Source organism: Bubalus kerabau, chromosome 14 (genome assembly GCF_029407905.1).
Source record: "Bubalus kerabau isolate K-KA32 ecotype Philippines breed swamp buffalo chromosome 14, PCC_UOA_SB_1v2, whole genome shotgun sequence".
In the NCBI taxonomy this organism is placed as follows: Eukaryota; Metazoa; Chordata; class Mammalia; order Artiodactyla; family Bovidae; genus Bubalus; species Bubalus kerabau.
The window spans coordinates 43,711,100-43,855,278 of NC_073637.1; the positions used below are offsets into that span (position 1 = coordinate 43,711,100).

The 144,179-nt window shown below is 38.1% G+C and overlaps 1 long non-coding RNA gene, 1 other non-coding gene and 2 pseudogenes across 2 annotated transcripts; 1 reads left to right on the top strand and 3 right to left on the bottom strand.

The window, feature by feature from the left end:
• The first annotated feature begins 21,638 nt into the window (after nt 1-21,638).
• LOC129626906 (protein C1orf43 homolog) lies at nt 21,639-22,564 on the top strand (annotated as a pseudogene).
• Nucleotides 22,565-76,669: 54,105 nt separating this feature from the next.
• Nucleotides 76,670-76,772, bottom strand: LOC129627478 (U6 spliceosomal RNA). The gene has a single exon (XR_008702623.1). It is a non-coding gene; the product is annotated as a U6 spliceosomal RNA (small nuclear RNA).
• A 17,448-nt stretch (nt 76,773-94,220) lies between these two features.
• Nucleotides 94,221-95,634, bottom strand: LOC129626907 (acetyl-CoA acetyltransferase, cytosolic-like; annotated as a pseudogene).
• A 4,712-nt stretch (nt 95,635-100,346) lies between these two features.
• On the bottom strand, nt 100,347-114,614 carry LOC129627238 (uncharacterized). Its single transcript, XR_008702503.1, has 2 exons — nt 114,468-114,614; nt 100,347-100,681 (listed from the first exon to the last, which is right to left on the bottom strand). It is a non-coding gene; the product is annotated as an uncharacterized LOC129627238 (long non-coding RNA).
• Nucleotides 114,615-144,179: the final 29,565 nt, after the last annotated feature.

A 144,179-nucleotide genomic window follows, 5' to 3' on the forward strand; every position in this document is an offset into this window, starting at 1 on the left:
TAAGATCAGGACTCAAAGTGGTAGTACTTGAGAAGAAAAACATAAATAAGACATGGAGAGAAAATGGAACATTGTAAAATAACCTTCACTTCAGTGCTGAATGTGTACTAAGCTCAGATGAAGTAGAATATCATTTTCCAGAAACCACCCACCAAATAACCCTTAACGAACTTACATTGTGAAAAACACTATGGGGAAAAAGATATAAAATAGGAAACATCTTACAGAACAAAGAGAGCCAAGAAATATAAAAAGAATATAGAAACATGTAATAATGTATTCAAAGAGAAAATATCATACCACACACATATTGTGTATATGTGCTGAGACAGTACAAGGCAATCAAATGACTGGAAATAAACAGAGTTACACCAGGGAAAAAGAATAGGCACTCCTATTGTTACTGACATGGATTTAGATAAAACAGCTTTGTAGCCATAAAGAGAAAACATGCAAAATACTTTTTGTATTCATATTTAAATAAAGCAATCACCAGGACCTTTTGTTTGAAAAGACAAAAAATGTAAATCAATCCTTTTGAAGTTAAAAAGGAAATTTGTTGGTAAAAGTAGCTGGAAACAAATATCACAAAGGATAACTTCTGTTTCTCTTTGCAAATGAGCCTCATTCTCCCTATCTGGAGACAAACACTTTACATGTTGGGAAATTAGGCCATTATAGATTCAGCTTGGCAACTTTAGTAGAATGTTTTATTATTTATTGTCTATGTAATATTCCCAGGAAAGATTCTGAATTCATGATCATGTATACCACCGTTTATCAACAAAAAATTGGCTAAATCTGTTTGAGTTCCACAAATCTACCATTGTTTCTGCAAAATACTAAAGATATTCTTAGCTTAGGGATAATACCCATTTGTAAACCCTTGTTTTCATCCTGATAAAACTCCCAGGCTTCATCAGAAGGTTAAGCTACTTAGCTACTGCTGAAAATTTTATATTATGCTTCCTATGTCTCCAAGAGATAAATTGGTATGTGAGCTTATTAGCAATAAATTGTTAAGAAATGCTTCTAAGGGCAGCCTTGATGGATATTTGAATTATCCAATCATCATCTACACCATCAACACTGTAATTTATAAATAAGTGAGCACAGCACAAACCATGTTAGCTTACCACAAACACCTAAGAAAGTGTAATTTGTTATCACATATATATGGCTATTAGATTAGTTCTCTGCTCACCACATGAAAGGACACAAAAAAGTTAAGACTAAGAATAGTTTTAGGAAAAGTATTAACTTTTGAGTTGGAAAATTTATCTATAAGTAAAAATATTAATCTGTAAAAAATGTCAAAAATTAATTTCAAGTAGATTAGGGATTTAAATATTTTTAAAAATTGTAATGAGTGTCTCAATTGGCTTAGGCTGCTATAACAAAATACCATAGACTAGGTAAAGAATTCGCCTGCCAATGTGGGAAATGTGAGTTGCCATGCCCTCCTCCAGGGGATCTTTCTGACCCAGGGATCAAACCCATGTCTCTTATGTCTCCTGCATTGGCAGGAGGGTTGTTTACCACTAGCACCACCTGAGAACCCCTATTTTTAGTATATACATATTGTATTGTTGCATAACTTTATATGAGGGAACTACACATTCTATTGATAACTTTGTTTTTTCCATCTCCACTCATTCATATAAATTACATTTCTAAAATATATTCAATTGTTTTAAAATTTTAACCTCTTCTAAACCAATTTTTTAAGCAACTTTTAAAAAATCTGATAAAAGGCATTGCTCAGTTCTCTTTGTAGCCAATAAAGCTGGCGAAACACCTGCTGGGCAATGAAACCGTATACAAAATAGAAGAAAAATACATTAAAAAGAGTTGTTGAATGGCAGAAACCAACACAACATTGTAAAGCAATTTTCCTCCAATTAAAAATTTTTTTATAAATTCTAAAATAAACTATTTCAAGAACAAAATGAAAACACTAAAATCAATAATTCAGACAAGATTTATTGAATCTCTGATTCTTATGCTGATGTAGTATAAGCAAATTCACTCTGTAAGGGATCTTGAAAGATAATGAAAAGATGCTTTTGATATCTTATATCTTGGGAAATGGTATATTTTTAACTCAGAAAAATTCATATGTTCCCTTTGAAAGCTTAGAAAAAGAGCTTTCTCTCTCCATGACCCCTTCTTAAAAGTTCCCTACCAGAAATGAATTGTTTGGGAAAATGGATCTTTTAAGTTTGGAAACAGACAATTTATCCTTGCACGCTGACCCTTCTCTAATAGAATTTAGTATAATAAATTCACAAAACTCCCTCTCAGCCACACCTCTCTCTGCAGTTCAGAAGCGCACAGGTCCTCTTCGTTTCTAACAATCAAAAGCTAGATATGGATGAAAAGAAGGGAAAAAACAGACTTTACTATTCTGCTGGACTTTTTTTTCCTAATAAGCTTAACATCTCATAATGCGGTATTGATAAAGAAAGATTGCATTGTTGTTGTTTAGAATTAAAAGGACCTCTTTCCCTGCTGACTGTAGGAGAGAATCTCTCTGAAGGATCACACAGTCAGAAGGGGGCCATCCTAGCCACCTGAGTCAGCCACATGAGCGCCATCACCATCTGATTCCTTCTCCTCCTTCCTCAAGTTTTTCAGACAAAGTCTGGGGATCAAAGAGAATCCAAATCCACACTGAAATTACAATATAGTTTTTTTTTTTTTTTTTAAGTGAGAAATGTGCTTTTCCAAACTGCAAAGAGTCCCAAAAAGCAGGGTAAAACCAGGTTACCTTCCTTGTAAGACCTCCCCACAGAGGGGTGCTTTGCTTTTTAGTCTTTACACCACAATAAAAGAGGAAGAAACAAAGTAACAGAGGATGTAATTTCTAGGTAGAAGATGTGAAGATACCCTATTATTTTCTTTCCTACTGAGCTGGGTAACAATCTGGATTGCTTTATTAGGTACTGTTACTCAAACAAAAATAATTAAGACAATCACCCTGGTGAAACTTCCCATACAAAAAAAAAGTAAGCCTCTCAAAGATAACAGGAAGCAGACTAATCTTCAGCTTTTTACTTGATGGTGAATTGAAGAAATGTGACTCATTCGGGTTCCTTAGATATTGTTATTACTGGCTTAGTTAGAGAACAATAAACTTATATTCATAAACCCAGATTTATCTTGCCTAATGCATGTGAGTCATTAGAATGGTTTATATCTAGAAAGATTTTCATTGAAAATTTTAAAAGCCACATAAGTTATTTGCTGTTATAATTAAATCCTCTTTAAATTGGGAAATGTTATAAAATAAAAATAAAATCTTACAGTAGAATATGTGCTATTTGCATTTCAGCCTTCAGGAAAGCCATGGAGGTGTCATTTTGCTCATTTTGTGCAATTATATGACAGCTATATATGAAATCATATGTACAGATATATGGAATTCTATGGACAGGTAACAAAAGTCAAAGTTGGTCCCAAACCCAAAAGAAAAGCTGTATCTTTTGCCAAAAACCAATCTTGAGACCACTTAGGTGCACTTTTCAAGAACAGTAGAAAATTCTTCTTTGATGGCCTCTAAAAATGGTGTTGTCTCATGCATTGTTGGGTTAAAACTAAATGAGGGGTGAGGAAGGTGGATGGGTAGAGGAGAAGAAAGATTAAAGATGCTTCCTTTTAATCCAAAAGAAGTGTATCATTTTGGCAGTTAACAAGTGGAGCTGAAATTCAGTACAGTTGATAAAAGTCACAATATAGTTCAGTTCATTCAGTTGTGTCCCACTCTTTGCCACCCCATGGACCGTAGCGCGCCAGGCTTCCCTATCCATCACCAATTACCAGAGCTTACTCAAACTCAAGCCCATCGAGGCAGTGATGGCATCCAACCATCTCATCCTCTGTTGTCCCCTTCTCCTCCCCCCTTCAATCTTTCCTAGGCTCAGGGTCTTTTCTAGTGAGTCAGTTCTTCATATCAGGTGGCCAAAGTATTGGAGTTTCAGCTTCAGCATCAGTCCTTCCAATGAACATTCAGGACTGATTTCCTTTAGGAATAACTGATTGGATCTTCTTGCAGTCCTAAGAGACTCTCAAGAGTCTTTTCCAGTGCCACAGTTCAAAAGCATCAATTCTTTGGCACTCAGCTTTCTTTATAGTCCAACTCTCACATCTATACATGACTACTGGAAAAACCATAGCTTTGACTAGGTGGACCTTTGTCAGCAAAGCAATGTCTCTGCTTTTTAATATGCTGTCTAGGTTGGTCATAGATTTTCTTCCAAGGAACCAACTGTCTTTTAATTTCGCAGCTGCAGTCACCATCTGCAGTGATTTTGGAGCCCCCCAAAATAAAGTCTCTGTTTCCACTGCTTCCCCATCTATTTGCCAAGAAGTGATGGGACCAGATGCCATGATCTTAGTTTTCTGAATGTTGAGTTTTAAGCCAACTTTTTCACTCTCCTCTTTCAATTTCATCAAGAGGCTCTTTAGTTCTTCACTTTCTGCCACAAGGGTGTTGTCATCTGTATATCTGAGGTTATTGATATTTCTCCCAGCAATCTTGATTCCAGCTTGTGCTTCATCCAGCCCAGGGTTTCTCATGATGTACTCTGCTTATAAGTTAAATAAGCAGGGTGACAATATACAGCCTTCACATGATCCTTTTCCTATTTGGAACCAGTCTGTTGTTCCATGTCCAGTTCTAACTGTTGCTTTTTGACCTGCATACAGATTTCTCAGGAGATGGGTGAGGTGCTCTGGTATTCCCATCTCTTGAAGAATTTTCCACAGTTTGTGTGATCCACACATACAAAGGCTTTGGCATAGTCAATAAAGCAGAAATAGATGTTTTTCTGGAACTCTCTCATTCTTCAATGATCCAACAGATGTTGGCAATTTGATCTCTGGTTCCTCTGTCTTTTCTAAATCTAGCTTGAACATCTGGAAATTCATGGTTCACTTACTGCTGAAGCCTGGCTTGGAAAATTTTGAGCATTACTTTGTTAGTGTGTGAGATGAGTGCAATTGTGTGGTAGCTTGAACATTCTTTGGCATTTCCTTTCTTTAGGATTGGAATGAAAAATGACCTTTTCCAGTCCTGTGGCCAATGCTTCATTTTCCAAATTTGCTGGCATATTGAGTGCAGCACTTTCACAGCATCATCTTTTAGGATTTGAAATAACTCAACTGGAACTCCATCACCTCCACTAGCTTTGTTCGTAGTGATGTTTCCTAAGGCCCACTTGACTTCCCATTCCAGGATGTCTGGCTCTAGGTGAATGATCACATCATCCTGATTATCTGGATCATGAAGATCTTTTTTATATAGTTCTTCTGTGTATTCTTGCCACCTGTTCTTAATATCTTCTGTTTCTGTTAGGTCCATACCATTTCTGTCCTTTATTGTGCCCATTTTTGCATGAAATATTCCCTTGGTATCTCTAATTTTCTTAAAGAGATCTTTGCATTAATCACTGAGGAAGGGTTTCTTATCTTTCCTTGCTATTCTTTGGAACTCTGCATTCAATGGATATATCTTTCCTTTTCCCCTTTTCCTTTAGCTTCTCCACTTTTCTCAGCTATTTGTAAGACTTCGTTAGACAGCCATTTTGCCTTTTTGTATTTCTTTTCTTGGGGATGGTCTTGATCACTGCCTCCCGTACAATGTCAGAAACCTCCATCATATTTCTTCAGGCACTCTATTTCTCACTTCCACTGTAAAATCATAAGGGAATTGATTTAGGTGATACCTGTATGGTCTAGTGGTTTTCCCTTCTTTCTTCAATTTAAGTCTGAATTTGGCAATAAGGAGTTCATGATCAGAGCCACAGTCAACTCCACGTCTTATTTTTACTGACTGTATAGAGCTTTTCCATCTTTGGCTGCAAGGGATATAATCAATCTTATTTCAGTATTGGCCATCTGGTGATGTCCATGTGTAGAGTCTTCTCTTTTGTTGTTGCGAGAGGGTGTTTGCTATGACCCATGTGTTGTCTTGGCCAACAGCAATAACCACATGGACAACAAATGGAATATAATCTTGAATAAAGTTTTATTAAAAACATAGACTAGAGAGTCCTATGTTCTGAAATGCACTTAATATTGAAATGGAGAAGGACCCTATGGTCCTCAGTGTGCCTTTTATCTGTAGAAAAGCTTTAGCCAAGAAAAGCTTAATCATGTAAGTAAGAAAATCCAGAAACAAAGGAAAAAAGTCAAGATGAAAAGATAATAGTTAAGTCACTAAGCGAAATCAAGGACCTTTAGTTCCTGCTGAAGGGCTATACATAGTATTTTGATCTCTATCCCTTGAGTTGTCTTATAAATACTGAAACTCCTACCAGGTGGAAGAAGTTAACTATGTGATGACCAGATTGTAGCCATGACATAAGCAGCCACAATTCTGAGAACTGACCTCAAAGAAATGGGAACAAATTGACCCTGGAACTGAAAATTAACGGTACTTGAAACAATCAAGATGACACTGATCAGGCTCCTGCAGGACTAATTTCAAGAAGACTATCAGAGCTGACTCTGATAGTCAGCTATCAGTGTTGTTTCTGCATCTAGTCCCCTTGCTACATCTACAAAAGCTCTTGCCCGGTGGAGTCAGCCTTTGGACAGGATTTCAGCCTCCAAGTTCCTCCCCTTTGCTAGCTCCCAAAAGAAAGCAAACTTTCTTCTCCACCACCTTACCTCTATATTGGCTTTTACACAGTGGGCACCCAGACCCTCACTTCCAACAATATGGCCAGTCTTATTTTTGAAATTGTGTTTATTTCTATAAGATTGAGTATGCTTTTCACAAACATTTGTATATTAGCTTAATTATTGAAACAAAGGAAATTTTGCCAGTACATCTTTTATCTTCTAACTGACCAGTTATTAACTTACTGTTTTTTTAAATAAATAATATGTAAAATACTTTGCCCATAAGCAATTATTTTAATTCAGGAAACTGTGTGCTTTTATATGTAGCTTAAGTTAAATAACATATTTGAATGATTTTGTGAGCTTCAGATGAGTTACTTAATTACAATAGTAACATTGTCCAAAAGCTTTAGCAGAGAAATATCAATTCCTATGATCTATTTATTATTTATTGGAAAATTTTTCCAACTATTATAAATTTCATCAATAAAATTACATTCAACAAAATTTATAGAATGTGAACTGTTTGTCAAACATGATCCTAAGAACCAGTGACATAAAGAAGTGTAATCAATAGTACAGCTTTTCAGGTGGCTCAGTGGTAAAGAATTATCCTGCCAATGCGGGAGACAAAGAGATGCAGGCTTGATCCCTGGGTTCGGAATATCTCCTGGAGGAGGAATTGGCAATCCACTCCAGTATTCTTGCCTGAAGAATTCCATGGGCAAAGGAGCCTGCGTGCTGCAGAGGGTCACAAAGAGCTGGACATGACTGAGTGGCCGAGCACACATGCACATAATCAACAGTTAAAAATTAACACTGATGACTAATTAGCAATTATTTGACATGCTTAAGTCACTTGATAGTACGTTTTATGATACTTTCTTTTCTCAACCAGTTTAGAACTACAGATTGAAAATAAAGTGCGTCTGCAAGCAAGATTCCGGAGAAGGCAATGGCACCCCATTCCAGTACTCTCGTCTGGAAAATCCCATGGATGGAGGATCTTGGTAGGCTGCAGCCCATGGGGTCGTGAAGAGTCAGACACGACTGAGCAACTTCACTTTCACTTTTCACTTTCATGCATTGGAGAAGGAAATGGCAACTCACTCCAGTGTTCTTGCCTGGAGAAACCCAGGGATGGGGCAGCCTGGTGGGCTGCCGTCTATGGGGTCACACAGAGTCGGACATGATTGAAGTGCTTTAGCAGCAGCAGCAGCAGCAAGCAAGATTCAGTTAACTACTTTTCAGTATAGTATTTAAATGAAATTAGTTTCTGTTCTTTTATGTTTAGTACTGATTATTAATCATCATGGTTTGGCTATACAATATACACAAAACAAGATTTCTTTAAATGAAAATATATATACATGAACATAAATAGTCCCTCTTGCATTTCATGTTCTAGTTATCAAAAGCCATAAAAATTATATGATCTCCATCAGTTTATTCATTTGTAGCACAGGTTTTGTGTCTTTGTGATGAGAAAAGCAACCAAGTTGAGTCCTATTTTTTCAGAAAAATCTTTCCACCTGATAGGAAAGAAAGAAAATATTCAGGTTTAAAAATAAAAAGGGATAAAATTTGTCAGGAATAGGAGATGGAAAAATTGTCATAATGAAAGAGAAAATTATGAACAAAAGGTCAGAGACAAACTAACAAGATAGCGTGATAGATACTAGTGAGTGGTCAGGAGTCACTGGGCAATGACAAAAATACCCTGTAGCTGTGTTTCCAATATAGTAGCCACTAGTTGGCATCTTGCTATTGAGAAACTGAAATTTGGCTAGGACCATTGAATAGCTAATTTTTTGTTCATTTTTATTATTTGCTTATCAATATGAAAGTGCTCTATTCAGTTATGAGGAAAGTTTGATGTATTAAAAATGTTCTCTTAGGGCTTCCCTGGTGGCTCAGTGGTAAAAGAATTCTCTTGCCAATGCAGGAGACACAGGTTCGATCCCTGATCAGGGAGGACCTCCCATGTGGGGCAGCAACTGAGCCTGTGTGCCACAACTATTGAGCCTGTGCTCTGGAGCCTGGGAGCCACAGCGACGAAAGCCCACGTGCCCCAGAGCCCGTGCTCCACAACAGGAGAAGCCACTACAAAGAGAAGCCCATGCACCACAAGTGGAGAGTAGACCCTACTCCCTGCCACTAGAGGAAAGCCCGCATAGCAACAAAGGCCCGACACAGCCAGAAATGAACACTTAAAATAAATTTTTTTAAAAAGTGTTACCTTAGTCATTTCAGTATTTCCTCCTCCCATCATTTTTGTTATATCTATTACATAGACATTACAGGGGGCCAGACTATCAAAGTGCCATAGCAGAACTGTCTTATCACTTACAAATACATATATATACCATTAAACCTTGCACAACAATTTGAACTTCAAGGATCTACTTATAGTCAGAGTTTTTTGAATAATACATACTACAATTGGCTGTCCCACTAATGAATAACTGCAGATAGAGAGGGACCATGTAAGGAAGGGCCAAGTATAAATTACACAGAGATTTTCAACTGTGAGGAGGATGGGCCCTCCCTTCCCCTGAATAATTTAAGGGGTCAACTGTATCACCCTACGTATATCTCCATTGGGTGTCGTCTAAGACATCTGTGTTTATATCTGCGCCTCAGGTATTGGCTCAATAATCCATGCTGTGTGGCCCCAAACTCCTTCCAGGCTGCCCTTGGAGGCTGTTTCCTTCCAGTGATTTCTGTGACATTGGAAGCAACACAGCACACTTTCTGAAGTTTTAGGGCCACCCTGGGTTGTCAGACATTCTGCAGAACTGCCTGTGGTCGTTTGCTACTTAGACATATTATACAAATGTTTTTCTTTATTCCTGTAAATCTGGGTATCTCTGTCTGTCACACAACTGGATTCAAATCTCGGCTTCACACTTACTAGCTATGTGGCTTTGGTAGATGATCTAACCTTTCTGTATCTGAGTTTATCCATCTTTATAAGAGAATAACACCACTACCTATATCATAGACTGGTTTTGAGAGTTTAAAATTACTTATAAAACTTTTAGAGTTGTCTTATACACTGAAACTCTCAACAATTGTCAAATCTCACATCTTGTTCTCAGGATTCTAAGTTACATGGAGTAAAAAGTTATTTTTGACTGTTTGAGATTGTAGGTTACGTTTTGTTTGTTTGTATTCATTGCTTGTTTGTTTCATTCCACCATATAAAGTATTGCTTTAAAGATTCATCTATGGGACATAGGATAAAAATTAATTCTGCCTGTGATTACTTCATGTCAAAATGAATGTCATCAGCTACTCTCTGTCATACACAGCAGCAACCATCCTCCAAACAGACATAAAATTGAAGCTATATGGACAAGATTTAATGTCCTTCAGCTTCTGATGGAGAAAATCTCTGCTGCTCTATTATCTGCTTTATCTCGTGTGGTAGTCACCATAGGTTACCTGACTCAGTATTTCTAGCCCTTTCTCCCTTGTCTGACTTCATTATAGAGGATGTAAAAGCTAACAATCTAAATCACTAGCTTTCTTTTCAGCCAAAGAATAAGCCACGTGACATACCACATGACAAAGGGATGTATAAGGAAGTCTCCTGGCTCAGTTTCTTTCCCTGTCTTCATTTTTCCTCTTTGGGAAGAAAACAACTGGAAGGATTAAGGATCAAGCAACCATTCTATGACCATAAAGAAAAAGCTTTTTGATTTCTCAGGCAATTTATTTATAATGAGAAGTGAGGAATAAATAGGAAGAAACTTTCAGAAGAAACAGCATATGCAATAGAAACAGGGCAGAAGAAGTCATATGCTAAAAATAAAAACTCTCTATCCTCCAAATTAAAAAAAAAAAAAAAAAAAAGACTGTTCTCAGGCCGTTGTTCCAAGCTGTGAATTATTAACCACAATTGTGTATGTATATGTGTGTGGTAAATCACTTCAGTCACATCTGACTCTTTATGACCCTATGGACTGTAGCCAACCAGACTTCTCTGTCCCAGGATTCTTCAGGCAAGAATTCTGGAGTAGGTTGCTGTTCACTCTTCCAGGGGATCTTCTCAACCCAGGGATTGAACCTGTGCCTCTCGCCTATCCTGCATTGGCAGGTGTGTTTTTTACCACTAGCACCATCTGGGAAGCCCATTAACCACAAGAACTGACTTTAAATGCATCCTAATCCAGCTGTGCTCATGCCTTTATTTCAGAAACAATGCCTTTGAATGCCAACCAATTAGTAACAGGGACACTATTCTGAAAGCCAATCAGCAACAGTCTCTTTCTTTCTTTTTTTTTTTAATTTTATTTTTAAACTTTACATAATTGTATTAGTTTTGCCAAATATCAAAATGAATCCGCCACAGGTATACATGTGTTCCCCATCCTGAACCCTCCTCCCTCCTTCCTCCCCATACCATCCCTCTGGGTCGTCCCAGTGCACCAGCCCCAAGCATCCAGTATCGTGCATCGAACCTAGACTGGCAACTCGTTTCATACATGATATTTTACATGTTTCAATGCCATTCTCCCAAATCTTCCCACCCTCTCCCTCTCCAACAGAGTCCATAAGACTGTTCTATACATCAGTGTCTCTTTTGCTGTCTCGTACACAGGGTTATTGTTACCATCTTTCTAAATTCCATATATATGCGTTAGTATACTGTATTGGTGTTTTTCTTTCTGGCTTACTTCACTCTGTATAATAGGCTCCAGTTTCATCCACCTCATTAGAACTGGTTCAAATGTATTCTTTTTAATGGCTGAGTAATACTCCATTGTGTATATGTACCACTGCTTTCTTATCCATTCATCTGCTGATGGACATCTAGGTTGCTTCCATGTCCTGGCTATTATAAACAGTGCTGCGATGAACATTGGGATACACGTGTCTCTTTCCCTTCTGGTTTCCTCAGTGTGTATGCCCAGCTGTGGGATTGCTGGATCATAAGGCAGGTCTATTTCCAGTTTTTTAAGGAATCTCCACACTGTTCTCCATAGTGGCTGTACTAGTTTGCATTCCCACCAACAGTGGAAGAGGGTTCCCTTTTCTCCACACCCTCTCCAGCATTTATTACTTGTAGACTTTTGGATCGCAGCCATTCTGACTGGTATGAAATGGTACCTCATAGTGGTTTTGATTTGCATTTCTCTGATAATGAGTGATGTTGAGCATCTTTTCATGTGTTTGTTAGCCATCTGTATGTCTTCTTTGGAGAAAATGAGTATACTACCCAAAGCAATTTATAGATTCAATGCAATCCCTATCAAGCTACCAACAGTATTCTTCACAAGCTAGAACAAATAATTTCACAATTTGTATGGAAATACAAAAAACCTCCAATAGCCAAAGCAATCTTGAGAAAGAAGAATGGAACTGGAGGAATCAACTCTACCTGTAGTAGAGACTTCAGGCTCTACTACAAAGCCACCGTTATCAAGACAGTATGGTACTGGCACAAAGACAGAAATATAGATCAATGGAACAAAATAGAAAGCCCAGAGATAAATCCACGCACATATGGACACCTTATCTTTGACAAAGGAGGCAAGAATATACAATGGATTAAAGACAATCTCTTTAACAAGTGGTGCTGGGAACTCTGGTCAACCACTTGTAAAAGAATGAAACGAGAACACTTTCTAACACCATACACAAAAATAAACTCAAAATGGATTAAAGATCTAAACGTAAGACCAGAAACTATAAAACTCCTAGAGGAGAACATAGGCAAAACACTCTCTGACATACATCACAGCAGGATCCTCTATGACCCACCTCCCAGAATATTGGAAATAAAAGCAAAAATAAACAAATGGGACCTAATTAACCTTAAAAGCTTCTGCACATCAAAGGAAACTATAAGCAAGGTGAAAAGACAGCCTTCAGAATGGGAGAAGATAATAGCAAATGAAGCAACTGACAAACAACTAATCTCGAGAATATACAAGCAACTCCTACAGCTCAACTCCAGAAAAATAAATGACCCAATCAAAAAATGGGCCAAAGAACTAAACAGTCTCTTTCTAAAGCTGCTTCAGAAAGTCAGTCAGTGGCAGCCACATTTGGAAAGCATGTGTCCACAGGTGACAGCCAATCCCTAAACAATTATGCTTCTGAAAGCTCAACACTTCCAGAACTCCTTCTTTCCTAAAAATTTATAAGATTAGCATTTTCTTAAGAAGTACTGTGCTTTGAAATTGCAACTCCCCCTTGCTTGGCAAGGAATTAACTATGCTTTTTTTGAGGCGGTTGTTTCACATATTAAGTGGTTTCTTGTTTTGATAGTAAGTATAAGGTAAGAGAGAGTTCCCAGAGGAACAAATGGAAGATAAAACTTGAAGAATCATTAAGAGACAGACAATAGAGATACTTCTTGGTCAACTTTTATAACTTTTAGCATTGTACCAAGATTAATGAAGAGCTGTTGAAGGACTGCCAGTTGGTATGGAGGGGACTATTATGATAAAACTCACATTTATAAAATATTATCTCAGCATAAGAGTAAATACGGAATTGAATACACTAAGCAGAGATACTTCCACAGATACATTAGTAACCATTTAGGAAAGAAAAATTGCAGCTTGAATTAGTCAGATATTAGAGATGATCAACAAGTGTTATCAGATTTGAGAGTTAGTTACAAAGTAAAATCAAAAGAACTTGCAAATAGATTAAAGAAAAGATATAGGGAGATGGAGGTGTTATGGCTGAATCATTGTTTTAGGACTTTTTGCTACTAAATGGAGGTTGGGATTGATAGAAAAGATTCAGATTGGAAGTAGGAAAAGAATACCAATAAATATATTCTGGATATAATGAGCTTGAGAAATCTATGAGAAGATTTCAAGGAGCCATCACAGAATATGTGAGTCTGGAACTCAGAAAATAGATCTAAGCTGAAAAGACAAATTCAGAGTCATCTACTTATGGAACTCCATATATTTCTGGCTTAGAAGAAGATGCATTTGTAAAGGAGTGACAAGAAAATACAGAAGGGACAGCCAGGAGGAGGAGGAGAGCCCAGAGAGTTTGGTGTCACACAAGTCAAAGAGTCTCTCAAGAAGAAGGGAACAGTCAACAATGTTGAATGCAGCTGAGAGATCACATAAATGAAATCTGCAAAAATGGTCCAAGGAATTAGTGCTCTGAAGGTCACTGGTGACCTTAGCAAGAGCCATTTTGTTAGAATGATAGGAAAAGGAACAAGATTGGAATTAAAGTGAGAAGTTAGAGTTGAGGAAATGGAAATGAAGAACCACAAGGATAGCCAATCACTTTAATACATTTTCAGGGGAAGAACAAGGATTAGGTAGGGAGACACCTGGAAAGGGAAAAAGAAGAGGTGTTTTTTGGGGAGGAAGAGGTTGGGATAAGTTTTGTTGTTTGTTTTTTTTTTTTTATGAGAAACCCCCAGGATATAAGATCCATCACACTTCATTTTCAGTAAACTATACATTCTATTAACAGTTACATAGTAGTATATTCTCATAGGAATGATATCATTTACAAATATACATATAGATTCCAACTTAAACTGAGGCAGTTCACCTCCAATTAAAATTATTACCAAAAAAGAAGCTAATTTAACTTTTTGCATCTTGAAGTGAAGTGAAAGTGAAAGTCACTCAGTTGTGTCCGACTCTTTGCAGCCCCATGGACTTCTCCAGGCCACAATACTGGAGAGGGTAGCCTTTCCTTTCTCCAGGGGATCTTCCAACCCAGAGATCGAACCCAGGTCTCCCGCATTGCAGGCGGATTATTTACCAATTGAGTTATCAGAGCATCTTAGTGTATTTTAAAGTTTTCTTAGCCTAGGGTTGTTGACTTCTAGTTCATAGTGATGTTTCATTTTAATAAAGTTTTGCTTTTACTTTCTGCTAACTCGTAGAGTTTCCATTAACAATTATATAGAAAAAAGGTATCTGGACCAGGGGGCAGCTACATTTAATCACATAGATTAGCATGGGGTGACCAAAAAGAAATTGTAAAGTGAACTTAAAACAGATAGACTTGTTATTTTGCTTTTTAAAAATTTCCTCTTGACAGCATTGTTCATTGGTCATATTGCTATTTTGTGGAAATGTAAGCTAGAGTAAATAATTGCTTTTGAGACAGAATACAACTCTACCACAGTTCAAAGACTGGCTTATAATAACACCAGAAATCTGCAAGCTAGTAGATACTGAAAATAGATTCAATAAATATATAAAATTAAATCCTTAAGAGAGAACAAAGATCAATGTTCACTTGCATAACTAATAGGGAAGAAAAGGCTACCAAAAGTTTAGGCACAAAATAGTGTTCATCATCACATTCTGGTGACCACAGAAATGCTTCCCCAAGGTAATGAATGGAGGATTCAAAAATGCAGCTGACTGAACAAGGTCAGTTCTCCTTAGTTAGTTCTCTCGATAGTTCAATGAGAGGTCATCACAATGTGTGCCTTTTGGATACTTGGCCAAGGAACATCTGAGGTTCTTCTTTGAGTAAACAAGTATTTCAACACGAGGAAAACTGCAAAAGCCCTTTATCCTACTGGCTTTGATGCAGAGAGGTAAACAAGATCAACAGAGTGCCAGAAATACAGGGAACAAAGGACTTTAGAACATTTCCCCTCCTTTCAGTCCCGTCAGAATTTAAAGAGGAGACTGTGTCACACCACTGAACCTTCCCAATTGTCTGCCTGCCGCTAGTGCTGCATCTCAGGAGCCCATGAGCAGGACCCTTTCAACTAGGAAATAAGTGCAGAAAGCCAGCTGGCTATCTGCTCCAGTTTCAGACCTAGTGCAAGTGTGCCCGACTCCACACAGAAGCATGAATCCCTGAACTCTACTACCAAAATGTACTGCTTTCTCATTTTCTAAGTTAATTAATGATGAAACCAATATCTAACATTTACTATGCGCTACCAATTGGGCTGCTTCCTTTCTAAATATTATCTCATTCATTCTTCTAAATAAATTACAAGGTTGATAATGATATTTTTCCTATTAAGAGACTGAACCACAAAGTAATTAAGTACTTTTTAAAGTTCACAACAGACAGAAATATGAATGTTCAGGAATCTAAACTCAATGAGTTTAAACTACAAATTTACAAGAATTTGTTAGATGTGTTTATAGATGAAATTAATATCATAACTTTTATCTTATAGCAATGTTTCCTTTCCATATCAGAATTATATTGAATACTTTTACCTTTAAGTTTTGATACTTAAAATTTAATCCCATTAATGTTATTACATATTTATTCTAATCTTTCTACATTTGGTTTTGATGACTTTATATTCTGTTTTTTTTATTTTATAAATAAAAGTATATATTTAATCTGCATTTTATTTCACATTTTGTACTTCTGGCATGCTTTTTCACTTTAATTTTTATTTAAAATGTTTGTTATATTATATACTTCCCTTTAATATTCAAAATAACTTCTATGATTGTGTTTCTTCCAATATAGCAGATTAAATGTCTTAAAAGACCTCTTTATAACAACAAGAATAAAATGGAGTAAACATCTTTTAAAAGCATTGCTAAATTGATACAAAAATGAGGAAAATCCCTTGGGGATAAAAATTAAGAGGAAATGGAAACCAGAGTATGAAACTGATATTCTAACCATGTGTTTCCCAGGGGTGCTTGCTGATTCCCAACAGCAATGGGATTGAACATTAAAAAGTCCAAGATCCAAAAGACAAAGCCTTGGGCCTATTTAAAGTCCATAACCAGAAAGTAGATTCCCACACAAAGTCAGGACCCTCAGATAAAGCAAAGAATAGAAAAACTACTTTTATTTTGTTTGTGAGGACATCAGAATAAACTTGAAGTCATCACAATGCCTACAAGGCCCTACATTTTCTTGTCACCCTTACCTCGCCCACCAGTTCTCCCTCATGTATGTTCACTGTCCAGACTGGCCTCTTTACTTGTGTTGATGCCATTTTAGTAACTGTGTTGGCTAACATTTCTACTTGGAACTTTCTTCTCTTGGATATCCACACCCTTCACTTCTTCACATCTCAGAATCTTGCTCAAATGTCACCTTCTTAATGATACTTTCCATGACAACTCTTTTTAAAACAATAACCAACTTTCAACTGCAGCACTACCAATATCCTACACCATACTCATGTTTTACTGTACATTTTCCATAAAAAACACTTCTTGCCTCCAATGGACTTACTTTTAACTCTTGTTTGTTGACTGCCTTGTCCAACTATGCTTCATATGGGCAAATATTCAACCCCGTGGACTGTAGCCAGCCAAACTGTATCCATGGGATTTCCCAGGCACAAATGCTGAAGTGGGTTGTCATTTCCTTCTCCAGGAGATCTTCCTGACCCACGGATAGAACCCAGGTCTCAAGAACTGCAAGCAGATTCTCTACCCTCTGAGCTACCAGGGTACATGCACTAACATTTGTCCCACTGTGCTTTATGTGGACAAATATCCTGGGATTTTTCTTTTTTTTGTTTTCTTTTATTATTATTATTGTTAAAATATCACTAGTGCCTAAAAGTACCTGGCATTGTAGGCAGATTTGTTGAATGAATACTCTCAAGTAAAGATTAGACAAATTTGAAAAAGAACCAACTTGCCTTTCCAGGACCTGAAAATATAATGAGTAAAATTATAATCTTGGCAAGTGAAATAGCAGATTTTATAAACCCACATCTCTTTAAGTCTCCCACATTGGCAGGCAGATTCCTTATTGCTAGCACTGCCTGGAAAGCAGTAAACTAATATGGTACTTAGAAGTAAACACATTGCCTTAAATGCTTATATTAGGAGGGAGAAAAAAAGAAACGTGAATAATGTATCCAACTTAAATTCAAAAAATGCAACCACATTGATCTACATGATCTACAAGATCTTCTTCTTCTACAGTAGAAGAAGGAAAGACATGATAAAGACATAAGTAGAAATTACAGAAACAAATTGAGGAAAAAATTTAATATAAGGCAATAATAAAATGAAAACTTTTTATTTACATAAATTAATAAGATACACAAAATTTTGCCAGTTTGAGTAAAATTAATAAATTAAATAAATAAATAAATGAGATAATGGCCCTCCCCAAGCTGAAATATTACTAAAGACTAAGCAGTTATTTTAAAATAGTTAAAATATTAATAGTTTTACATCAAAACATTTAAAAACAGAGAATGTAATGTCTTAGATAATAACGTTTAAAAATTCTCAACAGGCATGCAAAAGATGATCAACTACCACTGGAGAAAATCATGCTCCCTCCCCTTTCCCAGAAGTCTATTATAGGAAGAAAAGATTTAAGTCATTAAATCTTTTTAATGACTTAAAAAGATTTAAATCATTTTTGAATCTTTAAGGAGGGGCAATATTGTATCTTCTGTCAAAGTCTGTATCTGCATTTTGTGTAAACATAGGGAAATCTCCTTCCCACTCTCAAGCACCAAGCAAAGATCCAATGCTCCTACAAAAGGGTAAAACTAAAACTGTGTCACCAGAGGAGGGGCAGGAAACCTCTTGGGCTTAGGATCCTGACATTATAAATATATCACCAAGCAGAGACCTGCTTGTGAAAGGGCAGAAATCTGTCTCACCCAAGATTCCCATATATCACAGACCATACATGGTGGTAACCTGGAGGAATAAAGGAAATATAGAAATTCCGAAAAAGCCTAGGTACACAGGCACTGCCTCAGATAGAGACTGGACAAGATAAACTGAGAAGGCCTCCTCCCCCAGCCAGGATTCTAGGAACCAGTTAAAAGGCTAATGGTTTACCTACCAGTGAGAAGGGAGAGCCTTCAGCAAGGTGGTCAGTCTTGGGGGACTAGAGAAAACAGGATTGAGAAGGAACACTGAGAGAATCCTCTGGCACCTAAGGACCCTCACTAAATGTAAGGTAGCAGAAATCCACAGTTTAACTAAACAAGGAAGCCACTAGGCTAAGTTAACTCTAACGCCAAAACATCTTACCTGAGCAAACCAAATTCTAAATCCATAAATACCTCAAAGTTATTAAACTAAAAACTTAAGGACAACTAATCCCAAATAGCCAACTTGGCTTTCATCTACAGTCAATCAATAATATCACTGCTTTGTTTCAGCCTTTTCCATATCAAAGTCTCTTTGGAGCTCCTGTAAGTGGTACGCTCACTACCTCTCACTTGGCACTACCTGATTCTAATAGATTTTTCCTCAAAGAAACCCTTAAAATTTTTAAATGGTTCAGTTCATCTTTTAACACTACCACTGAAGGAATTTGAAGCCTGTGGTGAACTCTGGGTAAAAACAGCAACAAACTCAAACAATCCCAACTACTGATTGAAATGAATTAAGTCACACAGAACCTAAAAAAAGCTTGTCCATATCAAATCACATTTAGTTACATCTCCATAGCAATTCTACATATAATGCAAACATAAAATTTTTAAAGTCAAAAAATAATGACCCATTTTCTAGTGACAAAGCAATCACCAAAAGTAGACTCAGCAATGACACAGATGTTGGAATTATTAGACAAGGGCATTAAAATAACTATTACTACAAAATTGTATGTTATAAATATATGTTAACATAATAACTTTTTCCAAAACTGAAAAAAGAAGCAATCAAAATAATAACAATAATTAAAATTGAAAATGCATTTTAGTAGAAAAGATAAACCGCATGCATGAATGTATGATAAGCTTCAGCAGAGTTGAAAACTATAAAATAAAAGTGGAAATGCTAGAAATTTTAAAACTTCATCTAAGTTTATCTAACTCAGAGATAATGAATCCCTTTGGCAGATTTATGAGAAAAGTGATCACAGTTAAGTGAATACACATTGCTGCATGAAGATGCAACAATGGAAATTAACCAAAAAAAAAAAAACAGACAAAGAGAGAGAAATAGACCTGAAGAACTCTGAGACAAAAACAAATGATCTGACGTATAAGAAAGTAGAGTTCCAGGAGAATAGAGAGAAAAATAAGCCAGAATAAATATTTGAAAAAATAACAACTACGAATTTTCCAAAATTAATAGAAGACATCAATGATATAAAAACCTCAGAGAATCCAAAATGTAGAATAAACACACACACACACCCATAATCAAATCAAAGATCATGAGGAAATCTTAAAAGAAGCCAGAAAAGAAAAAATGTTACACAAATATGAATAAACATAAAATCTAAGAATCCTTGTCAGAAACCATGCAAGTCAGAAGATAATAGAGTGATATTTAAAAGTGTTCAAAGAAAACAAAAATAATGTTTATTTCCAATTAGGAAAAACATCTTTAAAAATTACAGTAAGATAAAATATTTTTGACAAGTAAAATCTGAGAGACTCCATTGCAAGTATATTTGTAATACAAAAAATAAATGAAAGATTTGTAGGCAAAAGAATGATGATACCACTTGAAATAGTTGAATAAACACAAATGAATAACACTGTAAATGACTTAAAAGAATTAATTTCTGATCTTTATCAGTTTAAAATACTTTGCTATGTGCAGATAAACTGCTAACCATTCATTATGGGGTTTATAATATATTTAGAAGGAAAATGCATGGCAAATTGATCCAGTGGATTGAATGAAGGAAACACAACTATATCCATACCATATATAACATAGAATAACATAGACAAAGACAATACAATAAAAAACATAGTGCAATTTACAAAAAGAAAAGAATAGGCATAGAAATTTGAAAGGGAGAAATAGAACTATCTTTATTTAAAGATGATATACTACCTGTAGAGAAAAAGAAAGGTGATAGGAAACAAGGCGAATACACAAAAAGCAAAAGCGTATCTATATACCAGTTATGATCAGTTTGTAACTTAAATTTTAAAATGCCATTTACAGCAATGTCAAATATCTGAAATAGTTAAGGATAACAAAATACATGCAAAATTTTTACACCAAAAACTGAAAAATTTTGATGAGGGAAATTAAAGAAGATTTAAGGAGATGAAGAGAGATACTATATTCATGGGTTGGAAGACATGTTTACATGTGAATTCTTCCTAAGTATATCTATGGATTCAAAGGGGTATGAATCAAAATCCTGTGTAACTGTTTTTGAAGAAATACTTAAAATAGGTAAAATAATTCTGAAAGGGGACAAATTTTGAGCGCTCACACTGGTTGATCTCAAAACTAGACACGAAGTTATAACACTCAAGAAAATGCTATAGATTATATACGTTAATCAATAGGAAAAAAAGTTTCCAAGTAGACCAACATGTGTATAGTCAATTGATTTTGACAAAGATATCAAAATAATTCAATGGAGGAAGTGCAGTCTTTCCAAACAAGCTGTGCTGAGCAATTAGACCACCATGCAAAAAGAAAAATAAAATAAACATCAATTTTATCTTTACCATATAAAAAACTACTTGAAATGGATCATATACTTTACTCATGAATGATAAAAGAAATATTTTCATAAGTTGAACTTAATAAAATTTGAAACTTCTAATCCTTGAAAGACCACTGTTAAGAAAATGCAAGCATAGGACACTTAATAGGAAAAAAAGTTTCAAAACATGTATCTACCTATTAAATAACTTTGATCTAAAATATATAAACATTTACCACAATAAGAAGTAAACAAACAACACAATTTTTAAAACAGGTAAAATATCTCAGCAGGTATTTCACTAAAGAAAAAAATGTTAACAGTTGATAACATATGAAAAGATACTTAAAACGATTTTACTCATTAAGAAAATGCCCATTGAAACCACAATGATACCACTACACAGCTTCTAAAATGGCTTAAAAAAACAAACAAAAAACAGGTGATACAAAGAGTTTACAAAGTTGCATTACAACTGGAACATGCATACATTTCTGGCAGGAATGCAAAATGTTGTAACACATTGAAGAAGAGTTTGGCAGTTCCTTCTAAAGTTAAATATAGGTTCTTCTTTCCTAGCCCCACCCCCTCCCCCATCTGCCATGTTTTCAGGCCTGGTCAGCCTTGGTCTATCCCCGTAAGGAAATGGCCGGGGAGTTTCAGGAAATCCAGGCGCCGTTGCCTCAGCGGGGCCCGGGCTGACGAGGCAGGGCAGCGGGTTAAACCGGAGCAGTTCCGCACCGGGTGGGGAGGCCATGGCGTCCGTCAGTAACTGGCTGTCTGGCGTGAATGTCGTGCTGGTGATGGCCTACGGGAGCCTGGTGTTTGTACTGCTATTTATTTTTGTGAAGAGGCAAAACATGAGCTTTGCAATGAAATCCCAAAGGGAACCTCATGTCCCTGTGGGACACGATGCCCCCAACGACTTAAAAGAGGAGATTGATACCCAACTGTCCAAGGTTCAGGATATCATGTATGAACCTCAGCTTCTTGCAGATGATGATGCAAGACTGCTACAGCTGGAAACCCAGGGAAATCAAAATTGCTACAACTACCTATACAGGATGAAAGCTCTAGATGCTATCCGTGCCTCTGAGATCCCATTTCATGCCGAAGGCCGGCATCCCCATTCTTTAATGGGCAAGAATTTCTGCTGCTACCTGCTAGATCTTGGAAACACTAGTACTCCTTTCAAGGGTGTGCGCAAGGCCCTCACTGATACCCTGCTGGATGGCTATGAGACAGCCCGCTATGGGACAGGGGTCTTTGGCCTGATTGAGTACCTGCGCTATCAGGAGGCCCTGAGTGAGCTGGCCACAGTGGTCAAAGCACAAAGTGGGAGTTCTCAGCGACAATATCAGTCAGCAGCCAAAGACCTAAGTCTCCTGAAGTCTCCCCAACAACCATCCAGGTGACATACCTCCCCTCCAGTCAGAAGAGTAAACGTGCCAGGCACTTCCTCGAACTGAAGAGCTTTAAGGACAACTGGAGAGTATGCTGTGATAGAGCTGAAGGTCTCTCACTGTTGATGGAGCCAGACAGACTGCAGTGTGCTTGCCGGGTGGCCCTCAGGTCATCTGGTTCAGCCCAGCTCTGGATCAGCTGAAGCCCTGGTTGTATTCAGAGCTCTTAAGATTTCATGCCTAGAGGATCATTCTCCCACACTCTCTTATGCCCAGTTTCAGAACATCAGTTAAGACTTTATTTTCCCTTGGTTTCACTTTTCTCTGGAGTTGAATTAGGTGTTTTTCTTAATATTTCAGTCAAAGCTTCCTTAAAAGTCCTCACTTGGTTTTTTGATCATGGTTCATCTGTCCTTTTCCAGACTATAAATTATTCCAGGAGTGAATAAAATAATAAAGTTAAATATAAGATCTCTCAATCTAAGTCCTAGATATTTACCAAGAAACCTAAAAACACAGGTCCATGCAAAAACTTCTACGCAAATGCTTATAGTAGATTTACTCATAATAGTCAAAATCTATAGAGAAGCCAAACATCCATCAACAGGTAAATATATAGATAAACAGCCCATGGCACATCCATGCAGTAAGATTTGCAGCAATGAGATAAATGAACAATACATAGAACCAAACTACTGATTATGCAACAATATGGGTCAATCTTAAAAACAGTTTTGTGATAGATGCCAGATAAAAAAATCTAATTACTATGAGATTCTACTTGTGTGACGTTTTATAAAAGTCAAACCTACTACATAGGAGTTGAAATCAGATAAGTGATTTCCATGAGAAAAACAATAGAATGGGAAAGACTAGAGAACTTTTCCCTAGTCTTTAGACTAGAAAATTAGAGATACCAAGGGAAACACTAGAGATCTTTCTCTAGTCTTTAGACTAGAAAATTAGAGATACCAAGGGAACATTTCATGCAAAGACGGGCAGACTAAAGGACAGAAATGGTATGGACCTAACAGAAGCAGAAGATATTAAGAACAGGTGGCAAGAATACACAGAAGAACTGTACAAAAAAGATCTTCACGACCCAGATAATCACGATGGTGTGATCACTGACCTAGAGCCAGACATCCTGGAATATGAAGTCAAGTGGGCCTTAGAAAGCATCACTACGAACAAAGCTAGTGGAGGTGATGGAATTCCAGTTGAGCTATTCCAAATCCTGAAACATGATGCTGTGAAAGGGCTGCACTCAATATGCCAGCAAATTTGGAAAACTCAGCAGTGGCCACAGGACTGGAAAAGGTCCGTTTTCATTCCAATCCCAAAGAAAGGCAATGCCAAAGAATGCTCAAACTACCACACAAGTGCACTCATCTCACACGCTAGTAAAGTAATGCTCAAAATTCTCCAAGCCAGGCTTCAGCAATATGTGAACCGTGAACTTCCTGATGTTCAAGCTGGTTTTAGAAAAGGCAGAGGAACCAGAGATCAAATTGCCAACATCCGCTGGATCATGGAAAAAGCAAGAGAGTTCCAGAAAAACATCTATTTCTGCTTTATTGACTATGCCAAAGCCTTTGACTGTGTGGATCACAATAAACTGTGGAAAATTCTGAAAGAGATGGGAATACCAGACCACCTGAATTGCCTCCTGAGAAATCTGTCTGCAGGTCAAGACACAACAGTTAGAACTGGACATGGAACAACACACTGGTTTCAAATCAGGAAAGGAGTTCATCAAGGTTGTATATCATCACCCTACTTATTTGACTTATATACAGAGTACATCATGAGAAACGCTGGGCTGGATGAAGCATAAGTTGGAATCAAGATTGTGGGAGAAATATCAATAACCTCAGATATGCAGATGACAACACCCTTATGGTAGAAAGCAAAGAAGAAATAAAGAGCCTCTTGATGAAAGAGGAGAGTGAAAAAGTTGGCTTAAAACTCAACATTCAGAAAACTAAGATCATGGCATCTGGTCCCATCACTTCATGGCAAATAGATGGGGAAACAATGGAAACAGTAAGAGACTTTATTTTGGGGGGGTCCAAAATCACTGCAGATGGTGACTGCTGCCATGAAATTAAAAGACGCTTGTTCCTTGGAAGAAAAGCTATGACCAACGTAGACAGCAAATTAAAAAGCAGAGACATTACTTTGCCAACAAAGGTCCATCTAGTGAAAGGTATGGTTTTTCAAATAGTCATGTATGGATATGAAAGTTGGACTATAAAGAAAGCTGAGTGCCAAAGAACTGATGCTTTTGAACTGTAGTTTTGGAGATGACTCTTGAGAGTCCCTTGGACTGCAAAGAGATCCAACCTGTCTATCCTAAAGGAAATCAGTCCTGAATATTCATTGGAAGGACTGATGCTGAAGCTGAAACTCTAATACTTTGGCCACCTGATGTGAAAAACTGACGCACTAGAAAAGACCCTGATGCTGGGAAAGATTGAAGGTAGGAGGAGAAGGAGATGACAGAGCATGAGATGGTTGGATGGCATCACTGACTCCATGGGCATGGGTTTGAGTAGGCTCTGGGAGTTGGTGATGGACAGGGTAGCCTGGCATGCTGCACTCCATGGGGTCACAAAGAGTTGGACACTACTGAGGGAATGAACTGAACTGATGAGCTGGAGCTGACGGAGTCACTCAACTTTGCCTGTTTTTGAACTTTATATGAATGCAGTCATATAGCACAGCTCTTTTTAGGTCTGGCTTCTTTTTGTCAGTATTACACTTGTGATCTTCATCCATATTTTTGTATAGTGATATCATTTGCTCATTCTCATTTTTGTAGAATTCTATGTATAACTATGTCCTGATTTACTTTCAAATTACTGATAGTGTCACATTTGTATTTCAGAATCACAACACATTGCCTAGTTGGCTATTTTCTTAAAAATTAGATACTTAAAATTCTTATTTTTAAGTTCTTATTTAAGTCTTAGTTAAGCCCTACAAAATCAAAATACGATTTTCCTTACCAAGTCACCTCCTAAACAGACATTAAAACTAAGCATGCATCTATACCATGTATTGACTTTTTAATTGAAAAATCCTCTTTATCATGTGCTAAGTTTGGGTTTACCCCCCAAATATTATCACCTCTGATTCACCACTACCTATCCACTCCTAAGTTTCCCTCCAACCAATGGAATTTCTTTTTTCTTAATGGAGTTTCTAATTTAGAGCTGAAGATACCAGCATCCTTTCCATTTATAAGTCAATAATTTCCAAACACTTGTCTCTTAGATATGATAGTCTTGGCCCTTTCCCCAGACATCATCAAGACATACCCTGAAAGAAAATGAAAAGGGAGCGTTGGCCCTCCTTTCACACACAATTTAGCTGGTAAGTGATTCTGCCTCAAACAATGACCCCAGTAAACCAGAGTACCTGAGATATAAGGCAAAACCTGTGATTGCATTACCTTCAATTACTGAAGTAGATGGAGTCACAGGCATGTGATTTAATTTTAAATGAAGAAGTTCTGGCAGGAGTGTGTTTCTGAGTCTCAGAAACCTACACACATCAAGGTAATAAGGTTAGGTTTAAACTTGATTGAGTATTGAGTTTTTGCATTTTATCGTTGCAGTGAAAATCATGCCATGAATACTCCATTTATGACTCCATATAAGGATGTTCCTAATTAATCTGTTATTCAAAAGCCACCAGTATTATATTAGTAACTGCATTATTTCATGACATTGACTAAAGCCCAGAAGCAGGTTCCCATGGCCTAATTAATTTTTTTAAAGCCTTTTACTCAGTGGGATGCTGCCTACCTGGATCTTTGAATGAAAGGATATTAATGAAGCTGCAATGCAGATGATTATATTGAAAGTGATGAAGAATTTATTAGGAAGACAGCCATCATGGGCTGTGTAGTATATGAGGCATAAAACTGCTAAAAGTAATGACAGAGTGTAGTTTAGGCAAGTAATGGGCAGCAGAACTACAAAAGGAGAGCTTGGAGATATATTATTTAGCAATAAAGTTCCCATAAAAATTGAAATATGAGGTGGAGAGATTAACATGGTCATACAAGTCATCTTTAATGTTCATAGCCAGTTCTGGCTTTTAGAAAGAGTAAACTAAATTTATGCCTGTGACAACATGTAAGTCAAAACCCTTATTTATACATTTCATGCAAATTACTGCAGACCTTTGGTTTGCCATTACCAAAGTAATGTTTAGTAGCATTTAAATTTATTACATTAATGTCGGATCAGGAGCTGTATTTCTACCTGTCAAAAGATGAATGTTTGTAAGTCATATCATCAATAAATAGACTGCAAGTCACAGACCCCTGCACTGCTAGTTCCAAATCCATGAACGAAAGTTTTATATTTTGTTTTTCCACTTTAAACTGAATATAGATGTGTTCTCATTTATCCTATAATGATATTCTAGCATTATTGACACAAACCTTTGCTCTTCTGGCATGTTTGCTTCCACACAGGGGACACATAGTAATCCAATTAAGAGCAAGGACTTTTGATGGAAATAGACCTAAATGAAAACCCTGATAGCCAATTACTAGATGGGTGACCTTAGTCAAAGGATTTTATAACTCTGGCCTCATTTTTCTCAACTATAAGAGGGACATAATGATACCAATCTTGTGGAATTATTATAATAATTCAATAAAGTATGTAAAGTGTATCTAGCCTATGGTAACTGACTCAATTATTATCATCATAATTATCATTATCAATACATTCTGGGTGCTTCCATAATAGATAGTGGCATCAAAAGTCTGGGAGGAGAGGCAAAGCACACCGCATTCTTCAAATATTCTCATCTCAACTTTACTCAAGTTAAAGGTCTGAAGGTTAATTTCTATCTAATGAAGTATGTAATTAAATTGACGGCCTTTTTGGATTTCACACAAATTTCTTATGAAAATTCTTGTCTTTTATTATTTCTAGATGTAGGTATAAATTGGGGCTCTAGAATAAAACCAACCACAATTTTAAGGGGAAAAAAATCATAAATATTTACAAAACATTTTATTCTGAATCTGAAGCCTTTTCTATTTAATGTCTATCATGTTAGAGAATGTCAATAAGATTTCCATTTGAAACACAGTATTAATAGAGGCCTTAACAAGAAAACACCATCTGAGTAAAGGCCTGATAAAAGTAAATATATAAGCCGTAAGAAATTCAGAGGAAAGATTTTAGGTAAAGGGAATAGTCAATAAAATTCTTATAAAATGGAAACAGGAGCAGAGTAAAGGAGGGCATGGTCAGTGGAAGTAAGTAGTTCATTATGCTGCTGCTACTGCTAAGTCACTTCAGTCGTGTCCGACTCTGTGCGACCCCATAGACGGCAGCCCACCAGGCTCCCCTATCCCTGGGATTCTCCAGGCAAGAACACTGGAGTGGGTTGCCATTTCCTTCTCCAATGCATGAAAGTGGAAAGTGAAAGTGAAGTTGCTCAGTCGTGTCCGACTCTTAGCGTCCCCATGGACTGCAGCCTATCAGGCTCCTCCATCCATGGGATTTTCCGGGCAACAGTACTGGAGTGGGCTGCCATTGCCTTCTCCAAGTAGTTCATTATAGTTGTAGGCAATAAAGTGTGCACCGTCAACAGAAAGTCTTAAACCAATAATGAAACTGATTGTTTTTTTTTATTATCACCATGTGCTAAACAATATCTGTGACAAAAAATAAAAAACTGCTCCCTAAAAAAAACAAAAACATATTTATTGCTCTAACATCTAAATAATTGCTGTGGTTTCTATTGAACTCAATGGATTGCTGCCACTAGCCCATGTTTGAAAACATACCAAGAAAGAACAGCACAAGTTAAGACTGTCTGGATCAGACTGAATGGGAACAGGAGCTGTAGATGGCTGGGTCTAGCATGGCTGGAACATGTCAGGCTTTGCAAGCTCTGTTTGGACTTGAGCTTTTCCTCTACAAGATGGAAAGCCATTGGATGAGTTACAGCAGAGGATTTTCAAGATTTTATTCATGCTTTCAACACACTGACTGCAGATTAAAAAGAGACTTCAGGCAGGTAACATGATAATTATGGAAGAGAAAACTAAACTAGATGGTTATTGTTCTTACTACCTCCTATTTATCCCATTGGTGAAGGATGAGTTCCATACTCTAAATAATACAAATGGTTGAAGATATGACATTCAACCCTGGACCGATGAGATTGACAGCAGTTTATTAGTCAAACATATAATCTGGTAGAGCAGACCCCACACACCACACATGGCTACATGAGAGTTACACTTGGGAATAGAGTGAATCAGCAGGGGCTGCAGGAGGCAGGCTTTACAGTACCAAGAGTGACGTGTGCCCCCCACCATTCACATCTTGAGGATGTGATTGGTTTGTCTGAATAATTTTGCAAGCTAGCAGAGGAGCAAAATATATTAGGTTCAGATCCAGAAGGTGTACAGCTGGTCTGGTTAATAGGGGAACTACCTGGGTGTGGTGTCTTCTCCACTGTCTTTGGGGCATACTAGCAAAAGCCTTTGGGGTCCCTGTGAGACAAAGATGTCAAGTAATACAGTGATAGCTTGGGACAGAAGTATAAGTGGTGAAATTAGTGAGAAAAAAATTGATACTATATTTTGGAGGTAAAACCAGTAAAAATTGTAGAGGAATTGAATGTGGAATGTGAAAGAGTCAAATATGACACAAAGGTGTTCGACTCTAGCAAATGAAAATATAGTTTCAATTACTGAGAAGAAAAACTATAGGAGTAGCAGCTTATGGTATTATATTTCCATACAATTGGATACTGTATAAATGTAAAAACAAACTTTTTATATGTGTGTGTGCATGCTAAGTCGCTTCAGTCGTGTCTGACTCTTTGCAACCCCATGAACTATAGTCCACCAGGCTCCTCTGACCATGGAATTCTCTAGGCAAGAATACCAGAGTGGGTTGCCATGCCCTCTTTCAGGGGATCTTCCTGCCCAGGGATCAAACCTGAGTCTCCTACAGCTCCTGTATTGCAGGCAGATTCTTTACCACTAGGCCACCTGGGAAGCCCAAACTTTTTATATATTTATAAGGAAATATCTCAAAATATAGCAAGTAAAAATGCAAAGTATATGGTACCCAATAAAGTATTTAGGATTTGTGTTTAAAAGAGGAGATAAAAAATAGATACTTGCATTGGCATATATGCACATTTTAAAATTTTATATAAAGTCTGCAGGAAGTAAAAAACAAGTAAAACAAGTTACCTGTTAGAGGGATAGAATAGAAGTTAATTGGGCAGTGACTGGGAACAAAAGAGAAATATATTCACTATAGTTTAAAATGTTTGATGTGTGTACAATGTGAATGCATTTTTTTTAGTTAAAAATAAATACTTAAAAAGAAATAGGCAGAAATTCTGTTTTAAAAATATGTATAGCTGACAGGTCCTGATACAGTATCTCTATATATATATACTACTGTCTCTTGAAGACATAATAATAAAATAAAAAGAAGAAAGTAAGAAGATGGAGGAGGAGAATAAGAAAAGCAATAATAATAATTATATTAGCAATAATTACAACAAAACAATAATAGTAAAACAAGTTTAATCATAACCTCCAATCACCATTTATTGTCACAGATATTTAGTTTTGAGTGATACCCTGTACTAGTCCTATGACACATGTATTATTTTCCTGTGTAATCACTAAAGTCACTGCTCAATTAACTTAATGGTCAGTTAATGATTAAAGAGATTTCTTTAAATATCCCAACTTTTGCCAAAGGTCTCTCTATGTGTATGGGGCATAACTTTACCTCTTAGGCACACACTTTCTAACTCCACCTTAGACTTCACTTTTGCTTTGGAAACACTTCCAGGTCAGTTAAAAGGAGAGCTTCTGGGGCCTTTCCCAGGTATGTACACAGCCTTTGAGTGCACAGCCTGATGCATGATCTTCTAATATTCCAGAAATAAGCTGAGGTTTTTCAAGGCCTCTAGCTGTTAGGTGACTGTTGACCAAAACCACCCACTTTGGCTAGACCCACTTGCCTGTGTTGTCTCACAACAGAAGGTCCCCATAAGGAACATGGTGCTACCACTGAAAACTAACTTGGACAATTCTGCAGGGGCCAAAAGAGAAAGGAGATAACCAACCTTGATTCCAGATCAATTCATGCTAGAATCCATTCTGGCTGGGATTCATGTGCCACCAGGAATGACCTTGAGTTAGACTCCAGGCCAAGCATGATAATTAGCCAGAGACAACCAAAAACTAACCCGATTAACATAAAAGCTGAGACTGAACCACAAGGCAGAGCATTCTCCTGGATTCTCTTACCCTGCTGCTGTCTACCCGGGTATCCCTTTCCAATAAAGTCTCTTATTTTGTCAGCACGTGTGCTTCCTTGGACAAGTCATTTCCATATATTAGGCAAGATCCCATTCAGGCTCTGGAAGGGATTCTCCCTTCCAATAACATATTGACATCTTTTTCTCCAGTTTTTCTTTTAAGTTTGTTGGTAAACTTATTAGTCCCAGCCAGTAATGTTACTTCAGATAGATTAAAATTAAACAATCATCACTAATTTTCCTTGAAAATTGCCTTGTGGATTGACTGCTCATTCAAGGTAAAGACTCTGTCAGATTAAATCAAGACAAGAGAACAGGTTTTCAGAGACCTGCCAGATAAATCAGATATAATAATCCATGTGTGGGGAGATTTTTGGATACTTCAAACTCATTCTGCCCCCTCCAGTTGCTGTTACATTGGTGGCTTTCACAGCTATATTGTTGTGAGGCTGTTCTGCTAAGACTACGATCGAGTTAAGGGAAGGCAAATGGAGTTAAGACAAGTTAAAACCCTACAAGTCTTGCTGTTCATATTAAGATTCAACCATTTTTCTTGAATAATAACTTCCTAGATTGTTGCAAAACATTGGTTAACTTTGAGAATTCTGAAAATACTAATTTTGATAATTTTTGCCAGTGTGCTCATTACTTCTGTAAGGAGTAGATATTTGGAGGTCCTTATTCTGTCATTCCAGAAGTCAAGTGCTACCTGCTTTATTTTTTAAAAGCAGTTATCTGGGAGGTTGGTCATAGAGGATCCTGCTGTGATGTATGTTGGAGAGTGTTTTGCCTATGTTCTCCTCTAGGAGTTTTATAGTTTCTGGTCTAACATTTAGATCTTTAATCCCCAGATATTGGAAATAAAAGCAAAAATAAACAAATGGGACCTAATAAAACTTAAAAGCTTCTGCACAGCAAAAGAAACTATAAGCAAGGTGAAAAGACAGCCTTCAGAATGGGAGAAAATAATAGCAAATGAAGCAACTGACAAACAACTAATCTCAAAAATATACAAGCAACTCTTACAGCTCAATTCCAGAAAAATAAATGACCCAATCAAATAACAGGCCAAAGAACTAAATAGACATTTCTCCAAAGAAGACATACAGATGGCTAACAAACACATGAAAAGATGCTCAACATCACTCATTATCAGAGAAATGCAAATCAAAACCACTATGAGGTACCATTTCACGCCAGTCAGAATGGCTGCGATCCAAAAGTCTACAAGCAATAAATGCTGGAGAGGGTGTGGAGAAAAGGGAACCCTCTTATACTGTTGGTGGGAATGCAAACTAGTACAGCCACTATGGAGAACAGTGTGGAGATTCCTTAAAAAACTGGAAATAGAACTGCCTTATGATCCAGCAATCCCACTGCTGGGCATACACACTGAGGAAACCAGAATTGAAAGAGACACGTGTATCCCAATGTTCATCGCAGCACTGTTTATAATAGCCAGGACATGGAAGCAACCTAGATGTCCATCAGCAGATAAATGGATAAGAAAGCAGTGGTACATATACACAATGGAGTATTACTCAGCCATTAAAAAGAATACATTTGAATCAGTTCTAATGAGGCGGATGAAACTGCAGCCTATTATACAGAGTGAAGTAAGCCAGAAAGAAAAACACCAATACAGTATACTAATGCATATATATGGAATTTAGAAAGATGGTAACAATAACCCTGTGTATGAGACAGCAAAAGAGACACTGATGTATAGAACAGTCTTTTGGACTCTGTGGGAGAGGGAGAGGGTGGGATGATTTGGGAGAATGGCATTGAAACATGTATAATATCATATATGAAACGAGTCGCCAGTCCAGGTTCGATGCAAGATACTGGATGCCTGGGGCTGGTGCACTGGGACGACCAAAATCACTGGGATGGTATGGGGAGGGAGGAGGGAGGAGGGTTCAGGATGGGGAACACATGTATACCTGTGGCGGATTCATTTTGATATATGGCAAAACCAATACGATATTGTAAAGTTAAAAAATAAAAAATAAAAATTTTTTAAGTCTTTTGCAAAAAAAAAAAAAGAATGCATTGTACAACACAGTAAATATAGCCTATATTTTTAAAAACTGTAAGTGGGGTGTAACTTTACAAATTGAATAAAGAATTAAGAAATAAAAAAAATAATAATGAATAAAAGCAGTTATCTGTTCAGTGGGCTTCCTGAATGGTTCAGTGGTAAAGAAAACTCGCTTGAAATGCAGGAGATGCAAGAGACATAAATCGGATCTCTGGGTTGGGAAGATCCCCTAGAGGAGGAAACGGCAACCCACTCCAATATTCCTGCCTGGGAAATACCATGGACAGAGTAGTTTGGCTGGCTACGGTTCATAGGGTTGCCGAGTTGACAGAGCACATCAAATGTTTTTTCAAGTGAAGTGAAATTACTGATTATTTGTTTTTGTCAATATCAACTTCCAGTTAGAATTTAAGCTATAGGAAAAGGGGCACTGTCTTGTTTATTCTACTGTTGTTAATTGTGAAATATCTGAGATTTTGTCCTATCTGCTATTTAACAAGTTAACCTGCCACACTTTTGTGGAGGGTTACAGAAGACACAGATTCCTGGTTCAAAGACACTGAACTCTGTTACTCACTGCGTAGAAAGAAGCGTAAGTTCATGCTCATATCAATTCCATTTGCCTCTCAAATTCCACAGGAACAATGTAGTGTGGGCTAAGTAGATGACGTATACATGGTAAATTTGCATCTCAGATGAGGAACTTCAAGACTAATTTAAGTCTTCTATAATAGGATGCCAGCAAATCTGCCCTTTGCCCCAGACAGAAACTTTACTTTGATTATACAACAAACCTTCCTTCTGTTCTGGAGGGAAGCACTATCTATCTTCCAAGGCTATTTGCTATACAAACATTCTTGAAGAGATAATCCAAAACAAAATCTCTCAGTGCCTCCACTGGTAAGACATGCAGAAACACAAGACTCAAGGAGAATTATCTTCCAGTATCATGCCAGGTCTAAATTAGTATCTAACATTACAGACATGTAAGAAAGTGCTGAATAAAACTTACACAAATTTCTAATTTGATCAATAGTATATTCTATTTCCACAGGTACATATATATAAATCCATATATATTAATAGCTGAAATCTTGTATATAAGGCCAGTTTTGAATAAGAACTGCCTTAGTTTGGGCTACTATAACAAAGTTCCATAGATTGAGTGCTTCATAAAAAACAGAAATTTATTTCTTACAGCTCTGGAGGCTGGAAACCCAACATAAGTACCAGCATAATAGGATTCCTGATGACAACCCTTCTCCAGTTTGCAGACAGCCAACTTCTCACTGTGCCCTCACAAGGCAAAGAGATATTTAGCTAGCTCTCTGACTTTTTCTTAGTTCACTTCAGTTCAGTCACTAAGTTGTGTCCAACTCTTTGTGACCCCATGGACTGCAGCATGCCAGGCCTCCCTGTCCATCACCAACTCCCGGAGTTTACTCAAATTCATGTCCATGGAGTCAGTGATGCCATCCAGCCATCTCATCCTCTGTAGTCCCCTTATCCTCCTGCCCTCAATCTTTTCCAGCATCAGGGTCTTTTCTAGTGAGTCAGCTCTTCACATCAGGTGGCCAAAGTATTGAAGGTTCAGCTTCAGCATCAGTCCTTTCAATGAATATTCAGGACTGATTTCCTTTAGGATGGATAGGTTGGATCTCCTTGCAGTCCAAGGGACTCTCAAGAGTCTTCTCCAACACCACAGTTCAAAAGTATCAATTCTTCGGCTCTCAGCTTTCTTTATAGTCCAACTTTCACATCCATACATGACTACCGGAAAAACAGCTTTGACTAGATGGACCTTTGTTAGCAAAGTAATGTCTCTGCCTTTTAATTTGCTGTCTAGGTTGGTCATAGCTTTTCTTCCAAGGAGCAAGCATCTTTTAATTTCATGGCTGCAGTCACCATCTGCAGTGATTTGAAGCCCAAAAAATAAAGTCAGCCACTGTTTCCACTGTTTCCCCATTTGTTTGCCGTGAAGTGATGGGATCAGATGCCATGATCTTAGTTTTCTGAATGTTGAGTTTCAAGCCAACTTTTTCACTCTCCTCTTTCACTTTCATCAAGAGACTCTTTATTTCTTCCTTGCTTTCTGCCATAAGGGTGTTGTCATCTGAATATCTGAGGTTATTTGTATTTCTCCCACAATCTTGATTCCAGCTCGTGCTTCATCCAGTCCAGCGTTTCTTATGATGTACTCTGCTTATAAGTTAAATAAGCAGGGTGACAACACACAGCTTTGACATACTCCTTTCCTGATTTGAAACCAGTCTGTTGTTTCATGTCCAGTTCTAACTGTTGATTCTTGACCTGCATACAGAGTTCTCAGGAAGCAGATCAGGTGGTCTGATAGTCCCATCTCTTGAAGAATTTTCGACAGTTTGTTGTGATCCACACAGTCAAAGGTTTTGGCTTAATCAATAAAACAGAAATAGATGTTTTTCTGCAACTCTCTTGCTTTTTCAATAATACAAATGGATGTTGGCAATTTAATTTCTGGTTCCTCTGCCTTTTCTAAATCTAGCTTGAACATCTGGAAGTTCCTGGTTCACGTACTGTTGAAGCCTGGCTTGGAAAATTTTGAGCATTACTTTGCTAGTGTGAGATGAGTGCAATTGTGCAGTAGTTTGAGCATTCTTTGACATTGCCTTTCTTTGGGATTGGATTGCAAACTGACCTTTTCCAGTCCTGTGGGCACTGCTGAGTTTTCCAAATTTGTTAGCATATTGAATGCAGCACTTTCACAGCATCATCTTTTAGGATTTGAAACAGCTCAACTGGAATTCCATCACCTCTACTAGTTTTGTTCATAGTGATGCTTCCCTAAGGCCCACTTAGGAAGTCTGGCTCTAGGTGAGTGATCACACCATTGTGATTATCTGGGTCATGAAGACCCTTTCTGTATAGTTCTTCTGTGTATTCTTTCCACCTCTTCTTAATATTTCTGCTTCTGTTAGGTCCATACCATCTCTGTCCTTTATTGAGCCCATCTTTGCATGAAATGTTCCCTTGGTATCTCTAATTTTCTTGACGAGATCTCTAGTCTTTCCCATTCTATTGTTTTCCTCTATTTCTTTGCACTGATCACTGAAGAAAGCTTTCTCATCTCTTCTTGCTATTCTTTGAAACTCTGCATTCACATGGGTATATCTTTCCTTTTCTCCTTTTTCTTTAGCTTCTCTTCTTTTCACAGTTGGTTGTAAGTCCTCCTCAGACAACCATTTTGTCTTTTTGCATTTCTTTTCCATGGGGATGGTCTTGATCCTTGCCTCCTGTACAATGTCACAAACTTCCATCCATAGTTCTTCAGGCACTCTGTCTATCAGATGTAATCCCTTAAATCTATTTCTGACTTCCACTATATAATCATAAGGGTTTTGATTTAGGTCATACCTGAATGACCTAGTGGTTTTCACTACTTTCTTAAATTTAAGTCTGAATTTGGCAATAAGGGGTTCATGATCTGAGACACAGTCAGCTCCCAGTCTTGTTTTGCTGACTGTATAGAGCTTCTCCATTTTTGGCTGCAAAGATTTTAGTATTGACCATCTGGTGATGCCCATGTTTCTTATAAGGGCACTAATTCCATTCATAAGGGCTCCATCCCTGTGATCTAATTACCCCTCCCAAAAACCCCACCTCCAAATACATTGAGGATTAGATTTCAGCATATGAATTTGGTTGGGTGGGGACATAAGCATTCAGTGTATAACAAAGGTCTAAGAATAAATATTTGCAGTTTTTTATTATTTTGGCTATAACAGAAAAGCAAATATAAATTTGCAGATTTCTGTTGGCTTCTTCATTTGTAAACAGAACTGAGAAATTTACCTGTTGACCTCTTGAAGGAGTTCAGTCTTCTCTCCTATTCCTTTCTAGCCTTATTCTGTAAAGGAAGAACTGCTGTGTTTAATCACAAGAATATTTATTTAAATCATACAGCTAAGGTCTTAGTATGCCTGTCTTTTGAAGATCCCAACTCCTAGAAAAGTAATGAAGGAAGGAAGCCTGGAATACACATTTTTGTGGGCAAATAGGTAAATATAAAAAACAACTTACTTGCTGCCTCTTTCTCTCTCTCTCTGTTTCTCTTTGTCTACATTGCATCTCTATCTCTCCCTGTCTCATTTCCCCTACCCACATATACACATATACATAAAAATGCACATACTACTCATACTACTCCCTCATTGTGCTTTTCTCATGTTTAGCCCATATATCAGTCCAGTCACGTTCACTGGCATTCTTTCCTGGGACTTTGAGCCAAGCTCCTACATTAAGTGTAAAATCTCCCTTGGCCTTGCTTTGTCCTTTGAAAGGAATAGCTAATTAAGAACAGAATCTGATCTTTAGAAACTTCAGTTCTGTGCAATACCCAGTATGTACTAGATTTTTAAAGTATAACAACTACAGAAGAGATTGCATTTCATTCTGCAGCAGTGATGTTTTTCTTGTCCCTCATGATTTTTTAAACAAATAGAAAATGCTGTAAAAGTTATCTGCATAATTTAATCACATACCAAGCATAGCAGTGTCCTTTTTCTGTCTACATAGTTTTATCTTTGAGAATATTGTGCCATTTTCAGTTACAAATTACTTTGTATATCTGTATTATACTGCCTTTCCTGGGTATGTGTAAAATTCACATAATTTCAGTTGATGTTTATTTTGTTCTATCATTGAAATGGATTCATTTTGTGATATTCTGAGAAATATACTTAATTTGTGAATCATTTATATGTCTCTAGTACAGTTAGCTGTTCTGATGCTTAAATAGTTTGTCTCACTTAGTACTTTTTTATCATAAATGTTTAAATTACTTTAACTCTTATTGGGATTGCTTTTTTTTCTGTTCTGAATGGATTTCCCTGCTCAGTATTGCACTCCAGGCCAGTTTTAACCTCATTGCTATTATTTCTTCACAATTGCACAGTTTCCATATTTAACATAAGCCAATTATCCATCACATATATTCATATGTTTATAGTTAATTTTAAATTAGCTACTTCTTGTCTTAAAAGGGATAATTACTTTCAGTACTCAAGTTGTCAAAATAATCATTGCATTATATGACAATATTTCTAATAGTTCATAGTTGTATTCTTCCTGCCTTTGACCTTTTGTCCAACCATAAATATACTTCAAACTCCTTAACCAAATCTTAAATTGTAAGAAACTGTTAATGATAAAATAAATAATTAAAAACAAAAAGGGGAAAAAAGAGATTTTGCACTGACTTTTCTCTTGTGGAATTTTTTTTTTCTGTTCTTCTAAAGAAAATTAGAATATTCTAACTACTCATGCTTGCCTTTACTTAGAAAATCATTTTTTGCACATAATAGAGGAATAGTATCTATTCTTTGCTTTTCGCTAAGATCAAGAATAGTATGGGGGCTTCCCAAGTAGTACAGTGGTAAAGAATCCACCTACCAATGCAGAAGGCAACAAGAGATGAAGGTTCAGTTCCTGGGTCAGGAAGATCCCCTGGAGTAGGCAATGGCAACCTTCTCCAGTATTCTTATCTGAAAAAATTCCAGGGTCAGAGGGACCTAGTAGGCTACAGTCCATGGGATCACAAAGAGTTGGACACAATTGAGCAACTGAGCACACACACAGAGGAGTTGCTGTTGCTATTCAGTTACTCAGTTGTGTCCAACTCTTTGTGACCCCATGGACTACAGCACACCAGACTTCCCTATCTTTCATTACTTCCCAGAGTTTGCTCAAACTCATATCCATTGTCAGTGATGCCATTCAACCATCTCATCCTCTGTTCACACAGAGAAATAATATTCGGTAATTCTCAATATAATTTCTGATTTCATTAATAATAACCCAATATCACCACAGTTAAAATATTGATAGTCCTCAAAAAGTTTAACTATAATATTAAATAATTATAAATAATACAGTAATATTTAATAACAGGCCTTAAAAATATCAAAGAGAAAATTGCTTTATTAGCCAAACCAGGTGTTGTGCTGCATGTACTTTATAACATTTTCAGTAATTTCCCATAAATTCTACACTTGATCTTAGCCAAAAGGCCAAGAAGCGATCCCATAAAGTCTATATGACAATTATTTCCATTTTTCAGGTGAAGAAATTGAGACTCAGACTATGACAGTTGCGGTAGCTAAACCAGAAATTAAACCCAAGTCTTTCCATTTCCAGAGCATGTGCTCTTTCAATACACCATGCCACAAATTGCAGTCTCAATATGGGCTAAAGTCAAAAGAACACTTGAACAATTGGTTTTTGATCTCAAAGTGTGTTTTGATTGCGTGTGTGTGTGTGTGTGTAAAGTACATAGAGTTTTCCTTTTCTGTTCAACTGCAGTTGTCTTTTTCACTTTTAAAAGTTGGCAAAGATAGCAGAGGTGGAAAACACTGGGAAGAGGACATTGTTTTAAAGTTTCCTCAAATAAAAACATTATTTGTAGCTTGTGGATAGTGTTTTTGGTGACAGACACTGTGCCTTTTTATTATGCATGGAGTGTTGCTTTTTCTTTGTCTTACCTTCTTTTGCATTTCATCCATGCTTAAAACTAGGAGAAAGTGGGCAGGGCCCACTCCCATGACTCTTTCCACCTTTACCCAAACCAGTAGATGCTGCAATTTCTTTTCAAAATGTGTTATCAGGTGAGAGATACAGTTTAACTTTCCAGATCAAAAGCATGCTAAAAAGAGGCAATCTTCGGGGTGTTTCTACTGAGCATCCAAACCCTTGGAGTTTTTCTGCCACATGCTTTGTGTCTTTCTCCACATTTCCTTGCATTTCAAATTTTCTTCCTAGATCTTTTATAGTTTGTAATCTGTCCCAGGAGCAGATTTAAATGACAGGTCTCATGGAATATATTTTTTTTAAGATCTAAAGAGGAAAAGAAGGAATACTTTCCAAAGGAAAAAGCTATTTACTTGGAAGGAGAAATTCTCCAATGGACATGTCCACTATAAGTCAGTCCACTTTTTACTATACCTTCAGCTCCACTGGGTAGGCTTACCAGCCACCTTAAGTGGTGAAGGGAGATTTCGGGAAAAAGCAAAGGAGCAGAGGAGGATGATCTTAAGTTAGAGAAGAAAAAGAAGAAACTTCATGAAAGCAGTGTGGCCTTTCTGTTAAGTATGCAGAGACCCTAACCCAGTAGACATAATACAGATGTTAACAATGGGGACCTTAGGTGGAGCAGCCCTCAGGCACCAAAGTCTCTAGTAGGCAGAATACTCAAAAAGAAGAGAACCTTTTCTTTTGAGAAAAGAAATCTTTTAAAAATGCACTCTCCCCAGAATAAAATATGATTGAAAATGTGATGATCTGATTAAACCTCTAAGTGTGGTAGAAGTACGTGAAGTTTCCTAAAATGCCGAGTTTATTCTCATGCCCATCCAAGGTGAATCTGGCAGAGGAAAAGTGGTCCTGGTTATAGTCACTTCATTAATTATATTCAGAATGTAAAAAGAACCCAAGTCCCTCCACAATCCTGAGACTATCTGTAGATAAAATAAATTGAAGCAAAATGCCAACAGTTTTTAGAAAGTCCAGGGAAATAAAGTTTGACATCAGATTTTCCAACTATAATTAAAAGTATAATTTTAGAGTAAGTAAAATGAGTCAAAACTATGGTCTCAAAATTTTAGAATGTTCCTAAATTCTTGAAGTGATTTGTCTTAGAATGCCAAGAAAAGTCCTTTCTCAGAATACAAATGCTAAAATGGAAATGTGGAATTTTTGTTAAAAACACTAATATATTAATAAAGCAAATGATAATATGAATTTTAAAGTGTTCAAATAAACCTTAAGGTCTTTCATTATACATATGCATGCTGCTGCTACTGCTGCTAAGTCGCTTCAGTTGTGTCCGACTCTGTGTGACCCCATAGACAGCAGCCCATCAGGCTTCCCTATTCCTGGGATTCTCCAGGCAAGAACACTGGAGTGGGGTGCCATTTCCTTCTCCAATGCATGAAAGTGAAAAGTGAAAGTGAAGTCGCTCAGTCGTGTCCGACTTGTAGCGACCCCATGGACTGCAGCCTACCAGGCTCCTCCATCCATGGGATTTTCCAGGCAAGAGTACTGGAGTGGGGTGCCATTGCCTTCTCCAATACATATGCATAGTGCCCTTTATAACAAGAGCATTTTGCAGATAATTTCCTATGGTTGTGAAAACAGTGTATTTCAGAGATATGCCTTGAAGTTGTTAGTTGTGACATTACTTCCAAGAGAGGAAGATCATAGTACTTCTCCCAGAAACTGTCTTCCATTCCTCCAGGTCCGTTTTATAAGAAAAAAAAGCTTAAAGAAAATGTCCACTATCAGAACCATTGTTTGGCTGACTTTTTTCACACCTTCCTGACAAAATTCACGAAGTCATGAATATCACAAGCATCATTATGCTTCTGTTCAAGGTGTAATCTCTGACTCACAATCATTGTGTGTGCATGCTCGCTCAGTCATGTCCAACTCTGTGAAACCCCATGGACTATAGTTCTCCAGGCTTCTCTGTCCATGCGACTTTTCCAGGAAAGAATGCTGGAGTGGGTTGTCATTTCCTCCTCCAAGGTATCTTCCCAACTCAGGGGTAGAACCTACATCTCCTGCGTCTCCTGCAATGGCAGGCAGATTCTTTACCACCAAGCCACCTGGGAAGCCATCACTGTTTAGGTTCTATATACTCCAATGTACGTACAAGTCTGCATTAGTCTGGTTGGGATGTTATAGTGAAATACTATAGCCTGAATGTTTATTTTCTCACAGTTCTGGAGGATGGAAGTCCAAGGTCAAGCTATCGTCAGGATTGGTTTCTGGTGAGAACAGTCTTCCCGGCTTGCTGATGGCAGTCTTCTTGCCACATCTTCACATGGTCTTTCCTCTGTGAGCAGAGGGAGAAAGATCTCTGGAATTCACTCCTCTCTTTATAAGGATACCATCAGTGCCTGTTGGAGTATTACCCCACCCTTTTGATTTCATCTAACTTCAATTACCTCCCTAAAAGACTTACCTTCTATCCCCTACAGTAAAATTAAGGGTTAGGGCTTCAACATACAATTTTGGAAGGTGGGGCATGAGTCAGTTTATAGCAACATCTTAAGACAGTTTTCTCTGGTTTTCAGTCTCTCATTAATACTGTCCCCTTTGTCTAGGAATTATTAAACTTTCCTTAGTTAAATTTTTTAATATTCTTACACTATATTCTCTGTTTGCTCTCTTTACTTCTTAATTGGCATTTCTTGGAAGTGAAGTCACCTTTCCTCGTGTTGTATTGATTACTCTCCCTCCTATAACACAGCATCTTCTCCCATGACTCTCCTGAAATGGTTCCATTTTTGTTGATGAAAGTTTAGTCATCAAATCAGATGGTTTCTTTTCAGTTCCCATAGGCTTTTCCTTTTTGGAAACAACTGACTCCATTAAACGGTGCTTCCTTTAAAACTACTTTCCTTGATATCTTAGAGCAAGTTTATGATTTCTATTGGCATACCACCTAGCTTCTTTTTGATCATTCTTTTTATTCCACTTGTTTCTCTACTCATTCCTTCTCTCTAGATAGTACTTAAAGGTAATCTTTTTCTCATCTCCTAAATACTCTCTCTCACCCCAGCAGCTTCGTTTGCCATTTAATATGTTATCTGTTTTTTCAACTGCCAGGCACTTTCCTCACGTTCCCAGCATCTTTTGCTCTTTCTCTTGTCATTTTAGCCTTCACTGTGCTCTTTGAGCTCTCACAAGAGATCTATTTCACACAGGATTCTCAGGGGAAAATACTAGTAAGTTATTTCTCTGCTAAGTAAGTGCTTAGAGATGACATAGTCCTGAACCATCTTGCAGCCACGTCATCTGGAATATGTGGCCTTCAATGTCACCGTAGCAGAGTACCAAACAAAAGGGACACTGGCTCCCAAGGATCTAAGCTCAGAAGTGATACACTTTATTCTGCTAATTTGCCACTGGCCACAACTATTCAAAGAACAACAGTCTAACTACAAAGAAGGATGAAAAAATGTAGATAAGCACATAAAATAGTTGATAAACCCTATCTCGAGGTGACACCATCTCTCACCAAACTCATATTTCACAGAGAAAACACTGACCATAAGGCAAAAATACCCCTAACTTTTTCTCTTTAAGTACAAGGATAATTCTTATGCATAGTTTATAAATACCTATTTTCACTTCCTCAGTGTCTTCCACTTATTTCCCCATCTCATCAGTATCATTAAGATATTCCTCTTTAGCAACTTTATTTTGACATAATACGTGAAAGCTGCCACCCCTCCCCATTAAATAAGTGCTCTTTCTTGATGCCTAATAACTCTCTAGCTACCTTTTCTCTCTCCCTAATTTCACCATACAATTTATCAAAAGTTGTCTTTATTCTCATGGTATATATTTTCTTAACTTTATGTACCTGGTGACTCGTGCAATTTGGCCATTTTCTTCTTACTTATCTCCATGGAGCTGCATTCACCAGTATTTATTCGTGATTAAATTGAATGAATATTGTTTGGTCTTTATGTCAACTTTCTGCAATATTTGATTTTGTTAATCAAACCTGTCATCTCGAAAAAGTTATTCACTTTAACCATAGCAGTGTCTTAATCTGCTTCTTTTTCCCTCCTGTCTCTGGACTACCTTATCTCTCTACTGGGCACTCTCACTTTGGCCTTTACCAAGAGATATGTGTTTTTCAAAAGCTCTCCTCTGCCCTTGATAGATGGTCTCATCTGCTCTTGTGATTCCAGCCACCATCTATATCACAAATCTTGATCTAAGCCTTACATATCTCTCTCCTGAGTCCCTAACACACCTGCATGCTTACTGAAAATCTCTGCCCAAATATACCATGAATACTTATGTGATACTACTGAAGATTAATTTAACCTTCAAAATTGACTTCTTCTATTCATCTCTGTATATCATTTATACCACTACTATTTGTACAGTTGTCCAAGTGGGAGACTGGGGAGACACTGAAGACTCTCAGCACTATATAATCATCACTCGCTCTCACAGTCAAATCAGTAACCAAGTACTGTCTAACCTAAACTCCTAGTATCTCTCAATATTGTCCAATTTGACAACTGTATTATGACTACTTGGTTATGTCTCTACATTTCCTCTTATTTATGGAACATAAACAGTTCTGTCTAGTCGAAGGTATGGTTTTCTCAGTAGTCATGTATAGATGTGAAAGCTGGACCATAAAGAAGGCTGAATTAATAAACTGATGCCTTTGAACTGTTGTGTTGGAAAAGGCAATGGCACCCCACTCCAGTACTCTTGCCTGGAAAATCCCATGGATGGAGGAACCTGGTGGGCTGCAGTCCATGGGGTCACTAAGAGTTGGACACGACTGAGCGACTTCACTTTCACTTTTCACTTTCATGCATTGGAGAAGGAAATGGCAACTCACTCCAGTGTTCTTGCCTGGAGAATCCCAGGGACAGGGGAGCCTGGTGGGCTGCCATCTATGGGGTCACACAGAGTCGGACACGACTGAAGCGACTTAGTGGCAACAAAAGCAGTTGGAGATTCTTGAGAGTCCCTTGGACTGCAAGAAGATCAAACCAGTCAATCCTAAAGGAAATCAATCCTGAATATTCATTGAAGAACTAATGCTGAAGCTGAAGCTCTGATACTTTGGCCACCTGATGCGAAGAACTGACATCTTGGAAAAGCCCCTGATGCTGGGAAAGACTGAAGGCAGGAGGAGAAGGGGATGACAGAGGATGAGACAGTTGGATGGCATCACCAACTCAGGGACATGAGTTTGAGCAAGCTCCAGGAGATGGTGAAGGACAGGGAAGCGTGGAGTGCTGCAGTCCATGGGGTCACAAAGAGTCAGACAAGACTGAACTACTGAACATACACATAAACAGTTTCTTAACTGAAAGTTATGCCCAAGCTTTTAACAGAATAAATATTCATTGAGTATTTACAACACTGGTCAGTAAGGACATTGTTCACATGGAGTTTACTATGTAGTAGGAAAAATAAACTGTAAAATATCACTATACTTATCATAGGTAACTGAATATTCAGGTTTTATAAGAACTTATAGAAAGGGAATTTAATCTCTAATGGAATTCATAAAAACCAGAGGTTCAATTTTTATTTTGAACTTTAAATGATGAGAATGTATTACCCAAGTATTGAATGGTTAAAGAATGATACAAATTGATGGTATAAACTGGAAAAAGTTTAGGCATAAGAGAAGACATTTAAAAAAATGAAACTATTGAGTAGCTGAAAATTTATGGAAAGAGATGCTAAATAAGGATAGAGGCACCAGATAAGGGTGGGATTAGTCAGAAGCACAGAGCTTGCTTTTTCCCAAAATTAAAGAGAAACTATCAAAGAGCTCTAAGCAGTGTAATAAAATTCAAGTTGCAATGTGGAGAATAAATAAAGGAGGAGAAAGTGAACTGGGATGTTATATCTGAGTAAGAAATGTAAAGGGTAAGACAATGGACATAGAGAAGAATGGGCTATCTATATACAGCTTTCCTTCTCCTGTGCTTTGCAGGTATGATAGAGAACATGTCTTCCAGTGCAGAAAACAGAAGAGATGTGAGTTGAATCCCTGGGTTGGGAAGATCCCCTGGAGGAGGGCATGACAAACCACTCCAGTATTCTTACCTGGAGAATCTCATGGACAGAGGAGACTGGCAACGGGCTATGGTCCATAGGGTCACAAAGAATCAGATATGACTGAAGCGACTTAGCACATAAATATCGTATGAATATGATAAGTCTTGGGACTGTTCCAATCAGAGTTCAGGGAGGGGAGAAGAGTAAAGAATAACTCAGCTTCTTGCTTGGTCAGTTGAGGTTAAAACTGTTTGCAATAAAAAAGAATCAGCTTTGTGTTGTTGTTCAGTCTCCCAGTTGTGTCCAACTTTTTGTGACTCCATGGACTGCAGCATTCCAGGCCTTCTGTCCCTCCACATCTCCAGAAGGTTTCCCAAGTTCATGTCCATTGCATTGGTGATGCCATCCAGCCATCCCATCCTTTAATGCCCTCTTCTCCTTCTGCCCTCAATCTTTCCCAGCATCAGGGAATTTTCCAATGAGTCAGCCATTTGCATCAGATGACCAAAATACTGGAGTTTCAGCTTCAGCATCAGTCCTTCCAATGAGTATTCAGGGTTGATGTCCCATAAAATTGACTGGTTTGATCTCATTGCTGTCCAAGGGACTCTCAGAAGTCTTCTCCAGCACCATAGTTTGAAGGCATCAATTCTTTAGCACTCCACCTTCTTTATGGTCCAGTTCTCACAATTGTACTTGACTGCTGGGAAGACCATAGCCTTGACTATACAGACCTTTGTGGGCAGGATAATGTCTCTGCTTTTCAACACATTGTCTAGGTTTGTCATCACTTTCCTGCCAAGTAGCAATTGTCTTCTAATTTCATGGCTTCAGTCACCATCCACAGTGATTTTAGAGCCCAAGAAGAGGAAATCTGTCACTACTTCCACATTTTCCCCTTTCTATTTGCCATCAAGTAATGGCGCCAGATGCCATGATCTTAGTTTTTTTAACATTTAGTTTTAAGCCAGCTCTTTCACTCTCCTCTTCCACTCTCATCAAGAGGCTCTTTAGTTCCTCTTCACTTTCTGCTATTAGAGTGGCATAATTCTCATATCTGGGGTTGTTGTTTCTCCTCTCTATCTTGATTCCAGCTTGTAATTCATCCAGCCCTATTTCTCATGACGTGCTCAGCATATAGATTAAACAAACAGGGTGACAGAAGATAGCCCTGTCGTACTTTTTTCTCAATCTTGAGCTAATCAGTTTTCCATACAGAGTTCTAACTGTTGCTTCTTGACCCACAGGTTTCTCAGGAGACAGGTAAGACAGTCTGGTTATTCCCATCTCTTTAAGAGCTTTCCATAGTTCATTATGATCCACACAGTCAAAGGCTTTGGCACAGTTGATGAAACAGAGGTAGATGTTTTTCTGGAATCCCCTATCTTTCTCTATGACCCAGCGACTGTTGGCAATTTGATCTCAGTTCTACTTCCTTTTCTAAACCCAGCTTGGACGTCTGGAAGTTCTTGTTTCACATAATGCTGAAGCCTAGCATGCAAGATTTTAAGCATCACCTTACTTGCGTGGGAGATGAGTGCCATCGTCCAGTGGTTAGGACATTCTTTGGTACTACCCTTACTGGGAATTGGGATGAGGACCTTTTCCAGTCCTGTGGCCACTGCTGGGTCTTCCGGATTTGCTGACATACTGAATGCAATACCTTGACGGCATCATCCTGTGGGGTTTTTAAAAGTTCTACTGGAATTCTGTCCCGCCCATTAGGTTTATTAACAGCAGTACTTCCTAAGACCCACTTGACTTTGCTTTCCAGAATGTCTGGTATTGGGTGGCTGACCACACCATCATAGTAATCTGGTTCATTGAAATCTTTTTTGTACAGTTCTTCTGTGTATTATTTCCCTCTCTTCTTGATCTCTTCAGTGTCTACTAGGTTTCTACTGTTTCTTAGCACACATATGTAGTTATAGTATAATTATGACAAGTCTTAAGAACTGTTCCAATCAGAGTTCAGGGAAGGGAGAAGAGTAAAGAATGACTCACAGGTTCTTGCTTGGTTAACTGGGGTTAAAACTGTTCACAACAAAAAAGAATCAGCTTAAGTCATTTAATTATTTTAAGTATATTCTGCATCCTATAAAAATAAGTTTGAAAGATTAAGAAAATTGTGTCTCCTTAGGTTTTGCATATCTTTTGTTATATCATGTAAATTCCCTTCTTTTTTTGTATAAAAGCAGCATCAACATATATACACTATCTTGTGTAAAATGGATAGTTGGTGAGATGTGGCTGTATAACACGGGGAGCCCAGCCTGTTGTTCTGTGATGACCTAGAGAGGTGGAATGGGAGAAAAGGAGGGAGGCTCAAGATGGAGGTGATATATGTATAATTATGGCTGATTCATATCGTTGTATGGCAGAAAGCAAAACAACATTGTAAAAATTAAAAAACAAAAAAGTTTTTAAAGAAAGGTTATGAAAAAACAAGAAAGAAGTGAGAGAAAATAAGATCTTATGAAAAATTGTGAATAATTTATCTGTTTTTGTGCTTATTACAAATTCCCATTGTTTATCTCTTTATATGTTGATACATATTCTGAAATATCTTCTCATTCCAGCTGAGTCAACCTGTGAGGATTAAGTTTCACTAATAACTCAGACAAGCCTAAAATTGGTTCATCTACAGGAATGACCACCATATTAGAGCATTCATTTTAGTCTCAAACTTAGAGAAAACTTCCTAGTTATGTCCATTATATCAAAATATCAGTGACGCTTTAAAATGCATCATATGGAGTTTGAATACTTGAAGTACCTGCTCATATTCTTTAAGGCACTTTAAATAGGAAAAATAAATAGAAGAAAAGTTAAGACAAAACTTCCCCAGGATAAAATGGATCACATATTTTTACCATATGCCTTTACTTAGGAAAAACACATGTTAAAGAATTTTAACAGTATCCAACTTTGGAAACAAAATGCAAAAATTTTTACCAGTAAATTCATGCTCAGTACAGCTCCCTTTTAGTATTTTTTTCAGGCCTTACACAACAATCTCTATTTTTTAAATGTTTATAAATAACCCATTTTGTAAGAAAATACCTATCTTTTGTCATAAGAAATATGACACTTTATATTTTTATTCCTACCTTTCATACGTTATTTTCTACCATTTGATAATTTGTATCCTATGTTCTGTGGCAACCTACTCCAGTATTCTTGCCTGAAGAATCCCATGCACAGAGGAATTTGGCGGGCCATAGTCCTTGGGGTCACAAAGTCAGACACACATCCTATGTTTCTTGGGCTTCCCAGGTGGAGCTAGTGATAAAGGGCCTGCCTGCCAATTCAGGAGACATAAATTACGCAGGTTCAATCCTTGGGTGAAGAAGATCCCCGGGAGAAGGAAATGGCAACTCACTCCAGTGTTCTTGCCTGGGAAATCCCATGGACAGAAGAGCCTGACTGGCATTCAGTCCATGGAATCACAAGAGTCAGACATAACTTAGCAACTTAACAACAAGCCCCATGCTCTAGTCAAAGAAAACTCATCCACAATCCTTTAAATATGCTGTGTTTGTTCATTTGTCCAGGATGTTCCTTCTGCCTGGTATGTCCCTGACCTTCTCTCTACCTGAATAATTTCTCCACACATTCAAAACCTAATTCCAAGACCTCCTCATTCCTGACATTCTTGTCAATATCTCCAATCAGGGTTATTTACTCCAAGTTCTGTTTTACTGTTTTTATGATCTACTTATTTAATAGCCTTTTCCTGTTCAATTTTTTTTAATTTTATTTTATTTTTAAACTTTACAAAATTGTATTAGTTATGCCAAATATCATAATGAATCTGCCACGGGTATACATGTGTTCCCCATCCTGAACCCTCCTCCCTCCTCCCTCCCCATACCATCCCTCTGGGTCGTCCCAGTGCACTAGCCCCAAGCATCCAGTATCATGCATCGAACCTGGACTGGCAACTCGTTTCATACATGATATTTTACATGTTTAAATGCCATTCTCCCAAATCTTCCCACCCTCTCCCTCTCCCGCAGAGTCTGTAAGACTGTTCTATACATCAGTTTTTTTTTTTTTAATGAGTTGTTGATGAATCTGTCACACTCTTTTTTGAGTTCCTCTGGACTTTATTTTTTCTTTTATCTCTGGCCCATAAACACAGTGCCTGCTCCATTATAGGTGCTCAACAAGTGTTGGCTGAGTGAATAAAGATACCTTTTAGCTCCAATATTTTATGAAATTTCATTTAAAACAACATCAAATTACCCTTTGTTTCCCAACTTAATTTCTAGCATTATACAGTACTGCTGCTGCTGCTGCTAAGTCGCTTCAGTCGTGTCCGACTCTGCGTGACCTCATAGATGGCAACCCACCAGGCTCCCCCATCCCTGGGATTCTCCAGGCAAGAACACTGGAGTGGGTTGCCATTTCCTTCTCCAATGCATGAAAGTGAAAAGTGAAAGTGAAGTCGCTCAGTTGTGTCCGACTCCTAGCGACCCCATGGACTGCAGCCTACCAGGCTCCTCTGTCCATGGGATACAGTACTAGAAACTCCAAAACATCATCAGTGGCATACAGAATCCATGTTCTCACTAGACTTCATGCACATAGTCAACTCCCTTATAACTTTATCTAGCATACAACTGCCAGACATGTTTAAAAAAAAAAAAAAAAAAAAGGAAAGAAAAATCAGATGTAGCAACTCCTCACCTATTGAAAACCTTCCAGATTTCCATTCCTATTGTATCAGGTTTAATCTTTTCTACTTATTTTTCAAATACCCTCTTTTTTAATCTGTTCAGAATCACCTTTCCACCTTTGGCCTTTATTTTCAATTGCATTCATAGTTATCTGCATTTACCCATAGAACCTAAGCATATTTCAGTTTCTTATGCTAGTTTTCCCCTCTTAGAAGTCAAAGAGGCAAGGAATATTGTGATAAAAATATTTTTAGAAATAGAAAGATGTTAGGACTTATTTCTGTTGGTCTGGGGAAATTACTACCTGAATTGAAATAATTCTGGCAACTGAAGGGCTCAGACCAGTCAGCTTTGTTTACTTCAGACTCAAATCAATGTATTGTCTTCATCTGAGTACTGGTTACATTTAGAGAAAAATCCCATAAATACAGTGAATGAGCAAGGCCACTATCTGAGATGTGTCTGAGTCTTTAGTATAGCACCTGGGGGAATGGTGAGCATTGGTCAATATTTCCTGATTGATGACTCAATAGCTCTGGTTAAGCCTCATCATTAGAAGTCAAGATTTTTTAACAAGCTTCTCAGAGTTTTCATCTCAGAGAAGAAACTAAAGAAAACCAGATTGCAGGAATGTCAAACTGTAAAATGTTCTGGTTGTCAAACTTAAACTGGGAGATCCTGTGCAATGAGAGGCCGGCTGGTGCCAATTTCACATTTTGTTCTCTGGTTTCTGGGTGAAGCTGCTCTGCCAGGGAACTGACAGGTCGAGAGCACTCCAGCTTCCACAGACACACCAGAACATTCTATGTTCATACTGTTCCTGCCTTACCTAGGGGAAGGACTATATTCACAATGAAAAGAGTTATGATTAATCACCAGTAGAGATTCTTTCGCTTTCTGGATGCCCATGTTAGAACCTGGCTGAGTCATCCCCTAGCATAGATCATGGAGCAAAATGAGAACACTGTCACCTAATATGACCAAAGATTAAGGGTGTTGGGCCCAACTGACCCCAGGAGACACCTCTAATTCAGTCTGTGATCAGGGAGATTTACAGCACATAAGGGATTCAAAATGCATATTAATCCACCTCCAGTAATGCTGCCAATTTAAAAGAATGATAAACCTTCTCTCCCACTTGATTCAACCTGGCATATGTATTACATCACTCCAAATGCTAGCAGACTCTATGCTTACGGCTCCCATTATGCAGCACAGTACTTAGTGTCCATGAAAACTTTCTTTAAGAAGTAATTACTTTTGAGAACTTAAACATTTCACATGGGAAAGGAAAAAAAGAAAGAAGGTACAAGTAAAAGGAACTAGGAAAAAATAAGAAAATACCCCCAAGTAGAAGCGTGTTGATTCCAAAAGGAATTTAAAGGTGATTTAAATGATACTAGATGAGCATCTTGGAGAAGGCAATGGCACCCCACTCCAGTACTCTTGCATGGAAAATCCCACGGACGGAGGAGCCTGGTGGGCTGCAGTCCATGGGGTCGCTGGGAGTCGGACACAACTGAGCGAATTCACTTTCACTTTTCACTTTCATGCATTGGAGAAGGAAATGGCAACCCACTCCAATGTTCTTGCCTGGAGAATCCCAGGGACAGGGGAGCCTGGTGGGCTGCAGTCTATGGAGTCTCACAGAGTCGGACACGACTGAAGCGACTTAGCAGCAGCAGCAGCAGCAGATGAGCATCTTCTGTTTCTGCTTTAAATAAAGGATCCTGTTCTATTCAGTAGGTGTTGTAGTTGTTTATTATCTAATGTCTGTTAAAAAAAAACCTCTTGAAGAGATATATTCATTCTGATATTCTAAGCACCTCGCTGGATACACAGCACAAGCCAGTCGGAGTCATGGGTGTGATGGACGCTGCAAAGGTTCTTGAATTCATCTCTTACTTCTGGTCTCTGAGACTCAGTCAGTCTTCTCCTCCATGTAGTGTTCATAAAACTTAATGGACATAGAACACTAGGGACACAGAAGGTACTCAAGAGTGTAGATTCTTATCAAGCGGGTATTTACTTTGTGTTGTTCAGTCGCTCAGTTGTGTCTGACTCTTTTGTGACCCCATGGACTGTATCCAGCCAGGATCCTCTGTCCATGGGAGTTCCCAGGTAAGAATACTGGAGTGGGTTGCCATTTTCTTCTCCAGGGAATCTTTCCAACTCAGGAATGGAATTCACATCTCTTTATGTCTCCTGCATTGGCAAGTGGATTCTTTACCATTGTACTACCCTGGAAGCCCAGACATTTACTGCTAGTATGCAAGTATCTTCTGTTAGGAAAACAAATATATTTTCCTTGCAATGACACTTGCTTGTAAATTCTGTACTTCTAAAGAAGAATATTTGGTGAACAAGTTATGTTTGCCTCCCTGTGTTACTTTTATTGACAATGCTCATGTAGGGGTGCTTCTATCTCAAGCAGTTCCCTCCGTGGGATTTGCATTTCAGACCTTCCTAAAAGTATGTTTTCATTCTCTTCCCTTCCACCCCCTCCCTATTCTACTTAAGATGCTGTGATCCTCTGTTAAAATGCAGAGAACCCTGGAAAAAGAAGAAGCAAGAAGTTTGTCATTGCCAGCTCTGGTATGAATGTATCAGAGGCTAAATTATAACTAATGAAGCCAGAACTGGAATCCATATCTGTCTGATTTCAGAAATCAGAAATGTAGTTGCTACAACCTGATGAATTAGAACTCAGATCAAAGCCTAGAGTGGAAAAGAATCTTCTGATGGAAAGGGGAAAGTAAACAAAAGGCAGTATTTAATTGTGTAATAATTAGTAAGTGAATGATGATGGTGTTTTTACAGAACATAGATAAGATAGTGTTCAAATAAAACAGTTCAAAAGTGAAAGTCGCTCAGTTATGTCTGATTCTTTGCGACTTCATGGACTGTTGCCCACCAGGCTCCTCTGTCCATGGAATTCTCCAGGCCAGCATACTGGAGTGGGTAGCCGTTCCCTTCTCCAGTGATTCTTCCCAACCCAGGGGTTGAGCCCAGGTGTCTCACTTTGCAGGTGGATTCTCTACTAAAACTCTGAGCCACCAGTTCAAAGTGACACAGAAACAAAATTCAATCCACTTGAGCTACAACCCATCCTAAACCACACCATAACATACTGATTTGCATTATACTGACATTAGAACATCTGGTTTGAATGAAGTTTTATTTCAAGGACTGAAGTTTCCCCAAAGAAGGGGTGAGCTCTTATCTCAAGAAATATCAAGTGATCAAGAAGCCAGGGATAGTGGTGTTAATTGATCTAAGTACAGGGATTTGTTTGGCAAAAGAGAAGCACCAATCAGAAAGAGAAGTGACCAAAAATTATTTAACAAAACAGCTTCAGAAGTGGATTTTAAAATCTGATTTTAGATTAATTAATTGCTAGAAAAATCTTATTGTTTATTCAGAGGAAATTTGTGCAAGCCTCTGAAACCAAGAGGTTTTTTATCATAAATGATAAGGTCACTAGACACTTATTCAAGAGTTAGTACTTCCTCAAATGGTTACCATGTAGTCACTTCTGACTAATACACTACCAAGAAGTAACAATGCGTCTTTAGGAAACTAGTATGAAGGAAAAACATCTTACAATGAAAATTTTTGCAGGTGATTCTTTGATCTCATAGTGTGTTAATTTCTCAAAGTTGGGACTGGATCCTACCTCTAAGAAATGCTCCTTAAAACATTACATTGAAAATCTCCTCTTTTACTGCTTACTGTAAACACTGTATATGTTATTAGAATGCCAATAAAAAGCATGGTCCATGAAATTATTTTTCTAGTCGTTAAATAGTGGAGAATAAAACTGGCATTTGTATTGTATTTCTGCAAAGAGAGGAAGTTCTTTTCCACAAAGACTTCCCTCCCTCAATGTTGAAGTATTTGTAGTTGTCTCCCCACTCCAGTACTCTTGCCTGGAAAATCCCACAGACGGAAGAGACTGGTAGGCTGCAGTCCATGGGGTTGTTAGAGTCGGACATAACTGAACGACTTCACTATCACTTTTCACTTTTCACTTTCATGCATTGGAGAAGGAAATGGCAACCCACTCCAGTGTTCTTGCCTAGAGAATCCCAGGGACGGGAGAGCCTGGTGGGCTTTCGTCTATGGGGTCGCACAGAGTCAGACACGACTGAAGCGACTTAACAGCAGCAGCAGCAACACTGTCCTTTAACAAGCTCAGTTAATGGGCTTCAGGCATTCTAAACAGCAGCAATTTAAAAATAACTTTAAATTTCATACATTTCTTCCAGTCAGATGAAAAGCTAAGGTATGTGAACCTTAATTTTATGGTTTGGGCAGGTATAGAGTTAGATTACTCCCTGTCAAAGCAGAAATCAACCTCTTATAGGGAATAAGTGCTAATTAAGAAAAACAGAGTATTACATTAAACAGATCTGGTTCTTTCCTGTGCACTTTGGGTGCATAAGCTCTAACCACAGTCTCCAGAGTGACCCTCAGTGTTCCCTAAAGATGCCAATGTGGGGTTCTGTCCAATTAGTGTGCTACTGAGGAAGTCAGAATGGTGAAGCTTTCCACCAAGGAGATGGGCTAGGGAGGCAAATGCAATCAGAGAATATTATCTCTCTCGTGTGTCTATTACAAAACAGTATCCTCTCATGAGGCTTCTATCCCTTCTTGTTTTTTATGCATATGTATAAGTTAGACTGAGCGACTTCACTTTCACTTTTCACTTTCACGCATTGGAGAAGGAAATGGCAACCCACTCCAGTGTTCTTGCCTGGAGAATCCCAGGGATGGGGGAGCCTGGTGGGCTGCCCTCTATGGGGTCGCACAGAGTCGGACACGACTGAAGTGACTTAGCATAAGTTTGTATGTGTAAGTTTTTCAGGGTTTCTCTAATGGCTCAGAGGTAAAGAGTCCACCTGCAATGCAAGAGATGAGGGTTCAATCCCTGGGCTGGGAAGAACTGCCAGAGAAGGAAATGCCTACCCACTTCAGTATTGTCTGGAAAATCCCATGGACAGAGAGGCCTGGCAGTCCATGGGGTCCCAAAAGAGTCAGACACAACTTAGTGACTAAACAACAACAACAACAAACTTTACATGTGTCTAATAAGAGAAAACTGAAAATGCCCCAGAAAAAAAAAAACTGCTTCAACAGAGAAAGGTCTCCCTTTTCCAGGTGAAGGGATATAGAGTTAATACCAGGGAATATCCATCCACTGAAATAACTGAAACATAGATGCTTCCAAAATTTACTTGTGGTCCCACTGATCAGGCAATAAGTAATTTTAATTATTATTTCTTAAGATTATAGTAGATAAAAAGGTCTCAGGAGTATGCTAAACAGCTTTAACACTTGATTACATTTGGTGTACCGTTTTCCTCCTCCCAGGTGGTGCTATTGGTAAAGAGCCCGTTTGCCAATGCAGGAGATGTAAGAGACACAGGTTCGATCCCTAGGTCAGGAAGATCCCCTGGAGGAGGGCAAGGCAACCCACTCCAGTATTCTTACCTGGAGAATCCCATGGACTGAGGAGCCTGGTGGGCTACAGTTCATGGTGTTGCAAAGACTGAAGTGACAGAAGTGACTTACCATGTGCTCACATTCTCCCAGGCTCCAACCAACAGTAGCAGTAACAGATATCCAGATCTTAAGAGGATAGAACTATAATGGCACATTGAATATGGAAAGGAAGAACCAGCAATGGTTACTATATATATATACATATATATATATATATATATATATATATATTCATAAAGCAAATCAACATCAAACTAAGGAATAGGCTTCCCCCAAAATAAGTGGACAACAAATACTTGCTCCTCTTAGTGAACTCTAGAAACAGCTTTGAAGTTTTCAGTAACCACTACTTCTGAAGCAACCAATGATTTCATAATTATTAGTTTACTTAGATTAATTTATATTAGAATTTATTTAATGTAGTTGCTCACAAATTTTATGCAACTTTGTAGTGTTCTGTATCTATTTAAATGACATGCTTTCCTAAGCTCAATATCAGTGTTTTTATATTGTGCAAACTAAGAAATTACTGGGGGATATCTGGTAAGCTTGATAGGAAACCCGAGATGTCAGCAATTTGCTGGTTAGGATTTCAAGTGGCTCATGCCATTAACCTTCACCAGGAACAATAATGGTGGAGAGAGCCACAGGGAATGCCCATCCATCATATTCACCCAGGAAATGTGAGTGAGAATCAAAGGGCAGTGGGACAGGGACCTCTATGCTCAGATTCCACTACCAAGAAATGGCCTCAGTCAGGCCTTGTCACAGAAGAAAATAACCCTTTAGGAATCAGATGGAATTCTATTTTCAGTTTTAGAGGAGGGAGGATACTATTAATATTTAAACATTGATGAAGTGTGATTCTTAACACCTCTTTGTCACTGGGTTTATATATAGGATTTCACTGGGTAAGCGATTCAACAGATTTTACAGAGAAAACGTTTTTCAATGGCATTTTTGTGGCACAGTAGATAGAAGTAAGGTCAATATTTCTTTTGAAAAAATAAACTAAAAAATTTCTAGAAAGCCATTATTCATTCTAAAAATATGCTGAGTCAAAGGAACATGAAAATTGAAGGGATATAAAAAGAGGGCTACACTTCCCTGATGGTCAACTGGAAATTTCTTCTGGTGTCAGAACATGGCTGTGTAACAACTTTAACCCCAGTGGATTTTGAAAAAATACAAGAATCTTCAGATTTTAGTAGCCCCTGATTACTGCCTTTGCTCCCATGCTAAATCCCCTCCTCCACACACTTTTTTTTTTTTAACAATTTTCCTTTACACAATTATTGCAGCAGTTTGTTAGTCTATTGGTCGCCAATGCAAATGTTCCCATTTCCTCACCCTGTGTAGGTCCCTTCCACATTGACCTGGGCTTGGTCGTGTGACTTGCTTTAACCCAGTGGCATTTCAAGTGCTGAAACTTGAATAGTACTTGTGCATTAGGGTTTGTCCTCTCAGAACTCTGCCGTGTTAGGAAGCCTGTCTAGTCTAGTGAAGACACCTGGCCCAGCCCACAGCCAGCACAAAATGGCCAGACACATGAAAAAAACAGCCTCAGTCCAGTAGCCAGATGACACCAGCCTCAGTAGTCACCTCAGGTAAAAGTAACATAGATCCACCCAGCAGGTCCCAACCCAATCTGCTGAGTCCCAAATTTTGTGGAGTTAAAATACCTACTGTTTGAAATCACCAAGTTTAGGAGTGGTTCATCACACAGGAATGAGTGAAGTCACTCAGTCGTATCTGACTCTTTGCAACCCCATGGACTGTAGCCTATCAGGCTCCTCCCTCCATGGGATTCTCCAGGCAAGAGTACTGGAGTGGGTTGCCATTTCCTTAGATACAGCTATCTTCACTGTTAGATTATCTTCCCATTTTATATCATGTGCATGCGTGATCAGTTGCTCAGTCGTGTCCAACTCTTTGCAACCCCATGGACTGTAGCCCGCCAAGCTCCTCTGTCCATGGGATTCTCCAGGCAAGAATACTGAGTGGGTGACCATTTCCTTCTCCAGGGGATCTTCCTGACTCAGGGATTGGCAGGTGGATTCTTTACCATTGAGCCACCTGGGAGTCCCCATTTTTATACCATATTCCCCTTCCAATAAATGTTCCTTTATTCAAGATTCTAGAAAAGAAATAACAACTGAAAAGGCTGATATAGCCTTAACATTTAAGTCTTATAAACTTTTAAAATATATTAATAAAATCAATATTTATTTTTATCACAAAATTATTTTCTTCAGTCAGCTAAGAATAAATGCAGAATTGTAGTAAATTTATAAATTTGGAGGCTCTAAAAATATGTTGCTCCTTGGATTCAGTCCTAGTGTACTTTATGTGGCATTCACCTTTGCAAAATGATTCCAGGATATTTTTTCAATATTCATTTTTAAACTTTGGCCTAAAGACATTTTTACCTGAAAAAAATATTACATAATTCCACTTTCAGCTAATAAGCCACAGTTTCCTTATTTTCTAAATTCCCTATCTGTAATGAAGACTATGTCTAGAGTACAAGACTGTCATAACTAGGAGGAAGCTAGTACAGAAAGGCATTGCCCAATCTTATCAATATATTAAAGTGGGGAGTCATGGGCACCTTGAAGACTGGAAAAGGAGACTGATACAACATAATGATTATTGTAAGGATGAGGATAATGGTTCCTATCATTTTATTTTAAATATGAATGGCAGAACATTCTGGAGAAATGATGCTGGCTACAGAGAAGATTTTTATCTCTGAATATCCCACCCCTCCCATAAATAGGCACAACCCCACCAAAGAAAAGAAAGAAAAGCATCTATGATAGCAAGATCAAAAATCCACAGATAACATCTACAACAAGGTGTCCATGTGAACTGCAACATACAACCAGCGAGGAACAAATCAACAGGAAAAAGACATACATGTGTGTATCACAAAGTGTGGGAGAAAGTTGAGGGAAGAAAAGGTGATTTTATCTTTCAGGAGAGCCAGAGAGTCCTGTGATTCAAGAACTCAAGGATTTAAAGACACAGAACAGCAGCAGAAGCTGTGAAACTGGAAGTGAACATTGCAGGTGCCCCTTTTCAAGAGAGAGCAAGCGCTTCGAAATATCTGAGAATGCCTTGCACTCTGGGATCAAATAAACATCGACACCTATCAAACCAAAAACCCTTTCAGAACCAATCCCCATACTCAGCAAGGACAGGAAAGAGGAGATCTAGATAATAGGGAATAGGAGGGCAGAGGAGGAAGATTTTAGAAATTATTAGGGTCGCTTTTTAAACTATGTCATGAAAACAATAGAAGATACTGAACCCTGGAGTTTTAAAGCTAAAAATTATATTCTGATCTATGCCTCCTTTTAAGGTGGAAGCATTCATTTAGAAATAAGCAACCGAAGAATATTCCATTCATTTCCCATAGAAAATTAGTAAGAAAAAAAAGAAAAATGAGAAGAAAGTTCCAGCAAATCCTGAAAGCATGACAAAAATACATGTCCACAGAACAAATAAAATCTTCTGCCTGATATTTCAAAAAAAAAAAAAAAGAAATTTTAAGAAGGATAGATACTGTGTTTTTATTTTAAAAAATACATAAAAGACAGTTAGAAAAACTAAGAAATGAAGTGGTTGGGAAATAGGAAGATTTGAAAAGGTGAAAGAATTCAATGAGTAAATTCTTAAAAAAAGAAAAAGTCCTGACTTGAAAGAAGGTTAAACTAGAAGGAACACAAGTTTGAATAAACACAGTGAATAATGTCTCCTTGGAGAAATGCTGATTTCAAGTCCAGCAGAAGGAATGAACAAGATGTTCCTGTTATATCTTGTCATACAAGAGAGCTGGGAAGATTATCAAAGACTACTGTGGATGTGTCGGAAGGACTCAAGAGCCAACTTGAACAGGATCCATGAACCTAAGAGGGGACAATCTGTGCATTGATATTTATAACAACCTCAGTGAAAACAACAAAGGAAAAAAAAATGCCTAATTGGTCCTCCTTGGAAGCTTCTCTGGACTCAATCTCTCTCTCTTTTTCCTTTTTTTCATAAAACTTCTTCATAAAATAAAAGAATTTATTCTGTCTTTCCTAATTAAACTGTAACTCAGGGAAACCAAACAGTTGATGAAATAATGTTCTATCTAGTAAATGAATACTAATAATCTAATTAGTAGAATATCACCAATGGGTACTGTAATAGGTTAATGGATCTATGCATTGGTCATTAATGGTTGCAACATCACAGTAAGACAAACACTTTTTAATTCCTTTTGGAATTAATCAATATTATCTACAAAGTAAAATTCCCAAAAAATCAAACCTGAATTTGGTCAACGCTCTAAATCTACCTACCAACTGTCAGTAAATAACATGGGCCAAAAGAGCATCATGAATACATAAGCATGAAGGGGATGCAACCGGCATAAGCCACACAGTTGGAAATCTTACTGGATTAATTCTTTGAATTCAATGACAAGTGCTTGAAAGAAATATGAGCAAATTGAGTTCTTTTAAACCTATAGTTGGGCTTACCTGGTGACTCAGTTGTAAAGAATCTGCCTGCTAATGCAGGAGAGCAGGAGACACCTGTTTGAGCCCTGGGTCAGAAAGATCCACTGGAGGAGGGAAAGGCAACTTACTCCCATATTCTTGCCTGGAGAATTCCATGGTCAGAGGAGCCTGGCAAACTAAGAGTCAGACACGACCGAGGGACTAACACTTTCACTTTCAGGTTATTATAGATGTAATTATATATGCAGAGCACAAACTCCTTTAAGAGCAGTGACTGGTGTCATCAACATCAAATTGACCCCAATATCAGTGCGTTCAAAATGTGTGGTGCCTAGAATATGTTTGACAGGAAAAAGTTATACACAACTCTATTCTAACTAAATAATAATTTGAAAGTGTTAGTCATTCAGTCGGGTCCAATTCTTTGCAACCCCCAGCCAGGCTTCTCTATCCATGGGATTCTCTAGGCAAGCGTACTGGAGTGGGTTGCCATTCCCTCCTCCAGGGGTCTTCCTGACCCAGGGATTGAACCTGGGTCTCACCAATTGCAGGCAAGTTTTTCACTGTCTGAGACACCAGGGAAGCCCCCAGATAATAATGATATTACTACTAATAATAATAATAATATGAAATAGAGTATAAATGGGAGAATAAAGATGTCACTGGAAATCCCAGACTACAAAATAAATTATCTCAAAGCCACTGACCAGTCAATTGACCACATAGTTGCTTGTGAATTGTTCACCATTTAAATGCATAATTGAGAGAAGTGTTAAAATAAATTGTATCAAAACATACAATTGTTATACCCATAATTTTTGAGATAAACTATTTTTTTGGGCTCCAAAAACACTGCAGATGGTGATTGTAGCCATAAAATTAAAAGACACTTATCCTTGGAAGGAAAGTTATGACCAACCTAGATAGCATATTCAAAAGCAGAGACATTACTTTGCCAACAAAGGTCCATCTAGTCAAGGCTATGGTTTTCCAGTTGTCATGTATGGATGTGAGAGTTGGACTGTGAAGAAAGCTGAGCGCCAAAGAATTGATGCTTTTGAACTGTGGTGTTGGAGAAGACTCTTGAGAGTCCCTTGGACTGCAAGGAGATCCAACCAGTCCATTCTAAAGGAGATCAGTCCTGGGTGTTCTTTGGAAGGACTGATGGCTAAAGCTGAAACTCCAGTACTTTGGCCACCTCATGTGAAGAGTTGACTCATTGGAAAAGACTCTGATGCTGGGAGGGATTGGGGGCAGGAGGAGAAGGGGACGACAGAGGATGAGACGGCTGGATGGCATCACCGAATGATGGACATGAGTTTGAGTGAACTCCCGGAGTTGGTGATGGACACAGAGGTCTGGCGTGCTGCAATTCATGGGATCGCAAAGAGCTGGACACAACTGAGCAACTGAACTGAACTGAACTGAACCTGTAAAGTAGAAATAGATTTGATAGAAAGTATTCATTCAGGTTCCTAAATGATCCATTCCCTATATTTCCCTATGAAACAATCAATTATAACTATAATAATCTGTCAAGTATTCACCAATCTCTCCTTCCTTTATTTTCCAAGGTTTGGTATCACTACAAAGTCAAATCCTTTTGCAGAATATAGCAATTTCAAAACCTCCCATCAATGTTAGTTGCCGGGGTCCAGCCCCGGCTGATCCAGGGTATTCGAAGCGGGGACGGCGTCGGCGACCTATTTAATTATTTATTTATAATAAAATGAGGATAGCTCAGTGAGGAAATTCAGTGGAGAAAAGCGGCTGAAATAAGGATAGCTCAGTAGGAAAATTCAGTGGAGAAAAGAAGCTGAGTGGCTTGGTTTACGCAGAAAATCAATATAACCCGTGACACCAGGTTAGCTCTGACCACGGAGGCCGCAGGCGCCCTCTCGAATAGCGGAAGGTGCCCCACCTTAGACACCTTCTCGAGTGGGTCTTAGAAGCCCAGGCAAATAAATGGTCGCAGAGGACATCCGCGCTCCAGATGGACACTCAGCTGGAATTTGGGAGAGAGAGTGACATGGGGAGACCAAGTTTCAGTGAACAAGGCCCGCACTTTATTTTCCAAAGTAGTTTTTATACCTAAAGGTATGCATAGAGGATAATGGGGGAAGGGGTAGAGCCATGCAGCAAGCCAGGCTTTCTTCCTTATCATATGCAAAAGTTCAGGTGATTGACATCATCTTCTGGCCCGGAGGCCTGTTAACATTTTAAGAAACTTATTTTTCTCTAAAGGTGATTATTCCAAAGTCAGGCACCAGCCTTCTAAAAAGCATTGGACAAAGCTGCATTTTACATTTCTATACACCCATTATATCAATCAATACACTGCCAAAGACACAGTAGGTAAGGAGTATGGAGACTTAGCAGCAAACTGGCTCAACAAGTGAAAAAACCCTTCACCAATACAATTTCTAATTAATCTTTTAACTACTCAAAGGAATCTGTGTTTAGGCAGTTTAGAACATCTCCTGCCTCTCACAGTTGGGAGGCTCTGAGCAATCACATGTGGCCGGAAAAACCCATTCAGGCAGGCTAGAGGATTTCCAAAGGAGTTTGTAGGTTGAAACACTGTCACATCCAAGAATTATTAACTGGAGCTATAAGCTAACTCTTTTTTCAGAGAGAGGTAGTGGGAGACAGCCCCCCGTAAAGTCAGAGGTGTAGGTGAAAGCACAAAGCAGAAAGTAGGCAGACTCTGGTTTTGGGGGTAGATGCTCGAGAATTTCCAGGGGGACTCCTGAGGCTCGATCCCGCCTTTGCGTATGCCGAGCCTCCTTCCTCATGACCTTTGTCATGGGCGGAGTTCCTCACGCTGGCTCCCGGCAGTGATAGAATTCCAGTTGAGCTATTACAGATCCTCACTCAATATGCAATATGCCGGCTCTAGGATAAAATAATACAATTAGAAAACCACTGGTTATGTGCTAAGAAATGATCCTTCAGTGTCACTCAAGGTGGGCCAGAATTCAGACTATAGCTGAGTTAGAATTTGAATTCCAGAGTGGACCATTAAACCACAGCTCATCTTCTCTTTTTAAAACTATTAGAAATAAACCTGTTGCCTGACCTTTAAGATTCTGCAAAGCAATCACATTTAGATTTTTTGTCTCTTTTAACTTCCCTAGCCCCTTTCTCTACTTTCAGTATAGTGATTCCCAGATAAGTACAGTGAGGTCAACAGATGTGAGTCAATGGGTACAAACTTTCTAGTTAAAAGACGAATAAATCCTGGGAACCTAATGTACAGCATGATGACTATAGTTAACAGCATTCTATTGTGTACTTGAAAGTTTCTGAGAGAGTGGATCTTACATGTTCTCACCATGCACACACAAAAAAAGGTAATTAATTGTGTGAGGTGATGGATGTGTTAACTAACCTTATTGTAGTAATCATTATGCAATATATACTTGTATCAAATTATAATGTTGTATCCCCTGGAGAAGGAATGGTTACTCACTCCAGTATTCTTGCCTGGAGAATTCTATGGACAGAGCAGCCTGGTGGGCTACCGTCCATAAGATCTCAAAGAGTCAGACATGACAAAGAGTTGGACACAACGGAGCAACTAATACTATTGCTACTGCTACACCTTAAACTTACACTGTATTACATGTCAATTACATCTCAATAAAGCTAAAAAGGGAAAAAAGGACTCAAATGGAGCAGGGTGAGGCTGGTGGAGAAAAGCCACTGCCGTGAGCAGCACTGAAGTGGGCTGAGAGTCATGGACCTATGTTAGCACTGCTGTGGAGGAGCTGTTCCCACAGGAGAAGAGGGGGCGGGGACAGAGCAGCTGTGATTCCTGTTGCAAATCCTTGGTAGCCTCAGGCAACTTTTCAAAGTTAGGTGATGAAAACCAATAAATGAAATTATATGAACGAATTACATAAATGCCTTTATTCTACTTACAGTGCTTTGGCAACTTCTTCCATCTAAACCCTGTGGTTCTCAAATCAGGAACTTTAATATGCATCAGAAGTTTCCAAATGTTTCATCATCAACCCCGACACCAAAAGAAAAGTTGAAATTTTATGACCCCTAGTAAATGAAGTATCTTTTGTATTTTTAGTATTTACCAAGAGAACATTTAACAATTACCTACCATGTGCCAGGAGAAAAGAAAAATAAGACACAGATTTTAAATACAGACTTTGTTCCAGTGTTATTCTTCCTTTTGACTGCAGTATAAGAGCTATTGGGCTATTTGGTGTCCCTGTGAGGGGTTAAGCAAATGTTTACAGAGGGGATAAGCGATCCTAGAATTGCTCAATAACTTTGTATTTTGATTTAAGGGAAAACTAAAAGACCTTCCTGTCCCAAAGTATCTCTGCTCTGTGGAGACTGGAGGTGCCCTGCAATTGGCTCAAGATAATGTTTATTTGTTTAAACAGTTAAATGAGTAGTTTCTATTTAACAGGTGAGCACAGATCTTCACAACAGTACCTACTCCATGACAGAGCTAAAAGAAAAACTCTTAGGGAAAGAAAAACAATATGGGCAAAACGTCAAGGTTCCATGGGATATTGACAGGATTGTAAAACTTACAGAGGTACCTAGAAACCCTGGGTATTTAGTAATAATATCAACAAAGGACGATGGCGAATAAGACAATACTCAGGTCAGAGGATGCATTGAGTAGATGAAGTGGTCCCTTATATTCTTTTCCCTTCTCATATACCTCTGCTTTTTCCTGTCCAGAATCTGTTCTGTATCCTCAGAAGGCCTACACATACACATACACACACACGCACACAGAGACATGTGTGTGCACCACACATACACACATACATGAATTCATGTACACATATATAAAGTCTGCTCAGTTAAAGCTTAGCTTTTAATAATAAAGAAACTATATAATGCCATATATTTTATAGATTTTTAAAACACTTGCACTTTAATAGAAAACATTTAATGTCTAAATATAAGAAGTCATTTCTGACACTGGAGGTTGACAGTTTCACAGAGATAACTTGGGGAGCACAGAGACAAACCTGACCTCTCCCCACCCACCATCTCCCACAACCTTGGGGAAAAGTCATCAACCCCTCTGCTAAGTCAAAATCAAGTTTATCAATGTCCCAATTTCAAAGAGAATTCCCTACCTCATGTTAGGCATCCACATGTATTTTATTTGTTGAAGAGAGATGATATAAAGGAGAAAATCATCTGAAATTATAAGGTATAGCATTTAATCAACAGATATTTAAATTTAAGGTAAAATTAAATCATAATTTGATATTATATGTGGAGTTTTATTTTCAAAAGAATAATATGAAAAGCTCACTTCCTATTTTAACTTATATTTTCAGAGAATATACTTGGTGTAAAAGAAGAATGTCTTCCATTATTGTGCTTTTATTACAAGCAAACAAGGATTTATTTTCCTTTTCAAGAAATGACTGTTTGTTCTATAAATATATTTTTAGAAACAACAGGCAGGCTACTGATATCCTTGATTAGCTTCAATAAATTTGAATGGTTTCTATAATCCACTCTTTTTTTCCTAATCAAATATTTATTTTTTTAATTTTTTAATTTTTTATTATTTTACAATATTGCATTGGTTTTGCCATACATCCACATGCATCCATCCACTCTTTAATTTGTACCTGACCCGCTTAGTTCCTGGAAATCAGTCGACTTCTAAATATGCAGTTCACAGAACACACCACCAGAGGGCAATAAAGAAGTTAAAAATCTTGAAGCCATACAGAGAAAACGCGAGCCATGCCGAAGTCGTTTCAGTCTATCCGACTCCACAGGACTGAAGCCCCACCAGGCTCTTCTGTCCTTGGGGATTCTGCAGGCAAGAATACTGGAGTGGGTTTCTGTGGCCTCCTCCAGGGGATCTTTGCAACCCAGGGATCGAAGCCACGTCTCTAACATCTAACCTGCTTTGGCAGGCTGGTTCTTTACCATTCAGTTCAGTTCAGTCGCTCAGTCTTGTCCGCCTCTTTGCGACCCCAAGAATCGCAGCAGGCCAGGCCTCCCTGTCCATCACCAACTTCCGAAGTTCCCTCAGACTCACGTCCATCGAGTCAGTGATGCCATCCAGCCATCTCATCCTCTGTCGTCCCCTTCTCCTCCTGCCCCCAATCCCTCCCAGCATCAGAGTCTTTTCCAATGAGTCAACTCTTCACATGAGGTGGCCAAAGTACTGGAGTTTCAGCTTTAGCATCATTCCTTCCAAAGAAATCCCAGGGCTGATCTCCTTCAGAATGGACTGATTGGATCTCCTTGCAGTCCAAGCGACTCTCAAGAGTCTTCTCCAACACCACAGTTCAAAAGCATCAATTCTTCAGCGCTCAGCTTTCTTCACAGTCCAACTCTCACATCCATTCATGACCACTGGAAAAACCATAGCCTTGACTAGACAGATCTCTGTTGGCAAAGTAATGTCTCTGCTTGCCACCAAATAGTGGGAATTTAAATAAAAGCAACATTTCACAATATGCTTTCCTGACCCATGTTATATATAATAACTTAATGGACTATATGTTCATGGGTTCTGAAAAGTAAGCAGCACACTTCACTGGTCAATTTCTATGACAAGGGGAACATAATTTGAGTGTAGAAAAACAGTATACTTACATCTTAAAATTTCACCCCCCATAGAATCTATACACTTTTGAAAAATGGTAAGAATAATGGCTTTCTGTGACTCAATAACCAGCTAACATAATAAAGTGTAGAATTTATCTTCCTATGATGCTCAAATGCATAGGGAAAATGCATATCTAAGAGAATGGATAAACTCTAAGTGACATGTGAAAATGAGTAAATCTTCAAATGGGAAAAGTATAAGATCTATAAGGAACAATTTTCACTGTACTAGTATGGATGTATACATAAATAGTCTCTAAGAGACATAAAAACCACTTCCAGAAAGTAATTTGAGGTAGAAGGGAATTAACATGGATGAGGAAGAAAGGAGAGTTAGTTTTTAAAATAGTTTCATTTATTTGGTTTTTTTTTTAATTTGTTTTACTTATTTGGTCTTTGCAATATAAGGAAGCAGTGGTTTTCAGACCAGTGTCCCAAAGGAATAAAGGGAATGAGGACTATACTGGAGCCCAGCTAATGTTTGATTACTTTGTAATAATACTGTAATAATAATAATGTTTGATTATCTTATAGTAGATGCATGTGTGCATGCTCAGTCCCTCAGTCATGTCCAACTCTTTGAAACCCCATGGATTGTACACTCCAGGTTCCTCTGTCCATGAAACTTTCCAGACAAGAATACTAGAGTGGGTTGCCAGTTTCTTCTCCATATAATAGATGAAATGGTAGCTAAATCATTTGAACTACAAGCATCCTCTCTGAAAATAATCTTGAGCCATCAACCTTAACTTATATATTAAAGAAAGCAGAGCTAGAATAATGTTTTCTTTGGAGAGAAAAATAAGATTTTGGATCAAACCAATAATGTCAGTAAACCTCAGTGGTATAAAATACTTCTGATTCCTGTCATGCCTCTAGAAGAGGGAAAGCTGAGTGATAATTTCCCCAGATTTGATATTCATTGAAAACATTTTAGATAAAGGCCATCTCTAGTTAAAAACTGGCTTTACCACATGGCAGTAGTGGTAAAGAATCTGCCTGCAATGCAGGAGATATGGGTTTGATCTCTGGGTTGGGAAGATCCCCTGGAGGAGGGCATGGCAACCCACTCCAGTATTCTTGCCTGGAGAATCCCCATGGACAGAGGAGCCTGGAGGGCTACAGTCCATGGGGTCTCAAAGAGTTGGACACAACTGAGTGACTTTCACTTCACTAATAAAAAGTGTTATGGATTTTTACTTGAGTAGTCTCCAATATGATAGCTGACAGGAGTTCCTCTTTCCTTCCCAAATACATATGGTGATATGGAGGTGGGTACGAGTCAGAAGAACTATCTAAATAAAGCATAGTAATCAATACTTAGTTTTTTTTTAAATAGAGATTTCTGTATAAATTGTTTTCATTGGATAATATTTAATATCAGCTCTTGAAAATAGGAATGACAAATATTTTAAAATTTGTACAATTCATCATGATTGGCTATAAATTATGTTCCTTTCTACAAAAATTGGATTGATATAATATTATATTAACATAACTTCAACTATGAATTGCAGTTCTTGGGATCAATAACTGTATTATTTATCATTCTATTTCCTACAAAAATGCATAGAGTATTCTTAATAGGAATTCAGTAACACTTGATTCGATATATCATTGACTAAAAGAATATATACAAGAGATACAAGACAATTCTAAATTACACTAAATCAGAATAATTTTTACAAATAATAATCATTTGAATTTACCAATATATTTTTGGTAAATATATATTTACCAATTTTATTTACCAATATATTTTGAAGACATATATTACTAATTATAAATGTAAAAATCTTCAAAGAAATGTCAAGTTTTCAAGTTATTTTTGATAGTAATTATAGGAAAAAAATGTATTCTAATCATGGGTATTTCCTTTACAGATTCCTTAATTTATATTGCAATTAAGTCATGATAATATTATGGCTTAAATTTCAAGTACATTTTTTAATGAGGAAACCTTTTAGGATTTTCCTACCACTTGCTGCTGTTTTCTTCCTTTACATGACCCTTAACAAAAATTCCTGGAAGGGGGAAATTTTATGAGAGCAGAGTAAGTAGAATGAGGCAAGGGTCAGGGAACTCGAATCACAGTGACACGCAGAAGAGTACAAGCCAGGACCAGTTAGGGGGCGGCTCTCTTGGTATAATATAAAGCCCAATGTGTTAGACTACAAAGGTTGATTTTCCCACTAAATGGGGATTAATTTACTCCAAGTCCAAATTAAACAAAAGTAAGATTTAATGCCCCTAGACATGGTTAGCGGAGAAGGCAATGGCACCCCACTCCAGTACTCTTGCCTGGAAAATCCCATGGGCAGAGGAGCCTGGTAGGCTGCAGTCCATGGGGTCGCTGAGAGTCGGACACGACTGAGCGACTTCACTTTTCACTTTCATGCGTTGGAGAAGGAAATGGCAACCCACTCCAGTGTTCTTGCCTGGAGAATCCCAGGGACAGCGGAACCTGGTGGGCTGCCGTCTGTGGGGTCACACAGAGTCGGACACAACTGAAATGACTTAGCAGCAGCAGCAGACATGGTTAGATCTTATGGAAAGTAACAGTCAGTGTCAATAAACAAAGTGTTACACACGTTCATGATAGTGGAGCAAGGGCTTTAGAAATGTTCCTTGCAGCCTAAGATTTGAGTAAGTGGCCTTACTTCCTCCCTCGTTGGGAGATGAGCTAGCTGAATCCCACTCACGCAGTCACGATACAAATCAGATAGATCCTTGCAGCCCTCTCCTTAATGGGCATCACAGAGTATACATATATCTAGACATGTATCTGGGGATGGATCTTCCAATAAAAATGTGACCCACCAATCCTCTTAAACTATATTGCTAAAATCCATCATACACACACAATTCAAATGTATCACTTGTAAAGATTCATTCAACTATTTTTTAATTAGGTGGTCTAATTCTGCTTAGATTGCAAACAGCAGAGGCAAAAGGGACAAATTCTAATTGTCAAATGGCAGTTGTTTGGTGGTCTTAGACTCTTACGGGCTGCTGAATCTAAGGACTCAAACAAATGCCATGATGCATTGCTATGAGTTGAATTGTATCCCCCTAAAATCTAACCCATAGTACCTTAGAATGTGAACAGATTTGGAAATAAGGGTCTTTGCAGATGTAATTAGTTGAGATAAATAGGATGGATCTTCAATCCAATATGACTGGTATCCTCACAAGAAGAGGAAATGCAGAGACAGACCCACAGAGACAACTCCATTTGACAACAGAGGAAGAGACTGGAGTGATACAGCTGCATTGATTTGCTAACAATGCCAACATCTTTCCATGTGCCTCTTGAAAGTGAAGTGAAAGTCCCTCAGTCATGTCTGACTCTGTGACCCCATGGACTGTAGTCCATGGAATTCTCCAGGCCAGAATACTGGAGTGAGCAGCCTTTCCCTTCTCCAGGGGATCTTCCCAACCCAGGGATCAAACTCATGTCTTCCGCATTGCAGGCAGATTCTTTACCAACTGAGCCACAAGGGAAGCCCCATAGCCATCGCTAATCAAAATTACAATGAGGTACCACCTCACATTGTCAGAACGGCCATCATCATCAAAAAATCTACAAATACATGCTAAAGAATAAGGGTACCTTCCTGCACTATTAGTGGGAATGTAAATTGGTGCAATCACTGTGGAGAATAGCATGGAGGTTCCTTAAAAAGCTAAAAATAGAAGAAGTACATGAGCCAGCAATCCCACTCCTGGGCATTTAACTGGAAAAAACCATCATTCCAAAAGATACATGGACCCCAATTTTCATTGCAGCACTAGTTATGATAGCCAGGACATGGAATCACCCTCAATATCCATTGGTAAAGGAATGGATAAAGAAGATGTGGCACATATATACAATAGAATATTACTCAGCCCTATACAGTGGAAGTGAGAAATAGATTTAAGGGACTAGACCTGATAGACAGAGTGCCTGATCAACTATGGACGGAGGTTTGTGACATTGTACAGGAAACAGGCAGCAAGACCATCCCCAAGAAAAAGAAATGCAAAACAGCAAAATGGCTGTCTGAGGAGCCTTACAAATAGCTGTGAAAAGAAGAAAAGCGAAAAGCAAAGGAGAAAAGGAAAGATATACCCATTTGAATGCAAAGTTCCAAAAAATAGTAAGGAGAGATAAGAAAGCCTTCCTCAGTGATCAATGCAAAGAAATAGAGGGAAACAATAGAATGGGAAAAACTAGAGATCTCATCAAGAAAATTAGAGATACCAAGGGAATATTTCATACAAAGATGGGCTCAGTAAAGGACAGAAATGGTATAGACCTAACAGAAACAGAAAATATTAAGAAGAGGTGGCAAGAATACACAGAAGAACTGTACAAAAAAGATCTTCACACCCCAGATAATCAGGAAGGTGTGATCACTCACACTCACCTAAAGCCGGACATACTGGAATGTGAAGTCAGGTGGGCCTTAGGAAGCATCACTACGAACAAAGCTAGTGGAGGCAATGGAATTCCAGTTGAGCTATTTCAAATTCGAAAAGATGATGCTGTGAAAGTGCTGCACTCAATATGTCAGCAAATTTGGAAAACTCAGCAGTGGCCACAGGACTGGAAAAGGTCAGTTTTCATTCCAATGCCAAAGAAAGGTAATGCCAAAGAATGCTCAAACTACCGCACAATTGCACTCATCTCACACGCTAGTAAAGTAATGCTCAAAATTCTCCAAGCCAGGCTTCAGCAATATGTGAACCATGAACTTCCAGATGTTCAAGCTGCTTTTAGAAAAGGCAGAGGAACCAGAGATCAAATTGCCAACATCCGCTGGATCATGGAAAAAGCAAGAGAGTTCCAGAAAAACATCTATTTCTGCTTTATTGACTATGCCAAAGCCTTTGACTGTGTGGATCACAATAAACTGTGGAAAATTTAAGAGATGGGAATACCAGACCACCTGACCTGCCTCTTGAGAAACCTGTATGCAGGTCAGGAAGCAACAGTTAGAACTGGACATAGAACAACAGACTGGTTCCAAATAGGAAAAGGAGTACGTCAAGGCTGTATATTGTCACCCTGCTTATTTAACTTATATGCAGAGTACATCATGAGAAACGCTGGGCTGGAGGAAGCACAAGCTGGAATCAAGATTGCCAGGAGAAATATCAATAACCTCAGATATGCAGATGACACCACCCTTATGGCAGAAAGTGAAGAAGAACTAAAGAGCCTCTTGATGAAAGTGAAAAAGGAGAGTGAAAAAGTTGGCTTAAAGCTCAACATTCAGAAAACTTAGATCATGGCATCTGGTCCCATCACTTCATGGCAAATAGATGGGGAAACAGTGGAAACAGTGGCTGACTTTATTTTTTTGGGCTCCAAAATCACTGCAGATGGTGATTACAGCCATGAAATTAAAAGACACTTGCTCCTTGGAAAGAAAGTTATGTCCAACCTAGATAGCATATTCAAAAGCAGAGACATTACTTTGCCAACAAAGATCCATCTAGTCCAGGCTACGGTTTTTCCAGTAGTCATGTATGGATGTGAAATTTGGACTATAAAGAAAGCTGAGCACCGAAGAATTGATGCTTTTTTACTGTGGTGTTGGAGAAGACTCTTGAGAGTCCCTTGGACTGCAAGGAGATCCAACCAGTCCATTCTTAAGGAGATTAGTCCTGGGTGTTCATTGGAGTGACTGATGCTAAAGCTGAAACTCCAATACTTTGGCCACCTGATGTGAAGAACTGACTCATTTGAAAAGACCCTGATGCTGGGAAAGACTTAGGGCAGGAGGAGAAGGGGACAACAGAGGATGAGATGGTTGGATGGCATCACCAACACAATGGACATGGGTTTGGGTGAACTCCGGAAGTTGGTGATGGACAGGGAGGCCTGGCGTGCTGCGGTTCATGGGGTCTCAAAGAGCCGGACACGACTGAGTGACTGAATTGAACTAAACTGAAAAGGAAAGAAATTTTGCCATTTGCAGAGACATGGGTAGACCTAGAGACAGAGTGAAGTCAGGAAGAGAAAAGAAAATACCACATAATATCACTATACATGTGGAATCTAGAAAAATGATAGAGACAAACTTATTTGCAAAGCAAAAATACAGACACAGATGTAGAGAATTTATGGGGAGGGGGATGATTTGGAAGATTGGTATTGATATATACACACTACTATGTGTAAAATAGATAATTAATGAAAACCTACTTATAGCACAGGAACTCTATTTAATGCTCTGTGGTGACCTAAATGGGAAGGAAATCCAAAAAAGAGAGGATATGTGTATATGTATCGCTGATTTGCCTTGCTGTACAGCAGAAATGAACACAAAATTGTAACACAACAATGCGACTACACTCTAATAAAAATTTAAGGTAAATAAATACTCCCCCAAAAGAGAAATGCCAACTCCAATAATCGATGGCTACCACCACAAGTTTGTTAAGACAAAGAGGAATCTTCCCCTTGAGGCTTCTGAAAGAACAGCGCCCTCTCAATGCTTTGAGTTAGAACTTCTGGCCTCCAGAACTGTGATCAAATAAATTCCTGTTCTTTTAAGGTAACAAGTTTTCGGTATCTTGTTATGGAAGTCCTAGAGGTGGCAGTATTTGAGTCCTAAGATGGCAAATGTATTTGACTATGTAATGACTATTCCAATATGATCAACAGATGCAAAGATAAAAGCACAACTGAAACTAAACCCAGTTCTTTTTATTCCCAGACTAATAGATGATTTTAAAAATTATCAGTTATCAGATTAGTAGCTGTACTTTGTTTAAAGGGACATTTTTTAATAGAAAGGTTATAATTGTTAGAAACAACAATAAAAAAAACAGCAGTCTTCTACCATACTCCTCTCAACCCCCAGTCTTTCTGGCCACAAAGATAATTTTTAGGAAAATTAATTTCCTCTGTTATTTTAAGTTCCATGCTCACACTGCTAATCTTTATTTCATTTTTCATTTTAAACATTATCCATTGGTTTCTAATAAGATTTGTCTGTAGCTGTTTTACTAGTTCTCTCTCACTCTCTCCTCTTCCCAATATAGGTACAACAAAAATCACTATTAAATCAATATTCAGTGTTTGTGTTATTTTAGTCATGCAATATTTTTTGTCATTGAATGACATGGCAAAATATAACTACATTTTTATACAAACTTTTGTTTAGCCTAAATTTGGTAATTTCCATATCTTTGTTTTTTGGCTTGCTTAACTGTTTGTGTATTTATAATTAAATTATTCTCAGACTTTCTAATAGAACTGTAAAACTTTCAATATGGTCAAAGAGACCAAGAAGTAAAGCTTTGTGAAATATTTGAAACATTTCAAAATGTCTCAAGTCCACATTCATACGCAAGTGGTTGTTTGGCTAGATATTCAACTTTAGATTAGAAATTATTTTTCTTCAGAAATTTGAAGAAATTATTTACTTTTGGTTTCCAGTAGTGCTACTGAGAAATCCAGTATCATTCCCACAATTAATTCTTTTATATATAACACTGTCTTCCTCCCTCCTCTCCAATAGATGAGAACCTTTTAAGATCTTCTATTTATCCTCAAAGTTCTCCATAATAATGTACAGTTAAATGAAATTCTTAATTTATTTTACCTAGCTCTCATTGGATCCTTTATATCTAGAAATCCATGCACTTTTATTCCACGATACTGTCTTACATTATTTCTTTAGTAATTTCTCCCTAGCCTTTCCTCCTGTTTTCCTTCTCTGGAACTGATGTCAGCTGGATGCTGTACCTCTGAGACTGGTGTTCTAATTTACCATTTTTCCTTCTATTTCCATCTCTCTTTTGTAATAGTTGTTCTATTTTTCTGGGGGATTTCCTATGTTATTGAAGTCTTTTAATTATGTTTTATTTAATCTATCATACCATGACTTTTTAAAAGATATCTTTCTTGTTGCTTTGAAACACACCCATATTAGACTCACAGATATGTTAAAATTAATGTAGTATTTTTCATTTGTGTCTGCACTACGCTTTACCCATTTTATTTTGTTTTCTCTTTCACTGTTTGTGGTTTGCTTTGGTTGGTCTGTTTATCTATTATATTAAGTGATTTCTGCAAATGTCTTAATCATCATTAATTTTAGGAATAAAGTATTGAAACACTAACTGGCAAATCTGTGAACATGAAAGGCTTTTCTCTTGCTTATAAATAGCTGAGCTGTGGAGTTATGACCAGGCTGAACCTGAGGCATTTCACTGTGCTTATCCCAAATCAGTGAGTCCTTTAAATACGGATATTGAATTTCCTCATAGATGAACTGTCGATTTACCAACATAAAGACCGTAAACTTGGCAATCTACATTTAGGAGAATAAACAGTGGGTTCATTATGCCAACATTTATTCAAACTCTCTGTTTTTAATAAATTAAATCACTTTCACTTTCAGCCCTGCATAGGATCCCAGAATCCAGAATCTCTGATTGAACCTCTCCATAGAAACCTCCATACTTCTGCAAGAAGAGCAGAGGGGGGCGGGGGTGGCACTTTGTTGTTTGTTTTGGATTGGAAAATTTGGTAGTGGGTATGTGAGACCAATAATGCTGTTCTATTAATAGCATTTACAAGAGTATGTGAGACCAATCAAGTATCAACATTTCATTTTAATTCATCTCAAAGTATTTCTAATTCCCTTTATGAGTTCTTACTTGATCCATGAATTATTTAGAAACATATTGTTTAATTTCCATTTGTGATTTTCACAAATTTCTTCCTGTTAATGATTTCTTATTCTGCTATCAACTGAGAGCATTCTTTTATTGTTTATATCCTTTAAAATGTACTGAAATCTGTTTTATGGTCTGGCATATAGTATACCCATGTGCATTTGAAAAGAATATATATTCTGATGCTCTTAGGGGGGATGTTTTAAGATGGCTGTTAGGTCTAGTTGATTGATAATGTTGTTCAAGTTTTTTTTTTTTTCTTGTTGATTTTATGTATGTTCTGTTATTGAAAAAGGGTATTCAACTATTAGCATAGAACTGTCTGTTTTGCTTTTGATTATGTTCAATATTGTTTCATTAGATTTTGAAGTTATGCTGTTAGGTACATATATTTATTATACATTCCTGATGGAATAACCATTTTATCAATATGAAATGTCTTTATTTGTCTCTAGTAAAATTTTGGTCATAAAATATATTTTTTCTGATGTTTACTTAGCCACTCCAGGTTTCTTGTTATTGCTATTGTTTTGTTTTATTGTTACCATTATGATATATCTATTTCAACTCTTTTACACTCCACTTGTATATGTTCTTGAGTTTAAAATGGGTCATTTGTATGACCCATTTTGTATATTTGAATCATGTTTTTTATTTTTTATCCATTCTGAAATTCCTGTCTTTAGATGAAATGTTCAACCTTTTTATACTAAACGTAATATTAATTTTATAATTTTTAGGTAGAATGTAATTCATGTAGGATTTATGTCCAATAATTGTGATTTACTTTCCAAATGTCATATTTTTTTTAATCTAATCCCTCTTCCTCAATACTGGCCATTTTTTATTGTTGTTGTTGCTGATGTTGTTAAAGAGATATTTTCTAGTGTGCAATTTCAATTCCCTTATCTTTTAATATATTTCTGAGTTGTATTCTTAATGCTTGCTCTAAAGATTACAAATAACATCTTAAGTTATAAGTATCTAGTTTTGATTAATACCAACTTAATTTCAATAGTTTAAAAAACTTTGTGTCTATTAGCTCCATTACATTGCTCTCCTTTGATCTGTTACTGATAGAAAAATTACATCTTTATATATTATATGCCTATACACAGTTATAATTAATACTTTATGTAGCTGTCTTTTAAATCAGATAGGAGAAAAAATACTATAGTAAAATACATTTATACTATTTTTTGTATTTACCTCTGCAGTTACTCTTATTGATGCTCTTCATTTCTTCAGATGGATTCAAATTATGGGCTTGTCCTTTTCATCTGAAGGGCTCACTTTAATAGTTCTTGTAGCACAAGTCTGCTAGAAAAAAATTCTCAAGTTTTTTACAAAAGTATTGAAAGCTTCATGAATTTTCATGTCATCCTTCTGTAACAGCCATGGTAATCTCTGTATCATTCCAATTTTAGTATGTGTGTGCTTAAGTGAGCATTTAGTTACTCTTATATGGTAAAAAATATTCAATGTTACAGATTATGAAGTTATAGATATAGGAAATTTGTTTAGCAACCATTTCAGGAACATATTTGGGTACTGCTATTATTGACAATGGAAATTCAATGTTACCATGTAGCAAGATAAAACAGATAAACCTCAAGTCGTGATGTTTTTTCCTGGTAAATAATGTAAGATTAATTATCAATTGTCACATTTCTTCCAGCATTTTCTAGTTAGCTTTTAACTTAGTGTAAGTGACATGAAAAGATGGTAAGATTTGCATTAATTCCTGACCCAAAACACAGAACTTTTGAAGATGAAAACCCATTAACAGAGCTCTATATTTCTGGTGAAAAATAAATGTCTCATCCCTGAAAAAATTATAAATATTTTACAAATTATATGTTCATGAACCTATCCAGAATTTTTAATGGTTTCATTGCAAATATAATTTTCTCTACCCACACTCCCATTCTTCTCAATTAAATAGATTAGGTGGGTTTGTGTATTTTTTGGTCCCTTATTATATTTAGTTATATTTAGGCCTTCTCTTCTAAACTCATTTCCTGGTAACAAAGAAGTAAGACACAGACACTGATTCTGACTCCTGGGGAAGTTTAGGCCCTGGCATGCTGGTCTAGGAAGGGCTTAGCATCACCTCGTTTACGTGGACTCGTATGTGGAACTGGTGAGCGTCTAAACATCTCAGAGACATTTAACAGTATTGCCATCATCAAACGAATTATGGTTGCCAGGGGGAAAGGATAGTTAGGGAATTTGAGAAGATTATGTACACACTGCTATATGTAAAATGGATAGCCAACAAAGTCCCACTCTATAGGCACAGAGAATTCTGCTCAATGTTGTGTATCAGCAGGATGGTAGGAGGGTTTCGGGGAGAATGGATACATGTATATGTATGGCTGAGTCCCTTTGCCGTTCACCTGAAACTACCACTTTGTTAATTGGTTCTTGTTGTTGTTTAGTCACCCAGTCTGACTCTTTGTGACCCCATGGACTGCAGCAGGCCAAGCCTCCTGTCCATCACCTCCCAAAGTTTGCCCAAGTTCATGTCCATTGCATCGGTGATGCCATGCAACCATCTCATTCTCTGACGCCCTCTTCTCCTGTCCTCAATCTTTCCCAGCATCAGAGACTTTCTAATGAGTCAGCTGTTCACATAAGAAGACCAAAATACTGGAGTTTCAGCTTAAGCATCAGTCCTTTCAATGAGTATTCAGGGTTGATTTCCCTTAAGACTGACTGGCTTGATCTTGCTGTTCAAAGGACAGCTTCCACAGCTGTAAAGAATCTGCCTGTAATGGAGGAGACATAAGAGAATGCAGGTTCGATCCCTGGGTCAGGGCAATCCCTCAGAGGAGGACATGACAACCCACTACAGTATTCTTGCCTGGAGAATCCCATGCACAGAGAAGCTTGGTGACAGTCCATAGAGTCACAAAGAGTTGGACATGACTGAAGCAACTGAGCATGCATGCATAGAATAATTTAAGATGGGGGAAAAATAAGTTTTTAGTATTTTAAATCCACTAAAAATCTCCAAATTTATAATATTTTGCTAGATATTAACTATCTACTTTTATTAGATAAACCAGAAAAAAACTATCTACTTTTATTAGATAAACCAGAAAAAAGCAGCATTAGATAAACTGAGTTTTTTGAATACATTTCAAAATAATTTATATATCATGTGTTATGCAGAGATCCAGCTATCCACACTGGCTCATTAAAGGGTAAAATAGTTATATACAGTTCTATTCATTAAGCAGAGTTCACACAAAGAATTTTCCTATGATGTGAAACAGTGCAAAAGATTTATGTTTCTAGATACTGATTAAAGGAAAGCCATCAGGCTTTGTCTTACAGTAATTTCATATTTGTTTAAAGTTTAAAAATGTCTTCCAAATTCTAGACATCTATACCTTTAAGTCAGTTGGGCAACAACCAGATATTTTAAAACCTTAGATTCCATTTGCCAATCCACTTCTTTTAAAAGCATGCTTTTCATTTCTTTTTTTGAAATAAAAGCAGCCGCATTGTCTGTACTGATTCAATCATCACCATTGAAAATGTTAAAAGAAGAGTACAAATGAGAAACACTGATACATCTTCTGACATTATTCATTTAGAAGCTAGTTCTCAAGTTGTCATTACATTTACCACATAAAAATTAGAAATGATTTGTTTGGAGAGCTACAGCTATTTCTAGATTCAAGATGTTTGGACAGCTGTAGATAAAGTTTCACTATCAGACTGAACTAAATATGCTGTAATTATATATAAAGCAGGATGAGTTTTGTCCCATGAACTTTCACTATTAATGCACTCAGGCTGAGCATCCAAGATATCATCATTCTTTAAGATTAAACAAGTGTATTTCTCAGTCACAAATGTAAAATTAAAGTTTGAAAATCAAGGTGAAGGATTGGTTGGACAAGGCTTATGTTCCTATCATCTGACTGTTTCCATCTTTATTCTGTTCTGTAAAATCCACACTAAGCTTGTATTTCCACAAAGTCTGTGTTTCCTCATTTGTTAGCACTCTTCACACTTGAAGTTATTAGTTAAATATCTATTTTCTCCAATAAACAGTTTCAATAGGCCAGGGACCGCTGCTGTCTTATTTTCTTCTGCATGCTAAACTATCATGAGCTGTGCTGTGCTCAGTCGCTTCAGTCATATTCGACTCTTTGCGACCCTATTGACTGTAGACCGCCAGGCTCCTCTGTCCATGGGATCCTCCAGGCAAGAATACTGTAGTGAGTCGCCATGCTTTCCTCCAGGGGATCTTCCTGACCCAGGAATCGAACCCAATTTCTCACATCTCCTGCACTGCAGACAGGTTCTTTACCCACTGAGCCACGTGGGAAGGCCCTAAACTGTAATATGAGATACCAAAGAGGATTTGTTGAATGAATAAATTAATGATAAATGAATGAAGAAACCTAACTTATCAGGTTGATAATTAAATTAGAGAATAGAATCTGGAACTTTTGAATTGAATTTTCATTATTCTTATATAGTGATAATTTGTTTAAAATGTGGCATGCAAAATATAATAAACAATAGAGTAAACAGATAGTAAAGAAAAATGATGGCCAAGGAATTGGAAGATTTAGATTTCAAATTATCTGAGTCCTAGGAAAAATGAGACCCAAAAGAAATTTATATGCTCTATTTAAGTATTTCAGAAATAGAAATTAAGAAGTCATCAGTATACTAAATTATTATGATTTCTAGACTAATCATAATTCATTCAAATGACATGAGATACAGGGCTCTCAGAATATTTACCATGTTAATCAAATGAATAATTACACTGAAACTTGAGTTTATTTCTCTGGTATATCAAAATGTTGTAGTTATGTGGGTGAGATTGACATTTTGGAGAACTGTCTTCTTAGTACAGAAAATTTTTGTTAATTCTGCATTTTGTATTCTTCTTCAAGTGATTTTCCAAAGTTTCCTTTTTATATTCTAAGATATCTTGTTTATAAAAAATATGTAATATTTCCCTGTCGGCATGACAAACATAACTAGAATGCTTCATTGCAATGCTTAGATATAATCTAAAAATTGTTCTTACATGCAACAGCAGAGACCAATGATTCATGAAATTGCTCAGCGTTGGGCATACTCCTTCTTGTAGAACTACTAGTTTATATGAGACATTTTTCTTCAAACTTTGAGATCAAAATGTAAACTCTACTCAGTATGTCAGCATTTACATTAAAATGAATTTTTCACTCATGGGAAAAGCTTTAATTAAGTGCATTTAAAAGTTTGGAAATCAACAGGACATGTTTGTGAAAAATTTAAATGTTTCTTTCACTACTTGGTTTGGAATAAAATAGGAAACAGGGGGGGAAAATATTCAACCCAGGAGAGAGGTCCTTCTTCTGCTTATCAAAAGAGCTATTAAATATGGGGACTTCCCAGGTAGCACTCGGGTAATAAACCCACCTGCCAATGCAGGAGACATAAATGATACAGGTTGGATTCCTGGGTCAGAAAGATTTCCCTGGAAGAGGAAATGGCAGACTACTCCAGTATTCTTGCTTGGAGAATCCCCATGGACAGAAGAGACTGCCAGGTTACAGTCCATAGTGTTGCAAAGAGTTGGACACGACTGAAGCAACTTAGCCTACATGCATATACCAATATAGTCAGTTCCCCTCCTCTGAAACAGAAGAAATGTCCATTTCTTACCAAATGTTGTTGCTCTCTTTGTACTCAAGATTCCATCCCATTTCAACATTCAAGATTCCACTTTTAAAACCAGTTCTTTTTATCCTGCATCCTTAATTTCTCCCTTTATGCTTGGTTATTCTCCAAAATACATAAGTTTCTCCTAATAGCTCTCATTTTATTTATTTTCAAAGCATATATTGGAAACTTTCATTCTGCCAGGGAAGTTTCCTTCCTTTAAAATCTTTGTCCATAAAATCTTGTCCATGTCTCTTCTAACAATCATATGTTAGAAGATATATGAAAGATATACAGCAAGATATATGAAAGCCATTTCATATCTCCTTAGATGAGGTTTTTCCTTGAATACCTAAGGTAAGAACCTGCCATTGCTTTCTATTGTGTCTCATAGTGAATTTTCTTTATGTTACCAATCAAAATCTGAACATACCGTAGTTATTTTTTAACTTGATATTAATAGTTTAAATTTTCTCTTTGAGAAAGTAGCATGTAGGTTCTTCGAGGCAGATCCTTTAATTCTCATTCATCCTTGTATTTTAAAAACCTAACAGAACTCAGAACAAAGTACGTACTTAACATGTGTTTATAGAATGAATGCAAGATCTATACCAGTTCCTATGGAAAAATTAACAGTCAACCCAAAGTAATGGTGCAAAGGAGCAAAATGTCTTGTTGCCACTTGCATTTTTCTATTCTTCCTCCATTCTTTCTTCTAAATGCCTTGTACCCTTTTGCTCTTTCACTGTAATATTCTAACCAGTATCTTTCCCATTAGACAGACTTTATTCTCCAAATTAATCACTTACTTCAATAATTACTCAATTCAACTAGTCCATGCATGTTTTAGAAAATATTGTTGAATTCATAATAAGGCAACAATTAACATTTGTATTTTCTTCCTTGACTCTCTTCCAAGTACATCTTAAGTTTTTCAAAGGAACAATCATATTATAGTTGTGGCAGCCAGGAAATCAGGCTCTGATTCTCCAAATATCTTCACTAATTTCCAGAGATCTGTGTCACTGTTTCCAAAACAACTTTTTCCACTTCTTACACTACCATGTCACATCAGTTTTGAGTACTGATGTTAAATTTTCTAAAACCTTTTCATCATCTTTACCTTTCAACTTCTTCTTCTTCTCCTGTTTTTCTCATCTTTTATTAATGGGGCCATCCTCTATCTGTATCATAAAAGACCATCACCATCACATGACTTTATTGCTCACGGGATAAAAGGGTTATCCTCTTCCTGTACCTCTGCATATTTAGTCACCAAATGTCAATCTTACCTGCAAAAAAACATGAATTCCATCCATATTTTAAAATTTACATTTCCACTTGTTTTATTTTGAGAACCTTCAACTTCCCTCTTCCATACAGTTCCTTCTCCAAACAGTTAATATGATCCTGCTAATATGCCAATTTTCAGGCTATTTCCACATATAACAAGAAAATAATCTCCTAAGGATCTAACTTTTGCCTTTCTTCTCAAAGTAAACTCTTAACTTGGCCAAATAGAGACTATGACCATTATAATTAAAAAATAAGCTTTATTGAGCATTTACTCCATTCCATGTGGCATTCTCCCTGAATAAGCTTATTTATTTCTTGTAATAACATACTAAGGAAAAAGTTCTATCATTAAAATAAATTTAAAAGTGAAGACTAGAGATGTTAAGTAATTTTCCCACACTTTATGATAAAGAGAGCCAAGATTCAAATACAGGCTAGACTGCCTCCAGAATTCATATTGTGGTTAAAAAGGTTTTTTTAGTTGAAATATATTTGACATATAACATTGTGTAATTTCAAGGTGTACAGCTTGTTGATGGAATACATGTATATACTGCAGTATGATCGCCATTGTCGCTTTAGCTATCACCCCTATGATATCACCAAGGGCTTCCTTGGTGGCACAGGGGTAAAGAATCTGCCTGCCAATGCAGGAGATGCAGGAGATGTGTGTTCCCTGGATTGGGAAGATCCCCTGGAGAAGAAAACAGCAACCCACTCCAGTATTCTTGCCTGGAAAAATCCCATGGACAGAGGGGCCTGGTGGCCTCTGGTGGCCCTGGTGACAGTCCATGGGATCACAAGAGTCACACAATTTAGCGACTAACAAGTACCACTACCTATGACATCACATAATTATCATTTCTTAGCCACCAAACTCTACAGTGTCTTGCTATTTCCACGTTAAACAAACAAAAAAACTGTGTTGGCTCTTGTCTATATCATCATTGAGGTGCAAAAAATCTGAGGCGTAAAGAGGGTAGATGCTGCTAAGTTGCTTCATTCGTATCCGACTCTGTGCGACCCCATAGACAGCAGCCCACCAGGCTCCCCCGTCCCTGGGATTCTCCAGGCAAGAACACTGGAGTGGGTTGCCATTTCCTCCTCCAATGCGTGAAAGTGAAGTCGCTCAGTCATGTCCGACTCCTAGCAACCCCATGGACTATAGCCTACCAGGCTCCTCTGTCCAAGGGATTTTCCAGGCAAGAGTACTGGAGTGGGTTGCCATTGCCTTCTCCAAAAGAGGGTAGATAAATCTCTCAAATTTGCAAGTCTAGTTAAGTTATAAGGTGACCCTGAACCCAGGCTACTCTGCACCCATCTTGCTGCCCCTCTTGTGCCCTTGGACTGTCTGGTTCCTAAGATGAGATGGACAGCGCCACAAACAGTCCATCTTCCAGGATTTTCTTGATCACAGGCTGCAATTAGAGGACTTTGTTAAATGCCTTGGGCTATACTTGACAATGTTCGAGAAAGGAATGATGCTGAAAAAGAATGCTGGCTTCTTCCTTCTCTCCAAATGCCATCCCAACCAGCAGTTAAAGTCAATCTGGGAGAACATCAAATCTAGGCAATTTTCTTTTGAACTATGAAGAGAAAACATTAATCTGTATGAACTAAAGTATGTGATTAAAGCATGAAATTCTTTCCAGTTGTGATTATGAAAACAGTTTGAAATGAATTAGTCTCCATACCACATTAATATAGTCATCCCAAGGCCCAATAACTGGGAACACTTCAATGGCTCAACTGCACCCATTAGTAGTTACCAGACTGCATGTAGATTCAGAAACAGCTTCTATTTCGAGTGAAGATCAAGAGGTGCTGAAATTTGATAGGACATTGTCATTCTAAGTCAGATGGCAAATGCTTTAATACTTAACACAAACTCTAAAATTCATTTACTTTCTTCCTCAAAGGCATAGAGTGTCAGAAAATATTTTAGACATTCCTTACACTGAAAAAGAAGTAAACTCAGCTGAACATATCTTTGGGCTAAAAAATTAACACGCACATTTTTTTGCTGTTGTTGATCACATACCGTATCATTTCAAATAAACAATACTAGAACAGTGTGCAATAGTTCAAACCCAGGGTTACATGAATATTCAGCTAATTCCGAAAATACACTTCTTACAAGTAGCTATGAATCTTGAAAATCCTTTGGAACAATGGATAAAAATGCATACATTTATAGTATCCAAACATCCTCTGTCTTGGTAGAAAAATGGTAGAAAAACAAGCTCTGGAGCTGAGTCCTGGCCAACTCTTTGCGACCCCATGGACTGTAGCCCGCTGGTCTCCCCTGTCCGTGGGATTTCCCAGGCAAGAATACTAGAGCGGGTTGCCATTTCCTCCTCCAGGGGATCTCTCTGACCCAGGAATTGAACCTGGGTCTCCTGTATCTCCTGGATTGGCAGGGGGATTCTTTACCACTGAACTACCAGGGGAAGCCCAGAAAGGCAAGCTTACCTATTATAATTGGCATAGACAGATATTCATTCTATAAATATTTAGACTCTGACAGTCAAAGTGTATAACTGAGAACAGAAAAGCCCGGTCCAGATAATGAACTGAATAAACTAGGAAGACATAAACATAAGCAAGGCAGTTTCTTTATTGCATTATGTTTTATTTACTTTTAGATACCATACATCAATAAAGCCACAGGTATCCATCTCCCACTAGGCTGTCACTGGAGAGTTAATCTTTCTAGCTCTTCAATTTCCACAATAAAATTATTCAAATGATAAACTCATTTCACTTTTATTAACTAGAAAGTAATTTAATATGGCCAATTTGAATAATTCTTTCTGAAAATATATCTTTTATGACAGATCTGTTGCTTGGAGTGTTAGGGTCTGATAAATGACAATCTAAACTGTTATTACTCATTTTAAAATGGTCAAAGGCAAGCTTTAGCTCTATCAAGCTGAAACCTTCCTTACTTTAATAATTCCCCCATTAAGACCCAAACATAATCATGCCAATTCCAGAGGCAGAACATATGAACAGACCAATCTGTTTAAAATAGTACTCCTGCTGGGAAAACACAAGAAGATAAGGGGGAAAAAAATCTCTACTGGAAGGAAAAGGCAAATAGCAAAAATAATGAGCTTTAAAGTTAGAGACAGAGAAAAACTCTCTCCAAACATAATATAGACAACTATGTATGTACAGCTTTGGTGGAAAAGAATTCAGAATAATCTCTCAAGAAAAATCATAATTACACAGTTGTTGTTAATGGTAATAAAAAAAAACCTTTTAAAAATAAAATTTTGAAACATATATTTACTGATATGGATGGCATGTTGTATTTCAGTATTTTTTCTTTGTTATAAGTGCTATTAAAGTAATGTGATAAAAAAAATTGTTATTGTTGCTCAGTCACTCAGTCACGTGACCAACCAGTCACTAACTCGTTGTGACCCCATGAACTGCAGCATGACAGGCTTTCCTGTTCTTCACCGTCTCCCAGAGTTTGCTCAAACTCCTGTCCATTGAACTGGTGATACCATCCAAGCATCCAAATCTCTGTCAACCCCTTCTCCTCCAGCCCTCAATCTTTCCCAACATCAGGATCTTTACCAATGAGTTGGCTTTTCACATGAGGCGGCCAAAGTATTGGAGCTTCAGCTTCAGCATCAGTCCTTCCAATGAATATTCAGGGTTGATTTTCTTTAGGATTGAATGATTTGATCTTCTTATTGTCCAAGGGACTCTCAAGAGTCTTCTCCAGCTCCATAGCTTGAAAGAATCAATTCTTTGGTCTTCAGCCTTCTTTATGGTCAACCTCTCACATCCATACATGACTACTGGAAAGACCATAGATTTGAATATATGAACTTTGTCAGCAAAGTAATGTATTTGCTTTTTAACTTACAGTCTAGATTTGCCATAGTTGTCCATCCAAGAAGCAATCATCTTCTGATTTCATGGCTGCAGTCACCATCTGCAGAAATTTTAGAGCCCAAGAGGATATCTGTCTCTGCTTCAACCATTTTGCCTTCTATTTGCCATGAAGTGATGGGACAGGATGCCTTGATCTTAGTTTTTTTAATGTTGAATTTTAAGCTGACTTTTTCACTCTCCCCCTTCACCTTGAAGAAGCTCTCTAGTTCCTCTTCACTTGCTGCCATTAGAGTGGTATTATCTGCATATCTGAGGTGGTTGTTGACATTTCTCCTGGCCATCTTTATTCCAGCTTTTAGCTCATCCAGCCTGGCATTTCGCATAATGTTCTCTGAATATAAGTTAAATAAACAGGGTGACAATAAACAACTTTGTCATACCCCTTTCTCCTTAATAAACTTTTATTCCAATTTTCTGCTCAAATGAAAATCTCTGTAACAACAGTGACAGCACGGTTACCGCTACAAAATGTTTTAATATCATGATATTAAATGATATCATGTTTTTGTGTTATTCAGTTCAGTTCAGTTCAGTCACTCAGTCGCGTCCGACTCTTTGTGACCCCATGGACTGCAACATGCTGGGCCTCCCTGCCCATCACCAACTCCCTGAGTTTACTCAAGCTCATGTCCATTGAGTCAGTGATGCCATCCAACCATCTCATCCTCTGACGTCCCCTTCTTCTCCCGCCTTCAATCTTGCCCAGCATCAGGGTCTTTTCTAGTGAGTCAGTTCTTCACATCAGGTGGCCAAAGTATTGGAGTTTTAGCTTCAGCATCAGTCCTTCCAATGAATGTTCAGGACTGATTTCCTTTAGGATGGACTGGTTGGATCTCCTTGTTGTCCAAGGGATTCTCTAGAGTCTTCTCCAACACCACAGTTCAAAAGCGTCAATTCTTTAGCACTCAGCTTTCTTTTTTATTCATTTATTTATTTTCTATTTTATTTTATTTTTTAACTTTACAATATCGTATTGGTTTTGCCATATATCAAAATGAATCCGCCACAGGTATACATGTGTTCCCCATCCTGAACCCTCCTCCCTTCTCCCTCCCCATACCATCCCAGTGATTTTGGTCGTCCCAGTGCACCAGCCCCAGGCATCCAGTATCTTGCATCGAACCTGGACTGGTGACTCGTTTCATGTATGATATTATACATGTTTCAATGCCATTCTCCCAAATCATCCCACCCTCTCCCTCTCCCACCGAGTCCAAAAGACTGTTCTATACATCAGTGTCTCTTTTGCTGTTTCGTATACAGGGTTATTGTTACCATCTTTCTAAATTCCATATGTATGCGTTAGTATACTGTATTGGTATTTTTCTTTCTGGCTTACTTCACTCTGTATAATAGGCTCCAGTTTCATCCACCTCATTAGAACTGGTTCAAATGTATTTTTTTAATGGCTGCGTAATACTCCATTGTGTATATGTACCACTGCTTTCTTATCCATTCATCTGCTGATGGACATCTAGGTTGCTTCCATGTCCTGGCTATTATAAACAGTGCTGCGATGAACATTGGGATACACGTGTCTCTTTCAATTCTGGTTTCCTCAGTGTGTATGCCCAGCAGTGGGATTGCTGGATCATAAGGCAGTTCTATTTCCAGTTTTTTAAGGAATCTCCACACTGTTCTCCATAGTGGCTGTATTAGTTTGCATTCCCACCAACAGTGTAAGAGGGTTCCCTTTTCTCCACACCCTCTCCAGCATTTATTGCTTGTAGACTTTTGGATCGCAGCCATTCTGACTGGCGTGAAATGTTACCTCATAGTGGTTTTGATTTGCATTTCTCTGATAATGAGTGATGTTGAGCATCTTTTCATGTGTTTGTTAGCCATCTGTATGTCTTCTTTGGAGAAATGTCTATTTAGCTCTTTGGCCCATTTTTTGATTGGGTCATTTATTTTTCTGGAATTGAAGCACTCAGCTTTCTTTATAGTCCAACTCTCACATCCATACATGACCACTGGAAAAACCATAGCTTTGACTAGACAGACCTTTGTTAGCAAAGTAATGTCTCTGCTTTTTAATAAACTATCTGGGTTTGTCATAGATTTTCTTCCAAGGAGTGTCTTTTAATTTCACAGCTCCAGTCACCATCTGCAGTGATTTTGGAGCCCAGAAAAATAAAGTCTGACACTGTTTCCACTGTTTCCCCATCTATTTGCCATGAAGTAATGGGACCAGATGCCATGATCTTAGTTTTCTGAATGTTGAGTTTTAAGCCAATTGTTTCACTCTCCTCTTTCACTTTCATCAAGAGGCTATTTAGTTCTTTGCTTTCTGCCATAAGGGTGGTGTCATCTGCAGGTTTTGTGTTATTATCTTAACACAAAAGATATTTTGTGTTATTATCATGCAAGTGTTATCTCCTGGAGGAGGAAATGGCAATCCACCTGCCTGGATAATCCCATGGACAGAGGTGCCTGATGGGCTACAGTCCATGGGGTCACAAAGTGTTGTACTTGACTGAGTACATACATACACACATGCATACAGTAGAACTTTTAATACCAATATTGGAGATGTAGATATAATTATTTTTCTTTTACAAACAGAGAAATGAGGCATATATATTTCAAGATACATGTGAATGGCCCACAGCTAGCAGGTGGTAAACTGAAAATTCTAACTGATGTTGGAAAAGTTCAAATATCAAGTCAAATGAAGTTTTGTAAATGAAGACTGGTAAAGCTGTGCTTTACAAAGATTTTAGGAACCAAGATTCTGCTTTAACATACCTGGGCAGTGTCTTTTATCCTCAGATTCTAAGACAATACCTCTATTCCAGGGAGCAAGATAGAGGAAAAATCAAAATGACACATTTTTATATCTCATTGATGAGAAAGTACTCACTATTACAGGTTGAATTGGGTTCCTCAAAATTCATATGTTGTCTTAATTCTTGGTACCTCAGAATACGACTTCATTTAAAAATAGAGCTATTCATCATTGCTTATCAGCCTTTTGTCTAAGATCAAGTGTAGTATGGCTTTTGTCTAAGATCAAGTGTAGTATGGCTTCCCTCAGTTGGTAAAGTATCTGCTTGCAATGTAGGAGATCCCGATTGGATTCTTGGGCCAGTAAGATCCACCAGAGAAGGGATAGGCTACCCACTCCAGTATTCTTGGGCTTCCCTTGTGGCTCAGCTGGTAAAGAATCTGCCTGCAATATGGGAGACCTGGGTTCAATCCCTGGGTTGGGACAAACCCCTGGAGAAGGGAAAGGCTATCCACTCCAGTATTCTGGCCTGGAGAATTCCATGGACTAGACAGTCCATGGGGTTGCAAAGAGTTGGACACGACTGAGTGAGTTTCACTTCACTATTCATCACCTACTCAGTAGACATGAATTTGAGCAGACTCCAGGAAACCTGGCATGCTGCAGTCCATGGGGTCACAAAAGAGTTGGACATGATTTAGTGAATGAGCAACAAATGCTAATTTTAGAGTTTTGTAACAAGGATGAAACATAACGTATAAGTATTAAATTGCAGTACAAATTCTGTTAGTTATAGATTTGATTTCTGTCTGAGCAGCTGTCTGTGTGCATTAATGGCACTTTGGGATTTTTGGTTTTAGATGATAAAATAAAGCACACATCTGTGTTTATGGGTAAAAAATAAAATAAAATGAGCTATTGAAGGTATAATTAGTAAAGAGGAGGTCACATTGGAGTAGGGTGGACCCGTGATCCAATATGATTGGTGTCTCTCTTTTTTCTTTTTTAAATTTATTTATTTGTCAGCATTCAGTCTTGTGGCATGTGAGATCTTTGTTTTGGTGCATGGGGCTTAATTGCCCCATGGCATGTGGGATCTTAGTTTCACAGCCAGGGATCAAACCCACACTCCCTGCATTCCAAGGTGAATTCTTAACCACTAGACCACCAGAGAAGTCTCATGACTAGTGTCTTTATAAAAACAATGCAACGTACAGAGCCAGGCTTGAACACAAGGAGGACACTGCGTGAAGGCTGGAGCTAAGCTGCATGAACCAAGGAACTATCAGATGCTAGGAGGGATGCCTGGGACAGATCTTTCCTAGCAACTTCAGTAGGGGCATGGCCCCTGCTGACACCTTCCTCTTTGACCGCTAGCCTTTAGAACTCTGAGAAAATATATTTCTGTTGCTTAAGCCACTAACTTTGTAGTATTTTGTTAAGGTAGCCCTAGCAAATCAAACAGTAACACTTAAGGTAGTCTAGTTAAGCGTAGGATTTTTGGCTTTTTGTGTAGCTACAATTTTGAAAAAGAAAAAAATGATTACTGTAGAACAGGTAGTCTCTGACAAACTATGGCATACTCTGAGAAGCAGTCTCAATACTCAGCATTTCATTGGATCTGTCACTATTAATTGTGAAAGGTATGTTGTTACATTATATATTGAAATACCTAGAAATAAATAATGCTAGCAATTTAATTATGATAGGTCATCCTTACTTCAGAGAGATTAAATGTGAAAAAAAAGAAATGGGCATCTTAGAATCAATGAAATACAGTAAATATTCTATAGACAATTTAGTTATAACAGTAAACAGAGAAAAGAAATTGTTTGCATGAGCTATAATTCAATAATTTATACCATAGCATATAAACATGACTTGTCTTATTACAAGATTTTAAAAGTATATATAAGATAATCAGATAACAAAGGATATAAAAATATCAATATGGATATTGATATAGATATAAATATATACAAATAATACTGTTCTTTACTTAACTTTGTTCAAAATGCTTTCACTAGATTAGTGAAATGCAGAATCAGTGATATCATATATTCCCTTTAAATAAAAGTAATATTTGGTATCAGTTATGCTTATTCTTATAGAAGGCAGGAGAAGGGGATGACAGAGGATGAGATGGTTGGATGGCATCGTCTACTCAATGGACATGAGTTTGAGCAAGTTCCGGGGGAAGGTGAGGACAGGAAAGCCTGGTGCGCTGCAGTCTACAGGGTCGCACAGAGTCAGAACAACTAAGCTACTGAAGCACAACAACAACAAACGCTTATTCTGCAAAAGAAAGATAATTTGGAGTGATGGTTTCATTAAAGAAATTTAATGCCCCTTTCTCTAGCAAATAAAAAATAATGGCACTGCTTCAATTGGGAAAAATAATACGAGGACCTAATAAGTGAGATGAAAACTGTAAAATTACCAAATGTAGTAATAATTTACTTCTTTTAAAAAGTTTGCTTTTATTTTCCTTTTCTCTATGAAACTCAGTCCCATTTACTTGAATTATTCTTCTCATTATGTATTGGCTAAACTTCTTCAGAAGCAACTGGGATTTTTCATTTTAGTCCCAAAGGAAAGTTTTAATTGCATGTTGCCATGACAAGTTGAATTAGTAAGACATATATTACTAGATAATTCTACAACTCTCTAATTTTAGAGGGTCTTATCAAGAAAGCCACTTTCTTTAGATGTAACTGAGATCTAAAAAATGCAAAGCATCTGTTTCACAATTAGCAAGGAACAATGTAAGGATGAGTTCACCAGGGGTAGAGAGAGGAAACCAGAGTCTCCCACTGTGCAATCTTTGATGATTTTACATTTATGAACCCATAACTGAGCTTGATTCAGCAACTGACCTGTGAAACAGCACTGATTATTAATATTAATTACTATTACAGTATTTAGACTATCCCCATAGTATTACAGAACACAATAAAAACAATTTGAGATTCAATTACATCAATGAACAGCTAAAACATTAGTAAAGATATTAGCTAGCACAAAGGAAAAAGTGCTTAGAGTCTAAAGAAGGCATTTGCAAGCCAAGGAGCTGGGCTTCTCCTAAGTCTTGCTGGGGCAAACACGTTGAGGGGGAGGTTGTGTCAAGTCGTGACAATCATTTCAATAAAGGGAGGGGGTGGGGAACAGCTAAATGTGTTTAGCAAAATGAGGTGTTAATTCATTTTAATAATTTAAATGGATTTAAATATTTATAAATCAGAAAGACGATATATAAAAACAGGGACACTGGAAGCGTAGAACTTAACAGCTCTAGACAACATGAGATTCATCAGCAGCAGAATTTCATTTCATGCAAGAGATTGAAATCATATAATTATTATCAAAGTTTTTGTCCTTGTGCCTTTAAGGAGTCAAGCAAAGTAAGAAAGAAATTATCTTCTCCAGTTTTTTAATAAGCATCTTCAGTTTTTAAAATACCAACGCAGAACAAACACAGCAAAAGTTCTTTTGGCACCTGGCCTATCAGTGAACCTCTTCCTACTTTCTGAGTAGCTAGTCTTGGCTCCCATTTTCTTTAAAGATAATCTAAAATGCTAACTGTCTTGTGTGTTCTTTGCTGATATACATGAGCAAATACACTCTACCTAAATTAGTAGCTCCCAAGCTTTTTGGCACTAGGGACTGGTTTTGTGGAAGACAATTTTTCCACACACTGGGTGGGAGGGGTGGTTTGGGGGTGATTCAAGCACATTACACTTACTGGGCACTTTGTTTCTGTTATTATTACATCAGCTCCATCTCAGATCATCAGGCATCAAATCCTGGCAGCTGAAGACCTTGCTAAATGGTACTTTTCTAATTGTACTTCATCTCAGAGATCACTTAAATGCTTGACTTACCTATATTCTGGGCTTCCCCGGTGACTCAGTGAAGAATTGGCCAGTAAAGCAGGAGACTCATGTTCAATCCCTGGTTTGGAAAGATTCCCTGGAGAAGGGAATGGCATCCCACTCCTGTGTTCTTGCCTCGAGAATTCCATAGAGACAAGAGCCTGGAGGGATACAATCCATGGGGTCCCAAGGAGGCAGACATGACTGAGCAACTAACACATTAAGGAGTTAGCATATTTTTCTATGAAAGGCAAATGTTTTAGGCTTCACTGGCCATTTAGTCTCTTTCACAGATGCTCAACTCTGCCATTTTACTGTAAAAACAACCATAGACAAAACACAAATGAAGGAACCTGGATGTGTTCCAGTAAAACTTTATTTATGGACATTGAAATCTGAATATCATATGCAGTATTATTCTTTTGATTTTATTCTCAACCATTTAAAAATGTAAAAATGCTTCTTCACTCACTATCCATGCAGGCCAGATTTGGTCCACAAACTGTGTTTGTTTGGACATTGTGTTCTGGACTACGGGTTCTGTAAGATGAGGCATCTCCTAACCTTGTCTATATTATCCCTGCAGTTCTTAATAAGTGCTTCTGTGAGTATTTGTCAAAATGAACACTGGCATCATAGAGACAAGAAGCAATGAATACAAACAAAACGTAAAGTTCACCCTTCTGCCTTCCTCCTGTCTTCCTCATCAGAATATCTTTAAGGGAATCCTCTATTATTCTCTTTCATACTTTTCTGTTCTTTTCAACTAAGTAGTTACCAACATAATTATGAATTTACTTGTGAGTTTTCGTGTTTACTGCTATATTGATTTCTATCAATGACATGATAAAGTATCATAAATGTAATGACTTTGAAAGCAATACATATTTTCATCTGTTTCCACAAGTCATTAGTCAGATGGGCTTGGTTGGGTCTCTGCTTAGAGAATGTCACAAGGCTAAAATCAAGGTGTCTACAGGTATGTGTTCCTTTATAAAAACTCGAGAGAGTCTATATGACAGAATCTGCTTAGAAGCAGACTTTTTTTCTATGAAGGGCAAATGTTTTAGGCTTCACGGGTCACTCAGTCTCACGTTGGCTGAGTTGAGTTCCATGCAGCTGTAGGACTGAAGTCCCCATTTCTTTGATGACTGTTGGCTTATTCTCAGCACCTGAATTCTACTGCATTCCTTGACTCATATTCCCTATGCCTTTAAAGCCAGTAACTGTGGATCAAAGTCCTTTTCATGCTTCATCTCTCCTTCCTTTTCTTCAGCTCCTCATCTCCCTCCAACTTCAACCAAGAAAGAGTCTCTGGCTTTTATTTATTTATTTTTTCCTTGATGACTGATCTGTTTTATTTATAACAACGTTAGATGCAGCTTGCTTGTACCTTGAATATTACACATTAAAGTGCAACAGGCTGTCGAGTCTTGCATTTCTTGTGAAGTGGGAGATGGTTTCCACCCTCACATAGGGAAGCAACACCATGATGTCCACCCTTGTGCTCCAGTGTGTGTAACAGGATGACAAGAATATTACAGACAGATGCTCCAAGAGGATGGCCCAGGGCTATGGCTCCTCCTTCAGTGTTGACATTCTCTGGGTTTAAACCAAGTTCTTTAGCTATTGCAACAGACAGGGCTGCAAAGGCTTCATTGATTTCAAATACATCAACATCCTCCAGTGACCACCCTGCTTTTGCAACAGTTTGCTTTGTTGCTGGAATTGCTCCTATTCCCATAATGGAAGGTTCCACATCTGCTTGCGCCCAGGAAACCATCTGTGCTAACGGTGTGAGCCCACAGTTGGCAGCTTCAGACTTCTCCATAAGAACCACTGCTGCAGCACCATCATTCATTCCTGAAGCATTAGCTGGTGTGACTGTTCCCGTTCCCTCCATAAGGAAGCAAGGCTTTAGCTTAGACACGGCTTCCATGTTGCCCCCATGGTGAGGAAACTCATCTGCTTTAACTTCAGTAAGACCTTCTTTCCCTGGTGGCTCGGTAAAGCCTCTGCCTGCAATGCGGGAGACCCGGGTTCGATCCTCTGGGTCGGGAAGATTCCCTGGAGAAGGAAACGGCAACCCACTCCAGTATTCCTGCCTGGAAAATCCCATGGATGGAGCCTGGTAGGCTACAGTCCATGGGGTCGCAAAGAGTCGGACACGACTGAGCAACTTCACCTCAAGACCGTTTTTTAGAAGATAAAAAAACTGGAACGATCTCTTTGTCAAAATGGCCGGCCTTCTGTGCATTCTCCGTCCTGTTCTGGGACAGCACTGCAACCTTGGCCTGTCTTCTCTACTCACTTGCCACTGTTTGGCCACATTTTCAGCTGTAATGCCCATATGATAGCTGCGGAATACGTCAGTGAGCCCGTCACAGAGTATACTGTCTGTCAATGGTTTTTCCCCAGTCTTGACTCCCATCCTCAAGTGAACCAAATGAGGAGCTTTGCTTATATTCTTCCATGCCTCCTGCAACAATGCTGGAGTCTCCTATCCTTATCGATTGGGCTGCGAGACCCACGGCTTTCAGACCTGACCTGCAGATCATTTGGCCGCTGCACGCTGGAACAAAGTAGGGGATTCCCGCACCCACGGCTGGCCTGTCCAACAGGGTTCTGCCCACAGCCTACTGCCAAAATGTGTCCAAATATGACCTCTGAGACCTCTTTGGGAGCCACAGCACCCTTTTCAGGACCTCTCTGACAGTTGAGCCCAGGTCATGGACAGGAACGGTGGATAAGGCACCACTGAAAGAGCCTATGATGGTGCACGCTGCCGAGACAAGGACCACTGGGTCCAAGTCTGCACTCATCCTGCCACACTACCGCCTCTCAAGCAGCTACTGTGGGCCCCAGGGCAGCCAGCTTAGTGCTGGCTTTTAAAGTTTCATGTGATTAAATGTTCTTACCCATATAGTCTAGGGTACTATCTCCATGTCAAGATCAGTAGCTTAAACTACATCTGCAAAGTTCCTTGGCCATGTAATATAACATTGTTTTAGGTTTCAGGGGTGAGTGCACAGACACCTTTGGAAGGAGGCATTATTCAGTATACCACAATTACAACCATCCCTGTAAGTTTCATGAACAAAGGTCCTATCTTTTTTTTTATCATTGTTGCATATCCAGTGTGTGACATGCTTGCCAGACACATAATAATTGCTCAATAAATATATCTTGAATCAAAGAAAGAATAAGTGAGCAAATGAATGAGTGAATATGTGGATCTAGAGTTTAGTAGAATGTTCTAACCTTGAATCAAACATTTAGGAACGTTGAGTGTATCTATGGGTCAGTGGTAAACAAAAGCACAGATTTTCACTTCAGGAAAACATGGATTCAAGTTGGTAGTTTTATTGTCACTTATTAACTGAGTACCAAGGATCTGTGTGCCACAGTTTCTTCATATGAAAAATGGGAAATCAAAACTTCTATCTAAACGTTTTGCTGAGGATCAGATATATACGGCTGTATATCTCGTTCCTGAATATTACAGTGCCTAGCTCATAGTGAGCACTTATTATATTATAGCCATTATAAATGTTGCAGGTATTTTGAGGTCTAGGTATTTGATGGAATTAACTTATTTGGGAAGAAATGGAATAGAGGAGAGGGGGAGGGAGGGGAGAACGGTAGGGTTGGGTCCAGGAGATGGAAGGGAAGAGAGAGGTCTCAGCAGAACACTGTCACTTAGCAATATTTAAGAAGCAAGTAACTAAAGAGAAGTAAGAATCAATAGTTAAAGATGCAAGAAAGATAGAGAAGAGCACAGTCTTTGGAAACAAAAGGGGAGGAGGAACTTGAAGGACAGAGTCACTAACAGTTTCAAATATGAGGACAATATCATGTAATGTAAAAATTGAAATGAGTCCATTATATTATTGGATAAAGATGTCAGTGGTGACCCAGGAAGGAAGGTTTGGTGAAATATTAAGGAAGACATTCAGATGTAGCAATTTGAAGGAGAAATGGAAAAAGAAGGAATGAGAAAGCAGAAATGGAATGAGAAAGCATGGTCTTTCCAGAAGTTTGATGTTGAAGGAAAAAAGAAAGATGAGCCATAATTTGGAGAAAAGGCTTGATGTAAATGGGAATTTGGGGTGCACATGTATTTATTTTACTGTCCTTCACACCTCTCTTACCACAGCTTTTCAATCCCTTTCCTCTCTATCTTTTCCACCTTCCCTCATCAATGATAAAATTAATCAATTAATCAATAAAAAGGTTAATCAGTAGTAAATCTAAGAGAGAAATGGAAAAATTTATTTGAGCCAACTTGGGAGACAGTTTTTCAGAAAACTCTGAGGCCTGTTCTGCAGAGGTAAAGGGGGATTCCCTGGTGACTCAGATAGTAAACAATCTTCCTGCCAATATGGGAGACGCAGGTTCAATCCCTGGATCAGGAGGATCCCCTGGAGAAGGAAGTGGTAACCAGTATTCTTGTCTGGAGAATTACATGGACAGAGGAGCCTGGTGGACTACAGTCCATGGGATTGCAAAAAGTCAGACATGACTGTCACACACAAAGTGGGAAGCCAGCATATAATGTGATTTTATAAAGAGGGTCCGTGCAGTCAAGCACACGTATTGATAGAAGGCTATTGCTATTTGCAAGGAACAGATATGGTATCCTAGTGAATGGTTTTAGTGTTTTTCTAAGTGTAGGGAGGTGCAAGAAACCAGATTCACGAAATTTTCTCCTGAAAATATCTAACTATCTGAAGGCCAGTTCTGCCAGTTTTCTGAGTACAAAGTGCCTTCTCCTGATCTTCAGCCTGAGTCCCTTTCAGGTTGTACTGTAGGTCAGTAACAGCAGTGGGTAATGCTTTGATCCTTGTGGAACTGAATGATGGGCAACATTCTTTATTTTACAATCCCTTCTGTTTTGGCTTTAATGTCAACCAAGGTTTGAGATATTCTGTGACCAAGTTGTCCCACAGTGCTAGAAATACTCATTCCCAGTTTGGGTGAGGATTTCATTGGTAGGACACTTCATGTAGTATTACTGAAGTAGGCTTAGTAAATAGCAGCCAAAAGCCCCTGTCCCACCTGTCTTACTAGTCTGTTATAATCCAGGAAATGATTTCCTCTTGTTGCTTCTTCCCAAATCTAGACTTCCAGGGTTATAATCATTGATTTCATTGAACTGTATAAGTGGTCAATGGTCTCAGTTCATTTAGTTCTTTTTGGTAGAGGCTTAGAAACACATTTGGTAATGCAAGAAATAATAATCTTGTAAGATAGGCCAAATGCCAGTAATATACGTAGTAACATTAATAAGGTCATAAGAAAGTATTCAAGTTAAAACTCGCATTAGATGCAGCTCAGTATCTCCCCAGGTTATCTGATCCAGGCTGCTCTGCACCAGCCATCTTAAAGGGAAATGACAAGTTGGAATCATATATAAAGTTCACCATAGACACTTGCATGTACCAGATGAGGGGTGGCTTATCGTGTTCTCTTACAGGGTCGAGAAAGGAATGTTATCTTCTAAGGAGTTGCATGGCTGATGTCTGAAGAAGAAAAATCAATCTTTATGGTTTAGCAGGTATTTCTGCCCTTGGGGAGGTCTGGTTAATGCTCAGTGTAGATGCATAATGCATGCTAGAGGCGAGGGAGGAGGCCTACATGGGCAGAGAAAAGCTTTATGTTTAAATTTTTCTTATCTCACTTTAAAATACCAATTTTATTTCATCACTCCATCATGCTCAACAAAGAACCTCAACTACTTCGTGCAACATATAGGAACTATCAGGTAGGACCTTTCTCTACTTGTTAAAATAACCTGCTTCCCACATCTCAACTCCCCAAAGGTCTTACCTTCTGCCTTGCTATCAAGTGGAAGTGATAAACCGTCACATATCAGAATAATTCTGTCACTTACACACTGAATCCCTGCCCTGCTTGCTTTTCTACCATCTAGTGTTTGTTAGTTGCTCAGCTGGCTCCAACTCTTTTTGACCCCGTGGACTGTAGCCCACCAGGCTCCTCTGTCCATGGAATTCTCCAGGCAAGAATACTGAAGTGGGTTGCCATTCCCTTCTCCAGGGATCTTCCCAACCCAATGATAGAACCTAGGTTTCCTGCCCTGCAGACAGATTCTTTACTGACTGAGCCACCAGGGAAGCCCACCTTCTTACCATGATCTTGAATGATTATTAACTCTTCTGTATCCCAGATCTTTCCATTATATAGTGGAAGCAAAAACTCACTATGTTAATGTAGATTAAATAAGCAAAGCATGAATAAAATGTTAATATAATGGCTAGTGTTTAGTAGGCACTCAATATCTTTTCTCCCTTCCTTTTTTAAAAAAATATTTTTGGGCACATTGCCCAGCATGCAGGATGTTAGTTCCCTGGCCAGGGATCAAACCCACGCCCCCTGTAGTGGAAGCCTAGAATCAACCACTGCACCACCAGCCAAGTCCCTCCCTTGCTTCTAATACAAAATGTATAACCTTTTTGGTACCTTATTCCATTATGGTTTTTCCCCTAAACCCTTGTCTTCCTCTGGCATAGTCAATTATTAGGCTTTTTCATTAAACACTGTCTGTTCTACCAGCATCTCGGATTTCCCATTTCTTTTCCATTTTTTGCCTATTACATGCCAATTGTTCTTTACTCTTTTATAAGCTACCTCTGCAGTCCTACCTTCTGGTCTTGCTCCACATCTTTTCAATCTTTGTCTCTATTCATACTCTTATTACAACACCAGCTCTGCATCATTTCACTTGTGAACCCTACTCTTTAAGCCTTCCTCCTTCACATGGTCCCTTCCCTCACCACCTCTTTACTCTTTGACTTGATATCTAAAAACAATAAATGGAATGTCATTTATTAGATATATATCCCATGAGGAAAAGAACATCTGTTTCATCCATTGCTGTATCCTTAGGACCTTGAACTTTGATTGTTTCTTAACATTGAATTAATGAATTAACATGTCCCTGCCTCCAATTCCCTTTCCTTGAAGTCACCAAACTGCTTTGCCTTACTATCAAATTTATATCTTCAACCAAAACTTCCCTTTTGTGTTTCAGGCTACCTGCTTGATAGTTCCCCTTAAATGTCTCATCTTGAATTAGACATGCTCCAAACTAAATTCAAGAACCTTACTTCCACCTCTCAGTTGTTTCTCCTCCACAGCCCTCTAGCTCAGTGAATCTACCTGTTGTTCCAGAGAGACATTTGGAGTCATCATTTACGAGCTCATCTTATTTATTCCCTCTAACCAATCCTCCATTAAATCCACAGACTTTGTTATGGCATATCTCTTGGCTCTGTATACTTCTTTCCATCTCCATTGCTAACATCTAGTCAAGCAATCACTCTATGTAGGGTGGACTACTGAAGTAGTCTATCAAATGTCTCCTCATATTCATGCCTAAGCCCCGTGCAATCTATTTTCCATACAGTAGTAAGAACAGTATGTTTAAATGTATTGGTTTGAGCCAAAAAGTTCCTTCAGATTTTTCTGTAACATCTTATGAAAAAACCCAAGCAAATTTTTGGCCACCACAATAGAATTAATCATGTCACTCCTTTATTCAAAACATTGGAAAGAAATAATAAGCATGGCCTATGAGGATATACATAATTGAACTCCTGCCTATATTAGCAGCTAAATTTTTTCCACTCTGCTTGTTATTTGTATTCTCATCACTTTCTCTAGAGTTCAGCTTTTTCTTACTTTGGAATCTTCAAAGAGGTAGTTCTCTCATTTATGTTTCTGCAGTCAGCTGCACATTGACTAGTTGGCTCTGCTTCAGCAGTTATTTGGTTGTCAGCTGGGTATCTCAGCTTTCCTTCATGTAGCCACTTGATCTCTTGTAGGCTGTCCTCGTGCTGTGGGCTTACTCTATGGCAGAGGCAGAGTTGAAACAAGTCATAAGATGAGCCCAAACTCAAAGAGTGGAGAAATAGACCTCTGCTAGATGGGAGAAACTGTCAAATCACCTTGCAAACAAAGAACATGGATATAGGTAAGCCATTATCTAAGGCTATCAATAAAATGAATCTACACAACAGCCAAGTCTCAGAAAGAGAGCCTAATTATTTTCTTGCCTTTAAAGTATAGGATATTGCTATATGTAAATATGTGTGTGTGCTTAGTCGTTCAGTCATGTCTGACTCTTTGAGACCCCATCAACTGTAGCCTGCCAGGCTCCCCCATCCATGGGAATTATCCAGGCAAGATTACCAAGTGGGTTGCCATGCCTTCCTCCAGGGTTCTTCCCAACCTAGGGATCAAACCCAGGTCTCCTGCATTGCAGGTGGATTCTTTATCATCTGAGCCACCAGGGAAGCACATAAATACTGGAGTGAGTAGCCTATCCCTTCTCCAAGGCGTCTTCCCAACCTAGGAATCAAACCAGGGTCTCCTGCATTGCAACAGATTCTTAACCAGCTTAGCTACCAGGGAAGCCCAGATGCAATTATAAATACATACAAATATCAATATATACTTAATTGAGTGCTGGAAGATATTTATATTTCAAAACTCCTCCAAAGGTAGTAGAAAAGGTTCCCTGGTGATAAGGACAGAGGCTGTAATGAAGTTTGGAATTAGGATTTGGGAAGTGGAAATGGGCATTTATTTTATTTTATTTTAAGATTATAAAGTGATGGAATTTACCTGGGCCTTGAAGAAAGTGCTATAAAAATCAAGAAAGTTTGAGAAGCAGTGCAGGAAGAATAAAACAGTGAATAAAAGGGTAGATTTTAGAACAAGAGAAATTCTTCAAGGCTTCCATACTTAGGTAATTTCTTCTGTGTAGCTTTAGGCTCCGAAAGTCACAGATCCCTGTATTAAGCAGTAACACTGTGTACCTTTCTTTACAGTATTCATTAATGTTGAAACTTTACATTACTTTGTGTAAGCTTCTACACAGAAGTTAGACATTGTCTACTTTTTTTCCAAATTCTTTGAGCATAAACATTTTTATATATGTAAGCCAGTCAGAATGTCCATGATCAACAGTTCTACAAATAACAAATGATGGAGAGGGTGTGGAGAAAAGGGAACTCTCTTGCACTGATGATAGGAATGTAAGTTGGTTCAGCCACTATAGAAAACATTATGGAGGTTCCTTATAAAACCAAAAGTAGAATCACCATTGGAGAAGGCAGTGACACCCCACTCCAGTACTCTTGCCTGGAAAATCCCATGGACGGAGGAGCCTGGTGTTGCAGTCCATGGGGTCGCTGCGAGTTGGACACAACTGAGCGGCTTCACTTTCACTTTTCACTTTCATCATTGGAGAAGGAAACGGCAACCCCCTCCAGTGTTCTTGCCTGGAGAATCCCAAGGATGGGGGAGCCTGGTGGGCTGCTGTCTATGGGGTCACACAGAGTCGGACACGACTAAAGTGACTTAGCAGCAGAATCACCATATGATCCAGCAATCACATTCCTGGGCATATACCTGGAGAAAACCTTAATTCCAAAAGATACCCCCAATGTTTATTCCTTGTAGCATTATATACAATAGCCAGAACATGAAATAAACTGAATGTCCATCAACAGAGGAATGGATAAAGATGTAGTACATATAAGAAAGTGAAGTTGCTCAGTCGTGTCCGACTCCTTGCGATCCCATGGACTGTAGTTTACCAGGCTCCTCTGTCCATGGGATTTTCCAGGCAAGAGTACTGGAGTGGGTTGCCATTTCCTTCTCCAGGGAATCTTCCTGATATATACAATGAAATATTGCTCAGCCATAAAAAAGGAATGAAACTGTGCCATTTGCAGAGATGAATGGCACATCTGTCACAGTCTGTCACAGAGAGTGTGGCATCACTGACTCAATGGACATGAGTTTGAGAAAACTCAGGGAGACGGTAAACAACAGGGAAGCCTGGAATGCTGTAGTTCATGGGGTTGCAAAGAGTTGGACATGACTGAGCAACTGAACAACAACGAAGCTGTCCTAAACAATGAAGCCGTCCTAGCAGAGTTTCCCAAGTGGCTCAGCAGGAAAGAATCCACCTGCAATGCAGGAGACATGGGTTTGATCCCTGGGTTAAGAAGATCCCCTGGAGAAGGAAATGGCAACCCACTCCAGTATTCTTGCCTGGGAAATCCCGTGGGCATAGGAGCCTGGAGGGCCATAATCCATAGGGTTGCAAAGACAATTTAACAACTAAACAACAACAAAAGCTCTCCTAGCAATCTATTTATTTGCAAACATTTTTTATCTTCTTTTGGAAACATTCTTACCTGAGGTACATAATTCCTTGTTGATCTTGTGATGGTCAGTTTTATGTGTCAACTTCACTGGACTAAGTGATGCTTAAATAACTGGTAAACATGATTTCTGAGTGTTGTCTGGGAGGGTTTTTTCAGAAGAGATTAGCATTTGAATCAGTAGATTGAGTAAAAATCACCCTTATGAATGTGAGCAGGCATAATACAATCCTGGCGGTGGTGGTTTAGTCTCTAAGTTGTGTCTGATTCTTGTGACCTCATGGACTGTAGACCCCCAGGCTCCTTTGTCCATGGGATTTCCCAGGCAAGAATACTGGAGTGGGTTGCCATTTCCTTCTCCAGGGGATATTCCCCATTCAGGAATTGAACCCTGGTCTTCTACATTGCAGGCAGATCCTTTACCAACTGAGCTATCAGAGAAGCCTAGTCCAATCCTTTCAGGACTTAAATAGAACAAAAAGGTGAAGGAATTGTGGATTTGCTCTTTGCTTGATCTGAACATCCATCGTCTCCTACCCTTAGAACTAGGTACTTCTGATTCCTGTATTTTCAGACTAAGTTGGGGTCTTTTATCATAGAACTCCCAATTATCAGGTCTTTCTGCACCTAAATTGCACCACTGGTTTCTTTGTTCCAGCTTGTAGACAGCAAGCAGATCATGGGACTTCTAAACCTCCATTACTCTGGGAGTCAATTCCTATGATATATCCTTTTATATACATCTTTAAACATCTTATTGATTCAGTTTCTCTAGAGAATCCTGACAAAAACACTTCTCCATGACATATAATTCCTATTGGTTTTTAATTTTCAATTTCAACTTAATTGTTACTCCTTTATAAATGACACTTATTTGTGGCAACTGTTAGAGAGTCCTTGTCTTTGCTGTTCTGTGCTTTCACTATGTTGTGACTAACAATAGATTTCTACATATTTAACCTGTTTAGCTCACATGATGGCTTTTGAATTATAATTTGTGTCTTTCATGAATTCTCAAAAAATGTTATCATTGTTTCTTCCCCATTTTCTCTAATCTCCTTTGAGAATTCCAATTACGCATGTGTTCATCCTTATTTTCTTTTTGTATGCCACTTAAGTTATTTTTCAAGGTTTCTATATCCTAGCATCTCTGTAAGCTGCATTTATCTATTTCATTATTAATTTATACATAATAATTTACTATCATTAATCTATAATCTCTCTTTTAGCTTATGACTTATCTTTCTGCCATTATATTTAACCCATCAATTGAAGTTTTGACTTAAATTACTAAGTTTAATCTCTCCGCTTCTTCTGGTTTTTCCTGACCAGTAGTATAAAACAGGTAGTATTCAATATAAAGTAGAACTCGAAGGACTTCCATGGTAGTCCAGTGGCTAAGACTCCGTGCTCCCAGTGCAGGGAGCTTGGGTTTGATCCCTGGTCAGGGAATTAGATCCCACATGCTGCAGCTAAGCATTCTAACTCCCCAGCAAAGATCGAAGATCCTGCTTGCTGTAATTATGACCCAACACAGCCAAAGTAAATGCATAAGTAAAATAAATATTTTAAGAAATGGACTCTCCTTTTAAAAAAATAAAAAATAAAGTAGAACTCTAAACTAGTGTGGGATAAGCCAAAGACACACATTCTACAGAGTCACTTTATCCCCCGTCTGCAGCTGTGGTCAAAACATACAGATTTTCACATCCTTCTACACTTCTGGTCAATGTTTTTTTCATCCTGCTCTTTAAGGATAGATTCCTTTGGAGAAACAAATATTAAGAAAATTCTTCTGATTTTCTCTACTTCCATAGGCCAGACGTAATATCCTTGTTCCAATGTAGCTATTCCCTAAAATTCCAGGTCGCTGTATCATCATATTTTCCCTTCCTATGTCCCAAGAAATGCCTCAGATTTCATATTGTCTTGTGATTTTGATTTCAGCTTTTAAATCCTTCTGTGTTAATGGAGAAAGAGGAAATACTTAAAGATTTCCTTTAGTTTCTTGAGAATTCAGCCATGAATTTTAAAATATATTTATTTTAGCTTAGTTCATGCCTACATGTTATTCAGAGAAAGAGCTTGAAAGAAAACTACATATATTTTTACATACAGCTATATTCTCACCACTTTGTGCTGTGTGAACACAAAAATATTTATTTAATAGTGTTACAGAATTGTTTGGATTGAAGGAAAAGAAAAACAAAAATAAGACATATTACATATTTTTTAGTTTCTGAATGGTTTAAACATATAGAAAAATAAAGAGAATGATATTAAACAGCCAAGATTTGACTGTTTAACCCAGATATTATGAATGTTGATGTTCTTCTATACATGCTTCAATTTTTTTAGAGTAATACAATGTTGCCAAAACAAATAACTTCCAATTAGAGCTAACTGAAGAGTAGAGAATTTATTTATGCATTCTTTCAGTTAACATGCATTGACTCAAAAGTTAAATATCATATGCAATGCTTAGCAGTGGAGATTTAAATCACTCATGTTCAGGTCAATAATGGAACTATGCCTTTCCAAATAAAATTTTACTGTGACTGTGTTATTGATAACACAATCTTGTTTCATAAACATTTATTGAACACAGAGGAAAAATCTAGCAGTGAAAATAAAGAGGAGGAAGAAAATGCTTTAATTATGAGAAGCCTTCTTTATTCCCTACTGGCACTGTATATCTAAAAAAAAATTGACTCATTTATGTACGTTATTCCTTGCCTTTCACCTCTATTTGGATTATTTATTAATCCTTGACCCCAAAAATCAATATATTGTGAATTCATTTATATACACTCAATATTAGTGAGATAAAATACAATAATGAAAGTACTATTACATAAAGAAGTACCAGATAGAACTATTATAGATACTTAGAGATGAGCTATGCCTCTTTCATTTCCTGTACTTCACTGTACAAGTAGATATAGTACTATTTCTTCCATTATGAATTGAAATATTCTTAAATTTGTTGAAGAATTTCAATAAAGCCAATGAAAAGAATTATTAATCCCCCTGAATAGTAGTGGGAAATGCACTGTAATTGGTAGGCTTCGTATCAGAATTCTTGGAATTTCTCCAACTGCATTAGCAATTGGTCATCTTAATTACATGGTCCATTAGCTGAAATCTGCATTACAAAACTCCCATGCACAATTCTTGCCAACTCTGATCCATTCATTGTAAGGTCAAAGTTGCCTTGCTCATTGCAAAATGAAACTAGATATATTAAGTTAAAGTATTTTGAGCTCATTAAATATACAACCTCAAGTTAGTCACCATATCACATACAGAAAATAACTACAGTCCCAGAGACAATGCCCCCAGTACTTTCAGCTTTTTATGATGTAAGGTAGTTCTGCAAAAGATACAGGCATATTCAAAAAAATTTAAAAGACAATATCCATCTTTGAGCTTCTACTTCCTGTGACTTACAGATATAGTTACTTACAATGTTGACACAAATGTCTCAGTCTAACTGATAATAACCATTAGCATATTTGTTAAAAAAAAAAAAAAAGTAGACTCACTTATCACTGCCAGCAAGGATTGCTTCAGTCCAGAGGTATCCATGGAACCTTAACCAAAGCCACCTTGCAATGTTTGTTTTAGCACAGTCCCAATTCAAAAGTACTCAGACAACCAACTAAAATTGAATGAATCTATTCAATATTCATTCCCTCACTTGCTAAGATATTAACGTCTATTTTTATCTGCAATGTGCTCCATGCTGGAGTATTGTTATTAATAAAAGATATTCATTGTCTTCAAGACACTTATGACCTGGCCCATTTTATGCAAATGTTTCAGAAAGAGTATAGATCTATGAAAGCATGTTGTTTTCTATCACAGATCTTATTTCTCCATTTTTTTTCCAAAGGATGTAATGAAAAACTCATTCAGATTCCTCACTAACATCCAAAAACTATGTCTATACATTTTTTGGATCCCAACTATCTAATTATCAAAATATTGAGGCTAACCTAGAATATAGCATATAATGAACTTAGGCTAGTATTGTTCTAATCTTAAATATTCTTGCAAGTCATGTGTATGATAAGCCATTCTAGAATTTTGCCCAGTACTGAAGGCAGACTTACTGATTTAATTTCAGTCCCCAGTTTTGCTTCAATATAAGTGGAAACAAGAGGTGCCTGTCTCTTGCCTTCTTGCGTTATTTTGTTGTTTTTAGTTTCCCTGAATCTTTAGAAATTACATAAAATTTCAAGTGCACATACAAGTTCTTATAGTTGCTGAGCTCCAATTTTTCCAAGTTAGAAGAGCTGCTAAATTGTCTCTTACAGTCTTTTTCACTCAACCATGATTTCACACCATTGCTTATCCTAAACTTTCTCATTTAAAACCTATTCCTTTTGGCATGAAAAAGAAATGGAGGTCGTTAACCACTTCTATTTTCCTATACATTACACCTGTGGATTTACTGTACAGTCACGCTTTAATCCTTTTCATGTCTTGAACAACAACAACAAAAAAAAACAGAAAAATGCTTTTCTATTGTCTATGTATTTTCTTATTGCAGATCTCAGCATTAATCTTACATCATATATTGTTCTGTTTCACTCTAATATACATCCTTATCTAAATATCATCCAGTCCATCTTTTCTACCAACTTATTTAAAATTGTGTTTTATTAAATTACTATCTATGCAGCCAAACCTTATCTCTAACCTTATCTTATCTTCCTCTTCCTCATTTTCTTTTGCATTTGGATCAGTTGCAATTGTGGAGTCTGATATTCCTTTTTGGAGGCTCCCAGCCTTCTTAACTCATCCTTCCTTTTAGAGGGTCAAGAAGTGGGATCAAATCTGTTATGGTGGAAGCTTAGAGACGATATGACTTAAGTCCAATCATCTTATACAAACCCGGCTGTCTGGAAATGGAAATAAAACAGTTTCCTGGAAGGAACTGTGTAGATAGGACGAGCTCTATGGAGTTCAATCCAGCTTCTAATCCTATTAGTCCCAGGGGAGATAGATAAAAGGACCATTAAAGTGGTACAGATGTGTTCGTGATTGTGATTGCACCCCAGTCTCTGACAGTGCCTACCTCCTTGTGGCCAATGAAGAAACTGCTCGTGTCAGGAGTTTCAGCTAAGGAACGCTTTGGTGGTAGCAGTGATGAAGGGAACAAAACTGCACTTTGTGTTATTTCTTAAACTAGCTGAGCGTTACACAGTGTTATTGAAATAGGTTGGAGGGAACAGGAACAACCTTCTTCCACCCTGGAAGCTAAAAGATAAGTCAGGGGTGGCAGAGGTAGTAATTTTAAAGATACTGCCAGAGAGGAGTGGGAGGATGATCATCATTAAATACCAGGACCATATCATCATGTACCAATACCTCTTGCTTTGTATTCATGACCCTAAACCAAAGTTAATCTGCTATCACAGGGAGTTAATACACTCATTAATGGTGACTAAACAGGGCCTAAATTATTCAGGAAAAGTTTTAGATTCAAACAACAGGGAGAATTATGTAGTGGCCACAGAGCATCCTCCTGCCTGTGAGGAATAATACTGCCATCATATATTTCTGAGAGCTTCTTCTCTGCTGTCTGAAGTGAGATTCAAGTACTCAGAGAGAAGAGAATCTCAATTAATATGGAACAGATCTTCAATGCATTCATTTAGCTAGTGAGCATTTATTAAGCATTGATTTAGAGTCTAGACCCTCACCATACATTTTTCCATTTATATAGTTGTTCAGAATGTATGACTTGTGAGTATTTTGGGGAGAGTCATTTACACCCAGTCTTATGTTGTCTAGGAATTGCTACTGTTGCTACTGCTAAGTCGCTTCAGTCCTGTCCAACTCTGTGCAACCCCATAGACGGCAGCCCACCAGGCTTTCCCATCCCTGGGATTCTCCAGGCAAGAATAGTGAAGTGGGTTGCCATTTCCTTTTCCATTGCATGAAAGTAAAAAGTGAAAGTGAAGTCACTCAGTCGTGTCCGACTCTTCGCGACCCCATGGACCGCAGCCTACCAGGCTCCTCCATCCATGGATTTTCCAGGCAAGAGTACTGGAGTGGGGTGCCATTCTCATTAAAGGATTTCAAATCATGTTTTACAGCACATGTCTTATTACAACCTGCATTTCCACTTACTAATGATTGCAAACTTTAAAGTGACACAGCCCTTCTGAAAAGGCCCCCGTGACTCTCATATTAAAAACCACTTTTCTTTTGTTTTAAAAGTTAATTTGACAGTGGGTTCCATCATTCTACCTTCTCGGTGTGTAAACATGAATAGAAATTTCAGAAGTTACCTGAAAATTTGAAGTTTCAGGAAAAGAAATGAACATTATTTGAGTATTTGCTATGTTCTAAGTACCTGTGTTTTGCATTTTCATGTTAACATATTTAATCTTTCAGGATTTCCTGGTGGCTCAGATGGAACTTCCCCGGTGGCTCAGATGGTAAAGCGTCTGCCTGCAAGGCGGAAGACCTGGGTTCAATCCCTGGGTCAGGAAGATCCCCTGGAGAAGGAAATGGCAACCCACTCCAGTACTCTTGCCTGGAAAATCCCATGGACAGAGGAGCCTGGTAGGCTACAGTCCATGGGGTCGCAAAGAGTCGGACACGACTGAGCAACTTCACTTTCACTTTCAGATGGTAAAGAATCTGCCTGCAATGCAGGAGACTCGGGTTCGATCCCTGAGTCAGGAAGATTTGCTGGAGAAGGGATTGGCAACCCACTCCAGTATTCTTGCCTGGAGAATCCCATGCATAGAGGAGCCTGGTGGGCTACAGTCCACAGGGTTGCAAAGAGTTGAACATGACTGAAGCAACTGAGCATGCTCACACATCTCAAAGTTTACATTTTGAGCATACTGATTCGCATTGAATTTAAAAGGCAGGACCAGAGCTCTGTGGCTGTCTCCACACACTGCTGAGCCTTGACCCTGCTCTGGCCTGCTTAGGTGATTGTTTGAGATTGGCATCTGCCCATACTCCTCTTCTTGTCTGGCTATACTGCTGTTTCACCACCGTGACAAAACACCCATTTTCTTCCCTTTGATTTTCATCCACAGTGGACTCTTTGTTTAAAAACAGAGAAGGATTGTACAGGGTTACTTGGCTTTCTTCCCTACAGATCTGGTTCTATCTATCTACCTCCCCCCCTGCCTTTCTAACTAACATAGCTACACCCTATGGGAAGTTTCTGTTCTTGCCTTTGTGACCAAGACTTAGTTCTTATCATTCACCACCATCTTGGCATTTTCATTTTTTTTAATTCACCACCATCTTAACAAATATCTATTATATTCTTCTCAGAAATAGGTATTTTATTAAAAATTGTTGAAGGAATTAGTTGAAATGTTTTCAGTCAGGGCATAAATCTTAACTTTCAAGTACCTGTTTTCAAGTTAGGTCCACAGCATTCAACCCCTCTCTCTTTTAAAATCTCTCTTTGAGTCTTATCTTCTCTCACCTCCCAACATGCTTCACTTCCACCTTGGCCCCTTCTTTTTTTTTAAATGTGGGTAATTTATCTCCGCCAATCTCTAGCATCCCATCATCATTTATACTGTCTTCTAAGTTGACAAAAGAACAGCAAATAAAAGAGCCTCCCATTTGTTATCTTGATCCATCCTCCTTACAAAGTGATGATAAAATTATTGCATCACATTTTTTCTATTACATATTTAACACTTTTCAAGTGCCTTTTATTTGTGAGACTTCACATAAAGTATTAGGAAGATATTATAGAAAGAACTAATAGACAACCACTAAAAAATTACTCTCCATCTATAAAAGAATTTACAGATAAATGTAGAATCAGGTGAATAGGGTGTAGAAGGACATAAATTCTGGTAATACAAATAGGTAACAAGGATTTACAAGATTGGATATGAAAATTCAAATAAGACACCAAGCACTCCAAATAAAATCTGGTCAGTAAACTTGCCCCCATTCTAGGTAGGTATAATTTTTGAGATCTTAAGCTCAAAGAGGATGCCTAGTAGAAGGAGGGGCTTCCCAGCTGGCTCAGTGGTAAAGAATCCATATGCCAAGGAGGAGAGCAGTAGACGTGGGTTTGATCCTTGCGCTAGGAAGATCCCCTGGAGAAGGAAATGACACCCACTGCAGCATTCTTACCTGAGAAATCCATGGACAGAGGAGCCTGGAGGACTCCAGTCTATGAGTCAGACAAGACATAGCGGCCTGAACAACAGTAAGGAAGGAGACAGCCCTGAGTGTCGCATTATCAGTCTCACATGTAAGGTGTTCCTTGTGTTCCACCACAGTGCCCAGCACAGTCTTACGTGACTTCACAATCACGCTTTGTTCCCAACTGTGTCCAGCCCCACTATTCAAGGCCCCTTTCAAAAGTATCCCATCCTTACTACTGCCTCCATTTTTTATCCTCTTATCAGGTAATTCCCAATGTTTTCTATAAAAATACTTTTTACAGATTTCCCCCATTCAGGCATTGAATTTCCATTTTGAAAAGGTCTGGATAAAAATCTCTTGATAAATATGTAAGATGCAGTTCATTCTCAGGGGGGAGGGGAGAAGGAAAACATCTTGCAATATTGTAAGCCATGATCCATGGGGGGAAAATTTATGTTTCAATAAAATATATACAGCCAGTCATCTTTTCCCATGTCCTCCTTTCTCTTCCTAAACCCCATGCTTTATGAGAAAGAATAAAGAAAAAAAATGCCTCTTCTATTTCCAATTCCTTTCCTTAATTCCAGAAGTAGCAGATATAGCGTAGACTTTAATCTCTAGTATCTTCTGAGCTTTTACTCTTCCCTACCACTTCTATATGTCAGTGTACTCATTCAATAAGTATTTAAACAAGTCTTTGATGGCTTCTGCAGATACAGAATATAAAAGATCACCTCAGTGACCCTGAGTCAAGTGGGAAAGGCCTTGAAGTAAGATGACTAACATGGATAATGCTGTCCATGGGGTGTTATAAAAACCCAGAGAACAGGCATCTATTTCTCAACTCTGTGGTGGAAGATGTGAGTGGAGGAAGTAGATACAGAAAAGGCCTCCAAGAGTGCGTAAGATTTGAGCTACCATTATTGCAATCAGTAGGGCTATCACCCATCAAAACGTTTAAACTGGAAGCCAAGGACTCAGACACTCCAACTTACTCCTCAACTTTTCCCTCAATGAGTTCTGTTGATGCTGCCTCTTGCCTCCTTAAGATCATTCAAAATTTTCCAACTGTGTCCCGATCTTTCTCCAGAATCTTAAAATAGCCTGCTAATTGCAGAATCATTCCCCTTCAATCTTTTACCTACTCTTTATTATTGGTTTTACTTTCCTAAAATTCAAGACCTAAAACTCCTCAGTGGTTGCCAAATGCTCTGTAGATAAAATAGAAACCCCTCAATATGTCTTAATTTGTTCCTTTGAAGGCACACAGTACAATGATTAAGAACACGGAGCCTAGAGCTTCAGTTCAAATTCTGTCATCTAACAGCTGGGGGTCTCAAGCAAGCACACAATCTCTTTAAGCCTCCAAATTCTCATTTCTAAAATGGGGGTATCTCTTCATTTGATTACAGAGAAGACTAAATAAGATAAATCCTCTAATGTTCTTAGAATACTGTCTGGCACATAGTAATAGAAAACAACGCACGTGTGCTCACTGGTGTCCAACTCTTTGCAGCTCCACAGACTGCAGCCCATGGGCTCTTCTGTCTATGGAATTTTCCAGGCAAGAATACTGGAGTAGGTTGCCATTCCATTCTCCAATAGAAAACAATGCTAGCTGTAATTATTATCTCTCCAATTCCAACTTCCCTGTTAATTCCCTCTCTATGCTTGTATGTGACAAATCTCCTTCCTGTTACTCTTAGTCACCATATTTCCTCATCTTTGTACTTTTCACATGCTTCTTTCTCTACCTGGACCTCTGTTCCAAGCCTTCTCAAAACTAATACCAGCTTCCCCAGTGTGGAGTTAAAGTTCTTTTCCTGTTGGTTTCCACCACTCTCTCACACACTTCATCCTAATACTAACTACTCTGTTCTCTTTTGTTGTTTTATGAATTCCTTAAGGGCTTATTCCTCTAATACCTAACACTTTCAGTGGCTTATTTAGGTATAGTAGTTTGGGGGAGCAATCCATCTAACTTTCAATTGCATGTATAAATTGATCTGACCAGGAACTACATTATTATTATAATTTCTAGAATAGTCAAGCTTTATAAACTGTGCTTTTTAAAACATTTCTTTATGTCAGGGTCTGTGTCTCATTCACTTTTACTTCCACTGCTCATTGTTAGCAACTAAAAGAGTATCTTCTATAGAATAAATATTCAGATATGTTAATTAAGTGTAAAGGAAGCAAAATAACTTTAAATTACACAACTCTAAGTCTATCTGTGTAAATGAAGCATGGAAAAATAAGTTTGGGATCCACTTTACTTTTCTACAAATGAATGCCACTGGGTCTTATGTCTTTAATCTTGAAGGTTTACATTATTTTAAAATGAACAACAGAAAAAAAGTAATGGATACAGCATTATTCAAAGAGAAATTTTGAAAGGAAGAAAATCTGAGGATTAATGTCCTTAATATTCATTTCTGACAGCCTATGTTCAAGCTTAGGTTGTCTGGTCAACATTTGGGTCTGACTCGTAGTTTCCAAATCATGGTGTGTCATGTTCTAAGTCAATTCCCTAGAAGAGATTTAGGGATAACTTTTCCACAGGTTTTCTCAATTAAAGATGCATCTAGCTCTTTGCCCACATTACCCACATCTGCTCATAAAAAGTGAATAATGGAACACACATGTGCTGACTTGCGATTCATTTCAGTCTTTTGCAGGTGCAAATGCAAGTTTTAAGGTGCAAAGTGGAGCCACAAACGCTGTGGGTTTGTCCAGCTGAAACTCTAGGCTTTAATCACATCTAAATAACTCCTCAGGTGATGCAATCACAGGATTTTGCCCACAAAAGGGGTGTAATAAATATTGTAGATTGAACTGGTGTGTATTAACAGATGAGGCTACATTATTTACAGAAAATGAAACCCAGCTAATTTTCACCAATCTGGTTTTTGCTAAAGTATTCTTTTCATATATTAACCCCAAATTCACCTTGAGTGGGTTTCAAAGCAACTTCAACCAGATATAATAGAAAATACTTTGATTTGTATACATAACCTTTTCAGGGATGTACATTGACAGATAACTCCAATCTACTGTAATTACTACATATCCTTGCAGCCGCAGTAGTTCTAGCAGACAAACTAAGTCAACACTCTGTTACAAAAAGTAATAGGGAAGCTCACTGGCGCAGATAATCCTGAACAGCAGACAATCCCCAAATCACTTCTTTTCAGCTTGGATATACCTTTAAGAATTTGTTTTTCAGCAGCCATCCATTCCTAATTTCATTTTCCTCAGGTTAAAGTTCTGTGATAATACACCTTACTGCTGATTAAGTTGTCACCTACCTTTCATTAGTCAATACATTCAAGAGAGTGTCCCTTGCCAGGGAAGATGATGTAGGTAACAGAAACATTTGAAGATCGAGAGTAGAGTTTTCTTTTCCAAGGGAAATATCTCCATAGCCACCCGCTGTAGCCAGATATCCATGAAGTTTATTTAACATAGTATGCTCGGCAGTTTCCGATGCCCAGCTGTACTTTAATTGCTATTTTGTTTGAGTAAGGAGGATACCATTTACTCTACAACTTCATTTCTTTATTAACTACAGAAACGCAGGTTATAAAGAACACACACACACACACTTTCGTTTCAATATTGTAAATGTAAGATTGTATCATAACTATGGGCATGTGTGCATGGTCAGTTGATCAGTCCAATCCTTTGAGACCCCATGGATTTAGCCCACCAGGCTCCTCTGTCCATGGAATTTTCCAGGCAAGAGTACTGGAATGGGTTGCCATTTGCTCCTCCAGGGATCTACCCAACTCAGAGATCGAACCTGCCTTTCCTGCATTAGCAAGCAGATTCTTTACCACTGAATCACCTGAGAAGCCCTAACAATAGGAATACATTATTTTTAAAACAGCAGATATGAACATAATCATTATCCAAGGGAATGTAAGAAAGGAGAGTTTTCCAAGGAGCTTAGTTTTGAAAAATATAGTGATACTGGGAAAGAGTTCAAAAGTCAGGGAAAGAGAGCAAGGAGATTTCCCTGTTGGTTTCATGCTTAAATATATTTATCTCCTCTCATAAACCCTGAGGCAGAGAAAAATGAAAATTAAGCTCTGCCTTTACACTTTACTTCTGTTACAACACTTTTTGACCCAACCCTTCTTGCTCTGTTTGTCCAAATCCTGCCCATTTTTCAAAGTACAGCTCAAATCCTGCTTCTCTTGTAAAGCATTCCCTGACCATTTCATCTGGAAGCAATCTTTCCTTCTTCTAAACTTCCACGCGACTTATTTTCCATACCACTCATTTAGTACCTATTATTTACTGACTAGTAGAGATGTAATGTTTTCAGAATTGTTGCAGCCATTGTAGAGACTTTTTTATCCTTTTGTACAGAACATAAATTTGTATTTTTAAAAGCAAGATAAGCTTATGTGTCTTTATTGTTCTTCATGGATCTGAAATATAATTTGTTAAATTATAGACTACATCATGATAACTATACATATACACATATGTATGTATGATTAGATGTGTATATATGTGTTTATGTATATATGTGTGTGTGTATATATATATATATATGTATATGGTGGTTTAGTCACTAAGTGGTGTCCAACTCTTGTGACCCCCACAGACTATATAGCCTGCCAGGCTCCTCTGTCCTTGGGACTTTCCAGGCAAAAACATTGGAGTGGGTTTCCATTTCCTTCTCCAAGGGTTCTTCCTGACCCAGGGATTGAAACTGGGTCTCCTGCATTGCAGGCAGATCCTTTACCAACCAAGCCATCAGGGAAGCCCATATATATGTACATAAAAACTTGTTTTTCTCATACGAATATCCTGTTGTAAAACTGAAATAATACTTATTCAGGAGCTTATTAAAATACATCAATAACTTTTAACAATTACAAATTTATTGAATTTATGCTATTTTCCCACTTCGATGATAGATGAAGACTGATAAGAAGCATAATATATCTTTGCATTTTCCACCTTTGATGAAAATTTTCAAGGTGGAAAAATACATATACTTAGGATAATACAAAATTAGATTTTATTTCTGAAATTAAGATCCTCTTCTTTTTATTCAGTAGATAAAAGACATCAGTTTTACTTTTCTGAAGAAAAAAATATGTGTACACAAACAAAAAACACTGGGCAACCAGCTAAGTCTTAGATTCTAGTCTAGCATCACCATCAACTACCTGTAAGAATTAACCTTTCTGTCCCTTCGTTTCCTCAGTTGATGAGACAGACACCAATTCAATTAATAGTATTATTTTCATTTCAAATTTCAAAATCCATGTATGATTTTGTTCATATAAAAATTCAATTCCAGTGAATTTTAAAAAACATAAATATCATTAGTTTCTATAGTAATGTAATTTACTGTAATCCAGGCAAAATTTACCATTTCCAGAATCTGATCAAGTTGAAGTGATTAAAATAAAATTATAGGAATATTATCCAACCTACATTACCTTTTTATAAGTGTAACTATTTCCTGAATTGGCATCATGCTAAAGATGATGGAAATAATTTAAAGCAGACAAGCAAAAAAAGGTCTTTTAAAGTCCCTATCTCTGTGCTGGGTGTATCCTTAGAAAAATTCCACCTTTATTCTGGACTAATAAATGTGTGCATGCGTGCTAAATTGCTTCAGTCATGTTCGACTCCGTGACACTATGGACTATACCCGGCCAGTCTCCTCAGTCCATGGGATTTTCCAGGCAAGAATACTGGAGAGGGTTGCCATGTCCTTCTCTAGGTGACTAATGAATACTCTACTGTTTTTAAGGTGCCCTTTAAGCATCCAACACTGAGCGTACTGCTTTCTATGCAATTCAGTCAAACACAATCATGCTTGTACCACTGTTGTTCTGTGCTTCTGGATTGTATCTCCAACATCTCTAGGAAGGGCTTTGAATTCCAAAGATATTTGTGAAAGCATGTTATGAAATAAATAGACTTCCCTGGTAGCTGAGCTGGTAAAGAATCTGCCTGCAGTGCAGGAGACCCCGAGTCGATTCCTGGGTCCAGAAGATCCCATGGAGAAGAGATAGGCTACCCACACCAGTAGTCATGGGCTTCCTTGGTGGCTTAAACAGTAAAAGAATCCTCCTGCAATGCAGGAAACCTGAGTTCCATCCTCGGGTTGGGAAGATCACCTGAAGGATGGCATGGCAATCCACTTCAGAATTTTTGCCTAGAGAATCCCCATGAACAGAGGAGCCTGGTGGGCTACAGTCCATGGGGTAGCGAAGACTCTGACATGACTGAGCAACTGAGCACAGCACACCACATGAAACAGACAGATGGCAAGACCATACCTTCACACCTGTATCAAAAGGGCAGCTCACAGCAAAGAAGTCTTCACACTCATTTTGTTTTTTTACATTTCTTGTCAAAAATAACAGTGACTTATGAAAAGGGAATTGATTGTTAAATTAGGAATACTGTTTTGTGTTTTATTGCCTACTAATCATCTCAAACTATAAATTATTTCCAGTGAAACAAAAAACCTAGAGTGAGGGTCTAATCTAGATGAACACTTCAATAATACACATATATTAAATATAATTCATATGTAAATATATACATGTATGCATATAGATATATAATATATGTATATTCTTGCAGTAATATATAATAGAATTTATGACATTATATATTCTGTTCTTAGAATTTTAAGCATATATATGTACTTAAATATATATACACTTAAGAGTATATATAAAGTCCATATATATATATATTATACAGTCCAGGAATTCTCCAGGCCAGAATACTAGAATGGGTAGCCATTCCCTTCTCCAGTGGATCTTCTTGACCCAGGAATCGAACCAGGGTCTCCTGCATTGCAGACAGATTCTTTATCAGCTGAGCTACCAGGGAAGCCCATATATTATATATAATTTATACATAAATACATATATATGTATGCACACAGATATATGATACATGTATATTCTTAGAGTAAAATATAATAGAATTTATTACATTATATATCCCGTTTTTAGAATTTTAAGTATATATATACATATATATATGCATGCTAAGTAGCTTGCTTTAGTCATGTCTGACTCTTTGCGACCCTCTAGACTGTAACCCACCAGGCTTCTCTGTGCATGGGATTCTTCAGGCAAGAGTACTGGAATGTGTTGCCATTTCCTCCTCCAGGGGATCTTCCCTACCCAGGGATCAAAACCTCATCTCCTGTATTGGCAGGTGGATTCTTTACCACTGAACCACCAGGGGAGCCTATGTATATATATATACACACATACACACAGACAGTCCCAGGCTTAGGATGATTCAACCGACAATTTTTCAACTACTATGGTACAAAAGCAACATACATTCATTAGAAACCATAATTCAAATTATGATCTTTTCTCAGCTGGTATGCCATATGACACTCTCTTCTAATGCTGCAGCAGAGGGAACCTCAGTTCCCATCGAGCCAGGAGCTCACAAGGGTAAACAAGTAATACATTTAAAAACATTCTATACCCATACAACTGTACTATTTTTCACTTTCAGTACACCATTCAATAAATTATATGAGATATTCAACACTTTATTATAAAATAGGTGTTATGTTACATGATTTTGCTCAACCATAGGCTAGTGTAAGTGTTCTGAGCACATTTAAGGTAGGTTTGGCTAAGCTATTAATTGTGATATGAGGTAGGTTGAAAGAAAGTGAAAGTGAAAGTCACTCATTTGTGCCCAACTCTTTGCAACCCCATGGACTGTACAGTCTGTGGAATTCTCCAGATCAGAATACTGGAGTGGGTAGTCTTTCCCTTCTCTAGGGGATCATCCCCAACCCAGGGATCGATCCCAGGTCTCCTGCATTGCTGGTGGATTCTTTACCAGCTGAGCCACAAGGGAAGCCCAAGAACACTGGAGTGGGTAGCCTATCCCTTCTCCAGGAGATCTTCCTGACCCAGGAATCAAACTAGGGTCTCCTGCATTTTAGGCAGATTCTTGACCAACTGAGCTATCAGGGAAACCCTGATAATTATGTTGTTCAATAGGTCAGACGTATTAAATGCATTTTCAACTTACAATATTTTCAACTTAACAATCGGTCTATTAGGACATAACCCCATCCTAAGTCAAGGAAAATCTCTCTCTTTGTGTGCTTGTGTGTGTGTGTGTAGAGAGAAAGAGAGAGAGCAGGCAACCAGATATACATATACTTGGGCAAACTGATCGCAAAGAGTTGGTCACAACTTAAATTGATTTTAAAGAGAATGTCAATAAGCCTCATGGATATGGTAATTTAGAGGCTAAGACCTAACTCACAAACCCTCCAAAATGAAGGTGTTCAGGCTATTGAGAAACCAAGCTCCTCTCTTAGCTACCCAGGCACTGCACTGAACAGAGAAGGAATGTAAAAGGAAAATCTAGTTCAGAGCCAGACTTGATCCAGAAAGTGACTTGATCCGAGTTAAAGCTTCTCGGATTGTCCCCCAGCACAAACTCAAGAATCTCGGGAAATTTAGGAAGTGAGAGAATTTGAAAATTTACAAATGCAAGGTTTGATAAGAAACCAGAAGCAAATAATTATTCTGTTTTTCACAAATTTCAGTAATGAATGTTGTATTTACTGCAAGGACTGTATGAGTAAAACAAAGAAATTCAATACTTAGTACATGGAAACAGAGGGTACTGTCTGAGCAAGCTGTCCCAGACGACTTTGGGGCCAGAAAAGTAGCTCACTTTTTACTAATGTTGGTTGTAAGCAGACAAGAGAGATGCTATAGATAGGAGGTGGCAAAAAACACTGTGAGAGGGCCCCCAATCCCACAGAAACTAGAAAGAAGATTGGGTGCTGTGTTATAATCTATTGTTGTGATGCTTTGTACTAACCCAAGAGATTACGAAAACTGAGGAAATAGAGTTACCATGTAAAAGTCTTTATATTCCACACTGCGACAGAGCCAATTGCAGGTTATAAAGGTTGTGTAACAAAACGTAATTTGCTCATCTTAAAATGTGCTTTTGTTTTACATTTTGGGGGGGGAAATTCTTTATATGGCATTTTAAATTTTTGCTTAACCAAAAGCCAGTTTGTACTATTCTTATATCCTAATATTCAAGACCTTCATATTGTTGCCTACCGTTAATATTAGTTTTTTTTAGATATACTGATATTTTCACTGGAGCTGGATAACAAGTATCTTTGAAGGGAAAAGGAACACATCTTGCATTTATTTTATTCCCTCTTGGTGTGTAACAGAACCTGGAGCACAGGTTTGATATATGGAGGTGCACACACAGCAGGGCATTCACTTGAACACACGCATTAACTATGTCTCATCTACCAATGAGAAATATAAGACAACAGCTGAGATTGCTGCCATTAATCTTAAGTAAGATTTATTATGGTGTCAAATTAGATTCTAAATTTCGATTCTCTAAGAAATTGGAAAAATGAGTGAGAAATCACCTCAAAGGGTATTTTTGTTCTATTTTATGATATCTATTTCCTTCGCAGTAGTCTTCTTGTTGACCTTTGCTAAGCCTGTATCGTCCAAAGTTAACAGACACTCATTTATTGTTATAGTAAGATCTAGAAAATTTGTTTTTTCATCAGCACCTTTTCCTGGCTGTAACTGACATGAACTGGAAGAAGGGAAAGGGGGCAAAATAATTTAAGAAAAAGAGAAAATGTCTTACACAGAGAAAAGTAGGAGGGTGGCTGTAAACATCTATACCAAAGGGGGCATACCCAAAACTGGCACCAACTCCCGAACCCTACTCATAGGCAAGGGTTAGCATATTCGGTTGTTGTTTGTCAGTATTCATTTTTTTAATTGCAATTCGGTAAGTAAATGGGATTCAAAAAAGCAATCTCCTACCCTTTGGTGCCATCATGTGGCCAGAATGACTAAGTACCAAGAAAACTAGATCTCCAGGGTAACCCAAGGTTTTGATATTTTCTTTTCATTCAAAATGTAATTACCCAGAGACTGAAAGTTTATTTCAGAAAGAAATACAATTACCTTTACTATAATTGAAATCGTCCAACCAACAAATCATAGCTCACATGTCTACCTGGGTAGTTCATTGAGTGGAATAAAAATGTACCTTAAATTTTTAAGCAACTGTGAAATTATAGCTGGGAATTTGGAATTTATATAATATTCATGTTTTGAAGTTACATATCAATGACCTAAAGTTTTTAGAGTGTTTTAAACCAATCATGGCAATACCTTATATTTATTTATTTATTTGAACTCTATGGTATCATAGGTAGCATGTGGGGTAGCATGATAAAGTACCTCAGAGGTCTCCAACAAGATATTATGATATTACAAGAAAAGAATATGCTATTTTAAGAATAAGACAAATGAAGGAATATGGCAAAGCAATGCTTTTGAAAGTATATCTAATGAATATCTGAGAACTTCATACCTAGATGAATCACTCACAGGTGATTAGTATTTGAAATCATTACCACAAAGTACATCTAAAATATTACAGAAGATGTTTTATTAAAAGATGAATCACTCACAGGTGATTCAGTATTTGAAATCATCACCACCAAGTACATCTAAAATATTACAAAAGATGTTTTATTAAAAGTCTCATCCAATTATATCTTGTTCTACTATTTGTATATCTGTGCTATTTATTATATCCATGTTATTATCCCTGTTTCATATGCTATCATTTCTTAGCTTTATTTTGGGCTTCCCAGGTGATGTTAATGGTAAAGAACCTGCCTGCCAATGCAGGAGACACAAGAGACATGGGTTCCATCTCTGGGTCAGGAAGATTCCCTGGAGAAGGAAACAGCAACCCACTCCAGTATTCTTGCCTGAAGAATCTCATAGATAGAGGAGCCCTCACAAAGAGTCAGACACGACTGAAGCGACTTAGCATGCACGCAGCCTTTTTTTACAAATACATCATTGGGGGTACAAAATGTTCATTATTCACCTATTTTCTCAATCCAAATAATTTTGTGTGTGAATTGTTAAAGTTTTCTCATATAATAAAAATACGGTCCCTAAATGATGCCTGATGATGCCTAAATCTTATTTCTTCCTATTGGTCCTCAAAATTTCATCCTCTTCACTCTCATTTTGCATTCATGGCATTTAAAAACTTAAAAATCCCACAAATTTCAAGCATAAGGTATGGATTCTCTGTCTAAGGGATGGAAAATTTCACTATACAAATGTCTTGCTTAGCTCAGCTTTTCTTATTTACTAGAAAAGCCACAGACAGAGAAAAAATAGAACTGCTGAACTGGCTTTTACCTGCTGTTGTTCTTAGAGTGTCCTCTTCCCATCTTGTTCATACCTAGCACTTTATACAGTGTTTCCATATTTTCAGAATTACCATCATATTTTCAGAAACACCGTCATCAACTTCAGTTATAATAAAAAGCAGCCTGAATTGCCTGCTTTTCTCTCTCTTGTCTCAGAGACAGATCTTACGTGTGGAAATGTAATAATTTGTTCTCATTCAAAGTCAGTGGTGATCTCCTTTTGTGACCCAGCCTCCAGCATTCTTTCAGTAAAATCACAGTGCTAATCCCATCTTGGCTTTGGGCATATGTTGCCCTCATTTGGCCCCTGTAACGTTGTTCAGGATGGATCATTATCTTTAACGTTATCCCAAGGATGAAGAGAAGTTAAATCTCCCTCCACTGTAATAGCATCAAAGGCCCCTTTCATTGGCAAGAGTTACCAAAAAAGACATGGTCTCTGCCCTGATAAAACTCTCCAAGGCCCCCAGTCTGAGGGAGGAAGCTTGGGAGCTGTTGTCACTGTATATGAAAAGGAGTCCTCTCACCACCTATAGCCTCCTTGGGGCAGGACAAGACTATTCCTATGTCAAACGCTATACAGTGTTCAAATATGTAAATGCCGTCTCATCATAATTCTATTCCTCTCTCACACTGAGATGGTTTCTTTCCGTTCCAATGACATTATCTCTTGCTTTTCCTTTCTTATGTACTTTTGGGGAAGGGAAAGAAATTTAGGAGAGAACTGACGATCTGATTTGGTTGGGGTCTAAGAAAAGAGTAATTAGAAAGTATTTAATGCATAAAATTAATTATGCAGGTTTATAGGGGGAACAGTGAAGAAATTCAAGAGATTGTCAATAGCAGGAAGTCACTACTAATGTAAATGGAAGAGACAAAAGGGTGAGACAGTGTAGGAGAAACCCAAGGGATGCTGTCACCCGGCGGAAAGTGGAACCGCGTCACTCCTTTCCACAAGCAGCTGGCGCCATTTATGCTCCAGACATGTATGTACACCTGAGACTTTGTATCCCTTTCTTCTCCCTTTCTGCTGCCTTCTGATTTCTGGCTAAAGTGAAAACTTACCATAACCCTTCTCAACAAGGGAGCTTGAGATCCACATCTCATGTTGAGTCGGCCTTCCTGACACAGGGAGCAGAACAGAACTGGGAAGGATGGATCTGGGTCAAACCCTAGGCAAGTAGGAGAAATCCTGTCGTTGGGTATTTGTTGGAAGGCAAAGGAAAAATCTGAAAAGCTGTGATCCTAGCACATACCTCCCCTCGTTCACAATGCTCCCATTTTGTGTTAGCCATTATTGTTTTAGAACAATCCATGGCTGGTGTTTCTAATCAAAAGGCTCTTTTATTACAAAAAATGAAACATATTTTTTTATTTCTTTGACATGTTGCAATTAAGAATAATATATAATTTATTAATATTAATTTCCCTTTTTTAAAAGATAAATTGTTCTTTCTCTCTGCATAAAATGGAGTTACTGTGAAAATAATTTTCAACTAAATTAGCTTTCCATTTTATTACCTACTACTTGTAATGAAAACACATCTTCCAGCAGTGATTAAAGCATAGTTTCCAATGGTTCACAGCAAAGAAAGTTTTCATTTTTTGATAAACTGGGGACAGTCAAAAGCAAAATCATAAATCTGAGTTAATTTTATTTCAACTGAATGTATTTTTAGATGGCATTATTCAACAACTTTTGTCCCACTAATAATCACACTAATTTTATAATTTTTAATTAATAAATTTAGTAAATGTTTAGTCTAAGAAAACAAATCCATATTTGTAGGGCACTGTTTCTATAATCTATTATCTAATTGTATAAAATATTCTGTTTTATTTCTACCATCAAAATAATCACCAGTTTTTACTACTATCTTTTGATGGATTGATACCTCACATAAAGCATTATAAAACACATACCTAACTTACAAACATGCATTCTAAATAGAACCAGTTCCAATTTCCTATTGCAACTTTGGGGGGATTTTTTGCATATCTATGAAGTTTAAACTTAACATAAAGATTCAATTATTTTGCTAGTAATCTCTCTAATTTTCCCTCCATATTATAAATTCATTAAATAGAAACAATGATCAAACTGTTTGCTTCTACTTTCACAGAATAAATGAACCATTTTTTCCTTTTAGCATGAAAAATCTGTAATATGAGTTCTCTGTTATATTCATTCTCCAATATATTACTCTGTATGTCATACTCCCCTATTCTAAACCTAAATTGTTTTTAACCCAATTTGAGAATGGTTAAGGAAGTGTATTATGCTCTATTCTGACAATATCATGGCAGTTAACATTGTAAGTTATAATAGGCAAATTGTATTCTCTGAATAGGCAAATTGTATTCTCTGACCTCAGTATGGATCACAATAAACTGTAGAAAATTCTGAAAGACATGGGAATACCAGACCACCTGACCTGCCTCTTGAGAAACCTGTATGCAGGTCAGGAAGCAACAGTTAGAACTGGACATAGAACAAGAGACTGGTTCCAAATAGGAAAAAGAGTACGTCAAGGCTGTATATTGTCACCCTGCTTATTTAACTTACATTCAGAGTACATCATGAGAAATGCTGGGCTGGAAGAAGCACAAGCTGGAATCAAGATTGCTGGGTGAAATATCAATAACCTCAGATATGCAGATGATACCACACTTATGGCAGAAAGTGAAGAAATAAAGAGTCTCTTGATGAAAGTGAAAGAGGAGAGTGAAAAAGCTGGCTTAAAGCTCAACATTCAGAAAACTAAGATCATGCATCTGGCCCCATCACTTCATGGCAAATAGATGAGGAAACAGTGGAAACAGTGGCTGACTTTATTTTTCTGGGCTCCAAAATCACTGCAGATGGTGACTGCAGCCATGAAATTAAAAGACGCTTACTCCTCAGAAGGAAAGTTATGACCAACTGAGACAGCATATTAAAAAGCAGAGACATTACTTTGCCAATATAGGTCTGTCTAGTCAAGGCTATGGTTTTTCCAGTGGTCATGTATGGATGTGAGAGTTGGACTATAAAGAAAGCTGAGTGCCAAAGAATTGATGCTTTTGAACTGTGGTGTTGAAGAAGACTCTTGAGAGTCCCTTGGACTGCAAGGAGATCCAACCAGTCCATCGTAAACGAGATCAGTCCTGGGTGTTCAACATCAGGACTGATGTTGAAGCTGAAACTCCAATACTTTGGCCACCTGATGCGAAGAGCTGACTCACTTGAAAAGACCCTGATGCTGGGAAAGATTGAGGCAGGAGGAGAAGGGGACACAGAGGATGAGATGGTTGGATGTCATCACTGACTCAATGGACACGGGTTTGGGTGGACTCTGGGAGTTGGTGATGGACAGGGAGGCCTGGTGTGCTGCAGTTCATGGGATCGCAAAGAGTCAAACATGACTGAGTGACTGAACTAAATTGAACTGACCTTAATATATAGTAGTTGGGAAGCTGTCTCCCTCCCTTCTTTAGGTCATCATCATTTTCTTATCCCAGATAATGCCTGTGCTTTTTTACAGAGCTTGTTCATTGTTACCTAACATTCCAGACTCTTTTATTTTTTTATTGTTACAACTTTGGTAGTAACATAAACTTCAGTAACTGATAAGCTTCTCATGGACTTTAAAAGAAATGAAATTCAATCTTGTTAAAATAGCATAGAAAGGTCTTCATGATTTGGCTCCTATCTGCCTTATCTCCACTGTTCTCCTTTCACGTTTTTACTAAAACCTTATCAATTTGTATACTGCCTTCAAATACATCACATTAACTGTATTGATCCTGTGTTCCTTTTACTTGGAATGACTGTGTCTCTACTAATTCTTGTGGGTAACTTCTCATTCTTCAACGCATGTAAATTACCATTTCCTCTGGGAAGCCTTCTCTTTACAGTTAATTCATCCCTCCTTGGACTGCCAGACAGCATATGAAGATTACTCATTCATATATAAAGTTTTCCAGTGAGCCGCTTAAAGGTACAGACCATGTGTTTATCATTGTGCCTGCCCTTAATAGGTGCTCAACAAACACTCTTACAAATTAAGAATGAAATTTGCTTTGTAAGCTCCTAAAACATAGTTCACTTTAACTTTAAAAAATATACCACAAGTTAGATTTATTTTTTAATGGTTTTTAATAGGTATGATCTTCAAATTTTATTAAATAAGAGGTTACTGTTTCAGTAGTCTAGAAAAAATAAGTGGAATTACAAAGTTTCAGCAATTTAACATTAATGCCTAAGCCAGATATAAGTTGACAGCCTTGATCCTAGGGAATTTTATGCTGTTTTCCTCAGTTCAGTTCAGTCACTCAGTTGTGTCCGACTCTTTGCAACTCCATGGACTGCAGCACACCAGGCCTCCCTGTCCATCAGCAATTCCCGGAGCTTACTCAAACTCATGTCCATCAGGTCGGTGATGCCATCCAACCATCTCACCCTCTGTTGTGCCCTTCTCCTCCTGCCTTCAATCTTTCCCAGCATCAGGGTCTTTTCCAATGAGTCAGCTCTTCGCATCAGGTGGCCAAAGGATTGGAGTTTCAGCTTCAGTACCAGTCCTTCCAATGACTATTCAGGATTGATGTTCTTTAGGATTGACTGGTTGAATCTCCTTCCAGTCCAGATTCTCAAGAGTCTTCTCCAGCACCACAGTTCAAAGGTATCAATTGTTTGGCATTCAGCTTTCTTTACAATCCAATTCTCACATCCATACATGATTACTGGAAAAATTATAGCTTTGTCTAGATGGACATTTGTTGGCAAAGTAATGTCTCTGCTTTTTAATATGCTGTCTAGGTTGGTCGTAGCTTTTCTTCCAAGGAGCAAGTGTCTTAATTTCATGGCTGCAGTCACCATCTGCAGTCATTTTGGAGCCCAAAAAAATAAAGTCTCTCACTGTTTCCACTATTTCCCCATCTATTTGCCATGAAGTGATGGGACCGGATGCCATGATCTTAGTTTTCTGAATGTTGAGTTTTAAGTCAACTTTTCACTCACCTCTTTCACTTTCAAGAGACTCTTTCTTCATTTTCTGCCATATGTGTGGTATCATCTGCATATCTGAGGTTATTGATATTTCTACCATCAGTCTTGATTCCAGCTTGTGCTTCTTCCAGCCCAGCATTTCTCATGATGTACTCTGCATAAAAGTTGAATAAGCAGGATGACAATATACAGCCTTGATGTACTCCTTTCCCTATTTGGAACCAGTCTGTTGTTCCACGTCCAGTTCTAACTGTTGCTTCCTGACCTACATACAGATTTCTCAAGCAGCAGGTCAGGTGGTCTGGTATTCCTATCTCTTTAAGAGTTTTCCACAGTTTGTTGTGATCCACACAGTCAAAGGCTTTGCCATAGTCAATAGAACAGAAGTAGATGTTTTTCTGGAGCGGGGACACACTGCTGACTTACAGGATCTTAGTTCTCAGACTAGGGATGAGCCCAGTGCCCCCTGCAGGGGAAGCACCGAGTCCTAACCTCTGGACTGCCAGGGATTTCCCAGCACCATTTAAAAAAGATCTGTAAATAGCCAGTGAAAGAGAAAGTTGCTCAGTCATGTCCAACTCTTTGCAGCCCTATGGACTGCAGCCTGCCATGTAAGCTACATATAGGCTCCTCTGTCCATGGAATTCTCCAGGCCAGAATACTAGAGTGGGTAGCTGTTCCTACTCCAGGGGATCTTCCTAACCCAGGGATCAAACCCAGGTCTCCCACACTGCAGGCAGATTCTTTACTGTCTGAGTCACCAGGGAGTAAATAGGCAAGGAAACCCTAACCAACTGTCATCTGACATACTGGAATTGTTGAGTTGATGAGAATCCGAGAGACACATAATTCCCTACAAATCATGGAATTTTCATTACTGTGATCACTATCGGCCCTCACTAAATATTCCCTATAGCAGCCATCTCATTCTTTTGTTGGTCATTTTCAATGTTAAAGACATTTCTTCCTTATACATAACCTAATTCTACCTGCTATAAAATCCCACAGCTGTTTGCCCTCAGTACAAGTACAGTACAACTACACAGAGATCAGTCATTTTCACCTGATTCTTCACATCTTTGATGTTAGCTGCCTGCATGCTTGTTTCCAAAAGAATCCTTGGTTTCCAGGATCATTTAGGGACCATCTGTCCCTTTTCTAGACAGATGTAGTTTACAAGTCATCACTATTTTTTGTAAATAATTAGGTCATAACTTTTAAACATGTAATAATCAGAGCCTTGGCATCACTGTCCCCCACACCCCAAATCCCACTTAAATTAGCCACAGAGTATACAGTAATCAAATTATCATCATGATCACATGATGATAGAATACTGTCAACATACTAGAAAACTGGAGGAAATTGTTTTAGATAAAATGTCTATGAGACACAAAATGAACATCACTTCTTGATTCTTTTTGCTTTCTACTTTTTTTAAGGATTTGCAGTACAAATCCACTCCCTTGACTTCATGTAAATCTCAAAAAGTCACTCACAGGATCTCACTCTCCAGTGAGAGAGTTACAGACATGGCCTAAGGTAGGTTCGTGAGACTGACTTCCCCAAGAATATGTACTGTAGGTAGCTATGCAGTTTTAAATGGAGGTGACTGATAACCTCCATCTTTCTAATGGCAGCCCTTTATAAAGAAGACCATGGTAGCAACTTAAATGCCTTTCAAACAATGAATGAATAAATAAAATATGGTATATCCATAAAATAAAATATTATCCAGTCATGAAAAGGAACAAAATAGTGATACATGCTAAAACACAGATGAAACTTGAAAATATTATGCTAACTTAGAGTAGCCAAACACAGAAGACTACATATTGTGTGATTCCATTTATACAAAATGAGCAGAATATGCTGATCCATGAGGTAGAAAGCAGATTAGTGGTTGGCAGGAGTTGGTAGGGAGAAGAAGTAAGGGGAGTAACTGCTTGATGGGTAGGGGTTCCCTTTGGGATGATGTTCTGACACTAGGTATCACTGATGGCTGTTAAACACCATGAATGCCACTGAGTTGTATACTTTAAAACAGCAAAGTTTATGTTACATAAGTAAATAAATAAATTACCACCATAAAAGAATTATCAAGAAAAAACAACCATTTGCTCCTGGTTCTGACGTTCCAAACCTCAGACATGGTTTCTATCTTTCTATCTTTCTTCAGACTTGGTTGTGGTTATTTGATTTTTCCTTCTATTTCACAATTTAGTCAGTAATCTCTTTTTGTCTATGTTTCATATCATTAATTTTGTTACTTTCAAACAAAAAACAAACTAATCCTCACATCTGTTACTAAGAGTGTGAGTAGCACAACTTTTGAAGATCAGATTGGCAATATTGTAAAATCCGTAGTATCCAGTATACATGGGTACACAGTTGCTCAGTCATGTCCTACTCTTTGCAATCCTTTGAGCTGTAGCCTCCAGACTCCTCTGTCTGCGGGATGCTCCAAGCAAGCTACAGTTAAATGTCTACCAGCAAGAGTGTGAACAAATAAGTTGTGACAAAGTTCCACAAGAGGATGTTATATTTAAGTTAAATGAAGAGCTACATGTATCAATCTGTATCAATCTTAAAAACAACACTGGTGGAAAAACCCACCAATAATTGTATATATAGCATTCACATGAAGTTTTAAAGCACACAAAACTCCACTGTAGTTTTATTTCTTCATTCATATATAGAAAAATTTTAAGAACACATGGGAATATTAAATATCAAATTCAAAGAAGTGATAGCATGGTAGATTGTATATTCCAGTAGTGACCCCAGTAATACCTCCCAGTCCACTTGTTCGCCTCACGTGGGACCTTGTCATTTTACTCACTGAATGGTGGGTCTGTGTCCCCTCACCATGATTACAGGTGAACCTTAACCAACGGAGTACTTAGTGACTCTATAGGACTTGTGAAATAAAATCTTAGAAGTGTCACATGTTTTTGCCTTGTGCTTTGAGTATACCTGCTCTTGCAACCCAATCACCAGCTTGTAAAGAGGCTCATACTATTACTTGGAGGGACCTCAGGTGATATACAGACCCAGCTAAGGTCTCAGCTGACAGCCAGCATCAACCACCAAACATATGAGTGAAGAAATCTTCAAATGATTTCAGCCTCTCATAGTCACCCTCAGGCTCCAAGTCTTCCCAGCTGAGCTCCAAACATGACGGAACAGAGTTAAGACATCCCCATGAGCCTTTTCCCAGTTTCTGATACACAGAATCCATAAATACAAAAGAGTTGTTAGGTTGGTTTGTTATTCTACAGTAGTAGCTGGAATAGGTCACCACCATCGAAGAAAATGAGGAATAAGAGCTGGAGGAGTCCTATACATTAAGATTTGACAAAAGTGAGCACTAAACACTCAGATATTCTTTGCACTATTCTTTACAGTTTACTTTCTGGTCTTTAAGTATTTTATAAAAAAAAAATAATAGAAAATAGTATGGATATCCGAGAAACTGCTGTTAACATACTGCTGTTTTAGTCACTAAGTCATGTCCAACTCTTTTGTGACCCCATGATCTGCAGCCTACTAACCCTTCTGTCCATGGGATTTCCCAGGTAGGAATACTAGAGTGGATTGAACTTCCTCCTCCAAGGGATCTTCCTGGCCCAGGGATCAAAACTGCATCTCCTGCATTGGCAGGCAGATTCTTTACCACTGAGCTACCTGGGATGCCCCTGTTAATGTATACAAATATTTAAATTTTGATAAAGTAGGTACTAGTATTTCATGAATAATAAAATAATCATATGCAAAATGGCTGGAGAAAGAAAAGTTTATTTACATGGGAGAAAATCATGTAATCCACTTTATTCCATCTGCTAAAATAAACTGGAGCTGGAACTATAGAGTGAAATGTAAAATCCTAATGAACATTTTTATAATTAATGGGAAAGTAGATAAAAATCATGTCTCAGGATAGAGGACTTTCTAATAATAAAATCAATAAAAATTACATGAAAGTGAAAGTGAAAATGAAAGTCGCTCAGTCGTGTCTGACTCTTTGCCACCCCATGAACTATACTGTCCATGGCATTCTCCAGGCCAGAATACTGGAGTGAGCAGCTTTTCCCTTCTCCAGGGGATCTTCCCAACCCAGGAATAGAACCCAGGTCTCCCACATTGCAGGCATAGTCTTTACCAGCTGAGGCACAAGGGAAGCCCCATAATAGGAATGCATAAATAATTATTTTTTATTCAGGGTGGAAAATATCAAACAAGAAGTAAACAAGTTATAGTTTTGCTTCAGGTATTACTGAGAAAACTATCAACTGTATTAACTTTAAATATTCCTTTTACCTTTTTGCATGTTCCCCTCCACATGTCTATATCCATTCCACATTTTTGCATATTGTAGAAGAAGTGAGACTTGTTGTGTTATATATTAGCATGGACAATATGAATATGCTTAAGACAAAACAAACATGCATAGTAAGATTCAGGACTATTTCCAGGTTTGAGCCAAAATTTAGCTTTAGCAAAAGAAGCACATCTATTATATTAAGATCATATGTAATCCATCATATGAGTGTCATTAATCTGAATTACCCATAAAACTTTATTTGTTTTATTAATTTTTAAAATTTTATAGAAATGTATAAGTGTACTATCTTATATTTACTCATATTTAGGAAACTTGGTAATAAAAATAGTTTGCCAACACCAAAGTAATCACAAGGTAAATTTTTTGACTCCCTTTAAGCATTTCATAAATCACCTAATGTTAGAAAGTGAAAGTCGCTCAGTCCTGTCCGATTCTTTGTGACTCCATGGACATACAGTCCACGGAATTCTCCAGGCCACAATACTAGAATGGGTAGCCTTTCCTTTCTCCAGGATATCTTCCCAACCCAGGAACCGAACCCAGTTCTCCTGCATTGCGGGCAGATTCTTTACCAGCTGAGTCACAATGTTGAACTACATTTCCCCAAAGCTGCTTTTCTGCTGTAACGTGCTCAGGCATTCTACTCTCTGTGTGCACTAGAGGGCGGTAGGACTGTGATTTTTCATCTCCCCTGTTCTTAAAATTTTAGGTTTGAAAGAAGCCTGTCTTTTTTACTTTTTTTCCATATTAAGTCTTCCAAATCTAGTGTATATTTTACACTGACTATTCAAAGGTTTCTTAGATCTTACACAACAAATGCATTCCAATGTTTCTACCTTCTCCGTACCTTCTGTCCAATTCTATAATAATTTTCCAAGAAAATTCTAGCATCTCTATTAATAGAAGTCATTAAACCCAATGTTCATCTCAGCAAACAATTAAAACAACTCCATATATTCTTGTTGTTATTTATTCACTAAGTCGTGTCTGACTCTTTGTGACCCCACTGTAGCATGCCAGACTCCTCCATCCTTGGGATTTTTCACCCAAGAATACTGGAGTGGGTTGCCATTTCTTTCTCCAGGGGATCTTCCTGATCCAGGGATTGAAACTGCAACTCCTGCATTGGCAGATGGATTCTCTACCACTGAGCCACCTGGGAAGCCCAGATATTCTTACCAAAATATTTAACCTTGAGTTAATGATGAGTAGCCCCATATCAATGAATTCTCCCTATCCAGTCTTATGTTGCACTTTCCCATCAATATCATGAGACTTTCAATATCCATTTTTCTATTCCTCTTCTCTGCTCACAGATCTTCCAAGTTCATTTACTTTTCTTCTCGGGTTAATGTTGACTCTATGGCCCATTATCTCTTTTGTATGTCAGACCCCTTCATGTGACTGCTGGGTAAAACAGATCGCAAGCCCTATACTATGCTATTCCACCTGAGTGAAGAGAGGAGCGAAAATGTATGTTCTGGAATTTTTAAGAGTATATCCAAATAGGTTTCCTCATTTGTGTATTTTATTTTAGAAAGATTTGAGAATTTTATAAAAAGAATTAGGAAGGTATTTGGGGGCAAATCATGAATATGAATCTCTCCTTGCTTGAAAGTGAGAATTCTAACTCTCTGCATCCACTTGAAAATTTTTTTTATTTTCAATAGGAGGATAATTGCTTTACAGTGTTGTGTTGGTCTCTGCCATACACCATGAATCACCGTACGTATACATATGTCCACTCCATCCTGAACCTCCCTCTCACTGCCTACCTCATTCCAACCCTCGGAGTCATCACAGAGCATCAGGTTTGAGCTCCCTATGTTATACAGCAACTTCCCACTTAAATATTTGTATTTGGGGTCGGAAGGAAAATGACTGTCTCTTTCACTGTTTCACCTTTCATTGTTAAGTTTTCAACACTTCCTTCAAAATGCCTGCAGGAACTTGTGGAAAGGGAGGTCCAAGTTTTGCGTATTTTTGCTGGGGGTGTGAGAAGCTGAAGAGCCAAGATGGCAGCCCTGCCCCCTCGTCACCCCTGTCATGTCTGTCATTAATTCTTTTTTCAGAGGAGCTCTTATCCACCCCTTCTTTTGCTGTCACAGCCACATGCCAAACGGAAATCCTGATCACCCCCATTTCTCCACTCCTATTTCCAGCTCTTCTCTCACACTTTCCTGTTGAAAACTATTTTTGAAGAATTTCTATATGCTACACTGGAAAAAAAATCTAGATACTTTAGCTTAGTTTCAAAAACTTGTCATTAGTTGTCCTCATGTTACCTTCTACCATCCATTTGGTAAATCCTCTGCTCTAGTCAATAAGCCAGTGACTCTTCACTGTGTTCTCAAAAAGACAGGTTATTAATACACTCAGAGCACGGACTTGCTGAAGTATTTTAGTTATGAAACTAGACTTTTAAAACACATAAGAATAAAAGGTAAAATCTAAAGATGCCACATGACTGAAAGAACAGTTCAGTGCGTGAAAAATGGAGTAGTCAGCAGTCAACTATGAGTCCTGCTGGAACCATCTAAGCAGACACAAATATTCAGTAATTGTTTGTAAACCTAAGGGAGAACAGTCATCATCTTGAATCTGTTCATTCCTAGTGGGGAAAAAAAATGTTTTTCCTTTAAAAGTGACAAATAAAATACCAACTTGGGCCATCTGGTATCTGGACAGAATCAATTTCAGATACTAATCAAGTTCAATTCAGCCTGGACCATTAATACAGATGGGCTTATTGCCCAAGAGCTATAGTCTCAGGAATCAAATGAAAATGGGACTCATTCAGTATTACAAGTGGACCAAGTTTTGAAAATATGCTACTAAGAGTTATTCAAATAAAATGCTTTAATAGTAAGCATATGGTTTTATTTACTATTACTCTTTCATCCCTAAATAATTATATTCAATATTCATTTTGAAATTGGTATGAAGCCATGACAAAGAGGCCTAAGTATTTGGCAGCACAAAGCTGCACAATTTATCAATATTTGGTAAAGCAGGAACAGCATTTATAAAGACCAGATGGTCTTTGCTTATGAAATTTTAAGTAATGGATATCATTTACACATGAGCCATGGGGTAAAAAAGAGGGGTATTAAGTATTCTTTACAAGTATAACAGGAGAGTACGTTTCCAGTCACTCCTCTGTGTCTTATTTACCAGGTCATAAATAATCTTCAGTTGCTTTTATGTGAGACTCAAACAAGACTAGATCATGAAAACTACTATGAAAGTATAGATGATAAAACTGCAGCAGATATTAGAGACTATCTGATCTTCTGGTTTTGCAGTTTATAAAATTGAGGTTCAGAACATTTAAATGATTGAATTACTCAATCCAGCAGATAGGTGAAGCCAAACCAGGCTACGTCATACTTCCTCTTTAAATAGACAATTCAGATCAGATCAGATCAGATCAGTCGCTCAGTCGTGTCCGACTCTTTGCGACCCCATGAATTGCAGCACGCCAGGCCTCCCTGTCCATCACCAACTCCCGGAGTTCACTCAGACTCACGTCCATCGAGTCAGTGATGCCATCCAGCCATCTCATCCTCTGTCGTCCCCTTCTCCTCCTGCCCCCAATCCCTCCCAGCATCAGAGTCTTTTCCAATGAGTCAGCTCTTCGCATGAGGTGGCCAAAGTACTGGAGTGTCAGCTTTAGCATCATTCCTTCCAAAGAAATCCCAGGGCCGATCTCCTTCAGAATGGACTGGTTGGATCTCCTTGCAATCCAGGGGACTCTCAAGAGTCTTCTCCAACACCACAGTTCAAAAGCATCAATTCTTTGGCGCTCAGCCTTCTTCACAGTCCAACTCTCACATCCATACATGACCACAGGAAAAACCATAGCCTTGACTAGACGAACCTTTGTTGGCAAAGTAATGTCTCTGCTTTTGAATATGCTATCTAGGTTGGTCATAACTTTCCTTCCAAGGAGTAAGCGTCTTTTAATTTCATGGCTGCAGTCACCATCTGTAGTGATTTTGGAGCCCAGAAAAATAAAGTCTGATACTGCTTCCACTGTTTCCCCATCTATTTCCCTGGTTAGCATATTAGTATTCACTGAGTAGTAAGTGATTAGGCATGAGGCCAAAGACATATGCACAGAAAAACATATACACAATAGACTTAGGACAAAGAGGAAACAAGAAGAAAAAAAAAGATAAAAAAGGGATCACTGGGACTTCCCTGGTGGCTCAGTGGTGAGGAATCTGCCTGCCAGTGTAGGGGATATGGGTTCGATCCCTGGTCCAGGAAGCTCCCACATGCTGTAGAGCAACTAAGCCTGTGAGCCACAAGTACTGAGCCCACATGCCCTACAGCCCATGCTCCACAAGAAGAGAAGCCACCACAATGAGAAGCCCGTGTAGTGTAACTAGAGAGTAGCCCCTGCTGACGGCAACTAGAGAAAGCCCACATGCAGCAACAAAGGCCCAGTGCAGCCAAAAATAAAGAAATAAATGTCTTTTTTAATTCATTTTTAAAAAAGAAAAGGGATCACCATTTTAGCAGGAGAGTAGCTGGAGGAGCTTGATGGGCTGCTGTCTATAGGGTCGCACAGAGTAGGACACGACTGAAGTGACTTAGCAGCAGGAGCTGAAGTGATAATAAGGGAATGTTGCTCTTGGTTGCTTAAATTGTCTACTTTTCCAGCCAAATGCTCAGAAAGTCAGACAAAGCTATCAAAAGTAACTCTAATTGTCTGTTTATTACATTTAGGACTAAATTTAATATTGGCAATGATTTAAAATGTTCATGCACAAATGTGAATAGCTATGTGTGTTTTATTTGTTAGAATACTGAAAATTATATAAACATTTATCTGAAATCAAAATAAAATTCTGTTTAGGATTTGGAACATCGGAGCCAACTTGCACAACTCTCTGAAGAATAAATTTGAGAATAATTCATCCAAATATTATTCTCAATCTGATTCTTCATGCAATGAAAAATTCCAAGCTACTACAAATAAATTAATTTTGCTTTGAATTCCTAGAGGAAAATTTAAACTTGACTGAACATGTTTAACGCCATGTTTTAATAAAAACAAAAGCTCTCATTTAAGTCACTGATACAAATATGACATACAGATGTTTATTCACTTCCAAATCAAGATATAATAAGAATAACCCAAATTTAATTCTGAGGCTGAAGTATTATATTAGATATCTGGTACATATATGCAATGTATCTACTACAATGAATGGAAAATTATAGGTTAGTAATGTAGAGCAAATAATAAATCTAAATACAAAGCTAATATACTCCTCCCTTATTTTAAATAGATACATAAAAATATATCATTTCTCTGTTTTAATTAATAAAGTGATTATTGAAATATTGTTGATTTCCACACAAAGATGCCTGAGGAAAGACATCTTTATTCTTTTAATTTATGCCAACTAAAAACAATTAAAGAGGATAATAACAAGATACTTCTTTTTAAAATCAAACTAAAAGACAGTCCTAACCGTACAGCATAATCTATGAATAATATCTGCTAAATATAACACAACTAATTCCAGGATGAGAGAGGATGCCAAGAACATATGCAAATCTCAGCTGAATTCACTTGAAGGATAGACTTGTCTGAAATTGGAAGACACAGACCTAGACCTTTAATTACTGTAACCACTGTTTGAGCAGGAGAATGTACATAAGAGATGGGAAACACATGCTATTTCAACTCAATCAGTGTTTAAGCCTGCTATACCTAGTTGAAAACTACTGGAGAGTACATGGAATTATAACTTGGATTGATGTGGAATAGTGAGCTTCTAGTGATAGGAGCAGGCCATGGAAGAATTTCTGAAATATCTTTTCCATGACAGAGTTTCTTGAAAAGAAAGGGACTTGCAGGTTTAAAAGGGAAGAAACTAGAAGACATGTCAGCATTGCAAGCAGAAAAAAGAATAGAAATGCAGAAGAAAGAATGTTTCAGGAACTCAGATTGGTAATTATTAATTAATGTCTATTTAATGAAAATAAATTCCAAATCAGCCCATAAAAATTATAAAGGGGACCTCTGGCTCATCTCAACTCAAGAGTGAAAGTGGGGAAGAGGTTCAAGATGGTGACATAGGAAGAACTTGAACTCATCCTTTCCCACAGACACTACAAATACACAACTATTTATGGAATAATGTCTTCTGAAGAAACCTGAAAACTGAATGAACAGAGACAGCCTCCACAGCAAAGGATAGAAAGGAGAAGCTGAGATACAGTCTCACCAGAAACCCCTTCCCCCCAAGCAAAAAACAAACATTTCAGCCCCAGAAACTTACAATCAAGCGAGATCTCAAAATACAGAAATTTTCTCTGAGGAGCAAGAGGTTTGTGCTCCATATTAGGGTTCCCAACGCTTGGATGCTTCAGAGGAGAGATGAGAACCCTAAATTCTCACCTCTGAAAACCAGTGGGGACTGTGTTCAAGAAAACCATGAAACTCTAGGGACCAGAGAACCCAGGCTTAAAGGCTCATACACAGGCACACTTGCCCTGGGACCCAGCACAGAACCATCAGTTTGAAAAGCACTTATCCCATAGGTGAAGGAGACCAATTTATTATCCTTGAAGTACCTACCTGTGAGGCAGGAAACTGTTGGTACCCTCTCCAGGGATAGAGATACAGGCAGATGCAATTTTTGCAATCAGTCTATGCAGCCAAGACTGGTGCTGTCACTGTGATAAATCACTCAGTCATGTCTGACTCTTTGCAGCCCCATGGACTGTAGCCCCCCAGGTTCTTCTGTCCATGGTATTTTCCAGGCAAGATTACCGGAGCAGGCTACATTTCTTACTCCAGCAGATCTTCCTGACCCAGAAATCAAACCCAAATCTCTTGTGTCCCCTGCTTTGGTAAGTGGATTCTTTAACATAAGCACCACCTGGGAAGCCCAAAGACTGGTGCTAACAGGTGTCATTTCGGAATTTTATCTCTAACCTGATAGAACCAATGAGTACATCTTGCTAGCCCACTCCTATGCCACAGGTATACACCCTAGCCAGGCCAGACAAAGGCCTACTCACCATCATGACCACAGATATGCATGCTCAGTTTGGTTGGACAAAGATTCTGTCTACCCCTCCCTTGTGGCCCATGTCCCACCATAGCAGATAAGTGTATGCATCCCATCATGGAATACCCCTTGAGTGCCTAGCTCTGGTGGCCAGGGGGAATTGCACTTCTGAACCCACAGGACATCTATACAAGGCCACTCCTCCAAGACCAGAACAGGGATTTGATTTGCCTAATATGTAGAAACAGAGAGTAAGGCAAAATGGCGAGACTGAGAAGTATGTTCCAAATGAAAGCACTAGACAAAACCCCAGAAAAAGACCTTAATGAAATGGAGACAAGAAACTTACCTGATATAGTTAAAGTAATGGTCATAAAGATGGTCACCAAACTTGGAACAAGAATGGATGGTCATAGTAAGGCCTTCAACAAAGAAAGAGAAAATATAAGAAAGTACCAAACAGGGGAGGAGCCAAGATGGCGGAGGAGTAGGACGGGGAGAACACTTTCTCCCCCACAAATTCATCAAAAGAGCATTTAAACATCGAGTAAATTCCACAAAACAACTTCCGAATGCCGGCAGAGGACATCAGGCACCCAGAAAAGCAGCCCAACTCTTCGAAAGGAGGTAGGAAAAAATATAAAAGACAAAAAAAGAGACAAAAGAGGGAGGGACGGAGTTCCGTCCCGGGAAGGGAGTCTTAAAAAGAGAGAAGTTTCCAAACACCAGGAAACCCTCTCACTGCCGAATCTGTGCCGAGCTTTGGAAGCACAGAGGGCAACATAAAAGGGAGGGGAAAAAAAAAAAAAACAATTAAAAATCGCGGATTGTGAGCCCTACGGGAACTCCCCCAGCGGAGAAGCAGCGCAGACGCCTGCACACGGCATTAGCAAGCGGGGGCTGGGCAGGGAAGTGCGGCGCGGGCTGTGTCCCTTAGAGTAAGAATCGGGCTGAATGTCCTGAGCGCTATCTGAGCGAAATAATTTGGGCTAGCAAACCAGACTGTGGGATATCTACCACGCGAAAAGCCAGCCCTAACCTAAGACACCGCCAGGCCCGCGCACAGAACAAAGGACTGAACAGAGATAGCCGGCTGCAGACCTCCCCCTCTGGTGACAGGCAACCAGAGCCGGAAGGGGGCAATCGCAGCCCCAGAGAGACACTATCTATAAAACTGTAAGCAGGCTTCTTTGCTAACTAAAACTTCTTGGGGGTCTGGACGGTCAACATCTGCCTGAGAAGGTGCGCCGGTTTTACACCCAGATAACCGAGTGGCGGGGAGGCGATAAGTCGCAGCATTGGCGCCCGCCAAGCACCTCATCGCCTGAGCTGCTCGACCTGGGAAGAACACAAAACGCAGGCCCAACCGAGTCTGCGCCTCTGAGGACTACCCGAGTGCCTGAACCTGAGCGGCTTGGACCTGGGAGCTCAGTCCAGGGCCGGCCTCTGATTGTTCCCGGCGGAACAACCTAGAGCCCAAGCAGTGTGGGCAGGGAGGTTACACGCGCCGTGAGCGGGGGCAGACCCAGTGTGGCCGAGGCACTTCGAGCGCACGCCAGTGTTATCTGTTTGCAGCATCCCTCCCTCCCTCCCCACAGCGCGGCTGAACAAGTGAGCCTAAATTAAAAAAAAAAAAAAAAAAAAAAATAGGGTCCTCCACCGTCCCCTTTGTGTCAGGGCGGGAACCAGACACTGAAGAGACCAGCAAACAGAAGAAGCTCTAACAGAGGGAAACGCCTTGGAAGCTACAGGCCATAGATTAAAACCCTGTGGTTACTACGGATTACATAGGAAGGGGCCTATAGATCTTGAGAAATATAAGTCGGACTAAGGAACTGCCAAAAATGAACTGAACCCACAATACTCACAACAAAACCAGAGAAAGACCTAGATATATTTTTACTATTTTTACGATCAATCTTTCTTTCTTTTTTTTTTAATTAAAAAAAAATTTTTTTAAGTCCTCTATTGTCCTTTAATTTTCACTTTTATAACTATTACTTTGCAAAAAAAAAAAAAAGACCCTATTTTTTTTTTTCTTCTTCAGCAAACTTCATATATATATTTTATAATTTTTTGACCGTGGTTTTTTTTTTTTTTTTTCTTTTTTCTTTTTCTTCTTTTCTTTAACATTGCATTTTTGAAATTCCAAACTCTACTCTAGATTTTTAATTTTAGCCTTTTGATATATGTTATCAATTTTGTACCTATAGTTTTTTTCATAATTGCTGTGACTTTTTTTTTTTCCTCTGTTTCTTTCTCTTCTTCTTTTATATAACATCGTATATCTGCAATTCCAAACTCTACTCAAGATTTTTAATTTATGCTTTTTGGTATTTGATATCAATTTTGTACCTGTATTTTCTTTATAATTTTTGCGACATTGTTTTTGTTGGTTTGTTTGTTTTCTCTCTTTATTTTTCTTCTTCTTCTTTTTTTTTTTTTTTTTTTTTAACGTTGTATTTTTGAAATTCCAAACTCTACTCTGGATTTTTAATTTTTGCTGTTTGGTATTAGTTATCAATTTTGTACCTGTAGTTTCTTTATTACTTTCACGACCTTGTTTGTTTTTCTTTGTTCGTTTTTTCTCTCTTTCTTTTCCTTCTCCTTTTCATTAACATCGCATTTTTGAAATTCCAAACTCTACTCTAATTTCTAATTTTTGTTTTTATGTATTTGTTACCAATTTTGTACCTTTAAGAACCCAATCTTCAGGACCCATTTTTCACTAGTGTACGAGATTACTGGCTTGACTGCTCTCTCTCCCTTTGGACTCTCCATTTTCTCCACCAGGTCACCTGTATCTCCTCCCTAACCCCTCTCTACTCTACCCAACTCTGTGAATTTCTGTGTGTTCCAGACGGTGGAGAACACTTAAGGAACTGATTACTGGCTGGATCTGTCTCCCGCCTTTTCATTTCCCCCTTTTATCCTTCTGGCCACCTCTGTCTCCTGCCTCCTTCTTCTCTTCCCTGTATAACTCCGTGAACATCTCTGAGTGGTCCAGTTGTGGAGTGCACATAAGGAAGTGACTACTGGCTAGCCCACTCTCTCCACTATTGATTCCACCTCATCTCATTTAGGTCACCTCTAACTCCCTCCTCCCTCTTCTCTTCTCCATGTAACGCTGTGAACCTCTCTGAGTGACCCTCACAGTAGAGAAACTTTTCATCTTTAACGTAGATGTTTTATCAGTGGTGCTGTATAGAAGGAGAAGTTTTGAAACTACTGTAAAATTAAGACCGATAACTGGAAGTAGGAGGCTTAAGTCCAATCCCTGACTCCAGGGAACTCCTGACTCCAAGGAACATTAATTGACAGGAGCTCATCAAACGCCTCCATACCGACACTGAAACCAAGCACCACACAAGGGCCAACAAGTTCCAGGGAAAGACATAACAAGCAAATTCTCCAGCAACAAAGGAACACAGCCCTGAGCTTCAAGATACAGGCTGCCCAAAGTCACCCCAAAACCATAGACATCTCATAACTCATTACTGGACATTTCATTACACTCCAGAGAGAAGAAATACAGCTCCATCCACCAGAACATCGACAAAAGCTTCCCTAACCAGGAAACCTTGACAAGCCACCTGTACAAACCCACACACAGCGAGGAAACGCCACAATAAAGAGAACTCCACAAACTGCCAGAATACAGAAAGGACACCCCAAACTCAGCAATTTAAACAAGATGAAGAGACAGAGGAATAGCCAGCAGATAAAGGAACAGGATAAATGCCCACCAAACCAAACCAAAGAGGAAGAGATAGGGAATCTACCTGATAAAGAATTCCGAATAATGATAGTGAAATTGATCCAAAATCTTGAAATTAAAATGGAATCACAGATAAATAGCCTGGAGGCAAGGATTGAGAAGATGCAAGAAAGGTTTAACAAGGACTTAGAAGAAATAAAAAAGAGTCAATATATAATGAATAATGCAATAAGTGAAATTAAAAACACTCTGGAGGCAACAAATAGTAGAATAACAGAGGCAGAAGATAGGATTAGTGAATTAGAAGATAGAATGGTAGAAATAAATGAATCAGAGAGGATAAAAGAAAAACGAATTAAAAGAAATGAGGACAATCTCAGAGACCTCCAGGACAATATTAAACGCTACAACATTCGAATCATAGGGGTCCCAGAAGAAGAAGACAAAAAGAAAGACCATGAGAAAATACTTGAGGAGATAATAGTTGAAAACTTCCCTAAAATGGGGAAGGAAATAATCACCCAAGTCCAAGAAACCCAGAGAGTCCCAAATAGGATAAACCCAAGGCGAAACACCCCAAGACACATAGTAATCAAATTAACAAAGATCAAACACAAAGAACAAATATTAAAAGCAGCAAGGGAAAAACAACAAATAACACACAAGGGAATTCCCATAAGGATAACAGCTGATCTTTCAATAGAAACTCTTCAAGCCAGGAGGGAATGGCAAGACATACTTAAAATGATGAAAGAAAATAATCTACAGCCAAGATTATTGTACCCAGCAAGGATCTCATTCAAGTATGAAGGAGAAATCAAAAGCTTTTCAGACAAGCAAAAGCTGAGAGAATTCTGCACCACCAAACCAGCTCTCCAACAAATACTAAAGGATATTCTCTAGACAGGAAACACAAAAATTGTGTATAAATTCGAACCCAAAACAATAAAGTAAATGGCAACGGGGTCATACTTATCAGTAATTACCTTAAACGTAAATGGGTTGAATGCCCCAACCAAAAGACAAAGACTGGCTGAATGGATACAAAAACAAGACCCCTGCATATGTTGTCTACAAGAGACCCACCTCAAAACAGGGGACACATACAGACTGAAAGTGAAGGGCTGGAAAAAGATTTTCCATGCGAATAGGGACCAAAAGAAAGCAGGAGTAGCAATACTCATATCAGATAAAATAGACTTTAAAACAAAGACTGTGAAAAGAGACAAAGATGGTCACTACATAATGATCAAAGGATCAATCCAAGAAGAAGATATAACAATTATAAATATATATGCACCCAACACGGGAGCACCGCAGTATGTAAGACAAATGCTAACAAGTATGAAAGAAGAAATTAACAATAACACAATAATAGTGGGAGACTTTAATACCCCACTCACACCTATGGATAGATCAACTAAACAGAAAATTAACAAGGAAACACAAACTTTAAACGATACAATAGACCAGTTAGACCTAATTGATATCTATAGGACATTTCATCCCAAAACAATGAATTTCACCTTCTTCTCAAGTGCACATGGAACCTTCTCCAGGATAGATCACATCCTGGGCCATAAAGCTAGCCTTGGTAAATTCAAAAAAATAGAAATCATTCCAAGCATCTTTTCTGACCACAATGCAGTAAGATTAGATCTCAA